Raw genomic sequence first — 131832 nt, forward strand, 5'->3', positions numbered from 1 at the left:
GCTTTTATGTTGTCGTTATTTCTGCTGGAACCAGAAAAACAACATCTGGTGGAATCCATGCAACCAAGAATTGAGGTTGTTTTGGGAGCAAAGGGAGGCCCTGCCCAGTATTAGTGTGCTGTTCCTAATAAAGTGCTCAGTGAGTGTATATTCCTTCATTCACAGTTATTCAGGAAGTACTTATTAATAATTCATCAATTATCAGGATTTGTAATTTGCTTTTTCTTTGGTAACTTATTGTAAAATGTTAAAAACACAACCGTTAGCAGCTCTACCCTGGATAATATTTCATGTGTTAGTGAATGAAATATTGATTGTGGTTGTAATGTATTCTTGTGGACAGTAGCAGGTAGTTTGTTGGTTTGGACAGCAGGTGGTGCTGCTGCATCAACAACGAGCTGACACTCAAGCATACAACAATGTGTTTTTGTCTCACAGGGAGACAAGCTGGGTTCAAACCTGTGACATGGACACAACTCCAATAAATCTACATAAATATCAGCTGTGAAACAGGAAGCTTTGACATTTTATGAACCTCTTCTAATCCAGTTTCCACCTTATATTTCCTCTTAAGTAGCTTTAAAGTTGTAAAACTGCTGCAGCAGCTGGATTAGATTCAGTGTTGAAGTAAAACATCAAACCATCATCTTTGTTTTCTTTATTTCCACTGGTCCATTTACTCAAGTACTGTACTTTACTACAATCATCAGGTACTTGTACTTTACCTCAGTACACACATTTTAATAACACTTTATACTTTTTACTCCACTACATTTATTTCACTTATTTTTACTTTTCAGATTTAGATTTTACAAATGCAGGACTTGAACTTGTAACAGAGTATTTTTTCACTGTAGTATTGATACTTTTGAGTAATTGATCTGAATACTTCCTCCACCTCTGTTTATTTCACAGAAGAAGCTCCTCGTTAGAGTCCAGCTTTAAGATTTGATCAGTTCTGACTCTGATTCTTGTCTTATTATTCCAGTCAGAAAATAAAGCAAAATAAAATGTATTTTCAGCAGATTCAAGCTGCCATAATAAGTCATTAATGATAAATGATGATGAATGAATGAAATAGTTTCACTTTAGTTTTTATTCTTATTACTGGTCACAAACTGTGGCTGGTTTTTCAACATTCATTCAGTCTCAGCAGCTGCTGACTCAGTTTTTACTGCCACAGCATCTCTGACCTCATGTTCTCACATTAAAATGATCCCAATCAGGTTTACAGATTGTAATTTGGGGAAAAAGAGAGCAGTGGTATTGATCGGTACTCAGTATCAGCAGATACTCTGAGTACTGAGAGTCAGTATCAGGAGAGAAAAACCAAGAAAACATCTCAGTTCTGTCATTTGGAAAATGAATCCGACTTGGATTTGAATAAAATGGTGGATGTTTTTCTTCAGAGGAAGGTGAGAACAAATCATCTGGTTTAAGGTCAGACAGCTCAGTCTGTGTTCACTTTAATATTTAGTTGTACCAGTGTGTCTCTGTGATCAATGCTGATCAATAAATATCAGGTTGTCCTGTGTAATGTTAATAATGAATATCAGTGAGGTGTTTTTGATACTTGGAGCAGTTCTGCTTTCACATGTAAAATGCAGCGTTAGATTTCACTCTCTGATCAGCGTCACTGTTCATGTTGTTGAGTCTAACTGATAAATGTTAGTCAGTCCTGCTCTGACACATACAGCACAGATACTTATGGCTGGGACTTTGTCTATGTACAGTGCAGCTAAATAACAGCTGGCAGGTGTGTTTTTCTTTGTAAAGCAGGAATTTGATGAAGCTGCAGGTGTTTCTGATCTGTGCTTGTTGTGTTTTTAATACAGTGTGTTTCTTTGCTTCATGCTGTCAACAGTTAACCTGTTAAGCAACATTTCAGCCTCGGTGGCTTGATTCATCTCTCTGGAGTCTTCTGAATCACATCAAAGCTACAGTCAACTGAAAAGGTATTTGGTGTAAAATAATGTGTTGATGTGTGATAAAGGTTTGAGAGTCTCCAGTCTCTCTCCTCCTCCTGCTCTCCTGTACAGCTCAGGTGGATCATTACAACATTCTGCAGCAAAGAGACACAACCGCTGTCCAAGCTGCTGATCCTGGAACAGTCAGGGATCATCAAGCTGTCTGATGTTACTCTGTCGTCCACAAGCTAACAGTTAGCATTCCCTCTGCTGACAAATAACAGCATGCAATCTTCAAGACTGGCAGATTTGTTGTTGCTCAAGGTTATCTGAAGGTTATCTCAAGGTTACTAACTGCTGATGTGAAGAGAGGAATCGCTGCAGGACGTCTGATTAGTCACTGTTTCTTAGTTTTAGCGGTTAAATGACAAACTTGGTCATTTCCACTTGAACTTGAACCTTCATTGTTGCCTCATTTAAAGGTGTATGAGGATAGGAGGGTGTGTGCTTCTGAAACACATATAAAAGGAATATATAGCGAGTGAAACAACTGCAAATAATAATACTCTTGTGCACGTTATTGAGGAAATTATCACTAATTTAACTTATCAGCCAAAGTGATGAAAAATAACGAGTAGCAAAGAGTAGTTCAACCACTATCAATCAAATCATATAATAATGTAAATTATCTTTCATTACTACTATGCACAACATAAAGAAAAGTTGAGATGTATAATAACTATTAGATCTAACTATAGATTTTACAAGAATATGGTATTTAACTTTACTAATAAAGATAACATGCACACCGAGCCTTAACTGGTAACACCTGCATGTCATACAGCTCCTGCCTCACCATTCACCACACATCATTATAGTTTAGTGCAATCATGGCAATTAACAGCAAATCACTTCCAATAACTTCACTATATACATAACTTCCACATCTGTAACTAACAATAACACTGTGATTTAAAGGCCATTAAAAGCTTACAGCATCTGCTTTTAACCTAAATTGGTCATTAACAACTTCTCTCTCTCAAACTCAATAAACAGAAAGAACAGAAAGATGATTGATCACCTACTTTTGTTGTATAAAATGAGACAACTTAAGTCCCAAAGCAAAGAGGTGATCAATAACTGTCAACTTGTGATAAATAAGTTTCCAGGTAAGAGATTAAGACATGACAGAAGAGCAGCATAACTAACAAAACAGGAAGTGGAGTAAGAAAACGTTTTACCGTTTAAATATCAAATAATCTAATCATATAAATGCACACTTCGCTTTTCAGTCTGGAGTGAAATTAAAAGGCGATTGATGACAATATTGATCTGATGGGTTGTAAAGTTAGAACACTCATTGTAGTCATGTGAGTGTTTATTTTAGATTGACTGTTACAAGTTGATGTTTAATTCAGTCACAGTGATTATTGTTCAGGATCTTATGAACTATTTGTGCTTTTCATGTCTGTGCTTCTGTTCTTCATGTTTCTATTAGTGTCTAAATTTATATTAACATTAATGTTTCCCAATTTATTGCTTTATATGTCTTGTATGATGTGTTTCTGTGTCGCATATTTTAAATAGTAGCTGACAATGTAGTATGATGTGCTGCATGCTATTTTTTTAACTAACATTAATATGTTTATTAAGATGCATTTTCATTGTTAAATCAACCAATAAAGTTATCAAGTGAATTCAATAATAATTTTATACAACAAATAAATGGAGACTAAGTGACTGTGAGTTTAATTTAAGCCTCAACAGACTGAAATATTTTTATATTTTAAGAAGCAATTGTTCCCTTTCATGTTTCATTTCCAATGTTTAAATATTATTTAATACACAGTTCAGATTATACAATAAAATAATAATAATACAATACAAACTGAAGTCTTTGGTGACTGAGCCTGCAGTCACAGCAGGCCACATCCACAACTGACCTGTTTGCATACAAAATAATGTGAAGACATCAGGTTTAAAGTATTTTGATGATGAGGTCATACAGGTCATATCAGGCTGAAGTCCAGGCAGCAGCTTCTGTCAGCTAGAAAATACTTCTGGAAAATGACACTTTGATATGTGAGAGGGAAAATAACGTGATAACATATTTTTGGGGCACAATGTGACGCTGTTTCCACTAGTGTTTACTGCTCAGACTCTATAGACGACTGTCTCAAGATGCAGAATCGGCCTCCTTTACTCTTTCATATTTCCACTGTGGGTTGTTTGGACACATTGTCCATGTATGTTAAAATGAATTGTATATTGATCATTTACACAATGTAGATACATATGTAACACTATATACAGTCAATACTTGACGATGATGATCAAAATATGAAAGTGAAATATAACAGATGTGATGGATATAATAAAATAAAAGTCCAGGTGAGCACTCTGTTAAAATCATAATTATATAAATATATATTATCTTTATGACCGTTATTAAACCATGTCCTCTTCTAAACATACAAACCACTTTATTCTTACAATATGTGACAGAACTTCTTCCTTAAGTGTGATGTCTGGTTCAGATGAAATAGGACAGTATGTTAACGACTTCACATGGATGCACTGAAACCCCATTAAGCCACTTATTTATATTTTAAGCATTATTCCGTTATTTCTGTGCAGTTGCTTTATTTTGTTATCTTGTTGATAAAATCACTAAAGTGCCAGTGGAGTGAAATTGCTTCAGATATATGATATACGAAGAACAAACATACAGACAGACAGAGATTCCTTGTTTTATACAGAGAGATGGTTTCTGTCCCCAATTAACTGATCCTAAATCTGAAACACACACACACACACACACACACACACACACACACACACACACACACACACACACACACACACACACACACACACGTGACTTCCAGTAAAGAAAGGTGGAGCAAACAGGTAGATAGTAAAGGTGAAAGTATTCAGTCTGTTCTTCAGACTCCATTTAAAAGTCAACAGAGCAGAAGGAGGAAAACAGTCTGAGGCAGGGTGAGTGTTAATATTAGAGCTGTAAATAATGATTACTGTCATTATTGATCAATCTGATGATTATTTTTCTGATTCATTGTTTAGTTGATTAAATTGTGTCAGAAAAATATGAAATTACAGCGTTGACGTCTTCAAACGTTGTTTCCTTTGTTCTTTTCCTGGTTTCTGCGTCCTCACAGTGACGTAACGCTGGTTCGGTTAAAATAGAGAGAAGTCAGTAAAGAAGGACTCATGTCGGCCTCACACCAAACGACTTTTCAAAAGATGTCACTGTCGCAGACAAATTTCCAATGTCGGAATAAAATCATGAGAGTTTTGCCAGAGTTGTGGCGCTCCCGTCATTTCCGCCGTTTGGTGTAAGGTGGTCAAAAAACTCAGTCCGAGCGTCTCAACTCAGTCTTTATCTCGTCTTGACGTTCCGATCAAATCAAACATGTTTAATATTATCCTGAGTCTTTAGTTTTGGCTCATGCAAATAGTGAAGGTGCGCTCTGTCCAGCACGGATTTACACATCGAGTTTTTTTCTACCATGTGACCCCAGGGGCTCTCCGTAGTCCAGCACCAAACGTGAAGCAGCAAAGTGACTGTAACGACCGAAATAAATCCTCAAATACCGTCACACACGATGGACGGTGAATTAACAATGTTACGAGTCGGTGTTTAATTCTGCGTGTATCTGATCCACCGTCCAGCACGTATTTTAGTGAGAAATGTAATTCTTGAAACTGTTCGCCTCTCATTCCCACCGTCTTCTCCCACTAAAATAGTGCAGCTAACCAACGGAGGCTGGTGGCGAGTTGAGGCGACAAAATCCAAAATGTAAAGTTTGTACACAAATAGTTTATCTTTATGGATTAAATTAATGCCGAGTTGACAAGAAGACTGTCGACATATGACGCCTTTTATCTTGTGTTTCTAGAATGATGTGTTTTTGCGGACACGTAAGGAATTGTTAATATGTCATATTTATTAGAGGAAGTTTGGCGTAATACTTTCCCCGGAGAGCGCAGGGAGTTTCAGTTTAATTCACTGCTACTATGTACATCTTTAACATTTTGTCACCACTACAGAAACAGCAGGTAGCTGTGAAAGTATGATAAGGTTGTCTGACGCTGACTGCTGTTAGTTATTGGTTTGACAGTCTAATATGTGTTTGTGTTGATTACTGACGGTGGCTGATTGTACTCAGTTTCTATCGGCAGTATGCAGTAAATGGTCGCCCTTTGTGTGTGTGTTTAAACTACTTTCCTAACATGATGTGTTTGATGGTTTTATTAATGACTCCTGATGAAACTTTAAAGCTCAGCATTCTCGTTGACCTTTAGCTTCCTTTTTTATAAGTCACATGAACATTTATTCACCCAGAAAAAACTCATATTTCTCTGTATAATATGACCTCCTCTTTCTGTCAGCTGCAGTGTATCTGCAGTTTATTTACTGTTTTTTTTGAAACATGATTTCAGGCCAGTTGGAGGAGTTAAACCTGTGACTTTCTGCCTTGTATAATTATCCAGGCTGCTGCTGTTTCTACTGTATTTCATGCAGTTTGCAGGTTTCCAAACAGAAATACTCCAACATCCAGCGGCTGAAAGTGTCCAGATAGTTAATGGTTGAAGGTGGTTTCTGTGGGCAGCTGTATAAACTATGGAGCTGTTTTAAAGTTGTAAAAATACAGGACGACACCTTTTGAAATGTGATTGTCTCAGCTGATATGATCTCAGAAAACTTAACCAAAATATCATTTTATTTGTGACAAAGATGTAAAATGAAGATGAGTTAATAAGAGGAACAATCAGCGTGTCGTGTCTGTTGTTTCTCTTCACAGTTGTTCACTTATAACTGAATTAATTCATTAACATTTTCTTTTGGTTGGTTTTTCAGAACAAACCACTGCACACACACTGGCTTCTGTTTCTGCTCCATTGTTGAACACTTTTTCTTGTAAATTTTCTCGCGGAGCAAGATGGGAAATAATCTCAAAGGAATCTAGTTGTAGTCTTGTAAATAGTGATCCTGCAAGATCCCCAGTCTTTGCAAAATCTTAGAATGTGACTAAAAACTCAGTAACTTAAGACACATTGTCTTTAGATGTGAGAGAGTGTCAAACTTTAGGCTTTTAAAAGTCTTTTCAAAGTCATTTCAAAGTCTTCTAGTGTATTTTAGGCATCAGATGTTAACTGAAGTCTGTTTGTTGGATTTAAACCAGAGTCAAAGTTTATCTTTGTGATGCTGGAAAACACACATGGTTGTAGTTAAAGTGATGCAAACTAATAAGAAGCTACTAACTAGTTAGTGACGGCGGTGCTTCTGTGGACCGTGGCTGCGGGGACATCGTGCTGACGTGGTCCTGCTTCATACCCACACCTGATATTATTATTATTATTAGTCATATTTCTATTATTATTATTGTTGTTATTGTTATTATTATGCTTCCCTGTGTGTCTCTCTCCAGTGTTACTGGTTTACCTCTCAGACTCCAGAAGATGAATGATTTGGAGGAAGAGGAGGATGGAGCAGAGTCTCTGATATCCAGCTGTCTGTCTATGAAGAGTGACCGGTCTAAACCTGAACCTCCAGGCTTCAGTAATGAACCTGGACCCTCAGACACAAAGTAAGAGACTGTTTCTACTGTAAACTGACCTGAAGATGATTCAGTTTTTAATGTCATTTGATAACTTACATTACAACAATATTCTTTTATAATTCTGTTTTTTTTTTAATTCAGTCACTGATGTTTTTGATGTTTGAGAATCGACTGTATTATTTCTTTGTTTATAGCTTTAATTTTGTGCTTGATTGCTGTTCTGAAATGTTTATTAGTTGCTTCAATCAATATTTAATACAAGTTGCAGAGGACAGATTGTTTTATTTGCTTTCTAGACATGAACAAGTTAATCTAACAGCCCAGCATCAGGCAGCAGTGCCTTTAGTTTAACTGTTACTAAATAAACTCTTATATAAAGGTCATTTTTTATCATTTGGCATTTTCACATCCCACATGTCAGACTTTGTGTTCTCAAACATGTAGATGTTAAAAACTCTTCATGCAAATATATTCAGTTTGCAGCTGTAGATAAAATGTTTAGAACATGCAGAAGGAGACATGAACATAACCATTTGTTGTCATTATTAAATCATGACTCTGAGCCATGTTTCATCTTACATCTGCTCTTTACAAGAACTAATGATGTGTGTAAAACAGTTGTTGTTTCCGCAGACAGAGAGCAGAGTCTCTGATATCCAGCTGTCTGTCTATGAAGAGTGACCGGTCCAACGATGACCCTCCAGGCTTCAGTAATGAACCTGGACCCTCAGACACAAAGTAAGAGACTGTTTCTACTGTAAACTGACCTGAAGATGATTCAGTGAGACGGTTTCATTAAGGTTGTTGTGTAGATATGAAGGAAACACAGTGGAAAGAAATAATGAACTAGCTTCCATTCAGCTGTAATCTAGAACAGATCTTCATGTACATGTTAACCAGAGACAGAGACAGGGCTGCTGTTGCTATTTGATTTTCCAGTCTAACAATCTAAAGTAGTAGCAGGTAACCCAGGGTGATATTTACTAAGGATTTAGTAACAAGTCACATTGTGTCTCCTTATTTACTAAAGGACTGCACCGGGGTTTTGTGAAGGTAAAATGTGTCTTAACGTGTTCCTGTTCAAAGACACAAAATATGGGAGGAAGTAATGTAAATGTATACAAACAGCCTGCTGCAGCTGATTTATCACTGCAGACTGACCACTGCAGCAGAGGAAACTGAGTCTGACATTTAACCTTTGGGAAAAGTCAAATGTGTAAAACTGTTGTATGACACTGACACAGAGGGAGAGAGATTATAGCAGAAACAGTGAGAGAGAGAAACACAAATGAAAAGATGCATTATGAAGATATTTAGCAGAGCTCTCTGTTCAGTACCACAACACAAGACTAAAGAGCAGCAGTCTGTTATTTTTCACAAGTGGACTTTTCTGTTTTGCTCAGTTGCCTCCTGTTTATTTTTTCTGACTTTTAATGTCTCATAGAAGCTTAAAGGAGCCAAAACACATTGTGTGAATCCTTGTGGTCTAACAAATGTGTTGAATCCATTTCCCTCCTCATGAAACATTTGCAAAGTCGATTTTTGAAGCTGGTAATTTAAATCCTGCATTGTTTACATCCATGTTTACTAGTTTGCACTCTTCTTCTTCTTCTTCTTCTCTGCCTTTGCTGCCACATTGTTGTGTCTGTCTAATTACTTTTGAACCCTTGTAATAATAATATATATTATATTATTGAAACTGAATGTGTTGAAGCTCAGAGCCTGAAGAACAAAAAACTGTGTAACTGTCCAAATACTGACAGTCTGGACTGTTTATGGAGGGAAAGAGTTGCATCAACTTGTGAGCTGTCGGTTGGCCGCCACTAATGTCATGTGTCATAAAGAATGTGTTCATGTCCACAGAGAGAGGAAGAGGAAGAGGAAGAGGAAGAGGAAGAGGAGGGGTGTTTCTGTGGAGGAGCAGCTGTCCTGCTGTTCTTTGTGTCAGGACGTCCTGAAGGATCCAGTCTCTACCAGCTGTGGACACTGGTTCTGCAGACAGTGCATCAGCTCATACTGGGACCAGTCTGCTCCATCAGGAGACTCCTCCTGTCCCCAGTGTGGAAAAAGATCCAGAACCAGACCTGGACTGCAGGTACCAGTTAGCCAGTTAGGTAGCTAGCTTCTCCCAAAGTTTTGTTTGTTGATTTTAGTTTTCTGGTTTTTCAGATTGACTTGAAAATTGACCAAATTGTTCCCAGATTCTTTACATTGAATTAAATATAAAACTTGTTACTAAACTTGATCTAAAAGCAATTAAATGATTTGCTGAAGTAGGAACTCTCCAGCTGTTATAGGAAAGCAGTGCTGAATCAGTGGAGTGCTCTTTTAGTTATGCATTCACGACGCCACCTATATTACTGATTCTATGTCTGAAGGGGTCATAGTGCTGACATTGGATGGTTAGAAAATAGTTATTCTATGTTGGGCCAACTGTGAGCAAGGGCACATATATTGTAAAAAATATAGATCATTTTAAAAAATTGTATAATGGAAGATCATTCCAAGAAAGGCAGTAAGAGGGTTCATCCTTCAACAATGTCTTGTTCAGAGATTATGTGACGTAAAAATAGAAAAGTTTATCCTTAAATGTGCTGTAATACCAGCAGAGGGCAGCACTTCATAAAAACATGATACTGCCCACCAACAGTGCAACAATAAAAATGAGATATACTCATCTGATATGAAATACAGACATCAAAAGCTTCACACTTGGAACGTGGCTTCAGTTTGTTGTTTGCTTCCTCACAGAGGATGTAAATGTATTCAGCTAGAATTCAGGTGATAATGTGGATATAATGAGTTTTGCAGTGATGAAAGACTGAAACTATGAAAATAACCAAAGTTGTGACGTGTTTGTTCAAGCAGTAGATGATTTACATTTAACATGCACATGTACAGAAGTCATACTGGTAAAGTGTCATGAGATGAGAACTGAATACATGTCCTTCCTGTTTAAAATGTTTCTTATTTTCAGCAGGGGGGCATAATGGCGAAACTTAAAGAGGAGCTCTTGAATACTCTGGAAGACTTAATAGAGGATGAGTTTAAGAAGTTCAAGTGGTTCCTGAAGGAGGATGACAACCTGGAGGGCTTTAAACACATCCCAGTGGCTCAGCTGGAGAAAGCAGGAAGGCGGGAAACAGTGGATCTAATGGTACAGAAACATCAGGATCATGGAGCTCTGCAGCTGACCAAGAAGGTTTTAGAAAAGATCAACAGGAAGGATCTGGTGCAGCGTTTACAAAACTCCCCCTCAGGACGAAAAGGTAAGTTAGGAGAAGGAATCTGAAAAGCAGTGTCACATACATTTCATACATTATTACATGAGTTATGAGTTATTATACAACACGTAGTTTCAACCAAGCAATCTGATTGGTCAACTTGACATTTAGAACGAGCTTGAATCAGCATGACAGCACACGTAGCCGCGCTCAAATGAAAAAAGCCTCATCAGTAAAAATATCACTCCGCCGTTCATTAGAACTACAGTCTGTGACGTCACGCTAACAACAACAGTCACTTCCGGGTAGATGACTGGTGGTTGATTGAGTTGTGGAGATCTGTGAACGTGGCAAACTTGTTTTTTTCTGTTGCCATTTTCAGTCGTAACTGTAACTTTTGAAGATATGTAGTTAAACACGGTGGTCCGACCTATCTGACGCTTCTGCTGGCTTTATTTTATGTACTGTGTTGCTTTGTTAGCGTCTTTGGTTTGTTTTGTTTTGTGGGGGAACTGCAGAGCTTTGAGTTGTCTTTCTTTCATGTTTGTGAAACTGGATTGAACTGAACTGATTAGGAGTTGTGGGAAAACAAAACAGACCCTTTACTGAGTGGACTGAACTCTGAGACTGTGAGACGAGTTCCACATGCACTGCAGAGTGAATGTTTACTGATGAGGCTTCTTTCATTTGAGCGCCGCTACGTGTGCTGTCATGCTGATTCAAGCTCGTTCTGAATGTCTAGTTGATCAATCAGATGATCGATCGATCAGAACTACCTGTTGATTTATTTAGGCCTCTCTCTCTCTCTCTCTCTCTCACTCATTCACACACACACTCTCTCACTCATTCACACACACACACTCTCTCACTCATTCACACACACACTCTCTCACTCATTCACACACACACACTCTCTCACTCACTCACACACACACTCTCTCTCACTCACTCACACACACACTCTCTCACTCACTCACACACACACTCTCTCTCACTCATTCACACACACACTCTCTCTCACTCACTCACACACACACACTCTCACTCATTCACACACACTCTCTCTCTCTCTCTCACTCATTCACACTCTTGCTCTCTCTCTCTCTCACTCATTTACACTCTTGCTCTCTCTCTCTCTCACTCACACACTCTCTCTCTCTCTCTCACTCATTCACTCTCTCTCTCTCTCTCTCTCTCTCTCTCACTCACACACTCTCTCTCTCTCTCTCACTCACACACTCTCTCTCTCTCTCTCACTCATTCACACACTCTCTCTCACTCATTCACTCATTCTCTCTCTCTCTCTCTCTCTCTCTCTCTCTCTCTCTCTCTCTCTCTCTCTCTCTCTCTCTCTCTCTCTCTCTCTCTCTCTCTCTCTCTGTATGTGTGTACAGACCTGCTAGAAGCCACTTTGTTGTTAAAAGTGTTTTTTGGATCCGTGTCGTCTTTAACAAACACATCAGGATTAAGAGCAAGTACTGTAGTTTTCCTGCTATGCAGCCTATTTATTGAAGTAGTTGGTGCCCCACCAATGTTTTACATAGAACACGCCACTGTAAATACATAACATGTAATAAAACACAATGCTGTAGATGGGAAAGTGGAGCAGCTGAATGAAAGGAGAGATCGTTACACAGTGATTTATTCTTGTATTTAAAGTCCAACTAAAACTTAAACTAACACAAAGTGTCCTCTAGAAGTCTAAATAAGTTGGTTTCCACCATTTAACATTTCACTGTTTGTTGAATTCAGACTCATTCATGTTGTGAGGAAAAGTTCTGACTCAGACACACAAAGCAAAACAGACGAAAAAGTCAGGACTAACAAACGTCTTCTATCACTAATACTGATAAAATAAGAAAGTCATGCTTTGAGAATAAGGTCAGTGTAGAGGAGAAATCTGATCACTGATTGGCTGCTTGTACACACAGATTTACAGTAACCAGGTTTCTACTGTGCATGTTAACATGTTCCCAGATTACCCACATAACCTGGTTTCTCTGAGTAACCTGGTTATGTAAGTGCATGTAAACACACTGATAGATGTTCAAATCTATATTTTCCTTCTCTTTCAGCAGAAACTGGTCTGCAGGATGTTTCAGATTATAAGAACAGTCTGAAGTTGAGATGTCAAGAAGTGACTGAAGGAATTGATGAAGATGAAAGAACCCTCCTCAATGATATCTACACTGAGCTCTACATCACAGAGGGACGGAGTGAAGACGTTAATACCCAACATGAGGTGAGGCAGCTTGAAGCAGCTTCCAAGATGAAGACCCTCCATGACACTCCAATCAAGTGTCACGACATCTTTAAACCCTTACCTAACAAACAGAAATACATCAGAGTCGTTCTGACGAACGGTGTCGCTGGCATTGGAAAAACCTTCTCAGTGCTGAAGTTCACTCTGGACTGGGCAGAGGACTGGAAAAACCAGGATGTCAGTCTGGTGATTCCACTTTCATTCAGGGAGCTGAACTTGATCAAAGATGAGCAGTACAGTCTCCTCATGTTGATCCATAAGTTCCATCCAACATTAAAGAAGGTCACAGCAGAGAAGCTCGACTCTAAAGACTGTAAAGTTTTGTTCATCTTTGATGGCCTGGATGAAAACAGACTTTCACTGGATTTCAACAACAGGAAGGAGGTCGTGTCTGATGTCACACAGCAGTCATCAGTCAAGGTGCTGTTTACAAACCTCATCAAGGGGAATCTGCTTCCCTCGGCTCTCATCTGGATAACTTCCCGACCTGCAGCAGCCAATCAGATCCCTCCTACATGTGTTAACAGGGTAACAGAAGTACGAGGCTTCACTGACGACCAGAAGGAGGAGTACTTCAGGAAGAGATTCAGTAATGAAGATGAAGAGCTGTCCAGCAGAATCATCTCACACATCAAGACATCCAGGAGCCTCCACATCATGTGTTACATCCCAGTCTTCTGCTGGATCATTGCTACAGTTTTGGAGTACATGTTGACTACAGACCAGAGAGGAGAGCTGCCCAAGACCCTGACTGACATGTACTCACACTTCCTGCTGCTTCAGACAAAGAGGAAGAAGAACAAGTATGATGAAGGACATGAGACGAGTCCACAGGAGCTGATGGAGGCTGACAGGGAACTTCTTCTGAAGCTGGGGAGGCTGGCGTTTGAACAACTGCAGGAGAGAAACATCATGTTCTACCAAAAAGATCTGGAGCAGTGTGGTCTTGATGTCACAGAGGCCTCGGTGTTATCAGGATTTTGTACAAAGATCTTCAGAAGAGAGAATGGGATCTTCAAGAAAACAGTTTACTGCTTTGTTCATCTGAGTGTTCAGGAGTTTCTGGCTGCAGTCTACATGTACCACTGTTACACCAGCAGCAACACAGAGGTACTGAAGGACTTCCTGGGAGAATACTACAGTTACTCATCCCTGGATGACTTCCTGAAGAAAGCCATGGAGAAATCTCTCCAAAGTGAAAACGGCCACCTGGACCTGTTTGCTCGCTTCCTTCATGGCCTCTCTCTGGAGTCCAACCAGAGTTTCTTAGGAGGCCTGCTGGGTCAGACAGAGAACAGTCCAGAAATCATCCAGAGAGTCATCAACAACCTGAAGAAGATGAACACTAAGGATATCTCTCCTGACAGAAGCATCAACATCTTCCACTGTCTGATGGAGATGAACGACCTCTCAGTACATCAGGAGATCCAAGAGTTCCTGAAGTCAGAGAACAGATCAGAGAAGAAACTCTCTGAGATCCACTGCTCAGCTCTGGCCCACATGCTGCAGATGTCAGAGGAGGTTCTGGATGAGTTGGACCTGATGAAGTACAACACATCAGAGGAGGGACGACTGAGACTGATCCCAGCTGTGAGGAACTGCAGAAAGGCTCTGTAAGTCCAGATGTGATTAACATCATAAATCAGTGCAGATTAGTAGTTTAGTTCTTCAAATATAAATAATATAAAATTCTTATTATTGTTAAAATAGTGCTCTACTTGTTCATAGCTGAAATAATATGTCAGTTATATTTAATCTCAGATGTTCTTGAGCTGTTTCAAATTCAGTCAGTTCAAAGTCATTCAGTTAATCTATTTATTTCTAGTAATTATTGGATTTTACCGTCTTTTCTTCTATTTATCTTCCTTTGGGTGACGGAGGCGTCATTCAAACCTGGTAAAACAAATGAAGGACTTTAGAGGTTGTGGTTGAGGTTTTATTACAGAACATATATCAGTATTTTACAGCTATCAGTGAATGTAGTGAAGTTATTATTACATGAGAAGCTTCTGCAAATAATATATAATCAGACAGACACTGTTTTTACTGCTATGATTAAGAATTTAAAATAAGATCTGTATCATTTTCCAAAGGTGATTTCTGAAGTCAGAGAGATTTGCTTTCATCATCATTTTTTTTCTTAAGGGTTTCTGAGTCATTTCATAGTGAGCACGAGGGATCAGCAAATCACCAAACTGATTCAGTAATTGATATTACACGTGATGCTTACCGCATCACTGTCGTGTCAACAATGACGGTAAATCACACCCTCGAGGGTAATATTGCGATTATACAACATTTACCAACAAAATAAAAGATGTAAACAAAATGTATTTATATTGTGAGGCAGTTCGCTCTAAAAATAAAAAAAACTTTTTTCTTGTGTTATATCCGTTTCTATGGAAATACATAGGGATATGACTAATACCTGGAAAACAATCACTCACGCCATTAGACTCCTATGTAATGAAACCTAGTTTACTACTCCAGCAAGTAGACTGACCCTTAGTAACGACCAAGCAACAGAGACGATTTCTAGTCCCTGTTGAGTCAGCCAGCCAACTTGAGCTAATGCTTTCTAGAGATCGCGACATTTCCCAAACTGAATAAATACGACATTTATAAACACAAAACTGCTTTGCTAGCTCAATCCTGTTGTAACTAAGATATCCGCTGAAAAAAAATCCATGGACAGATTTAGCTGCTACGTCCGCAAACTTCACAGACATTTTTAAGCTGGTAGCTCCGTGTCACCGACTCACCGGCACAGCTGATGGAGGATGCCGGAGTGGAAGCTGAGATAAACTCAACTGAACGGAAAATGATTCAGTTTTACAGTTTATGGGGGAGCCGGTTAACGATAACGAGTGGAGAAGGGTTCGGGTTTTTCAGTGTGTGTGTGTAACTCGTCCCACAGTCTCAGAGTTCAATGCACTCGGTAAAGGGTCCGTTTTGTTTTCCCCACAACCCCTAATCAGTTCAGTTCAATCCAGTTTCACAAACATAAAAGGAGGAAAACTCAAAACTCCGCTCCGGATTTTCACCGCAGATCCCCACAAAACAAAATAACCCAAAGACACTAGCAAAGCAACACAACACATAAACGGTCTACAGTTCTAATGAACGGCGGAGTGATATTTTTATTAATTCAACTTCAATATCACAAACAGATAACATAAATGGAGTAATACAACAGAAATATAGAACAAACAAATATACAACGCCAGGGATTACAGATAAATATGAAATGAAAATGGTGCAGTAGAAAATAAAGATATAAAAAATAAATGTACACATTACAATTATATTAGTTTATTAAATTTGGAGCACAAATTTATAATCTTCACAGCTTTTCTATTGCATGAGGTAGACAATGTTTTAATGTAGGATTCTGTTTCTTCTTTAAATGAACAAAAAGAGGGTTTAACTTTTAACAGCTTACATTAATGTAGATAAAACTTGGCCAGCAATATGATAAGAGTGATGAGGCATTATTCATTTGAGCAAGTTGATTAAATTTACGTCATGCGGACCCTCATGGACGCAGAAACTATAATTTCAGCTTCAGTGTGCTGTCATGCTGATTTGAGCACGTTCTAAATGTCTAGTTGACCAATCAGATTGCTTGGTCAGAACTACCTGTTGTATTATGTCAGTTATACAACAATATGTAAAGTTTGCTAACATTAACCTACATTAGCCTCCGTAAACTACTGGTCATACGAGACAAAACCCCTGAGTGTGTTGAACAGTGCCTTTTATTTCTCATGAATTCAACTTTTTCTTTTAAAGAGGGAAGTCGTGTTACACAGTCTTGTTTTTAAGTCTTTCTCATATTCTGTTGGTCACAGAAAGAAACTCTCAGGTGTTTTCTCTCTTGTTGGTGTAGAGAAGAGTAGTAGCAGGAAATGCACAGAGGTCTGATGAATATATAAGAGCAGAATGATAGAATTCAGACTATTTAAAGAGATCTTATGCACATTAAAGGTCAATGTTATATTTTAATGCTGATACCCTGATAACATCTTTCTGATGACATTATGATGAAAATAATTCAACCTTATTGGTTTGTTAATTGTGTTTTTGTGCTGAATCAGTTTTTCAGATTCTCAGAAAAGAATGTTGACAACTAAACATCATGCAGTCGTCTGTCCTGCACATCTAAATATTGAATTACATTAATATTTGATATGTACAGGTCTGATATTGTCAAGCCATTTGTTTCATTTGTGTTTGTCAACTGTCACTAAATTTTGCTGCTTATGGATGTGAACCTGACAACAGCAGGTAGCAATGAGAGATGATCTTTCTCAACTGTAACTGTTCACTGAGTTGAACTGAGTAAAAATATCCTGCAGTCAAATTAAAAATTAAAAATAGTGGACAGTAAAAATGTTTTTCTTATCAAGATGCCTCATGCTGACTTTGTGGAGACAGACATGGGATCAGATCACACAGACAGACTGAGCACATTATGGAAGCCTCAATGTAACTCCATTTTCTCTCCCTTCATCTGCAAGATTAAAGCAAAACAAAGATTAAAAGTCTGCAGCTATGAGAGAGAGTGATGAGAATTATTGTTTCATTCAAGCACACTGAGATATGATTAGCTGAACTGGGAGTGCTCTGGTAGCCTACTGGTTAAGATACATGTCATATAATCACAATATCAGTGGTTTGATTCAGGTGACTGACCTTTGTTGCATGTCATTCCCTGTCTCTCTCTCTCTCTCTCTCCTCTTGTTTCCTGTTATCTCTCAACTGTCGCTTTACATTAAAGGAATAAAATGCCTCAGAAATTTTTTTTTTTTTTTAAAAAAGATGAGCTGAATCACTGATGTGAAGAGCAAATGTTAATCAAAATAGGGAATGTCAAACTGTTTCGCCATCAAATGCAGGAAGTAAATATAAAGTGTCCTCTTTCATGATAACATATGTTGTCATATATGTGTCATTACAGACTTTCTGGCTGTGGACTCTCAGAGACTCACTGTGAAGTTGTGGCCTCAGCTCTGAAGTCCAACCCCTCCCATCTGAGAGAGCTTGACCTGAGTGCAAACCTCCTGAAGGATGGTCCGACTGGTTCAAGATTGAAGCCTCTATCTGCTGGACTGGAGAGTCCAAACTGTAGACTGGAGACTCTGAGGTCAGTTCACTGGCTGTAGCTTTGGCAGTTTTTTCTATATATTCAATTCAAATCCTTCACTGAAGTTCACATGTTTGGTTAATACATTTTGGTATTTCCCTGAGCACAAATCTGTAGAATTTAAATTTAAAATCCACAGTCTTATTCTGTGTAAAAATGATTTCCAAAGTTTAAACTAATATGAGTCTTCAGCAGTCTGAGTTACACATATCAAGTAAGTATTTTTGTGTTTCTTCAGTGTTTCCTTGCTGAGCTACAGTGGAGGGATCATAACTCAAAGAGGGAATTTTGAACTAAATAGTCTGTAACTTTGAGTCAGACAAATCAAGTGGGAGTCTACCAAACTGTCAAAGCCTCATATCAGCTTCAGCTGAACTTATGAACTCATTTCCTACAGTGTAGCTGTGTTAGGAAGAGACCACTTCACAGTCAGTATGGACAGGAGGAATCATTACTGCCACCAGTAACATGTTTTAATTACACAAACCTACTAAACTACCAAATACAGGAAGAAGGAGGTCATGTAATAAATAATGAACAGGTTTAGTTCAACATGTCTGATTTCATATTGATCCTCTAATTTCAGACTTGACTGAGTTCAGCAGCATTTTATGAATCAATTTTATGAATGAACTCATGGAAGTCAACTCAATAAATATTATTATTATTATTATTGTTATTGTTATTATTATTATTATTATTATTATTATTATTATTATTATTATCACAATAAAGGGAGTTAATCTATGGAACAACCATAATGAAGAAATGAAAACATGTAGAACATTAAGTAAGTTTAAACAAATCTTTAAAAATAACATATTGAACAGATATAGAATGGATGAACAAAGAGGTGGTCTGGAATAATATGATTTGGTACAGAGTGTCTTTTTGACTTGTGTTGTTTTTGTTTGTTGTTATTGGTTCTATGCAAGTTATCTTTATTCTCTTGTGTTGTTTTGAATGTTTTTGGCTTTGATTTGATTGATAAATTATAAAAAGGGGTAGGACTAGAAAAGTTCCATTGAATGGTTATTATTTAAGTTGCTTACTGTAAGTTTGCTGTTATTTTTATTTCTTTTGTTTTGCTGCCTATATATTTTATTTTGTTATTTTAACATGATCAAACTAAAAAATAATCTAATCTAATGAATCAGGACATAGTAATGTTGAACTACACATTTAAAACCTGAACACATCTGATTGGATTATAAATGGATTTTAATCTACATCATTTATTCTTTATTCAGATTGTGGCTCTGCAGGTTGTCAGAGACCAGCTGTGCTTCTCTGGTCTCAGCTCTGAAGTCCAACCCCTCCCATCTGAGAGATCTGGATGTAAGAGGAAACGACCTGAAAGTCTCAGGATTAAAACTACTGTGTGATTTTCTGGAGAGTCCAGACTGTAGACTGGAGACTCTCAGGTCAGGTCACTGACTGTCTGTTACTATTGTTGATCTTAATGTTTAACAACTGAACCTAATTTATGTACATACATAACTTACATCCATGAAGTTCATTTTCTTTTTTCCATATTTTCATTTTTTTACTGTACAAAGTTTAGTCTGTAGTTATAAAAGATGACTGATTCTTAAAGAAACTGTAGAAAATGTCCACTGTTAGCTGTTAAAATAAATGAATGCTTATAACTTTTGGTAAAGAGTCACATCTGTATACAGAAGATCCTCTCAACTAATATCTGTTTTGAATTGATCAAGTTTACTTGCTGAAGGAGAAATATTTCTTTTATTAGATTATTTAATGTTTTTTACACAATAATGTCTGATCATTGATATTGATCCTTCACAATAATCTCTCTCTCTCTCTCACACACACACACACACACACACTGATCTAAATGCAGGTGTTTAAAGTAATTTTTATGAATCAGTGTTGACATGAATATGTGTCTGAATGTTGTGGTGACATTTGGATGATGTCTGTAGAAGGCTGACATCATGATGATCCACAATAACACAATGACAAAGTTACTCTGCTCATTTTAGTGAAAAGCTCATTGATGAGGGCATAGTAATGTTGAACTACACATTTAAAACCTGAACACATCTGATTGGATTATAAATGGATTTTAATCTACATCATTTATTCTTTATTCAGATTGAGTTCCTGCAGGTTGTCAGAGACCAGTTGTGCTTCTCTGGTCTCAGCTCTGAAGTCCAACCCCTCCCATCTGAGACATCTGGAGCTGTCTCATAACGACGTGTGTGACGTGAAGCAGCTGTGTGATTTTCTGGAGAGTCCACACTGTAGACTGGAGACTCTGGGGTCAGACACCATTTTTTATTTCTGTGCTGAGATTAATATGATGTGACAGTTCTAAAGTAAAAAGCAAGTTCCCTAAAAAAAAAAGTAGAAAATAATAACTTGCATCTCTTGCAAACAAAATAAATTATTTTAAATAACGCCATGTGTGAAAATGTTAATGCAACACTGCTGATTAAGAGCAAGAGAAAAGCTTGGACAAGACACCTCCAGTGGATCAACAGGCTGTATCTGAGGCATGTGACAATGTTTCCTCCTGAACTGAAAACCCCTCAGATGGCGAGCTAGTGGCTGGCATGCGAAAGTACTTTTTTACCACCTTGCTTTTAGTGGGAAAGTGTACATGATTCTTTCTCCACCATTCCAGTGGATTTTCCTCACTATCCAGCATGAGAGACACCAAGTAGCCGCTCAGCTGTGCTTCTACTGTTTGCTGAAATGACACAGTGGGTGCAGTTGAAAGGGTTGCCTCACTTCCTTTGAAAAAACTTCCTAATAACCTCCTTGGTTTCTTTGCTTATGATGAAGACGTAGACGGCTCTGTGCTCTCTGGGGTACTTTCCCTGTGGACTGCAGCTGCTGACTCCATCATCTCTGCTCTGACTTCTTCCTGAATGGTGGGGACATGGTGTGCAGAAGTGTATGCTTCCAGTAGCTCTTCTGTGATGGGTTCTGAGAACTTCTCCTTAAGGATGCAGGTTTTGATTGTTTTAGTCAGCTCCATGTCATCTTCGTCCTCAGCCAGCACTCATGAATGGAGGATGTGTAGGACAGAGTTCACAAATGAAATGGTCACATACTCCTCTCCTGACAGGGCATCTGTGAACTCCATCAATGGGGAGAGAGCTTTGTTGACAGCCTCTAAGACATCCAGGTCAGCCCACGATGGAACAAGTTGCCTTGATTTCTCATCATCAGCGAGGACCTGTGTGATGGCTTTTTGCTCAAGGATCCTTGCAGTCATCATTTGCATTGATCCCCATCTGGTGGCACATGCAGTTTTCAACTTGTGTTGTGGCAGGTTCAGCTCTTGTTGTGCCTTCACAAGCGCCTTCTTCTTTTTCCAACTATAGGAAAAAGCACTGACAATCTTTTTGCAAACCCTCATTTCCCGCTGCACACGTTGATCTTCTGTTGCATTTTCTGAAATACGCACACATGAAAAGATGAATTATTATTTTATTGAGGGTTTGACTTATACCTAAAGACTTTACAAACTGTAAAACTTAAGCAAAATAATAGATGAGGAGAAATCTCTTAATTCAAAGCTACTTAATTAATAATAGATTAATAACAGACTTCTAGAGTAATTTTTATTTCTACTTTAATGATGAGTCATTGTAGCGTTGTTTTACATTGTAATGTGAAGTTAACATTGTAATATGAAGCACATTGTAACAGTAAGAAAAGTGCTATATGAATAGTTAATTATTATTGTCACAGTATTTATTTAAAGTGAACTAAAAGATAGCTCTAGCTCAACTGTAGCATAGTGTCTGATCAGCTGATGTGCTACCTATCGATTGCCAGGTGCAACCTGTTTCCAAAACATTGCTCCCGTGTCCGTCCATTGAGCTGTGTAGCTTTGACGACATTAGTGCTGTTGTCTGTCGTAATGGTCATGAGGTTCTCTTCCATGAGGTCCCATGCAGACAGCATATTTCTCAGGCCCTGTGCAATCATTTCTGATGTGTCATCATCTGCAAAATATGCCGTCTTCAGGCATCTGTTGCACAGGTTCCATTCATCATCAATGTAGTGCGACGTAAGGCTCAAGTATGGCTCCATCCTTGTACTTGACCAGATATCAGACGTTCCTACAAAGTACTGAACAGATTTGAGTTCAGCGGCTACCTTCTCACGACATGTTTTGTACATGTTGGGCACCGCTGTTTGGGAAAAATATTTTAGCGATGGCACAGCGTATCTTTTGTCGAGGGTTTTAACAAGATGTTTAAACCCACTATGTTCCACAGTAGCTATGGGATCCATATCCTTCATGATGTAATATGCAATAGCATCAGTTATTTCTTTCCATCTTCTCGAATCCTTTGCATAATGTGCGGCATTTGTAAATGCTTGTGTTAGCATCAGCTGCTTTGTGGAAGCGCTTTAGCGTTTGTCAGTCTCTCTCTTTTTTTGAGCCATGAACTCTTCATATTCAGTAATGTGATTGTGTTCCAAGTGATTAAACAGATTGGTGGTGTTACCTTTGGTCACTGAAATTGTTTTTCCAAAGTTTTTACATTTGACTTATTTTTGCTCTGTGTCGTCTTCACTGAAGCTGAAATGTGTCCAAACCACGGACACGGTATTCTTTTTAGTCATAAGCTGCTCAGGTTGAGGCCTATTTGTTGGCTCAGTGTTAGTGCTTGTGTCATCCATGGTGCCAGCTTGCTTTGAGTGAACTCGCACTAACGTTAGTTGAACGGGGCGGAGGCACATGACTGAACACAACATAGTATTGTTTTAAAGGGACAGTTCATGAACGCACGCATTGGGGAAATTATTAACCGACTTAACCAACATGAGAAAGATTAAGTCAGTGAGAGGCTCTTAATGTCGGTCTTGATACATTTTCGGTTAATTGCCCAGCCCTACTTCACTCTAAATTTTGTTCTTTAAATTTAAACCAAAAACCTCAATCAGACAGCAACAAATATAATATCCAGTATTTACTTGTTCCAACACTATTATGAAGCTGTGCAGTGTTTATATTAACAGAAATATTTAAACACAAGATGCTGTGATTTTTTTCATGGCGACATCATTCCATTAAATGTAAATAATGTCGATATGTTGAACATCATTTTCCTCCCATTTTCCCAACATCCATCCTGACATATTTGATATCATTATAAATGTTGGGATCTTGAGTAGAATCTGAAATATTCACGTGGATTTTTAACTTGTGTTTGGCTGCACAACATGAGTTTGTATAGATGGAGTCACTGGTGGAGCTGCAGAGTTTAAGAGGTGAAGTCACTACGTCTTTATTGAAGTAGCAGCATGTTGTCATTAATATTAATGAGAGCTCTTTTTCACTGTTTGTATTTGAAAGTCTTTAACCTGCATCCTGTTGGGTTCAGCTGTTTGGAGTTTCCATTTTCTAAACTTCTACATTCTAAACCTTCTTCAGCTCTGAACAGATTATGAAACTTTGCATGATTTCAAACATGAACTTTGTTTTCTAAAGTGACATCATTTATTCTTTATTCAGATTGAGTGGCTGCAGTTTGTCAGAGATCAGCTGTGCTTCTCTGGTCTCAGCTCTGAAGTCCAACCCCTCATCCCATCTGAGATATCTTGATCTAAGAGGAAATAACCTGAAGGACTCGGACATGAAACAGCTGTCTGATCTTAAGGAGAGTCCACACTGTAGACTGGAGACTCTGAGGTCAGTTCACTGACTGTAGAAACTGTAGAAAATGTCTACTGTTAGTTGTTAAAGTAAATGAAGTTCATAATTTTTGGTAAAGAGTCACATCTGTATACAGAAGATCCTCTCAGCTAATATCTGTTTTAAATTGATCATGTTTACTTGCTGAAGGAGAAATATTTCTTTATTAGATTATTTAATGTGTTTAATGAATAATGTCTGATCATTGATATTTATTTTTTAGAACACACACACACATACAGGGACACAGAGAGATCAATGCAGGTGTTTAAAGTATTTTTATAAATCAGTGTTGACATGAATATGTGTCTGAATGTTGTGGTGACATTTGGATGATATCTGTAGAAGGCTGACATCACAGCCAGCAGGACAGGGGGGCACTGGGGGGCAATGTCGGTCCAATTGGGATGTTGTGCCCCACCCAAACTTCAGATTCATGGAAACTTCCTGTCTTACTGTACGTGACTGAAGTTAGGCTACATCGCACACACACTGTCACAACGCAGTTTCATGTAGCTAACAGCTAGATGAAAGTTGGAAACTGTGGCTAAGCAGTTATGTTTGAGCCACTTTTTAACAAAAACTCGTCCAGAGGATGAAGCATGTTGGGACCAGGCCGTGCCTTAAAGTGAAGTCACAGCAGGATGGTTGTGAGACATTTGTTGGCTTTATGCCATGAACACATGAACCTGCCAAGTGGGTGGAGCAGTAGTTTTCTTTGACTTTATCAGATAGACAGGAGTAATGTGCAGGATTTAATCTTTGGTCCACAGTCCGAAGCAGAAGGTGGCGGTAATGCACCTCATACGCTGGTTGCCAATAGCTGTTATAAACCAAAAAGAAAAAGTTTTTTCAAACAGAGTGGTACATCCTGTCAGCCGAGGTGTTTCCTATATCTGCCTGGGCTTGGTGCTCCGGTTGGATCCAGACGGAGAGCCAGGGCTAGCTGGGAGGCTAGCGGAGCGTTAGCCGCAGCATGACCGGAGGGAAGCACAGCCAGCTAGCCTCTGCTAGCCTCCCAGCTAACGTTACCTCCGGTTTCACTACAGGCAGATTCACTCGCTACAGTGGGCGAGGAAATAAAACCAATGAATCAATAAGTACAAACACTGTTGATTTCTTCCCGTGGAGCCGACATGCAAACTATTTAGGTTCAGTAAATCCCAGCATGTTAGGATTGTGGTTTCTGTGAGGAAGTTCTGAACTGTAACATATTCATTGTTCAGTTTGTTTCAAGAGTTATGCAGTGTTGGTTTGGTTATTACAGTGGAAACCGCCTGTATTGATCACAGTTACAGTGATCAATCGCTTATATGGATCACAAAGCTTGAGACTGAATCATTCTCATACAAATGTTGTTTAAATAGTTTGCTTATACTAATCAAGTACAGTGTTCATTTTGGGTCTTTTCATACATGAATCCATATGGAAAAAATTTAAAACTTCAGTAATCTATTTTTATTTTACTCCCATGAAACATGTTTGATATGTTCCTGGCGGCTGCGGCACCATTACTGCCTCGTGGTAACCCGTCTGCTTCCAGCTGGTGACCTGAGGCTGCTGCTGTCTGCACATTGAAATCTTGACGGGAAAAAGAAAATCATTTTCTCTCAATGAAAAACGTTGTTTCCTCGAAGCTCATGACAAACTGCCAAAAACCAGCCAACGAGATGCAGCAGCGACACAACAACCAGCGTTTAAACAGCTGTACTGTATTTTAAAACAGTCAGTAAAATTCATTAAATAGCGAAGCTGCTCGTTTCATTACTTTATATTCATGTAATAAATATACAAATGTCAATTAGATGGTATTCTGCATGAGAAATAAAGAAAAGATGTTTAAAAATCAGTTATAATAATCATCTGTTGATAGTGATCAATTTGATCCAGACAGATGTGATCAATATAAACAGTTTCCACTTTATTGTGTTATTTCTTCTTTTATGTATAGAAAGCCATTCATCTGACTCATTTACGTTAAACTACCAAAAAAAAGAAAGAAATGTCTGATCTATGAGGATGTAAAAAGGAGTGCCCACCCGTGACGACCTTGTGCCCCCCTGCTGATAATTGTCTGGCGCCAGACAATTATCCACAATAACACAATGACAAAGTTACTCTGCTCATTTTAGTGAAAAGCTCATTGATGAGGACATAGTAATGTTGAACTACACATTTAAAACCTGAACACATCTGATTGGATTATAAATGGATTTTAATCTACATCATTTATTCTTTATTCAGATTGACTGACTGCAGTTTGTCAGAGATCAGCTGTGCTTCTCTGGACACAGCTCTGAAGTCCAACTCCTCCCATCTGAGACATCTGGATCTGACTGGAGGAAGGTTTGAGGAATCAGATGTGAAGCTACTGTGTGATTTTCTGGAGAGTCCAGACTGTAGACTGGAGACTCTGGGGTCAGTTCACTGACTGTCTGTTACTATTGTTGATCTTAATGTTTAACAACTGAACCTAATTTATGTACATACATAACTTACATCCATGAAGTTCATTTTCTTTTTTCCATATTTTCATTTTTTTACTGCACAAAGTTTAGTCTGTAGTTATAAAAGATGACTGATTCTTAAAGAAACTGTAGAAAATGTCCACTGTTAGTTGTTAAAGTAAATGAATGTTTATAAGTTTTGGTAAAGAGTCACATCTGTATACAGAAGATCCTCTCAACTAATATCTGTTTTAAATTGATCAAGTTTACTTGCTGAAGGAGAAATATTTCTTTATTAGATTATTTCATGTTTTTAATGAATAATGTCTGATCATTGATATTGATCCTTCACATTAATCTCTCTCTCACACACACTGATCTAAATGCAGGTGTTTAAAGTATTTTTTATGAATCAGTGTTGACATGAATATGTGTCTGAATGTTGTGGTGACATTTGGATGATGTCTGTAGAAGGCTGACATCATGATGATCCACAATAACACAATGACAAAGTTACTCTGCTCATTTTAGTGAAAAGCCCATTGATGAGGACATAGTAATGTTGAACTACACATTTAAAACCTGAACACATCTGATTGGATTATAAATGGATTTTAATCTACATCATTTATTCTTTATTCAGATTGTGGCGCTGCAGGTTGTCAGAGATCAGTTGTGCTTCTCTGGTCTCAGCTCTGAGGTCCAACCCCTCCCATCTGAGAAAGCTGGAACTGTCTGACAACAACGTGTGTGACGTGAAGCAGCTGTGTGATTTTCTGGAGAGTCCACACTGTAGACTGGAGCATCTGGAGTAAGACACCATTTTTTACTTCTGTGCTGAGATTAATATGATGTGACAGTTGTGGTGACACTAAACTGCAGACATAAAGCTGATATTATGCTGATCCACACTGAGGATCTATTTTCTTCTTCAGTGGTTTAGTCCATTGACTGTCAGAACAATGTTGAGCTTCACATTTAAAACCTTCATATAACAAGAAAAATCTACACTGGATAATTCACTCTGAACCTCTGAAACTCTGTTTTTATCTTTTCTATTTGACAGTTTTTAAACTGCATCCTGTTGGGTTCAGCTGTTTGGAGTTTCCATCTTCTAAACTTTAGGACAAAAAAATAGATTTTCAGATTAATTGCGATTCTTATTTGAATGATCAATAATTGATTATTGAAATCCAGAGATGGATCTTTGCATTTGTGTCTTTACTCAGTAAACATGTACATGTGCTCTGTGTTGTGTGTGTGCAGTGGTTACTTGTTGTAAATGGTTCAGTTAGAGCAGCATGATGTGTAAAAGGTCCACTTTGTTTAAATCCAGTTATTACAACGTGCACAAAAATCTTATTTTAAGTGTAAAAGTAACATAGATGCTAGCTGCTATATTAGCTGCCTTGAGTCACCACAGTCCCGTAAACCGTGACGTGAATAGTTTCAGTCTGTGGACCCGCCGCAGTTTACGGGACTGTGGTGACTCAGGATGGTCAGCTGACTCTGGCTGTCTCGTAGGGGATCTAGAGATCACATCTACAAGAGGAACAGACTGAAAAAAGACTCCACACACTGATCTGAGCTCTGGGTTTGTGTTTGTTAACGAGATATTATCTCTGACTACGAGATGTGAAAGCGTGGAAGTGGACTGAACAGTGTGCAGATTCTACTGTATTCAGTCTGTCTCTACCTGCCGGGGAGCTAACGCCAGCCAGCAGCTGTCTGCAGGTATCACACTGATGTCAACACAAATACAAACAGTGCAGATGAACTAATGAGCAGACTTTCAGTTTCTGCTGTCTGTGCTCAAAGTGATAAAGTTGAAACAGCAGGTACTGACAGTCCATGTGTTGCATTATGGGATAGCATTTATGTGTTTTAAATGTACATAATGATGAAGCTCTTGCAAGTGATGCAGGTCTTTTATTATTCTTGCTCAACTGTTTTGCACATGTAGACCTAAAACATATAAATGTGTCGTGTTTTAGTCTTTTGACATTTTTACTTGTGTTTGGCTGAACGACATGAGTTTGTATAGACGGTAGGGCTGCTCGATTATGGCAAAAATCATAATCACGATTATTTAACACAATTACTTTTTGACTCTCATTTTTGCCAATGCTGATATATGTGCACATATTTTTTTCCACCTGGCTGAGGAGACTATTACACCTGCAATCATAGATTGTACTAATGATCAAGAAAGACAATATATGAAGGAAGAACTTATGAAGACTGGAGTTCAGGAGCTCAGCATTAAAACACATGAACCTGCCAAGTGGGTGGAGCAGTAGTTTTCTTTGACTTTATCAGACAGACAGGAGTAATGTGCAGGATTTAATCTTTGGTCCACAGTCCGAAGCAGAAGGTGGCGGTAATGCACCTCATACGCTGGTTGCCAATAGCTGTTATAAACCAAAAAGAAAACGTTTTTTCCAACAGAGTGGTACATCCTGTCAGCCGAGGTGTTTCCTATCTCTGCAGCCGAACACAGCAGCTCCTCTGCGGACTGTTTCATCCTGACGGTCCCGGTGTTTCCTCCGCAGGCTCCACTTCACTCAGCTGCCCGACAGACCCGCTGCTTCTTCCCACTTTAACCTGAATAACAAACCGGGTCTCGGTGCTCCGGTTGGATCCAGACGGAGAGCCGGGGCTAGCTGGGAGGCTAGCGGAGCGTTAGCCGCAGCATGACCGGAGGGAAGCACAGCCAGCTAGCCTCCGCTAGCCTCCCAGCTAACGTTACCTCCGGTTTCACTACAGGCAGATTCACTCGCTACAGTGGGCGAGGAAATAAAACCAATGAATCAATAAGTACAAACACTGTTGATTTCTTCCCGTGGAGCCGACATGCAAACTATTTAGGTTCAGTAAATCCCAGCTGTCAGTCAGCCTGGTGAAGGCAGGTTAGTCTGTGGACAGAGACGCTCAACGCCTGTCGGAGGCGTTTAAGGAGGAGCGAAAGCGCACCGCTGTAAAGGAAAGAGGTTTGCTGGATTTATAACACAAGACAAAACGAGAGCATCACTGCGAAATGACAATATTAAACAATAATCGTTTTATCTCCATTATCTTGTTTTTATAATCGTTGGAAGCCAAAATCGTAATCGAAAGTTAAATTTGATTAACCACACAGCCCTAGATCAAGTTCATATGTTGAAGGAGAAATATTTCTTTATTATATTATTTAATGTGTTTTAATGAATAATGTCTGATCATTGATATTGATCCTTCAGAACACACACACTGATCTAAATGCAGGTGTTTAAAGTATTTTTTATGAATCAGTGTTGACATGAATATGTGTCTGAATGTTGTGGTGACATTTGGATGATGTCTGTAGAAGGCTGACATCATGATGATCCACAATAACACAATGACAAAGTTACTCTGCTCATTTTAGTGAAAAGCCCATTGATGAGGACATAGTAATGTTGAACTACACATTTAAAACCTGAACACATCTGATTGGATTATAAATGGATTTTAATCTACATCATTTATTCTTTATTCAGATTGTGGAGCTGCAGGTTGTCAGAGATCAGTTGTGCTTCTCTGGTCTCAGCTCTGAAGTCCAACCCCTCCCATCTGAGACATCTGAATCTGTCTGAAAACGACGTGTGTGACGTGAAGCAGCTGTGTGATTTTCTGGAGAGTCCACACTGTAGACTGGAGACTCTGAAGTAAGACACCATTTTTTACTTCTGTGCTGAGATTAATATGATGTGACAGTTGTGGTGACACTAAACTGCAGACATAAAGCTGATATTATGCTGATCCACACTGAGGATCTATTTTCTTCTTCAGTGGTTTAGTCCATTGACTGTCAGAACAATGTTGAGCTGCACATTTAAAACCTTCATATAACAAGAAAAATCTACACTGGATAATTCACTCTGAACCTCTGAAACTCTGTTTTTATCTTTTCTATTTGACAGTTTTTAACCTGCATCCTGTTGGGTTCAGCTGTTTGGAGTTTCCATCTTCTAAACTTTAGTACAAAAAAATAGATTTTCAGATTAATTGCGATTCTTATTTGAATGATCAATAATTGATTCTTGAAATCCAGAGATGGATCTTTGCATTTGTGTCTTTACTCAGTAAACATGTACATGTGCTCTGTGTTGTGTGTGTGCAGTGGTTACTTGTTGTAAATGGTTCAGTTAGAGCAGCATGATGTGTAAAATGTCCACTTTGTTTAAATCCAGTTATTACAACGTGCACAAAAATCTTATTTTAAGTGTAAAAGTAACGTAGATGCTAGCTGCTATATTAGCTGCCTTGAGTCACCACAGTCCCGTAAACCGTGACGTGAATAGTTTCAGTCTGTGGACCCGCCGCAGTTTACGGGACTGTGGTGACTCAGGATGGTCAGCTGACTCTGGCTGTCTCGTAGGGGATCTAGAGATCACATCTACAAGAGGAACAGACTGAAAAAAGACTCCACACACTGATCTGAGCTCTGGGTTTGTGTTTGTTAACGAGATATTATCTCTGACTACGAGATGTGAAAGCGTGGAAGTGGACTGAACAGTGTGCAGATTCTACTGTATTCAGTCTGTCTCTACCTGCCGGGGAGCTAACGCCAGCCAGCAGCTGTCTGCAGGTATCACACTGATGTCAACACAAATACAAACAGTGCAGATGAACTAATGAGCAGACTTTCAGTTTCTGCTGTCTGTACTCAAAGTGATAAAGTTGAAACAGCAGGTACTGACAGTCCATGTGTTGCATTATGGGATAGCATTTATGTGTTTTAAATGTACATAATGATGAAGCTCTTGCAAGTGATGCAGGTCTTTTATTATTCTTGCTCAACTGTTTTGCACATGTAGACCTAAAACATATGTGTCGTGTTTTAGTCTTTTGACATTTTTACTTGTGTTTGGCTGAACAACATGAGTTTGTATAGACGGTAGGGCTGCTTGATTATGGCAAAAATCATAATCACGATTATTTAACACAATTACTTTTTGACTCTCATTTTTGCCAATGCTGATATATGTGCACATATTTTTTTCCACCTGGCTGAGGAGACTATTACACCTGCAATCATAGATTGTACTAATGATCAAGAAAGACAATATATGAGGGAAGAACTTGTGAAGACTGGAGTTCAGGAGCTCAGCATTAAAACACATGAACCTGCCAAGTGGGTGGAGCAGTAGTTTTCTTTGACTTTATCAGACAGACAGGAGTAATGTGCAGGATTTAATCTTTGGTCCACAGTCCGAAGCAGAAGGTGGCGGTAATGCACCTCACACGCTGGTTGCCAATAGCTGTTATAAACCAAAAAGAAGAAGAAGAAAAAGAAAACGTTTTTTCCAACAGAGTGGTACATCCTGTCAGCCGAGGTGTTTCCTATCTCTGCAGCCGAACACAGCAGCTCCTCTGCGGACTGTTTCATCCTGACGGTCCCGGTGTTTCCTCCGCAGGCTCCACTTCACTCAGCTGCCCGACAGACCCGCTGATTCTTCCCACTTTAACCTGAATAACAAACCGGGGCTCGGTGCTCCGGTTGGATCCAGACGGAGAGCCGGTGCTAGCTGGGAGGCTAGCGGAGCGTTAGCCTCAGCATGACCGGAGGGAAGCACAGCCAGCTAGCCTCCGCTAGCCTCCCAGCTAACGTTACCTCCGGTTTCACTACAGGCAGATTCACTCGCTACAGTGGGCGAGGAAATAAAACCAATGAATCAATAAGTACAAACACTGTTGATTTCTTCCCGTGGAGCCGACATGCAAACTATTTAGGTTCAGTAAATCCCAGCTGTCAGTCAGCCTGGTGAAGGCAGGTTAGTCTGTGGACAGAGACGCTCAACGTCTGTCGGAGGCGTTTAAGGAGGAGCGAAAGCGCACCGCTGTAAAGGAAAGAGGTTTGCTGGATTTATAACACAAGACAGAACGAGAGCAACACTGCGAAATGACAATAATAAACAATAATCGTTTTATCTCCATTATCTTGTTTTTATAATCGTTGGAAGCCAAAATCGTAATCGAAAGTTAAATTTGATTAACCACACAGCCCTAGATCAAGTTCATATGTTGAAGGAGAAATATTTCTTTATTATATTATTTAATGTGTTTTAATGAATAATGTCTGATCATTGATATTGATCCTTCACATTAATCTCTCTCTCACACACACTGGTCTAAATGCAGGTGTTTAAAGTATTTTTTATGAATCAGTGTTGACATGAATATGTGTCTGAATGTTGTGGTGACATTTGGATGATGTCTGTAGAAGGCTGACATCATGATGATCCACAATAACACAATGACAAAGTTACTCTGCTCATTTTAGTGAAAAGCTCATTGATGAGGACATAGTAATGTTGAACTACACATTTAAAACCTGAACACATCTGATTGGATTATAAATGGATTTTAATCTACATCATTTATTCTTTATTCAGATTGAGTTACTGCAGGTTGTCAGAGATCAGCTGTGCTTCTCTGGCCTCAGCTCTGAAGTCCAACCCCTCCCATCTGAGACATCTGGAACTGTCTGGAAACGACGTGTGTGACGTGAAGCAGCTGTGTGATTTTCTGGAGAGTCCACACTGTAGACTGGAGGTTCTGGAGTAAGACACCATTTTTTACTTCTGTGCTGAGATTAATATGATGTGACAGTTGTGGTGACACTAAACTGCAGACATAAAGCTGATATTATGCTGATCCACACTGAGGATCTATTTTCTTCTTCAGTGGTTTAGTCCATTGACTGTCAGAACAATGTTGAGCTGCACATTTAAAACCTTCATATAACAAGAAAAATCTACACTGGATAATTCACTCTGAACCTCTGAAACTCTGTTTTTATCTTTTCTATTTGACAGTTTTTAACCTGCATCCTGTTGGGTTCAGCTGTTTGGAGTTTCCATCTTCTAAACTTTAGGACAAAAAAATAGATTTTCAGATTAATTGCGATTCTTATTTGAATGATCAATAATTGATTATTGAAATCCAGAGATGGATCTTTGCATTTGTGTCTTTACTCAGTAAACATGTACATGTGCTCTGTGTTGTGTGTGTGCAGTGGTTACTTGTTGTAAATGGTTCAGTTAGAGCAGCATGATGTGTAAAATGTCCACTTTGTTTAAATCCAGTTATTACAACGTGCACAAAAATCTTATTTTAAGTGTAAAAGTAACGTAGATGCTAGCTGCTATATTAGCTGCCTTGAGTCACCACAGTCCCGTAAACCGTGACGTGAATAGTTTCAGTCTGTGGACCCGCCGCAGTTTACGGGACTGTGGTGACTCAGGATGGTCAGCTGACTCTGGCTGTCTTGTAGGGGATCTAGAGATCACATCTACAAGAGGAACAGACTGAAAAAAGACTCCACACACTGATCTGAGCTCTGGGTTTGTGTTTGTTAACGAGATATTATCTCTGACTACGAGATGTGAAAGCGTGGAAGTGGACTGAACAGTGTGCAGATTCTACTGTATTCAGTCTGTCTCTACCTGCCGGGGAGCTAACGCCAGCCAGCAGCTGTCTGCAGGTATCACACTGATGTCAACACAAATACAAACAGTGCAGATGAACTAATGAGCAGACTTTCAGTTTCTGCTGTCTGTACTCAAAGTGATAAAGTTGAAACAGCAGGTACTGACAGTCCATGTGTTGCATTATGGGATAGCATTTATGTGTTTTAAATGTACATAATGATGAAGCTCTTGCAAGTGATGCAGGTCTTTTATTATTCTTGCTCAACTGTTTTGCACATGTAGACCTAAAACATATAAATGTGTCGTGTTTTAGTCTTTTGACATTTTTACTTGTGTTTGGCTGAACAACATGAGTTTGTATAGACGGTAGGGCTGCTCGATTATGGCAAAAATCATAATCACGATTATTTAACACAATTACTTTTTGACTCTCATTTTTGCCAATGCTGATATATGTGCACATATTTTTTTCCACCTGGCTGAGGAGACTATTACACCTGCAATCATAGATTGTACTAATGATCAAGAAAGACAATATATGAAGGAAGAACTTATGAAGACTGGAGTTCAGGAGCTCAGCATTAAAACACATGAACCTGCCAAGTGGGAGGAGCAGTAGTTTTCTTTGACTTTATCAGACAGACAGGAGTAATGTGCAGGATTTAATCTTTGGTCCACAGTCCGAAGCAGAAGGTGGCGGTAAAGCACCTCATACGCTGGTTGCCAATAGCTGTTATAAACCAAAAAGAAAACGTTTTTTCCAACAGAGTGGTACATCCTGTCAGCCGAGGTGTTTCCTATCTCTGCAGCCGAACACAGCAGCTCCTCTGCGGACTGTTTCATCCTGACGGTCCCGGTGTTTCCTCCGCAGGCTCCACTTCACTCAGCTGCCCGACAGACCCGCTGCTTCTTCCCACTTTAACCTGAATAACAAACCGGGGCTCGGTGCTCCGGTTGGATCCAGACGGAGAGCCGGGGCTAGCTGGGAGGCTAGCGGAGCGTTAGCCGCAGCATGACCGGAGGGAAGCACAGCCAGCTAGCCTCCGCTAGCCTCCCAGCTAACGTTACCTCCGGTTTCACTACAGGCAGATTCACTCGCTACAGTGGGCGAGGAAATAAAACCAATGAATCAATAAGTACAAACACTGTTGATTTCTTCCCGTGGAGCCGACATGCAAACTATTTAGGTTCAGTAAATCCCAGCTGTCAGTCAGCCTGGTGAAGGCAGGTTAGTCTGTGGACAGAGACGCTCAACGCCTGTCGGAGGCGTTTAAGGAGGAGCGAAAGCGCACCGCTGTAAAGGAAAGAGGTTTGCTGGATTTAGAACACAAGACAAAACGAGAGCATCACTGCGAAATGATAATAATAAACAATAATCGTTTTATCTCCATTATCTTGTTTTTATAATCGTTGGAAGCCAAAATCGTAATCGAAAGTTAAATTTGATTAACCACACAGCCCTAGATCAAGTTCATATGTTGAAGGAGAAATATTTCTTTATTATATTATTTAATGTGTTTTAATGAATAATGTCTGATCATTGATATTGATCCTTCAGAACACACACACTGATCTAAATGCAGGTGTTTAAAGTATTTTTTATGAATCTGTTGACATGAATATGTGTCTGAATGTTGTGGTGACATTTGGATGATGTCTGTAGAAGGCTGACATCATGATGATCCACAATAACACAATGACAAAGTTACTCTGCTCATTTTAGTGAAAAGCTCATTGATGAGGACATAGTAATGTTGAACTACACATTTAAAACCTGAACACATCTGATTGGATTATAAATGGATTTTAATCTACATCATTTATTCTTTATTCAGATTGTGGAACTGCAGGTTGTCAGAGATCAGCTGTGCTTCTCTGGCCTCAGCTCTGAAGTCCAACCCCTCCCATCTGAGATATCTGGAACTGTCTGGAAACGACGTGTGTGACGTGAAGCAGCTGTGTGATTTTCTGGAGAGTCCACACTGTAGACTGGAGCATCTGGAGTAAGACACCATTTTTTACTTCTGTGCTGAGATTAATATGATGTGACAGTTGTGGTGACACTAAACTGCAGACATAAAGCTGATATTATGCTGATCCACACTGAGGATCTATTTTCTTCTTCAGTGGTTTAGTCCATTGACTGTCAGAACAATGTTGAGCTGCACATTTAAAACCTTCATATAACAAGAAAAATCTACACTGGATAATTCACTCTGAACCTCTGAAACTCTGTTTTTATCTTTTCTATTTGACAGTTTTTAACCTGCATCCTGTTGGGTTCAGCTGTTTGGAGTTTCCATCTTCTAAACTTTAGGACAAAAAAATAGATTTTCAGATTAATTGCGATTCTTATTTGAATGATCAATAATTGATTCTTGAAATCCAGAGATGGATCTTTGCATTTGTGTCTTTACTCAGTAAACATGTACATGTGCTCTGTGTTGTGTGTGTGCAGTGGTTACTTGTTGTAAATGGTTCAGTTAGAGCAGCATGATGTGTAAAATGTCCACTTTGTTTAAATCCAGTTATTACAACGTGCACAAAAATCTTATTTTAAGTGTAAAAGTAACGTAGATGCTAGCTGCTATATTAGCTGCCTTGAGTCACCACAGTCCCGTAAACCGTGACGTGAATAGTTTCAGTCTGTGGACCCGCCGCAGTTTACGGGACTGTGGTGACTCAGGATGGTCAGCTGACTCTGGCTGTCTCGTAGGGGATCTAGAGATCACATCTACAACTTTCTAAACTTCTACATTCTAAACCTTCTTCAGCTCTGAACAGATTATGAAACATTGAATGATTTCAAGCATGAACTTTCTTTTCTAAAGTGACGTCATTTATTCTTTATTCAGATTGAGGTACTGCAGTTTGTCAGAGACCAGCTGTGCTTCTCTGGCCTCAACTCTGAAGTCCAACCCCTCATCCCATCTGAGAGAGCTGGAACTAGCAAGAAATGACCTGACGGACTCGGACATGAAGCAGCTGTCTGATCTTCAGGAGAGTCCAGACTGTAGACTGGAGACTCTGAAGTGAGTAGAGAGTTGGAGTCAGTCCGTGCTGGTTTCAGCAGTATTGTATTAAACACAGTTAGTATCAAAGCAAAGATCCAGTATTTCCTGGTGAACCTTCAACCTTCTCAGTGGCTGCTTTCCTCAGTGAAGCTGTGAGAGGAGAATGGTGACAGACTTCAGGATTGGACAAAAAGACAGAGAGAGAGAGAACAGTCAGCCAATCAGATCAGTCAGAAGCTTGTTGCTTGTTGTGTTTGAGTTGATGTGAAGACGACTGTTGTTGTTGTGTTCATGTCTGCAGGAAATAAAGCTGGATTACAGCTGACAGCCTTACAACATGTATAGAGACAGTGGTCCTCATCATCAAACTGTCCTACCATCAAATCTGATCTGAAAGTGTTTGTTCTCTCATTTCAACACTAAAGAATTGATCAGTTCATCTTTGTCAGAGCTCTAAGATCAGTCTGACTGCAGCCTGCAAATCACTGGCTCTGATTTCACACAAGCATCATTACGTTTAGTAACCATGTGGTCTTTATACAGACCAGAACCTCTGCTGAAGTCCAGGAATCACAGCAGCTGTTTAGCTGAGAGCTCTGACTGATTGTCATGTGATGATTTAACAGCAGGAAAGATCTTCAAATCCCACAGAGACTCTGTAACTTTCAACTTTTCTAACAGTTGACATGTATCAACAGTAAATCCATCAGTAAACTGATGAGTGAATGTCTCTGTTTCTGCAGTAATGATGTGTTCATGACTCTCAGCACTTTATTTCCTCTGTGTACTTGAGTGAAATCTGCAGAGTAAACAGACTTGATAGCAAAAGTCTGTGCAGGTGTGTGAGCTTGGAGCTCAGTGTGTTCACTCCAACACGTTAACATGAGAGCTGAAAGGAAGCAGGCTACGCTGCACAGCTGTTCCACTTCTGGTCTGAATAGGACTGAAGTCCCTGCTGCTCTTTATACTGGATGTGCTGCATCACTGACTGACAGCTGATGAAGTGAGTCTCACTAAACACTGATTTATGACCTCTGTTGTTTCTTCTTCTCTCATCAGCTGGGAGTATTTTTCTGAGTCTGAGTCAGAATCAGATTCAGACTCAAGAGTGTGAGTGAACATCCAGGAGTGTGTGTTGAGAGAAGATCAGCTGGATCCTGATGATCCATCTGGACCGGAGTCTGGATCTGGATTTTGTCATCTTCACTTAAGTCTCTTAACTGACTACAAACTGAACAGTTATCTCTGGTTTTTGTTGAATCAGCACTTTACAGATGTGTTATACATGAGCTGTTTGATGCAGAAAAGATTAAAAACAGGTGTTATCAGTCAGACTCTGACCCTGGGCCCATATTTATCAAGCGTCTCAGAATCACACTGAGAGTTAATGAGGACTAAAACTAATTAATGAAGCAGAAGAGAATTTACTGTGACTGTCAGCAGGAGAAGGATTACTCCTGGGAGAGAGTGAGATGTCGCTGTTTTACCACAGTCAGAGCAGCAAAGTAGAAATAATGATGACGTGTTGTAGTTTTCTCACAGTCTCAGCTGGAAATATGAAACAGTAGTAATTTGGTATAATATGTGTATAAGCAGGTAACCAGGCAGGTAACTTACCAAGGTTATGGAACAAAACTATGATGCCAAAATTCATTATAAGATGATATTTACAAAGTGTAAAGAAAGCCTGAGAGATAAATGTAGCCTATATGTTAATGAAGATAACAGGTAATTAGACTCAGCTGTGTGAAATGATCTTGGTTCAGCCACATGGTTTCACAGCCTGTAATAGTGCTGCATCTTGCACATATTGCACAGACACATGTTGCAAACCCTCTCCATGAAGAACATCTTCTCTTCCACTGTCCAATTCCTCTTTCAGCTACACCCCAAGTTAACTTGTGTTCTCTACATGAAGGTAAATACAGCGTAACAATAGAAACATATATTGTTCAGGTGCATCCTCCTCTCTCAAATATCAGGCTGTAGCTCTGCTGTTATTTGAAGGAGCCTCAATAAAAAATAAGCCTATAAAATATTTGATCTGTTGTAATGAAGTTGAGATATCCTTCATTATGCAGATGACATGATTCTGTGTTAATCAAAGTTTTAGTGGGCTGTAACTGAGGACCCTCGTCATGCTCATTATCTTTACGATGTGCATTAAGCCAGATCAAAGTTTGATTCATGACTTCCATCATTGTTGCTTCTGACAGAATCGTCACTGTTGCACAGCTGCATTTTCTCCGTTACCATAAAGTGTAACATTGTGAGGACGTTCTGTATTTATTTAAATGATGTTGTGTAGAAACATCATGTGTTCTCCTCTGCATCACACACAAAGTCAGTCTCACTAATGATTCTGTTTTAGTCCAAACAATCTTTTAATAAGCTCAGTGTCATCAAGCGTTCCCAAAACATCTCTCCTCTCAGGGAATATCTCTGCCTGAACTCCATCTCCTGCAGCTCCGAAATATTGGCAGAGATAGGAATCATTTACCAAGTTTGGAAAGTTGATAAAAGGCTTTTTCTCCTAAAAGTAGAAGCAGAGATGCGTCACTCTGATCATTTTTGGCCAGTCAGGAGTGATTTCCTGCTCTGAGACGCTTGATAAATACGGGCCCAGATGTGACAGATGTGACAGATTGGATGTCCACAAATTTCATTCAGTTCAATTGTGAAAGAATTTCTCATTGGTCCAGAAAACCTGCATGCAGGTCAAATCATATCTTGGTTCTGTGGTGAAAAACTTTGTATTTTTTGATTCCAGTCTAAGTTTTGATGATCATATCAGCAGCTGGTCCAGTCCTGTTTTCACCATTATAACATATTCAAATAATATCTATAAAACCAGCACAGAACACTGCTGCTGTCAGACTTTGAACTAAAAGCAGGAAAAGAGATCATATTACTCCATTTCTATCATCACTTCACTGGTTACCTGTTTGTTTTAGGATTGATTGTAAAGATTTGATTGATTACTTTTAAAGGCTCTTCATGGCTCCAGATGACATTTCAGAGTTGCTCTGTGTGTAAATATTAAAGGTATCCAGCTTTTATATGCTTTTATATGTCTTTTTAACTATAGATCATTGTCACATTGTACTTGGTCCCAAAGACTATTCAGTCTTCAAAGATCATCATGTTAGTACTGATATTGGGAAACTGGCTTTTAAATACTATCCTCCACACAACTGGAACAATCTGCAGAAGCTTGTAAAATTAGACGAGTTAATCTCTTTTAATCAATTTAAATCTGAGAGCAGCTGTTGTATAATCCTTTGATACTGAAATTTTTGTGGCTTTAATTGTTTTTATATGTACTTTTATGGTTTCTATTGTTCTTATATATGATTTGTTGCTGATGTTTACTGTAACTTTCATGAGCTTTTATATGTAGTGTAGCTACTCGTCCCTGTAGAAGAGAGCTTGCTCTCAAAGGCCCTCCCTGTTTAAATAAAGGTTGATGATGATGATGATGATTATTATGTCAAAATGAACAATTTATATCTCATAACGATATTTAACAAGTCATTTGCATCAGGCTGTAAGTAAACACTGATCAGCCAATCAGGTGGCTTTAACAATAACTATATAATTTAAACTTGTAGGTGAGATCATGTGATCCAGAAATTGGTTTGCAGTGTTTGTCCAAAACTTAACAAACACAATAAAAGAAACACACACACTAAGAAGAAAAAGGCAATCCAACACATCGTCCACACATGGCACACATCCTTCATAAACACACTAAACTACTACACAGCAGCGTCCAGCAGTGCTCCTGGAGTACAAAGATTCAATGTGAGAGAAGACACAATGCAGCCCAGAAATATACACAATACCATACTTTCCACTGACTACAGTACTGCTGTGAGTACCAGGAGTTTTTATGTGCTGCTGTGTGTTATAGAGAGCGATGGCTGATGGGATAAAGGAATTCCTCGCTCTGTTACTGTTGCAGCTGGAGGCCTGAAGACGTGGGCCTGATGGGAGGAGCTGAAGCTCACTGAACAGGGTGTTGTGGGTGAAGCAGCAGGTTTTCAGTCTCTGACAGGTTCCGGGTTTGGTAGATGTCCTTCTGTGCAGCATCAGTGTTACCATGGCAACAGAGGATGCAGAATGTCATAATACTCTGAATAAAACACATATAAGAAGATCTCAACATAAAACAGTCAGAATCAAAGAAGCCGTTTTTGTCTTTTCTTCAAAATAAAGTCAGTGTGATAGTTTGACTTCAGTTTGTTATCAGTGTAGATCTCGAGGTGTTTGTTCTCCTCCACTGCCTCAATCAGCTGAACGCTTAACAATGTTGGTTTTATTGCTGAGCAATTTTTTCTAAAATCAAATGATCCTCACATTTTCCCAAAGCCTGAGTTGACGTCTTCAAATTTCTTCATTTGTCCGACCAACAGTCCAAAACCCAAAGTTAACAAGTTTACTATCATAGAAGTAAAAATAACTTGTCAAAATATTCACATTTGACAAACTAGAACCAGTTTTGGTGTTTTTTTCAAAAAAATGATCAGAATAGTTCCCCATTCTGTTTGATTAATTTACTAATCGTAGCAGCTCTAAAGGGATGTTTTCTTTCTTTTAGTAAATTTACATTTGTGAAGGTAAAATGTTGCAATGATAAAACTTAAATTCATAATAAAATAAGAGTCATTGTCTTAATCATGTAAATAGAAACTCAAAATAATATCTTAGAAGAAAAGTGGAAAGTTTTGAACTATGAAGGTCTTCATGTCTTTCCAGAGTTTATGGGTGAATCTGCAGCTCCACAATAAGAGAGAAACAGTTTCAGGTTGTAATTCACAGAAAGAAAACATCACATCAGTATCGTTTTTAACTTCTGAAGGAAAAATGTTACAGGATAAAACTCATGAATCAACTTTTAAAAATGTATTTGACCTCATCAGATATGAAAAAGCTTTGCTGTAGAGTCCAAACTTTTCTCCAGTTTCCATCTTTCACATAATAATTCCAGTATGATATTGTACAGGGAACAGCAACAATGTTGTTCTGAAACAAAGCTCTTATGTTGTCGTTATTTCTGCTGGAACCAGAAAAACAACATCTGGTGGAATCCATGCAACCGAGAATTGAGGTTGTTTTGGGAGCAAAGGGAGGCCCTGCCCAGTATTAGTGTGCTGTTCCTAATAAAGTGCTCAGTGAGTGTATATTCCTTCATTCCTTCCAACAGTTATTCAGGAAGTACTTATTAATAATTCATTAATTATCAGGATTTGTTATTTGCTTTTTCTTTGGTAACTTATTGTAAAATGTTAAAAACACAACCGTTAGCAGCTCTACCCTGGATAATATTTCATGTGTTAGTGAATGAAATATTGATTGTGGTTGTAATGTATTCTTGTGGACAGTAGCAGGTAGTTTGTTGGTTTGGACAGCAGGTGGTGCTGCTGCATCAACAATGAGCTGACACTCAAACATACAACAGTGTGTTTTTGTCTCACAGGGAGACAAGCTGGGTTCAAACCTGTGACATGGACACAACTCCAATAAATCTACATAAATATCAGCTGTGAAACAGGAAGCTTTGACATTTTATGAACCTCTTCTAATCCAGTTTCCACCTTATATTTCCCCTTCAGTAGCTTTAAGGTTGTAAAACTGCTGCAGCAGCTGGATTAGATTCAGTGTTGAAGTAAAACATCAAACCATCATCTTTGTTTTCTTTATTTCCACTGGTCCATTTACTCAAGTACTGTACTTTACTACAATCATCAGGTACTTGTACTTTACCTGAGTCCACACATTTTAATAATACTTTATACTTTTTACTCCACTACATTTATTTCACTTATTTTTACTTTTCAGATTTAGATTTTACAAATGCAGGACTTTAACTTGTAACAGAGTATTTTTTCACTGTAGTATTGATACTTTTGAGTAATTGATCTGAATACTTCCTCCACCTCTGTTTATTTCACAGAAGAAGCTCCTCGTTAGAGTCCAGCTTTAAGATTTGATCAGTTCTGACTCTGATTCTTGTCTTATTATTCCAGTCAGAAAATAAAGCAAAATAAAATGTATTTTCAGCAGATTCACGCTGCCATAATAAGTCATTAATGATAAATGATGATGAATGAATGAAATAGTTTCAGTTTAGTTTTTATTCTTATTACTGGTCACAAACTGTGGCTGGTTTTTCAACATTCATTCAGTCTCAGCAGCTGCTGACTCAGTTTTTACTGCCACAGCATCTCTGACCTCATGTTCTCACAGATTGTAATTTGGGGAAAAAGAGAGCAGTGGTATTGATCGGTACTCAGTATCAGCAGATACTCTGAGTACTGAGAGTCAGTATCAGGAGAGAAAAACCAAGAAAACATCTCAGTTCTGTCATTTGGAAAATGAATCCGACTTGGATTTGAATAAAATGGTGGATGTTTTTCTTCAGAAGAAGGTGAGAACAAATCATCTGGTTTAAGGTCAGACAGCTCAGTCTGTGTTCACTTTAATATTTAGTTGTACCAGTGTGTCTCTGTGATCAATGCTGATCAATAAATATCAGGTTGTCCTGTGTAATGTTAATAATGAATATCAGTGAGGTGTTTTTGATACTTGGAGCAGTTCTGCTTTCACATGTAAAATGCAGCGTTAGATTTCACTCTCTTATCAGCGTCACTGTTCATGTTGTTGAGTCTAACTGATAAATGTTAGTCAGTCCTGCTCTGACACATACAGCACAGATACTTATGGCTGGGACTTTGTCTATGTACAGTGCAGCTAAATAACAGCTGGCAGGTGTGTTTTTCTTTGTAAAGCAGGAATTTGATGAAGCTGCAGGTGTTTCTGATCTGTGCTTGTTGTGTTTTTAATACAGTGTGTTTCTTTGCTTCATGCTGTGAACAGTTAACCCGTTAAGCAACATTTCAGCCTTGGTGGCTTGATTCATCTCTCTGGAGTCTTCTGAATCACATCGAAGCTACAGTCAACTGAAAAGGTATTTGGTGTAAAATAATGTGTTGATGTGTGATAAAGGTTTGAGAGTCTCCAGTCTCTCTCCTCCTCCTGCTCTCCTGTACAGCTCAGGTGGATCATTACAACATTCTGCAGCAAAGAGACACAACCGCTGTCCAAGCTGCTGATCCTGGAACAGTCAGGGATCATCAAGCTGTCTGATGTTACTCTGTCGTCCACAAGCTAACAGTTAGCATTCCCTCTGCTGACAAATAACAGCATGCAATCTTCAAGACTGGCAGATTTGTTGATGCTCAAGGTTATCTGAAGGTTATCTCAAGGTTACTAACTGCTGATGTGAAGAGAGGAATCGCTGCAGGACGTCTGATTAGTCACTGTTTCTTAGTTTTAGCGGTTAAATGACAAACTTGGTCATTTCCACTTGAACTTGAACCTTCATTGTTGCCTCATTTAAGGGTGTATGAGGATAGGAGGGTGTGTGCTTCTGAAACACATATAAAAGGAATATATAGCGAGTGAAACAACTGCAAATAATAATACTCTGATGCACGTTATTGAGGAAATTATCACTAATTTAACTTCTCAGCCAAAGTGATGAAAAATAACAAAGAGCAAAGAGTAGTTCAACCACTATCAATCAAATCATATAATAATGTAAATTATCTTTCATTACTACTATGCACAACATAAAGAAAAGTTGAGATGTATAATAACTATTAGATCTAACCATAGATTTTACAAGAATATGGTATTTAACTTTACTAATAAAGATAACATGCACACCGAGCCTTAACTGGTAACACCTGCATGTCATACAGCTCCTGCCTCACCATTCACCACACATCATTATAGTTTAGTGCAATCATAGCAATTAACAGCAAATCACTTCCAATAACTTCACTATATACATAACTTCCACATCTGTAACTAACAATAACACTGTGATTTAAAGGCCATTAAAAGCTTACAGCATCTGCTTTTAACCTAAATTGGTCATTAACAACTTCTCTCTCTCAAACTCAATAAACAGAAAGAACAGAAAGATGATTGATCACCTACTTTTGTTGTATAAAATGAGACAACTTAAGTCCCAAAGCAAAGAGGTGATCAATAACTGTCAACTTGTGATAAATAAGTTTCCAGGTAAGAGATTAAGACATGACAGAAGAGCAGCATAACTAACAAAACAGGAAGTGGAGTAAGAAAACGTTTTACCGTTTAAATATCAAATAATCTAATCATATAAATGCACACCTCGCTTTTCAGTCTGGAGTGAAATTAAAAGGCGATTGATGACAATATTGATCTGATGGGTTGTAAAGTTAGAACACTCATTGTAGTCATGTGAGTGTTTATTTTAGATTGACTGTTACAAGTTGATGTTTAATTCAGTCACAGTGATTATTGTTCAGGATCTTATGAACTATTTGTGCTTTTCATGTCTGTGCTTCTGTTCTTCATGTTTCTATTAGAGTCTAAATTTATATTAACATTAATATTTCCCAATTTATTGCTTTATATGTCTTGTATGATGTGTTTCTGTGTCGCATATTTTAAATAGTAGCTGACAATGTAGTATGATGTGCTGCATGCTATTTTCTTAACTAACATTAATATGGTTATTAAGATGTATTTCGATTGTTAAATAAACCAATAACTAAGTAAATAAAAGTCATCAAGTTAATTCAATAATAATTTTAATATTACACTGTACACCCACAAAAACTTACTGAACTTCTGTTAAATGTAAAACTTCCAGAAATTGATGAGAAACGAGAAGGTTTCCCATGTGTCTACTTAACACATTAATAGTTAATAAAACCGTTACAGAGAAAATACATTTTAATATGTTTCACAGAAAACGTCTGTTGTAGTGGACATAAACAAATATAAACAGATGAGTCAACATTAAAATGAGATTTGATTTCTACATTGCAGACGGGTGAAAAAAATGTTAATGACTTCTAATTAGTTTTGCACTATTTTTTACAATAATTTATATTGTTTACATGTTAAACAAAAGGGAAATATGATATATTTTGACATATATTTCTCATATCAACATGATAACAAATGATTTGAACATTATAGAGCTGGGGTCCGTTTTACAAATGACTGTTACCTGCTAATTGTAAACACATTTATGAATAGTGCAGTCCTCTTGCCTGCTAATGCAGGGTCACAAGTACGTTGTTCCTTTTGATTAGTTAAATGGGTCAAAATTAACTCACATGTTCCCGACACACAGTGTGAACTTCTACAGAAATATTTACCAGAAGATTATTTCCACTAGTTGGTGACGTTGGGGATTTATACTGTATGTATGATTCAAGTGCAAAAGAGGTTTCAATCCTGTTTTTAACTTTACATTGAGATCACACACTTTGTCCTTAACACATATTCTATTATTTACATAATTCATAATTTGTGGTTAAAGTTGGGATTAACGTCTTATAGAAAAAATGTTTTAATTAATGATATGATGCACTTTTTAAAAAATAAATGTTTAAAGATAAAAAATAAAATAAAAAATAGGAGAAGCAAACAAAACTGGATCTAAGATATGCGATGCAGACATCACAGGTAAATATTAAGTAAAAAACAAATGATGCTACAAATGATTGAGGGTTGAACGTATATGAGAGACAGTTTTTATGGCATAGCAAGTCTCTGCAGTATAGTTCAGAGTATCCAGATACTAAAAGTGGCATTAAAACATACAAGTTTGGTGTTTGGATTGAGAATTTTCTGATATGAATGTGGCACTTTCCAAAAATCAAAAGCAGGTTAATGCTGTATAAATATCAGTCTTTAAATGGTAATTCCCTACTCCAAACAGCACAGATTTATTTATTTATACTTCTTTGAAGAGGGTCCAAAATATTTTACTGTATGCAGAGCTGGCTGTGACCAGTTTGGTGCCCTCGGCAAGAGTTTAGCTGGTGCCCCTTGTATCACAACCACTTCCACCACCAAAGTTCATACACTCACACAGACACTGCACAGCTTTGTGTCTCAGAGATTTTCTTTATTTTAGAAACAAACAAAAAGAAAAAACAACAAAAACAGAAACGGGATCCTCATTTAATTCATCTGCTGCTGATCCACATCCAGCTCATCATTAATGAGTCATTAGTTATGATTGTTATAAACTGACAGGAAGTGATGACGAAAATGTGAAATGAATTTAAATTGATATTTATTTCACATTGCACCTGGTAAATAATTCCAGCCCTTATGATCATTAATGGTTTTTATTGATATCTTTAATACTGTGACAGTGAAACATGTATTAAATTGCATTTTTGTGATATTAAAAATGTCTTAAAAAGTCTTAAATTTAATCTGATGAACCTGCAGAAACCCTGTAAAGTCCAGGAAGCTGTTTAATCCTATTTTGTGGAGTTTCAATCAGCACCATAATAAGTATTATATTTTGTGGATGTATGTGCATATTTGCATGTTTGTGTATCTGTGTAGTTTAATTTTGTCTCACCCATTTATTTGTCAGACTTCGTATGTTGTGGTCTGTGTTTTCTGTGCAGTTTTGTTGGATAACTGTGGATAAAATATAAAAATAAAAAAAGAAAGTGAAAGTTATAGATTTATCAGAAAAAAGGTACTTTAAGTTCATATTCTGCAGAAAATTGTCCCCTGCATTAGTTATTATAATATATAGTATGCAGCGTTTTCCCGCCTGAAATAAAGAACGTCTCTGCTATCGTCTATAAAAACTATAAAAAACTGTTACAATTTTATCTTTTTAATCTGATATTAACCAGATCAAGATTCAGATAAAACAGGCAGTGGAGCTTCATCACACAGCAAAGGCCACATATTTAATGAGTGAGCTGATTGTTTCCATATAGGACGAGATACAAATCAAAGTGTCTTTAAAGGCCCAACAACCAAGTTTCTCAGTTATGATTGATGTGATTCTACATGAACACAATTCTCTGCCAAAGTTTAGATTATTTTACACGAGAGATTTCTGTACTTCTGTTTTTCACTCATACAGTCCTTGGAGTTTAAAATATCAAACTCTTAATAATTTACACCTAAATTATATGTTTGTTAACTCTGATTGTTGCTTATGCAGTCAGATTTGCTCTTTATTCCAACAAATCATCGTATAATGTGCATCCAGCCTCAGTCTGTAGATTTATCTGTTAACTTCCTGCATGTTCCACTCTCGCCTCTCAGAAAAGAATCATAATGCAAATAAAGTTTGTCTTTGCTTTTACGGGAAATATAGACCCCTAACAATAATGATAAGGTGACAGAGGCAGGAATTACAACATGTACTAAACATTTCTTCATGTGTGGTAAAGACCGGCGAAAATTCTTGTGAGAGAGTTTCAGTCTGCAAAAGGGAAGTCAGATCTTTCTCTGAACATCAGCATCAGTCGTGTGGTTTCCACAGTGTACTGTAGTTGACTTTTAACTATCAAGGATGAGATGTAGGCATGAAAATTAGATAAACTTTCTAACCCTTTTATTTTATAATTGTAGTAATAACTAAGTTGAAGAAGGTTTAGCTTGCTGAAGCAGAAGGAAGCACATCTCCCACCATACATGTGAATTATGTTCTGTTTTCTACTTATATATCTTTTTGGAGGTGGTCTGATGCTTCGTTCCTGTGCTCATGTAGAGTCCCTGAAAGAGGAAGTAAGCAAGAGGGACATGGGTGTTCCTGTACAAAACTGAAGGATGACAGGAAGTGGCGGTTTGTGAAATATGCACGTAGCTTTTTAAGGGGGGAGGAATTCAACATGAAGCAGAAAGAGGAACCTGAGGTCAAATCAGCATCTTCCTCTCTGTGACTAAAGAGCAGAAACTTCATCTGGAAACTCAAAGACAACCTTTAGTTGAAGTGAAAGATGGGATAATTTAACTGTATCGTTCATCTTTCTACATTTGAAGAACTCTGAATCCTGAATCTGAACTCTGAATCCTGTTTGGTGAGTTTTATTAAATATAAATTAAAAAACACATTTATCTGTGCTCAAGTATAAAATCCCTCAATATTGGTGGTCTTTAAATTGTATATGTAATTCTCTTTGTTTCATTCTGGTGAGGTTGAATTTAGGAAGATGACTTTTTCCAGTGTTGTTTGACCAATCCTTGCTGTTCATCCCATATGAAGTTTATTTGAAATTATTATTATTATCCACAAGTTGTTTATATCTGTGGCAATAAAATGTCAAAAGAAAAAGGTAAATAAATGAGTATGTTCCTCTGGTACCAAGGATACTTAGACCATAATTAAATGTTGTAAGTTACAACTTATTTTTAAAGAAGGAGGTAAGATGCATTTTTGTAACGGCAGGAAAAAGGTTTTAAAACCTTTAAAAACAACAGAAAATACTGGAGCTTTTGTTTTCTGTCTGATAAAGTCTCAGATGATTTGAGTTGCATTTACTGTGCAGGTCTTGAACAGTTGCACTGGTGAGAAGACCTGAGATGAAATAATCATTAAATCCATATCTGTATAATTCACATGTTTATATGAACAAAGGATCAGATGAGGACTGTACATGTGATGTGGAAGGTTGCACGTAGTGATGAACCCACAGTAAATTATTAGCAGACTCTGCAGTTCCCCTCAGCTCCAATCAGCCTTTTACACTGTTTGAACTATTTTTTTTTGGTTTTACACATTTAGAGACTTGCTGGTGAATAAAGTGGAACAGCTAAAGAGATTCATATTTGTTCACATGGACAGAGACACCACTCCACACTGAAGCTAATGTTGCTCAGTGGCTGCTATGTAAAACAAGACTAGATCAAAACCTGGTATAAGACTGAACCGTGTATGATTAATGTGTTACAGGGATAGTCAGTGTCTAAATGTGAATTCCACAATATTAAATGTTCATCTGCAATTTTCTGTAGTGGTCCCAGTAATACTTATTGTTAAAGTGACTGAAGTAGGATCACATAACATGGTTAAGCTACGTCTGTTAACTCATCCTGTTCTTTTATCTGTTTCACTCTGCATTGAGTGTTTTGTCAGAGTGATGGTTATTTGGGTTGCTTTAACTGTACACTAGGGGTGTTCCCGAATACAAATACGTTATTCAGCAAAGCACAAATAGTGGATTTTTTTACAATAATTTGTTTCATAAAAATAAAAAAAATCAAATACCAGCATGCAGGTCGGTTACATCGCTACCTCAGTCTCTCTCCTCTGCTCCGCTGTTACATCTATCAGGAGGTTTCAACGAGGGGAGTCACATTCACCTGCATCTACAAGTGTTTATGAAGCAAGGGCACACTGCATAACATGGCTAACATTAGCTACATAGGCTACAGTAAAATCACTATATATGGCTCTCAAACTATATGCTGTGTATTTACATAAACACAGAGTCTTCCTCGTGAGTTGGCGCCTCTGCCAAACGTGCATTTAGAGGGGATCTGTGCGCGGCCATGACCGGAAGTAATCCTTGAATGTAGGTGTGACGATAGGTGAGACAAGCGGCCCCTGTGAGCCAATCAGATGCCCGCGGTCAATAGGTGCAGATAATAATAAAACCGCTTTGAAGACAAAAACGGAAAAAGCGCATGAATTTCCGCTTTTTAATCCACACGAAAAACAGAAAATAAATGAAATAATGAATAGTATAATTGTTTATCCCGTTATCAAAAACATTTAACAGAGCTTTGGGCAGAGGGTACATGGACCCCGCGGACCTCTGAAGAAAGGAGGAATGGAGCCGCGTGCACGTGCAAGTGCATTAATTGGTCTTTACAGTGACAGCACATTATGTCACTGAGGGAAAGATAAGACAGAAAGTACTAAACAAAAACTGAATTGAGTCGCGTTGCATTGTGGGTAATGTAGGCACCAAGTTTTGACAGGAAAAAAGAACATGTGGAATAAAATATATGTGATTCTGCTGCATTGATTTCAATACTGTTTTTTAAACGATCCATTGTGAATGTTATAGGAAAACAACGCTGAATGGCTTTAGTGCTCTTTTAGTTATGCATTCATGACGCCAGCTATATTACAGATTCTGTGATTCTGATTCAGATTCTGTGTGATTAAATGTGACCCCGACTACACACTGCTTTTTGTAAGACATCAAAAGACAAAAAGGTTGGAAACCACTGGTTTCATCTTTAACAATGTGTTGTATTTTAAAAGCTTGTTATATTATCCATTGTGTCAAATCTTCATCTGAAAAGTAACTAAAGCTGTCAAATAAATGTAGTGGAGTAGAAAGTACAATATTTCCCTCTGAAATGTAGAAAGTAGCATCACATGGAAATATTAAATCAAAGTACAAGTACCTCAAAACTATATTTAAATATAGTACTCTGTAGTCAGTTCCTCTCCAGCACTGATCAGCAGTGGGTTACCAGCAGGGTTTTAAGGTCTGATCAGGGTTGGTTGGTTGCTCTTTACTCCAGACTCCAAACTAAAGCAGTCTGAGTCTTTGACTGCACTTTGAAACTGTCTCCCATTGGATTTAAGATCTGTGGACGCCTTTAAAAAGCAGCTCAAGACCTGTTCAGACTTACCTTTGAGTAGTAGTGTTCTATTTATCTGATTCTATTTTATTTACTATTCTTATATTGTGTCTCTATTTTCTTCATCTTTTATTGTGAAGCACTTTGTCTGACCTAAAAAGTCGCTTTATAATAAACTTTACTTACTTGCTTAAATTATTAAATGTCAGCCCTGAATCCAGTTAAGACAACTAAGTCAAACATCCTAATATTCATACGTACGTTTAACATGTACACACACACACACACACACACACAACCACATACAGGTAACTTCCAGTAAAGGAGGAGCAAACAGGTAGAGAGTAAAGGTGAAAGTATTCAGGAATAAAATCATGAGAGTTTTGCCAGAGTTGTGGCGCGCTCCCGTCATTTCCACCGTTTGGTGTAACGTGGTCAAAAAACTCAGTCCGAGCGTCTCAACTCAGTCTTTATCTCGTCTTGACGTTCCGATCAAATCAAACATGTTTAATATTATCCTGAGTCTTTAGTTTTGGCTCATGCAAATAGTGAAGGTGCGCTCTGTCCAGTACGGATTTACACATCGAGTTTTTTTCTACCATGTGACCCCAGGGGCTCTCCGTAGTCCAGCACCAAACGTGAAGCAGCAAAGTGACTATAACGACCGAAATAAATCCTCAAATACCGTCACACACGATGGACGGTGAATTAACAATGTTACGAGTCGGTGTTTAATTTTGCGTGTATCTGATCCACCGTCCAGCACATATTTTAGTGAGAAATGTAATTCTTGAAACTGTTCGCCTCTCATTCCCACCGTCTTCTCCCGCTAAAATAGTGCAGCTAACCAACGGAGGCTGGTGGCGAGTTGAGGCGACAAAATCCAAAATGTAAAGTTTGTACACAAATATAGTTTATCTTTATGGATTAAATTAATGCCGAGTTGACAAGAAGACTGTCGACATATGACGCCTTTTATCTTGTGTTTCTAGAATTATGTGTTTTTGCGGACACGTAAGGAATTGTTAATATGTCATATTTATTAGAGGAAGTTTGGCGTAATACTTTCCCCGGAGAGCGCAGGGAGTTTCAGTTTAATTCACTGCTACTATGTACATCTTTAACATTTTGTCACCACTACAGAAACAGCAGGTAGCTGTGAAAGTATGATAAGGTTGTCTGACGCTGACTGCTGTTAGTTATTGGTTTGACAGTCTAATATGTGTTTGTGTTGATTACTGACGGTGGCTGATTGTACTCAGTTTCTATCGGCAGTATGCAGTAAATGGTCGCCCTTTGTGTGTGTGTTTAAACTACTTTCCACATGTGGAAATATGTACTTAACAAAAAAGTGTAAAACAACTGAAAATACGCCTTATATTCTAGTTTCTTCAAAGTAGCCACCTTTTGCTCTGATTACTGCTTTGCACACACTCTGCATTCTCTTGATGAGCTTCAAGAGGTAGTCACCTGAAATGGTTTTCACTTCACAGGTGTGCCCTGTCAGGTTTAATAAGTGGGATTTCTTGCCTTATAAATGGGGTTGGGACCATCAGTTGTGTTGTGCAGAAGTCAGGTGGATACACAGCTGCTAGTCCTACCGAATAGACTGTTAGAATTTGTATTATGGCAAGAAAAAAGCAGCTAAGTAAAGAAAAACGAGTGGCCATCATTACTTTAAGAACTGAAGGTCGGTCAGTCCGAAAAATTGGGAAAACTTTGAAAGTGTCCCCAAGTGCAGTCGCAAAAACCATCAAGCGCTACAAAGAAACTGGCTCACATGAGGACCGCCCCAGGAAAGGAAGACCAAGAGTCACCTCTGCTGCGGAGGATAAGTTCATCTGAGTCACCAGCCTCAGACATCACAGGTTAACAGCAGCTCAGATTAGAGACCAGGTCAATGCCACACAGAGTTCTAGCAGCAGACACATCTCTAGAACAACTGTTAAGAGGAGACTGTGTGAATCAGGCCTTCATGGTAGAATAGCTGCTAGGAAACCACTGCTAAGGACAGGCAACAAGCAGAAGAGACTTGTTTGGGCTAAAGAACACAAGGAATGGACATTAAACCAGTGGAAATCTGTGCTTTGGTCTGATGAGTCCAAATTTGAGATCTTTGGTTCCAACCACTGTGTCTTTGTGCGACGCAGAAAAGGTGAACGGATGGACTCTACATGCCTGGTTCCCACCGTGAAGCATGGAGGAGGAGGTGTGATGGTGTGGGGGTGCTTTGCTGGTGACACTGTTGGGGATTTATTCCAAATTGAAGGCATACTGAACCAGCATGGCTACCACAGCATCTTGCAGCAGCATGCTATTCCATCCGGTTTGCGTTTAGTTGGACCATCATTTATTTTTCAACAGAACAATGACCCCAAACACACCTCCAGGCTGTTTAAGGGCTATTTGACCAAGAAGGAGAGTGATGGGGTGCTGCGCCAGATGACCTGGCCTCCACAGTCACCGGACCTGAACCCAATCGAGATGGTTCGGGGTGAGCTGGACCGCAGAGTGAAGGCAAAAGGGCCAACAAGTGCTAAGCATCTCTGGGAACTCCTTCAAGACTGTTGGAAGACCATTTCAGGTGACTACCTCTTGAAGCTCATCAAGAGAATGCCAAGAGTGTGCGAAGCAGTAATCAAAGCAAAAGGTGGCTACTTTGAAGAAACTAGAATATAAGACATATTTTCAGTTGTTTCACACTTTTTTGTTAAGTATATAATTCCACATGTGTTAATTCATAGTTTTGATGCCTTCAGTGTGAATCTACAATTTTCATAGTCATGAAAATAAAGAAAACTCTTTGAATGAGAAGGTGTGTCCAAACTTTTGGTCTGTACTGTAGATCATTTTAAAAAACTGTATAATGGAAGATCATTCCAAGAAAGGCAGTAAGAGGGAGCATCCTTCAACAATGTCTTGTTCAGAGATTATGTGACGTAAAAATAGAAAAGTTTATCCTTAAATGTGCTGTAATACCAGCAGAGGGCAGCACTTCATAAAAACATGATACTGCCCACCAACTGTGCAACAATAAAAATGAGATATACTCATCTGATATGAAATACAGACATCAAAAGCTTCACACTTGGAACGTGGCTTCAGTTTGTTGTTTGCTTCCTCACAGAGGATGTAAATGTATTCAGCTAGAATTCAGGTGATATGTGGATATAATGAGTTTTGCAGTGATGAAAGACTGAAACTATGAAAATAACCAAAGTTGTGATCTGTTTGTTCAAGCAGTAGATGATTTACATTTAACACGCACATGTACAGAAGTCATACTGGTAAAGTGTCATGAGATGAGAACTGAATAAAATGTCTCTTATTTCCAGTAGGGGGGCATAATGGCGAAACTTAAAGAGGAGCTCTGGAAAACTCTGCAGGAATTAAAAGAAGATGAGTTTAAGAAGTTCAAGTGGTTCCTGGAGCTGGATGACATCCTGGAGGGCTTTAAAGGCATCCCAGTAGCTCAGCTGGAGAAAGCAGGAAGGGAGGAAACAGTGGATCTAATGGTACAGAAACATCAGGATCATGGATCTCTGCAGCTGACCAAGAAGGTTTTAGAAAAGATCAACAGGAAGGATCTGGTGCAGCGTTTACAAAACTCCCCCTCAGGACCAAAAGGTAAGTTAGGAGAAGGAATCTGAAAAGCAGTGTCACATACATTTCATACATTATTACATGAGTTATGAGTTATTATACAACACGTAGTTTCAACCAAGCAATCTGATTGGTCAACTTGACATTTAGAACGAGCTCGAATCAGCATGACAGCACACGTAGCCGCGCTCAAATGAAAAAAGCCTCATCAGTAAAAATATCACTCCGCCGTTCATTAGAACTACAGTCTGTGACGTCACGCTAACAACAACAGTCACTTCTGGGTAGATGACTGGTGGTTGATTGAGTTGTGGAGATCTGTGAACGTGGCAAACTTGTTTTTTTCTGTTGTCATTTTCAGTCGTAACTGTAACGTTTGAAGATATGTAGTTAAACACGGTGGTCCGACCTATCTGACGCTTCTGCTGGCTTTATTTTATGTACTGTGTTGCTTTGTTAGCGTCTTTGGTTTGTTTTGTTTTGTGGGGGAACTGCAGAGCTTTGAGTTGTCTTTCTTTCATGTTTGTGAAACTGGATTGAACTGAACTGATTAGGAGTTGTGGGAAAACAAAACGGACCCTTTACTGAGTGGACTGAACTCTGAGACTGTGAGACGAGTTCCACATGCACTGCAGAGTGAATGTTTACTGATGAGGCTTCTTTCATTTGAGCGCCGCTACGTGTGCTGTCATGCTGATTCAAGCTCGTTCTGAATGTCTAGTTGATCAATCAGATGATCGATCGATCAGAACTACCTGTTGATTTATTTAGGCCTCTCTCTCTCTCTCTCTCTCTCACTCATACACACACACACACACACACACACTCACTCACTCATTCACACACACTCTCTCTCTCACTCACTCACACACACACATTCTCTCTCTCACTCACTCACACACACACACTCTCTCTCACACACACACACACACACACACTCTCTCTCTCTCTCTCACTCATTGTAGTGACTTGATTTTGACAAAAACAAAACCTAAGCCACAGTGAGGGGCTGTTACCAAGACATGTAATTGACGCGTCGTCATGCGACGGCTCCGTGTACTAAATCAAACATCCTCGGACTTGCGCTTCAGATGTGTTTATTTATCAACGTGCACCAATAAAGCATTTGCTATGCATACACTTATATTTATAACTTGCATGAAAACAACAAAAGGCTTAAAGATTAGCCTCTAAACGGCGGTCAAAAAACTGTATGCTTCTCCCGGTAAGCAGCACACCTGAGGAGTAATTGCCTCTTCCTCTACATATACATTTCCGTATGCTGCTGTTCAGTACGCCACCTACTGTGGCAACCAGGGAGTAACCTTAACACAGTTTTAGATACAAATGGCTCTAACACACCGGCCCCTAATTGAATGGCCACAGACATTACAATTACCTTCACGTGTAAACAAATAGAGCCATAACTTGAGTGACATGCATATAAAAGTGAACCCAAACAACAACAAACAAAAAAAAAAAATTCAAACATTTGTAAACATAACTCTTTTTTTTGTGGAGGTCACTATACCGCATCCCTAATTGCTTGTGGCTTCCTGCAACAAACAAAGCTTACTGACAGGTCTTTCCAAGACGTTTGTCTTCGTCTGGAGATGCACAGAGTGTACTAACCCTTTTTTGTCTGGGAAAGTTTCCAAAATTCTGCCCAGAAGCCAAGATCCACGAGGAGCAGCAGAATCCATTACAACAACAATGTCTCCAGGAATGAAGTTTCTCCTTTTCTGATTCCATTTCTGGCGTTCTTGCAGCAGAGGGAGGTATTCCTGTACCCATCTTTTCCAAAATAGATCTGCAATGTACTGAACTTGTCGCCACCTCCTTTTCACATATACATCATCCTTGTTAAAAAGTCCAGGTGACATGACTGGTTTCCCTTCCATCAGAAGAATGTGGTTAGGAGTGAGAGGCTCAAGGTCATTAGGATCGTCTGAGAGCTTGGTGAGGGGACGACCATTCAATATAGACTCGACCTCACACAGGACTGTATGAAGACCATCATCATCCAGAGTTTGCAAGTGCAGCACAGAAGTGAGAACTTTCCTCACCATCCGGATAGCACGTTCCCAGACACCACCATGGTGTGATGCTGAAGGTGGGTTAAAGTTCCACTGGATGCCATCTTGCAACAGAACTCCCTGTATCCGGTTGTGATTTAATGATGATAGCGCTTCCCTCAGCTCTTTCTCTGCTCCCACAAAATTGGTTCCATTGTCTGAACGCATACTGGACTCTTCGACTGATGAACCTTCGAATAGCATTAATACATGCATCAGTGTCCAGGGATGGAGCCACTTCCAGATGAATGGCTCTGCTTGCAAGACAGGTAAAGATGACACCATAACATTTACAGAGACTTCGACCTCTCTTTACTTCCAAAGCCCGAAGTAATCTACTCCGACATTTGTAAAGGGAGGGAGATCAGGAAGAAGCCTTTCCTTCGGTAGGTCTGCCATTTTTTGCTTGCCTACTCTTCCCTTATGTCGCCTGCAGAAGCCGCATTGTGATATGATTTTCCTCACAGCTGCATTGGAATTTGTTATCCAAAACTTGTTGCGCAGCTTTGACAGAGTGTGATTTCTTCCACCATGACCCACCTGTTGGTGAATATACCTCAATATGAGCATGGAGATGTATTGATCTTTTGACAGAATGAGTGGATGCTTAGTCTCTTCTGGCAAAGCAGCCTTACTCAATCGTCCTCCTACTCTCAAACATCCATCCTGCAAATGTGGATCAAGCTTGTACACAGAACTGTCTCTAGACACAGATTTTCCAGCTAATAGGGCAGCGATTTCTTCCTTGAACTTCTTTTGTTGACTGTAGCGAATAACGGCCATTTCAGCATCTAAGAGATCCTCAGCTGACAACATCTGGCTTTCAATGGCTCTTTTGGCCCTCTTCATCTCCAGCGACACATTGAGAGATGATCCACCTGCCTCCTTTCTGTGGAGCTCAAGAGCATGTAAGTCCTTTCTCTTTTGTTTCAACTGCAGCAGAATTCTCCATTTGAGAAACCATGCCACCGCCACTTTGAGTCTCCTCCAATCTGAAAAGTATGATAAGAGCTGATCTGTAGCAGTCGGAGAGCCCTGAGTAATGATGGTGTTTACTGTAGCTTCTCTTTTGACCTCCAAATCATCATCTGCAATTGTGACCTCTGTGATGTCTGCAAGCCAATTCTTTTCTGGGTCAAGGAGAAACTTCGGGCCCTCAATCCAGCTACCCCCATTCAGCAGATCTCCAACCTTCATACCTCTGGAGGCATAGTCTGCAGGGTTGTCTTTGGTATTAATATACCTCAACTGAGAGACTTGAGTTGCATCTCTAATACTTGTTACTCTATTTGATACAAATATGTAGAAACGCTTATCCTCATTTTTTATGTACTTAAGCACTGCAGTGCTGTCCGTCCAGAAAGTTGACTGATCCAGTGGCAGCTCCAACTCCGCTCTCAACATCTGATCTACCCGCACAGCCAGAACAGCAGCCGCAAGCTCCAGACGGGGAATGGTTATTGGTTTTAGAGGGGTAACTCTTGCCTTACCCAACAGGAAAGAAACATGGACCATCTTACAGTTTTCAATCCTGAGGTAAGTAACAGTACCGAATCCATCCTGACTAGCATCAGAGAAGTTGTGCAACTGTGCCTTAATGGGCTGTCCAAAGTCTTTGGGCTTAATGCATCTTTCAACTTTGAATGCTGCCAACCTTTTCAGGTCTTCCAGCCACCTTCTCCACTGATGGCCAATGTCTGCAGGTATGTTGTCGTCCCATCCACAACGTCTCCGACAGAGCTCTTGCAGCTTGACTTTGGCTGGGAGGGTTACTGGGGCAAGAAAACCCAGATGATCATAAACCGAGCTGATTATGGACAACATTCCTCGCCTGCTCTGTGGTTGTTCTTTCATCGCCATTTTGAATTTGAATGTGTCTGACTCCACACACCATTGCAGCCCAAGAGCTCGTTCGACTGGAAGCTCATCTCTATCCAGATCCAGTTCCTTCAAGTCTTTCACTCTATGCTCCTCTTCAATGGTTTGCAGTACTGCCCTGCTATTACTGATCCACTTTGTCAAAGTGAAGCCTCCCTTTTGGCAGATTTCAGTGAGAGCTTGAACCATGGCAACTGCCTCCTCGTCTGAGCGCGAGCTCTTCAAACAGTCATCAACATAAAAGTTTCTTTTGACTGTTTCCACAACCTCTAGTGAGAAGTTAGCCTGATTGTCCTCTGCAGTTCTCCTGAGTGCATAACTGGCACAACTTAGGGAAGAGACAGCCCTGAACAAAGAAACTGCCATTCGAAATTCTTCAATCTCTTGGTTCACATTGCCTCTTGTTGTCCTCTTCAGCCACCCTAACTTGGTAAAACATCGATTTAATGTCTCCCATAAATGCCACTGGCTCCTGTCTGAATCTGGTTAGAACACCCAACAATGAACTAGTGAGGTTTGGGCCTTGTAGCAGCTGGCTGTTGAGTGAAGTTCCCTTAAACTCAGCTGAACAGTCAAACACAACACGCAATGTACCCTATTTGGGATGGCATACACCATGATGGGGTATATACCAGAGCTTTCCATTTTCACCTTCCAGCTGATGTTGAGGCACTTTCTCTGCATAGCCGTTCTTAATTACATCAGTGAAGAAGCTGGTATATTCCTTGTGGAATAGTTCATCTTTCCTGAACTTCCCCTTTAATCCCAGCAGCCTTTGCTTAACCATAGAAAGGTTATTAGGAAGCGAAAGCTGGTCCTTTCTGAAGGGCATTTTCAAGCTGTAATGTCCATCCTGCAGCTGTGTTGACTCATCCATCATCTTTAAGAATCTAATATCTTCTCTCAACACTCCTTGTTCCTCTGAACTTTGCTCATTGAAGTCATGACTGTATTGGTTGCTCAGCATTTCCTCCAGCTTACAGACAGAAATCCTATTGACAGCAGCCACTGAGAATCCTGTTTTAGGCCTGCTGCTCTCTCCATCTCGAAGGGGACCATTAACTACCCAGCCAAGTATAGTTCGTATTGCATATGGTCCATTCTCTCTGCTGTTGATGACCTCCCATGGTTCAAATACCTTATTGGCGTTAGTGCCAATCAACAGGTCAACATTAGTATCAATGCATGGGATCTGTACATCAGAGAGATATGGCCATTTCTGCTATTCTCCCTGTGTGATAATGTTACTGGTGGTCACAGGCATTTTATTTTGTGTGAATACTTCTGAGAGACTGTAGAAGCTGTTACTGCCAAGACCAGCTACCTCCAAACCATTCAGGGTGCTAGTGGAAACAACCCTTTCCTGTCCCATAGTGCGCAAAAGGAAACTGGTTTTCCTACCAGTATTGTTCAGCCTTTGCATAAGATGTTCTGAGCAGAAAGTAGCCGTTCTCCCAGGATCCAGGAACGCATATGTTTGTATTATCTTGCTTCCCCTGATGGATTTAACCTGAACTGGCAAGATAGACAAAATGCTATCCTCCTTTCCGGCCCCTGTATGTCCACAAGTTTCTGATGCAGGTGGTTTAACATGTGCTGTGCCCTTAGTGTGTTCACTTCCTGTGATGGCTCTTATCTTTCCAGAGATATGAAGCACTGTAGGATGTTTCTGACCACAATCTTTGCAAGTTAAGCACCTGTCGCAATCCTTGCTCCTGTGTCCACTACCTAGGCAGCCAAAACACATCCCCTTTTCCTTCAAAAAGTCAATTTTGTCCCAATGCTTCTTCCCTTTCAGTTTTGGACACTCTTCCAGTCTGTGAAACCGAGAGGAGCAAACACATGCTTCTTGAATGATTCCCTTTAAGTCCAGCCTTGGTGGGACTGAACTTGGAGTTCCACATCCCTTGGCTGCATCACTTACAATAACCGTGGCGAAGCTGTTACCTCTGACCTTGCTGAACTTTGAATGTGGTTTGTTAACACTCTTTACTGCAGGCAAACCACTTATCGTGTCTTGGATGTCCCCAAAAAGTGGATCAGAAATGATCTTAACTTGGCATTCGATAAATGAGACCATGTCTTTAAAGCAAGCTCTGCGATTGTACCTCTCGAGTATTTCATGTGCCTGTATCCTCCATTGTTCTCTGTACTTAAATGGCAACTTTATCATGATTGCTGTCATGTTAGTTAGCATGTCCAGCTCCTGCACATATTGAAGTTCCTCCATTACATTGCAACAACTTCGCAGAAATAGAGAAAAAGTTTGCAGTGCTCCCACATCCTCTGCCTTCACTGCAGGCCAAGCCAAAGCCTTCTCCATGTAGGCTGCACCAATCCTATATTGGCTTCCAAAGTGTTCTTGGAGAAGCTCTTTAGCCAGCTGATAACCTCTGTCGGGAATCATGTGCTGACAACTCCTCACCAATTCTCTGGGCTGCCCTCTTGTAAATTGCTCCAAAAAATAAAGGCAGTCAGCTTTGCTAGCCTTTGATTCCACACTATGTTCAAAAGCTCTTATGAAGGTTTTATACTGAAGAGGATCACCGTCGAATGCTGGAATGTCTCGAGAAGGCAAGGACATTAAGCGCTGTTGTTGAACCAGAGCTGCTGTGATTTCATTTTTTCGGTGCATTATGGTGCACAGGTCTCCTTGTACTGGTACAGAATATAAATGCTGTTGCTCCACTGATGCAGGCTGCACATTGTTGACTGGCAGAGAGAGGTTTTGTTGTGTATCTCCAAACTGCATTGTTCCAGATGTTTCTGTTTCCTTTTTCCACTTTCTCATATTTTGATCCAAAGACCTGATGTGTTTTTCCCTCAGAGGGTGCGTTCAGTGCACTTGAATCCTTTTGGGCTACTGAGAAGCTGCTTTGTGGCATTGCACTCCACGTGTATGGTTTAAATGAGTTTGCTGCAGGATTGAGTCCTTTGGAATTTAGGTTTTGTTCTTCCTTCCTTTGAAAGTAAGAATTCATTCCATCAGAAGGTACTTGTGAGTTACTGGAACATTCTGAGGCAGCTTGAAAAACTGCTGGCCTTGCAGTGGATGCAGCTATTTCAGCATCAATCTCAAGCTGCTCCCTTTTTCTTCTCAGCTGCTCCTCCTGGGCCTCTAGAGCATGCCTTTCCTTTAAAGCCGCAGCTCTAGCGAGAAGTGCAGCCCTTTCTGCTTCTGCCTTAATGCAAGATGAAGCTGTGGTTTTGCCACTTTTATTACTGGTTTTACCACTTTTGTTACTTCTTTTACCACTACATGTGCTTTTTCGGTGAGAATGTCTACTGGCAACATTTGATATGCTGTCATCAGGGTGAACATCATCACCATCCTCACCACAATGATCATTTACCAACCATTTTTCAACCTCAAAAATTAAACCATTTTCAACAAGCATTTTTGCAGCAAACCAAGTGTTTTGTTTGTCACTTTCTTCAGTGGACATTAAAGGCAACAGAGCCACATGAGCATCTTTGGCTTCCCCACACAAAAGCACATTTTTTTCCAGTGTATGTTTTATCTCTTTTGCATTACCACTCTGCATAAGCTCTTGAGTTACATTTCTTAGGTTTTTAGCCTTACTTAATTTGTCTTTTCTTACATTTTGTAACCTTTCCACCTTTGCAACAAGAGCTTTGTGTGTTAATGTAATAGACCGTTTACTTTTTACATATTCTGGCTCATTAACATTTCCCTCTTTCACCGAGGCTGCAGCAGCCGCTGGCTCCGCAGCAACCACGTCTGGTTTACCGTCCATAATGTCCTTTAATTCACACCGCAACGCACATCCAAGATGAAAGCAACGAGATAAAGTTCAGTTTATCAGTGTTGTTTTAGCGACCAATGCATTGGGATTACGCTCGCAAAGTTGTGTGCACACTTTATTATGGCCATAAAGTTGGTAGCGCTACTCTTTACCTTACACGCGGAGGGAGCCGTGATGTCACAATCCAGGTGAATGAATCAGCTGATGACCGGTGCATCCTCCATCTCCACCTCCCATGCTTTCAAACAAATGTAGGAAATCCAGCGTTGAGTCTTCCTCCATGAACGATGGCTAACGAACTAACTGAAGCGGAGTTTTTAGACTTAAATGTAGTGACTTGATTTCGACAAAAACAAAACCTAAGCCACAGTGAGGGGCTGTTACCGAGACATGTAATTGACGCGTCGTCATGCGGCGGCTCCGTGTACTAAATCAAACATCCTCGGACTTGCGCTTCACACACTCTCTCACTCATTCACACACACACTCTCTCTCTCTCACTCATTCACACACACACACTCTCTCTCTCACTCATTCATTCACACACACACTCTCTCACTCTCACTCATTCACTCACACACTCTCTCACTCACACACACTCTCTCTCTCACACTCATTCACACACACACACTCTCTCACTCACACACACTCTCTCTCTCACACTCATTCACACACACTCTCTCTCTCTCACACTCACACTCTCTCTCTCTCTCTCACTTACACACACTCTCTCACTCTCTCACTCTCACTCAATCACACACTCTCTCTCTCTCTCTCACTCTCTCTCTCTCACTTACACACACTCACTCTCACACTCTCACTCTCACTCATTCACACGCACTCTCTCTCTCTCACTTTAACAGACTCTCTCTCACTCATTCACACTCACACTCTCTCTCTCACTCATTTACACTCTCTCTCTCTCACTTACTCACTCTCTCTCTCTCACTCATTCACACACACACACTCTCTCTATCTCACTTATTCACACTCACTCTCTCTCTCACACACACTCTCTCTCTCTCTCACTCATTCACTCACTCACACACACACTCTCTCACTCACACACTCTCTCTCTCACACACTCATTCACACACACTCTCTCTCTCACTCATTCACACACTCTCTCTCTCTCACTCACACACACACACTCTCTCACTCATTCACACACACACACACTCTCTCACTCATTCACACACGCTCTCTCTCTCTCTCTCTCTCTCACTCACACACACACTCTCTCACTCATTCACACACACTCTCTCTCTCTCATTCATTCACACACACTCTCTCTCTCACTCATTCACACACTCTCTCTCTCACTCACACACGCACACTCTCTCACTCATTCACACACACACTCTCTCTCTCTCTCACTCATTCACACACTCTCTCTCACTCATTCACTCTCTCTCTCTCTCACTCATTCACTCTCTCTCTCTCACTCTCTCTCTCTCACTCACACACACACTCTCTCTCTCTCACTCACACACGCACTCTCACTCACTCATTCACTCTCTCTCTCTCACTCTCTCTCTCTCACTCACACACACACTCTCTCTCTCACTCACACACGCACTCTCACTCACTCATTCACTCTCTCTCTCTCTCTCTCTCTCTCTCTCTCACTCATTCACACACACTCTCTCTCTCTCTCACTCATTCACTCTCTCTCTCTCTCTTTACAGTAACCAGGTTTCTACTGTGCATGTTAACATGTTCCCAGATTACCCACATAACCTGGTTTCTCTGAGTAACCTGGTTATGTAAGTGCATGTAAACACACTGATAGATGTTCAAATCTATATTTTCCTTCTCTTTCAGCAGAAACTGGTCTGCAGGATGTTTCAGATTATAAGAACAGTCTGAGAAGGCAATGTCAACATGTGACTGAGGGAATTGATGAAGATGAAAGAACCCTCCTCAATGATATCTACACTGAGCTCTACATCACAGAGGGACGGAGTGAAGACGTTAATACCCAACATGAGGTGAGGCAGCTTGAGACAGCTTCCAAGATGAAGACCCACCATGACACTCCAATCAAGTGTCACGACATCTTTAAACCCTTACCTGACAAACAGAAATACATCAGAGTTGTTATGACGAACGGCGTCGCTGGTGTTGGAAAAACCTTCTCAGTGCTGAAGTTCACTCTGGACTGGGCAGAGGACTCGAAAAACCAAGATGTCAGTCTGGTGATTCCACTTTCATTCAGGGAGCTGAACTTGATCAAAGATGAGCAGTACAGTCTCCTCATGTTGATCCATAAGTTCCATCCAACATTAAAGGAGGTCACAGCAGAAAATCTCAAGTCTAAAGACTGTAAAGTTGTGTTCATCTTTGACGGCCTGGATGAAAGCAGACTTTCACTGGATTTCAACAACAGGAAGGAGGTCGTGTCTGATGTCAAACAGCAGTCATCAGTCAACGTGCTGTTTACAAACCTCATCGTGGGGAAGCTGCTTCACTCGGCTCTCATCTGGGTAACTTCCCGACCTGCAGCAGCCAATCAGATCCCTCCTACATGTGTTGACAGGGTAACAGAAGTACGAGGCTTCACTGACGTCCAGAAGGAGGAGTACTTCAGGAAGAGATTCAGTGATGAAGATGAAGAGCTGTCCAGCAGAATCATCACACACATCAAGACATCCAGGAGCCTCCACATCATGTGTTACATCCCAGTCTTCTGCTGGATCACTGCTACAGTTCTGGAGCAGATGTTGACTACAGACCAGAGAAGAGAGCTGCCCAAGACCCTGACTGACATGTACTCACACTTCCTGCTGCTTCAGACAAAGAGGAAGAAGCACAAGTATGATGAAGGACATGAGACGAGTCTACAGGAGCTGATGGAGGCTGACAGTGAAGTTCTTCTGAAGCTGGGGAGGCTGGCGTTTGAACAACTGCAGAAAGGAAACATCATATTCTACCAAAAAGACCTGGAGCAGTGTGGTCTTGATGTCACAGAGGCCTCGGTGTTATCAGGATTTTGTACAAAGATCTTCAGAAGAGAGAATGTGATCTTCAAGAAAACAGTTTACTGCTTTGTTCATCTGAGCATTCAGGAGTTTCTGGCTGCAGTCTACATGTACCACTGTTACACCAACAGCAACACAGAGATACTGAAGGACTTCCTGGGAAAAGACTACAGTAACTCATCCCTGGATGACTTCCTGATGGGAGCCATGAAGAAATCTCTCCAAAGAGAAAACGGCCACCTGGATCTGTTTGTACGTTTCCTTCATGGCCTCTCTCTGGAGTCCAACCAGAGTCTCTTAGAAGGCCTGCTGGGTCAGACAGAGAACAGTCCAGAAACCATCCAGAGAGTCATCAACAACCTGAAGAAGATGAACACGTCCAATACCTCTCCTGACAGATGCATCAACATCTTCCACTGTCTGATGGAGATGAACGACCTCTCAGTACATCAGGAGATCCAAGAGTTCCTGAAGTCAGAGAACAGATCAGAGAAGAAACTCTCTGTGATCCACTGCTCAGCTCTGGCCTACATGCTGCAGATGTCAGAGGAGGTTCTGGATGAGTTGGACCTGCAGAAGTACAACACATCATGGGAGGGACGACTGAGACTGATCCCAGCTGTGAGGAACTGCAGAAAGGCTCTGTAAGTCCAGATGTGATTAACATCATAAATCAGTGCAGATTAGAAGTTTAGTTCTTCAAATATAAATAATATAAAATTCTTATTATTGTTAAAATAGTGCTCTACTTGTTCATAGCTGAAATAATATGTCAGTTATATTTAATCTCAGATGTTCTTGAGTTGTTTCAAATTCAGTCAGTTCAAAGTCATTCAGTTAATCTATTTATTTATAGTAATTATTGGATTTTACAGTCTTTTCTTCTATTTATCTTCCTTTGGGTGACGGAGGCGTCATTCAAACCTGGTAAAACAAATGAAGGACTTTAGAGGTTGTGGTTGAGGTTTTATTGCAGAACATATATCAGTATTTTACAGCTATCAGTGAATGTAGTGAAGTTATTATTACATGAGAAGCTTCTGCAAATAATATATATTCAGACAGACACTGTTTTTACTGCTATGATTAAGAGTTTAAAATAAGATCTGTATCATTTTCCAAAGGTGATTTCTGAAGTCAGAGAGATTTGCTTTCATCATCATTTTTTTTCTTAATGGTTTCTGAGTCATTTCATAGTGAGCACGAGGGATCAGCAAATCACCAAACTGATTCAGTAATTAAGTGATATTACACGTGATGCTTACCGCATCACTGTCGTGTCAACAATGACGGTAAATCACACCCTCGAGGGTAATATTGCGATTACACAACATTTACCAACAAAATAAAAGATGTAAACAAAATGTATTTATATTGTGAGGCAGTTCGCTCTAAAAATAAAAAAACTTTTTTCTTGTGTTATATCCGTTTCTATGGAAATACATAGGGATATGACTAATACCTGGAAAACAATCACTCACGTCACTAGACTGCTATGTAATGAAACCTAGTTTACTACTCCAGCAAGTAGACTGACCCTTAGTAACGACCAAGCAACAGAGACGATTTCTAGTCCCTGTTGAGTCAGCCAGCCAACTTGAGCTAATGCTTTCTAGAGATCGCGACATTTCCCAAACTGAATAAATACGACATTTACAAACACAAAACTGCTTTGCTAGCTCAATCCTGTTGTAACTAAGATATCAGCTGAAAAAAAAATCCATGGACAGATTTAGCTGTTACGTCTGCAAACTTCACAGACATTTTTAAGCTAGTAGCTCCGTGTCACCGACTCACCGGCACAGCTGATGGAGGATGCCGGAGTGGAAGCTGAGATAAACTCAACTGAAGGGAAAATGATTCAGTTTTACTGTTTATGGGGGAGCCGGTTAACGATAACGAGTGGAGAAGGGTTCGGGTTTTTCAGTGTGTGTGTGTAACTCGTCCCACAGTCTCAGAGTTCAATCCACTCGGTAAAGGGTCCGTTTTGTTTTCCCCACAACCCCTAATCAGTTCAGTTCAATCCAGTTTCACAAACATAAAAGGAGGAAAACTCAAAACTCCGCTCCGGGTTTTCATCGCAGATCCCCACAAAACAAAATAACCCAAAGACACTAGCAAAGCAACACAACACATAAACGGTCTACAGTTCTAATGAACGGCGGAGTGATATTTTTATTAATTCAACTTCAATATCACATATAGATAATATAAATGGAGTAATATAACAGAAATATAGAACAAACAAATATACAACGCCAAGGATTACAGATAAATATGAAATGAAAATGATGCAGTAAAAAATAAAGATATAAAAAATAAATGTGCACGTTACAATTATGTTAGTTTATTAAATTTGGAGCACAAATTTATAATCTTCACAGCTTTTCTATTGCATGAGGTAGACAATGTTTTAATGTAGGATTCTGTTTCTTCTTTAAATGAACAAAAAGAGGGTTTAACTTTTAACACCTTACATTAATGTATATAAAACTTGGCCAGCAATATGATAAGAGTGATGAGGCATTATTCATTTGAGCAAGTTGATGAAATTTACGTCACACGGACCCTCACGGACGCAGAAACTATAATTTCAGCTTCAGTGTGCTGTCATGCTGATTTGAGCACGTTCTAAATGTCTAGTTGACCAATCAGATTGCTTGGTCAGAACTACCTGTTGTATAATGTCAGTTATACAACAATATGTAAAGTTTGCTAACATTAACCAACATTAGCCTCCGTAAACTACTGGTCATACGAGACAAAACCCCTGAGTGTGTTGAACCGAGCAATGGTGCCTTTTATTTCTCATGAATTCAACTTTTTCTTTTAAAGAGGGAAGTCATGTTACACAGTCTTGTTTTTAAGTCTTTCTTATATTCTGTTGCTCACAGAAAGAAACTCTCAAGTGTTTTCTCTCTTGTTGGTGTAGAGAAGAGTAGTAGCAGGAAATGCACAGAGGTCTGATGAAGATATAAGAGCAGAATGGTAGAATTCAGACTGTTTAAAGAGATCTTATACACATTAAAGGTCAATGTTATATTTTAATGCTGATACCCTGATAACATCTTTCTGATGACATCATGATGAAAATAATTCAACCTTATTGGTTTGTTAATTGTGTTTTTGTGCTGAATCAGTTTTTAGATTATTAGAAAAGAATGTTGACAACTAAACATCATGCAGTCGTCTGTCCTGCACATCTAAATATTGAATTACATTAATATTTGATATGTACAGGTCTAATATTGTAAAGCCATTTGTTTCATTTGTGTTTGTCAACTGTCACTAAATTTTGCCGCTGATGGATGTGAACCTGACAACAGCAGGTAGCAATGAGAGATGATCTTTCTCAACTGTAACTGTTCACTGAGTTGAACTGAGTAAAAATATCCTGCAGTCAAATTAAAAATTAAAAATAGTGGACAGTAAAAATGTTTTTCTTATCAAGATGTCCTCATGCTAACTTTGTGGAGACAGACATGGGATCAGATCACACAGACAGACTGTGAACATTATGGAAGCCTCAATGTAACTCCATTTTCTCTCCCTTCATCTGCAAGATTAAAGCAAAACAAAGATTAAAAGTCTGCAGGTATGAGAGAGAGTGATGAGAATTATTGTTTCATCCAAGCACAGTGAGATACGATTAGCTGAACTGGGAGTGCTCTGGTAGCCTACTGGTTAAGATACATGCCATATAATCACAATATCAGTGGTTTGATTCAGGTGGCTGACCTTTGTTGCATGTCATTCCCTGTCTCTCTCTCTCTCCTCTTGTTTCCTGTTATCTCTCAACTGTCGCCTTACATTAAAGGAATAAAATGCCTCAGAAAATTTTTTTTTTAAAAAAGATGAGCTGAACCACTGATGTGAAGAGCAAATGTTAATCAAAATAGGGAATGTCAAACTGTTTCATCATCAAATGCAGGAAGTAAATATAAAGTGTCCTCTTTCATGATAACATATGTTGTAATATATGTGTCATTACAGACTTTCTGGCTGTGACCTCTCAGAGACTCACTGTGAAGTTGTGGCCTCAGCTCTGAAGTCCAACCCCTCCCATCTGAGAGAGCTTGACCTGAGTGCAAACCTCCTGGAGGATGGTCCGACTGGTTCAAGATTGAAGCCTCTATCTGCTGGACTGGGGAGTCCAAACTGTAGACTGGAGACTCTGAGGTCAGTTCACTGGCTGTAGCTTTGGCAGTTTTTTCTATATATTCAATTCAAATCCTCCACTGAAGTTCACATGTTTGGTTAATACATTTTTGGTATTTCCCTGAGCACAAATCTGTAGAATTTAAATTTAAAATCCACAGTCTTATTCTGTGTAAAAATGATTTCCAAAGTTTAAACTAATATGAGTCTTCAGCAGTCTGAGTTACACATATCAAGTAAGTATTTTTGTGTTTCTTCAGTGTTTCCTTGCTGAGCTACAGTGGAGGGATCATAACTCATAGAGGGAATTTTGAACTAAACTCAAACTTTGAGTCAGACAAATCAAGTGGGAGTCTACCAAACTGTCAAAGCCTCATATCAGCTTCAGCTGAACTTATGAACTCATTTCCTACAGTGTAGCTGTGTTAGGAAGAGACCACTTCACAGTCAGTATGGACAGGAGGAATCATTACTGCCACCAGTAACATGTTTTAATTACACAAACCTACTAAACTACCAAATACAGGAAGAAGGAGGTCATGTAATAAATAATGAACAGGTTTAGTTCAACATGTCTGATTTCATATTGATCCTCTAATTTCAGACTTGACTGAGTTCAGCAGCATTTTATTAATCAATTTTATGAATGAACTCATGGAAGTCAACTCAATAAATATTATTATTATTATTATTATTATTATTATTATTATTATTATTATTATTATTATTATTATCATCACAATAAAGGGAGTTAATCTATGGAACAACCATAATGAAGAAATGAAAACATGTAGAACATTAAGTAAGTTTAAACAAATCTTTAAAAATAACATATTGAACAGATATAGAATGGATGAACAAAGAGGTGGTCTGGAATAATATGATTTGGTACAGAGTGTCTTTTTGACTTGTGTTGTTTTTGTTTGTTGTTATTGGTTCTATGCAAGTTATCTTTATTCTCTTGTGTTGTTTTGAATGTTTTTGGCTTTCATTTGATTGATAAATTATAAAAAGGGGTAGGACTAGAAAAGTTCCATTGAATGGTTATTATTTAAGTTGCTTACTGAAAGTTTGCTGTTATTTTTATTTCTTTTGTTTTGCTGCCTATATATTTTATTTTGTTATTTTAACATGTTCAAACTAAAAAATAATCTAATCTAATGAATCAGGACATAGTAATGTTGAACTACACATTTAAAACCTGAACACATCTGATTGGATTATAAATGGATTTTAATCTACATCATTTATTCTTTATTCAGATTGTGGCTCTGCAGATTGTCAGAGACCAGCTGTGCTTCTCTGGTCTCGGCTCTGAAGTCCAACCCCTCCCATCTGAGAGATCTGGATGTAAGAGGAAACGACCTAAAAGTCTCAGGATTAAAAGTACTGTGTGATTTTCTGGAGAGTCCAGACTGTAGACTGGAGACTCTGAGGTCAGTTCACTGACTGTCTGTTACTATTGTTGATCTTAATGTTTAACAACTAAACATAATTTATGTTCATACATAACTTACATCCATGAAGTTCATTTTCCTTTTTCCATATTTTCATTTTTTTACTGTACAAAGTTTAGTCTGTAGTTATAAAAGATGACTGATTCTTAAAGAAACTGTAGAAAATGTCCACTGTTAGTTGTTAAAATAAATGAATGCTTATAACTTTTGGTAAAGAGTCACATCTGTATACAGAAGATCCTCTCAACTAATATCTGTTTTGAATTGATCAAGTTTACTTGCTGAAGGAGAAATATTTCTTTTATTAGATTATTTAATGTTTTTTACACAATAATGTCTGATAATTGATATTGATCCTTCACAATAATCTCTCTCTCTCTCTCTCACACACACACACACTGATCTAAACGCAGGTGTTTAAAGTATTTTTTATGAATCAGTGTTGACATGAATATGTGTCTGAATGTTGTGGTGACATTTGGATGATGTCTGTAGAAGGCTGACATCATGATGATCCACAATAACACAATGACAAAGTTACTCTGCTTATTTTAGTGAAAAGTTCATTGATGAGGACATAGTAATGTTGAACTACACATTTAAAACCTGAACACATCTGATTGGATTATAAATGGATTTTAATCTACATCATTTATTCTTTATTCAGATTGAGTTACTGCAGGTTGTCAGAGATCAGTTGTGCTTCTCTGGTCTCAGCTCTGAAGTCCAACCCCTCCCATCTGACGCCATTTTTTACTTCTGTGCTGAGATTAATATGATGTGACAGTTGTGGTGACACTAAACTGCAGACATAAAGCTGATATTATGCTGATCCACACTGAGGATCTATTTTCTTCTTCAGTGGTTTAGTCCATTGACTGTCAGAACAATGTTGAGCTGCACATTTAAAACCTTCATATAACAAGAAAAATCTACACTGGATAATTCACTCTGAACCTCTGAAACTCTTGATTTTTACATTAAATTTCACCTTCACTTTAGGGCTGGGCGATATAACTAAATCGATATCAGGATTATTTCAAACTCGATTATGATTAATGAACACTTATTTATTTTATATGCTTTTTTTTTTACACTGCCCTCATAGTTCGCTGACAAGGTCTGTACTGTAAACATGCTGAACTACTGGGATATTTTTTTCCAATGAAACATATGTTAACTTTGTGTTTTTTAATCAATTTTTGAAACACACACAGATAAACTATTTATGGTTATTTATTGAATATTTCAAACAGTTGAAATCAAAGTACACATCACTTGAAATGAAAATGTCTTGTGAAAAAGGTCACATTTTAGTTCTAAAGTAAAAAGCAAGTTCCCTAAAAAAAAAGTAGAAAATAATAACTTACATCTCTTGCAAACAAAATAAATTATTTTAAATAACGCCATGTGTGAAAATGTTAATGCAACACTGCTGATTAAGAGCAAGAGAAAAGCTTGGACAAGACACCTCCAGTGGATCAACAGGCTGTATCTGAGGCATGTGACAATGTTTCCTCCTGAATTGAAAACCCCTCAGATGGCGAGCTAGTGGCTGGCATGCGAAAGTACTTTTTTACCACCTTGCTTTTAGTGAGAAAGTGTACATAATTCTTTCTCCACCATTCCAGTGGATTTTCCTCACTATCCAGCATGAGAGACACCAAGTAGCCGCTCAGCTGTGCTTCTACTGTTTGCTGAAATGACATAGTGGGTGCAGTTGAAAGGGTTGCCTCACTTCCTTTGAAAAAACTTCCTAATAACCTCCTTGGTTTCTTTGCTTATGATGAAGATGTAGACGGCTCTGTGCTCTCTGGGGTACTTTCCCTGTGGACTGCAGCTGCTGACTCCATCATCTTTGTTCTGACTTCTTCCTGAATGGTGGGGACATGGTGTGCAGAAGTGTATGCTTCCAGTAGCTCTTCTGTGATGGGTTCTGAGAACTTCTCCTTAAGGATGCAGGTTTTGATTGTTTTAGTCAGCTCCATGTCATCTTCGTCCTCAGCCAGCACTCATGAATGGAGGATGTGTAGGACAGAGTTCACAAATGAAATGGTCACATACTCTTCTCCTGACAGGGCATCTGTGAACTCCATCAATGGGGAGAGAGCTTTGTTGACAGCCTCTAAGACATCCAGGTCAGCCCAAGATGGAACAAGTTGCCTTGATTTCTCATCATCAGCGAGGACCTGTGTGATGGCTTTCTTTTGCTCAAAGATCCTTGCAGTCATCATTTGCATTGATCCCCATCTGGTGGCACGTGCAGTTTTCAACTTGTGTTGTGGCAGGTTCAGCTCTTGTTGTGCCTTCACAAGCGCCTTCTTCTTTTTCCAACTATAGGAAAAAGCACTGACAATCTTTTTGCAAACCCTCATTTCCTGCTGCACACGTTGATCTTCCGTTGCATTTTCTGAAATACACACACGAAAAGATGAATTCTTATTTTATTGAGGGTTTGACTTATACCTAAAGACTTAACAAACTGTAAAACGTAAGCAAAATAATAGATGAGGAGAAATCTCTTAATTCAAAGCTACTTAATTAATAATAGATTAATAACATACTTCTAGAGTAATTTTTATTTCTACTTTAATGATGAGTCATTGTAGCGTTGTTTTACATTGTAATGAGAAGTTAACATTGTAATATGAAGCACATTGTAACATTAAGAAAAGTGCTATATGAATAGTTGATTATTATTGTCACAGTATTTATTTAAAGTGAACTAAAAGATAGCTCTAGCTCAACTATAGCATAGTGTCTGATCAGCTGATGTGTTACCTATCGATTGCCAGGTGCAACCTGTGTCCAAAACATTGCTCCCGTGTCCGTCCATTGAGCTGTGTAGCTTTGACGACATTAGTGCTGTTGTCTGTCGTAATGGTCATGAGGTTCTCTTCCATGAGGTCCCATGCAGACAGCATATTTCTCAGGCCCTGTGCAATCATTTCTGATGTGTCATCATCTGCAAAATATGCCGTCTTCAGGCATCTGTTGCGCAGGTTCCATTCATCGTCAATGTAGTGCGACGTAAGGCTCAAGTATGGCTCCATCCTTGTACTTGACCAGAGATCAGACGTTCCTACAAAGTACTGAACAGATTTTAGTTCAGCGGCTACCTTCTCACGACATGTTTTGTACATGTTGGGCACCGCTGTTTGGGAAAAATATTTTAGCGATGGCACAGCGTATCTTTTGTCGAGGGTTTTAACAAGATGTTTAAACCCACTTTGTTCCACAGTAGCTACGGGATCCATATCCTTCATGATGTAATATGCAATAGCATCAGTTATTTCTTTCCATCTTCTTGAATCCTTTGCATAATGTGCGGCATTTGTAAATGCTTGTGTTAGCGTCAGCTGCTTTGTGGAAGCACTTTAGCGTTTGTCAGTCTCTCTCTTTTTTTGAGCCATGAACTCTTCATATTCAGTAATGTGATTGTGTTCCAAGTGATTAAACAGATTGGTGGTGTTACCTTTGGTCACTGAAATTGTTTTTCCAAAGTTTTTACATTTGACTTATTTTTGCTCTGTGTCGTCTTCACTGAAGCTGAAATGTGTCCAAACCACAGACACGGTATTCTTTTTAGTTATAAGCTGCTCAGGTTGAGGCCTATTTGTTGGCTCAGTGTTAGTGCTTGTGTCATCCATGGTGCCAGCTTGCTTTGAGTGAACTCGCACTAACGTTAGTTGGACGGGGCGGAGGCACATGACTGAACACAACATAGTATTGTTTTAAAGAGACAGTTCATGAACGCACGCATTGGGGAAATTATTAACCGACTTAACCAACATGAGAAAGATTAAGTCAGTGAGAGGGTCTTAATGTCGGTCTTGATACATTTTCAGTTAATTGCCCAGCTCTACTTCACTTTAAATTTTGTTCTTTAAATTTAAACCAAAAACCTCAATCAGACAGCAACAAATATAATATCCAGTATTTACTTGTTCCAACACTATTATGAAGCTGTGCAGTGTTTATATTAACAGAAATATTTAAACACAAGATGCTGTGATTTTTTTCATGGCGACATCATTCCATTAAATGTAAATAATGTCGATATGTTGAACATCATTTTCCTCCTATTTTCCCATCCATCCTGACATATTTGATATCATTATAAATGTTGGGATCTTGAGTAGAATCTGAAATATTCATGTGGATTTTTAACTTGTGTTTGGCTGCACAACATGAGTTTGTATAGATGGAGTCACTGGTGGGGCTGCAGAGTTTAAGAGGTGAAGTCACTACGTCTTTATTGAAGTAGCAGCATGTTGTCATTAATATTAATGAGAGCTCTTTTTCACTGTTTGTATTTGAAAGTCTTTAACCTGCATCCTGTTGGGTTCAGCTGGTTGGAGTTTCCATTTTCTAAACTTTGTTTTCTAAAGTGACATCATTTATTCTTTATTCAGATTGAGTGGCTGCAGTTTGTCAGAGATCAGCTGTGCTTCTCTGGTCTCAGCTCTGAAGTCCAACCCCTCATCCCATCTGAGATATCTTGATCTAAGAGGAAATAACTTGAAGGACTCGGACATGAAACACCTGTCTGATCTTAAGGAGAGTCCACACTGTAGACTGGAGACTCTGAGGTCAGTTCACTGACTGTAGAAACTGTAGAAAATGTCCACTGTTAGTTGTTAAAGTAAATGAATGTTCATAATTTTTGGTAAAGAGTCACATCTGTATATAGAAGATCCTCTCAGCTAATATCTGTTTTAAATTGATCAAGTTTACTTGCTGAAAGGAGAAATATTTCTTTATTATTTTATTTAATGTGTTTAATGAATAATGTCTGATCATTGTGTGTGTTCTAAAATATTTATATTTTAGAACACACACACACACACACACACACACACACACACACACACACATACATACATACAGGGACACAGAGAGATCAATGCAGGTGTTTAAAGTATTTTTTATAAATCAGTGTTGACATGAATATGTGTCTGAATGTTGTGGTGACATTTGGATGATATCTGTAGAAGGCTGATATCACAGCCAGCAGGACAGGGGGGCACTGGGGGGCAATGTCTGTCCAATTGGGATGTTGTGCCCCACCCAAGCTTCAGATTCATGGAAACTTCCTGTCTTACTGTACGTGACTGAAGTTAGGCTACATCGCACACACACTGTCACAACACAGTTTCATGTAGCTAACAGCTAGATGAAAGTTGGAAACTGGCTAAGCAGTTATGTTTGAGCCACTTTTTAACAAAAACTCGTCCAGAGGATGAAGCATGTTGGGACCAGGCCGTGCCTTAAAGTGAAGTCACAGCAGGATGGTTGAGACATATGTTGGCTCTAAAGTAGGGCTGCTCGATTATGGCAAATATCATACTCACGATTATTTTGGTCAATATTGAAATCACAAGTATTTAACACAATTGCATTTTGACTCATGGAACAGAAACGCTTCCATTTTATTAAATGTAGCAGTCGACACTGACTCTGAGTGTCTCACGGAGACCCCATGTTTTGGGTTTTTTTTCTGTTGCATTCAGTGAAGCGTAATCTGCACAGACAGCTGTTTAAATCACAGAAATATCCGGCTGTATATGTGTTTTAGGCATGCACGATATTGGATTTTCCATCTCATTTTTGCCGATGCCGATATATATGCACATTTTATCCACCTGGCTGAGGAGACTATTACACCTGCAATCATAGATTGTACGAATGATCAAGAAAGACAATATATGAAGGAAGAACTTATGAAGACTGGAGTTCAGGAGCTCAGCATTAAAACACATGAACCTGCCAAGTGGGTGGAGCAGTAGTTTTCTTTGACTTTATCAGACAGACAGGAGTAATGTGCAGGATTTAATCTTTGGTCCACAGTCCGAAGCAGAAGGTGGCGGTAATGCACCTCATACGCTGGTTGCCAATAGCTGTTACAAACCAAAAAGAAGAAGAAAAAGAAAACGTTTTTTCCAACAGAGTGGTACATCCTGTCAGCCGAGGTGTTTCCTATCTCTGCAGCCGAACACAGCAGCTCCTCTGCGGACTGTTTCATCCTGACGGTCCCGGTGTTTCCTCCGCAGGCTCCACTTCACTCAGCTGCCCGACAGACCCGCTGCTTCTTCCCACTTTAACCTGAATAACAAACCGGGGCTCGGTGCTCCGGTTGGATCCAGACGGAGAGCCGGTGCTAGCTGGGAGGCTAGCGGAGCGTTAGCCTCAGCATGACCGGAGGGAAGCACAGCCAGCTAGCCTCCGCTAGCCTCCCAGCTAACGTTACCTCCGGTTTCACTACAGGCAGATTCACTCGCTACAGTGGGCGAGGAAATAAAACCAATGAATCAATAAGTACAAACACTGTTGATTTCTTCCCGTGGAGCCGACATGCAAACTATTTAGGTTTAGTAAATCCCAGCTGTCAGTCAGCCTGGTGAAGGCAGGTTAGTCTGTGGACAGAGACGCTCAACGCCTGTCGGAGGCGTTTAAGGAGGAGCGAAAGCGCACCGCTGTAAAGGAAAGAGGTTTGCTGGATTTAGAACACAAGACAAAACGAGAGCATCACTGCGAAATGACAATAATAAACAATAATCGTTTTATCTAAATTATCTTGTTTTCATAATCGTAGGAAGCCTAAATCGTAATCGAAAATAAAATTCGCACATTCCTACTCTAAAGGACCCTTCAGTCACAACAGATGTGTGTAACAACAGATCCAGATGCGCATCAGATCATCCATGTTGACTGGACACCTGAACAACTTGACGTTTTTGTCTTTTGAAAGAGAACTAACTGACACGTGTGATTACAAAGACATAATCAACCTTTCCAACTCAAAGCCCAGAAGACTCGGCCTTGTGTAGGAATAGTAGCCGCAGGTAAGCCAGTGTTATTTATCCTGGCCCGCCGTGGCATGTTAGGATTGTGGTTTCTGTGAGGAAGTTCTGAACTGTAACATATTCATTGTTCAATTTGTTTCAAGAGTTATGCAGTGTTGGTTTGGTTATTACAGTGGAAACCGCCTGTATTGATCACAGTTACAGTGATCAATCGCTTATATGGATCACAAAGCTTGAGACTGAATCATTCTTATACAAATGTTGTTTAAATAGTTTGCTTATACTAATCAAGTACAGTGTTCATTTTGGGCCTTTTCATACATGAATCCATATGGAAAAAATTGTACAACAACAGTAATTCTATTTTTTTTTATTTTACTCCCATGAAACATGTTTGATATGTTCCTGGCGGCTGCGGCACCATTACTGCCCCGTCTGCTTCCAGCTGGTGACCTGAGGCTGCTGCTGCCTGCACATTGAAATCATGACGGGAAAAAGAAAATCATTTTCTCTCAATGAAAAACGTTGTTTCCTCGAAGCTCATGACAAACTGCCAAAAACCAGCCAACGAGATGCAGCAGCGACACAACAACCAGCGTTTAAACAGCTGTACTGTATTTTGAAACAGTCAGTAAAATTCATTAAATAGAGAAGCTGCTCGTTTCATTACTTTATATTCATGTAATAAATATACAAATGTCAATTAGATGGTATTCTGCATGAGAAATAGAGAAAAAATGTTTAAAAATCAGTTATAATAATCATCTGTTGATAGTGATCAATTTGATCCAGACAGATGTGATCAATATAAGCAGTTTCCACTTTATTGTGTTATTTCTTCTTTTATGTATAGAAAGCCATTCATCTGACTCATTTACGTTAAACTACCAAAAAAAAGAAAGAAATGTCTGATCTATGAGGATGTAAAAAGGAGTGCCCACCCGTGACGACCTTGTGCCCCCCTGCTGATAATTGTCTGGCGCCGCTCTGGCTGATATTATGATGATCTACAATAACACAATGACAAAGTTACTCTGCTCATTTTAGTGAAAAGCTGATTGATGAGGACATAGTAATGTTGAACTACACATTTAAAACCTGAACACATCTGATTGGATTATAAATGGATTTTAATCTACATCATTTATTCTTTATTCAGATTGACTGACTGCAGGTTGTCAGAGACCAGTTGTGCTTCTCTGGTATCAGCTCTGAAGTCCAACCTCTCCCATCTGAGAGAGCTGAATCTGTCTGGAAGAGAGTTTCAGGAATCACACGTGAAGCTACTGTGTGATTTTCTGGAGAGTCCAGACTGTAGACTGGAGACTCTGAGGTCAGTTCACTGACTGTCTGTTACTATTGTTGATCTTAATGTTTAACAACTGAACCTAATTTATGTACATACATAACTTACATCCATGAAGTTCATTTTCTTTTTTCCATATTTTCATTTTTTTACTGTACAAAGTTTAGTCTGTAGTTATAAAAGATGACTGATTCTTAAAGAAACTGTAGAAAATGTCCACTGTTAGTTGTTAAAATAAATGAATGTTTATAACTTTTGGTAAAGAGTCACATCTGTATACAGAAGATCCTCTCAACTAATATCTGTTTTAAATTGATCAAGTTTACTTGTTGAAGGAGAAATATTTCTTTATTATATTATTTAATGTTTTTAATGAATAATGTCTGATCATTGATATTGATCTTTCACAATAATCTCTCTCACACACACACACACACTGATCTAAATGCAGGTGTTTAAAGTATTTTTTATGAATCAGTGTTGACATGAATATGTGTCTGAATGTTGTGGTGACATTTGGATGATGTCTGTAGAAGGCTGACATCATGATGATCCACAATAACACAATGACAAAGTTACTCTGCTCAGTTTAGTGAAAAGTTCATTGATGAGGACAGTAATGTTGAACTACACATTTAAAACCTGAACACATCTGATTGGATTATAAATGGATTTTAATCTACATCATTTATTCTTTATTCAGATTGTGGCGCTGCAGGTTGTCAGAGATCAGTTGTGCTTCTCTTGTCTCAGCTCTGAAGTCCAATCCCTCCCATCTGAGAGAGCTGAATCTGTCTGACAACGACGTGGGTGACGTGAAGCAGCTGTGTGATTTTCTGGAGAGTCCACACTGTAGACTGGAGGTTCTGAGGTCAGACAACATTTTTTACTTCTGTGCTGAGATTAATATGATGTGACAGTTGTGGTGACACTAAACTGCAGACATAAAGCTGATATTATGCTGACCCACACTGAGGATCTATTTTCTTCTTCAGTGGTTTAGTCCATTGACTGTCAGAACAATGTTGAGCTGCACATTTAAAACCTTCATATAACAAGAAAAATCTACACTGGATAATTCACTCTGAACCCCTGAAACTCTGTTTTTATCTTTTCTATTTGACAGTTTTTAACCTGCATCCTGTTGGGTTCAGCTGTTTGGAGTTTCCATCTTCTAAACTTTAGGACAAAAAAATAGATTTTCAGATTAATTGCGATTCTTATTTGAATGATCAATAATTGATTCTTGAAATCCAGAGATGGATCTTTGCATTTGTGTCTTTACTCAGTAAACATGTACATGTGCTCTGTGTTGTGTGTGTGTGCAGTGGTTACTTGTTGTAAATGGTTCAGTTAGAGCAGCATGATGTGTAAAATGTCCACTTTGTTTAAATCCAGTTATTACAACGTGCACAAAAATCTTATTTGAAGTGTAAAAGTAACGTAGATGCTAGCTGCTATATTAGCTGCCTTGAGTCACCACAGTCCCGTAAACCGTGACGTGAATAGTTTCAGTCTGTGGACCCGCCGCAGTTTACGGGACTGTGGTGACTCAGGATGGTCAGCTGACTCTGGCTGTCTCGTAGGGGATCTAGAGATCACATCTACAAGAGGAACAGACTGAAAAAAGACTCCACACACTGATCTGAGCTCTGGGTTTGTGTTTGTTAACGAGATATTATCTCTGACTACGAGATGTGAAAGCGTGGAAGTGGACTGAACAGTGTGCAGATTCTACTGTATTCAGTCTGTCTCTACCTGCCGGGGAGCTAACGCCAGCCAGCAGCTGTCTGCAGGTATCACACTGATGTCAACACAAATACAAACAGTGCAGATGAACTAATGAGCAGACTTTCAGTTTCTGCCGTCTGTGCTCAAAGTGATAAAGTTGAAACAGCAGGTACTGACAGTCCATGTGTTGCATTATGGGATAGCATTTATGTGTTTTAAATGTACATAATGATGAAGCTCTTGCAAGTGATGCAGGTCTTTTATTATTCTTGCTCAACTGTTTTGCACATGTAGACCTAAAACATAAATGTGTCGTGTTTTAGTCTTTTGACATTTTTACTTGTGTTTGGCTGAACAACATGAGTTTGTATAGACGGTAGGGCTGCTTGATTATGGCAAAAATCATAATCACGATTATTTAACACAGTTATTTTTTGACTCTCATTTTTGCCGATGCCGATATATATGCACATATTTTTTTCCACCTGGCTGAGGAGACTATTACACCTGCAATCATAGATTGTACTAATGATCAAGAAAGACAATATATGAAGGAAGAACTTATGAAGACTGGAGTTCAGGAGCTCAGCATTAAAACACATGAACCTGCCAAGTGGGTGGAGCAGTAGTTTTCTTTGACTTTATCAGACAGACAGGAGTAATGTGCAGGATTTAATCTTTGGTGCACAGTCCGAAGCAGAAGGTGGCGGTAATGCACCTCATACGCTGGTTGCCAATAGCTGTTATAAACCAAAAAGAAGAAGAAAAAGAAAACGTTTTTTCCAAACAGAGTGGTACATCCTGTCAGCCGAGGTGTTTCCTATCTCTGCATCCGAACACAGCAGCTCCTCTGCGGACTGTTTCATCCTGACGGTCCCGGTGTTTCCTCCGCAGGCTCCACTTCACTCAGCTGCCCGACAGACCCGCTGCTTCTTCCCACTTTAACCTGAATAACAAACCGGGGCTTGGTGCTCCGGTTGGATCCAGACGGAGAGCCGGGGCTAGCTGGGAGGATAGCGGAGCGTTAGCCGCAGCATGACCGAAGGGAAGCACAGCCAGCTAGCCTCCGCTAGCCTCCCAGCTAACGTTACCTCCGGTTTCACTACAGGCAGATTCACTCGCTACAATGGGCGAGGAAATAAAACCAATGAATCAATAAGTACAAATACTGTTGATTTCTTCCCGTGGAGCCGACATGCAAACTATTTAGGTTTAGTAAATCCCAGCTGTCAGTCAGCCTGGTGAAGGCAGGTTAGTCTGTGGATAGAGACGCTCAACGTCTGTCGGAGGCGTTTAAGGAGGAGCGAAAGCGCACCGCTGTAAAGGAAAGAGGTTTGCTGGATTTATAACACAAGACAAAACGAGAGCATCACTGCGAAATGACAATAATAAACAATAATCGTTTTATCTCCATTATCTTGTTTTCATAATCGTTGGAAACCAAAATCGTAATCGGAAGTTAAATTTGATTAAACACACAGCCCTAGATCAAGTTCATATGTTGAAGGAGAAATATTTCTTTATTATATTATTTAATGTGTTTTAATGAATAATGTCTGATCATTGATATTGATCCTTCAGAACACACACACACTGATCTAAATGCAGGTGTTTAAAGTATTTTTTATGAATCAGTGTTGACATGAATATGTGTCTGAATGTTGTGGTGACATTTGGATGATGTCTGTAGAAGGCTGACATCATGATGATCCACAATAACACAATGACAAAGTTACTCTGCTCATTTTAGTGAAAAGCTCATTGATGAGGACATAGTAATGTTGAACTACACATTTAAAACCTGAACACATCTGATTGGATTATAAATGGATTTTAATCTACATCATTTATTCTTTATTCAGATTGAGTTACTGCAGGTTGTCAGAGATCAGTTGTGCTTCTCTGGTCTCAGCTCTGAAGTCCAACCCCTCCCATCTGAGATATCTGAATCTGTCTCACAACGACATGTGTGACGTGAAGCAGCTGTGTGATTTTCTGGAGAGTCCACACTGTAGACTGGAGACTCTGAAGTAAGACACCATTTTTTACTTCTGTGCTGAGATTAATATGATGTGACAGTTGTGGTGACACTAAACTGCAGACATAAAGCTGATATTATGCTGATCCACACTGAGGATCTATTTTCTTCTTCAGTGGTTTAGTCCATTGACTGTCAGAACAATGTTGAGCTGCACATTTAAAACCTTCATATAACAAGAAAAATCTACACTGGATAATTCACTCTGAACCTCTGAAACTCTGTTTTTATCTTTTCTATTTGACAGTTTTTAACCTGCATCCTGTTGGGTTCAGCTGTTTGGAGTTTCCATCTTCTAAACTTTAGGACAAAAAAATAGATTTTCAGATTAATTGCGATTCTTATTTGAATGATCAATAATTGATTATTGAAATCCAGAGATGGATCTTTGCATTTGTGTCTTTACTCAGTAAACATGTACATGTGCTCTGTGTTGTGTGTGTGCAGTGGTTACTTGTTGTAAATGGTTCAGTTAGAGCAGCATGATGTGTAAAATGTCCACTTTGTTTAAATCCAGTTATTACAACGTGCACAAAAATCTTATTTTAAGTGTAAAAGTAACATAGATGCTAGCTGCTATATTAGCTGCCTTGAGTCACCACAGTCCCGTAAACCGTGACGTGAATAGTTTCAGTCTGTGGACCCGCCGCAGTTTACGGGACTGTGGTGACTCAGGATGGTCAGCTGACTCTGGCTGTCTCGTAGGGGATCTAGAGATCACATCTACAAGAGGAACAGACTGAAAAAAGACTCCACACACTGATCTGAGCTCTGGGTTTGTGTTTGTTAACGAGATATTATCTCTGACTACGAGATGTGAAAGCGCAGAAGTGGACTGAACAGTGTGCAGATTCTACTGTATTCAGTCTGTCTCTACCTGCCGGGGAGCTAACGCCAGCCAGCAGCTGTCTGCAGGTATCACACTGATGTCAACACAAATACAAACAGTGCAGATGAACTAATGAGCAGACTTTCAGTTTCTGCTGTCTGTGCTCAAAGTGATAAAGTTGAAACAGCAGGTACTGACAGTCCATGTGTTGCATTATGGGATAGCATTTATGTGTTTTAAATGTACATAATGATGAAGCTCTTGCAAGTGATGCAGGTCTTTTATTATTCTTGCTCAACTGTTTTGCACATGTAGACCTAAAACATATAAATGTGTCGTGTTTTAGTCTTTTGACATTTTTACTTGTGTTTGGCTGAACAACATGAGTTTGTATAGACGGTAGGGCTGCTCGATTATGGCAAAAATCATAATCACGATTATTTAACACAATTACTTTTTGACTCATTTTTGCCAATGCTGATATATATGCACATATTTTTTTCCACCTGGCTGAGGAGACTATTACACCTGCAATCATAGATTGTACTAATGATCAAGAAAGACAATATATGAAGGAAGAACTTATGAAGACTGGAGTTCAGGAGCTCAGCATTAAAACACATGAACCTGCCAAGTGGGTGGAGCAGTAGTTTTCTTTGACTTTATCAGACAGACAGGAGTAATGTGCAGGATTTAATCTTTGGTGCACAGTCCGAAGCAGAAGGTGGCGGTAATGCACCTCATACGCTGGTTGCCAATAGCTGTTATAAACCAAAAAGAAGAAGAAGAAAAAGAAAACGTTTTTTCCAACAGAGTGGTACATCCTGTCAGCCGAGGTGTTTCCTATCTCTGCAGCCGAACACAGCAGCTCCTCTGCGGACTGTTTCATCCTGACGGTCCCGGTGTTTCCTTCGCAGGCTCCACTTCACTCAGCTGCCCGACAGACCCGCTGCTTCTTCCCACTTTAACCTGAATAACAAACCGAGGCTCGGTGCTCCGGTTGGATCCAGACGGAGAGCCGGGGCTAGCTGGGAGGCTAGCGGAGCGTTAGCCGCAGCATGACCGGAGGGAAGCACAGCCAGCTAGCCTCCGCTAGCCTCCCAGCTAACGTTACCTCCGGTTTCACTACAGGCAGATTCACTCGCTACAGTGGGCGAGGAAATAAAACCAATGAATCAATAAGTACAAACACTGTTGATTTCTTCCCGTGGAGCCGACATGCAAACTATTTAGGTTCAGTAAATCCCAGCTGTCAGTCAGCCTGGTGAAGGCAGGTTAGTCTGTGGATAGAGACGCTCAACGCCTGTCGGAGGCGTTTAAGGAGGAGCGAAAGCGCACCGCTGTAAAGGAAAGAGGTTTGCTGGATTTATAACACAAGACAAAACCAGAGCATCACTGCGAAATGACAATAATAAACAATAATCGTTTTATCTCCATTATCTTGTTTTCATAATCGTTGGAAGCCAAAATCGTAATCGAAAGTTAAATTTGATTAACCACACAGCCCTAGATCAAGTTCATATGTTGAAGGAGAAATATTTCTTTATTATATTATTTAATGTGTTTTAATGAATAATGTCTGATCATTGATATTGATCCTTCAGAACACACACACTGATCTAAATGCAGGTGTTTAAAGTATTTTTTATGAATCAGTGTTGACATGAATATGTGTCTGAATGTTGTGGTGACATTTGGATGATGTCTGTAGAAGGCTGACATCATGATGATCCACAATAACACAATGACAAAGTTACTCTGCTCATTTTAGTGAAAAGCCCATTGATGAGGACACAGTAATGTTGAACTACACATTTAAAACCTGAACACATCTGATTGGATTATAAATGAATTTTAATCTACATCATTTATTCTTTATTCAGATTGTGGAGCTGCAGGTTGTCAGAGATCAGTTGTGCTTCTCTGGTCTCAACTCTGAAGTCCAACCCCTCCCATCTGAGACATCTGAATCTGTCTGACAACGACATGTGTGACGTGAAGCAGCTGTGTGATTTTCTGGAGAGTCCACACTGTAGACTGGAGGTTCTGGAGTAAGACACCATTTTTTACTTCTGTGCTGAGATTGATATGATGTGACAGTTGTGGTGACACTAAACTGCAGACATAAAGCTGATATTATGCTGATCCACACTGAGGATCTATTTTCTTCTTCAGTGGTTTAGTCCATTGACTGTCAGAACAATGTTGAGCTGCACATTTAAAACCTTCATATAACAAGAAAAATCTACACTGGATAATTCACTCTGAACCTCTGAAACTCTGTTTTTATCTTTTCTATTTGACAGTTTGTGTGTGTGTGCAGTGGTTACTTGTTGTAAATGGTTCAGTTAGAGCAGCATGATGTGTAAAATGTCCACTTTGTTTAAATCGAGTTATTACAACGTGCACAAAAATCTTATTTTAAGTGTAAAAGTAACGTAGATGCTAGCTGCTATATTAGCTGCCTTGAGTCACCACAGTCCCGTAAACCGTGACGTGAATAGTTTCAGTCTGTGGACCCGCCGCAGTTTACGGGACTGTGGTGACTCAGGATGGTCAGCTGACTCTGGCTGTCTCGTAGGGGATCTAGAGATCACATCTACAACTTTCTAAACTTCTACATTCTAAACCTTCTTCAGCTCTGAACAGATTATGAAACATTGAATGATTTCAAACATGAACTTTGTTTTCTAAAGTGACGTCATTTATTCTTTATTCAGATTGAAACACTGCAGTTTGTCAGAGACCAGCTGTGCTTCTCTGGCCTCAGCTCTGAAGTCCAACCCCTCATCCCATCTGAGATCTCTGCGTCTAGGAGGAAATAAACTGACTCGGACGTGAAGCAGCTGTCTGATCTTCAGGAGAGTCCAGACTGTAGACTGGAGACTCTGTTGTGAGTAGAGAGTTGGAGTCAGTCTGTGCTGGTTTCAGCAGTATTGTATTAAACACAGTTAGTATCAAAGCAAAGATCCAGTATTTCCTGGTGAACCTTCAACCTTCTCAGTGGCTGCTTTCCTCAGTGAAGCTGTGAGAGGAGAATGGTGACAGGCTTCAGGATTGGACAGAAAGACAGAGAGAGAGAGAACAGTCAGCCAATCAGATCAGCCAGAAGCTTGTTGTGATCATGTGTTTAAGTTGATGTGAAGACGACTGTTGTTGTTGTGTTCATGTCTGCAGGAAATAAAGCTGGATTACAGCTGACAGCCTTACAAGATGTATAGAGACAGTGGTCCTCATCATCAAACTGTCCTACCATCAAATCTGATCTGAAAGTGTTTGTTCTCTCATTTCAACACTAAAGAATTGATCAGTTCATCTTTGTCAGAGCTCTAAGATCAGTCTGACTGCAGCCTGCAAATCACTGGCTCTGATTTCACACAAGCATCATTACGTTTAGTAACCATGTGGTCTTTATACAGACCAGAACCTCTGCTGAAGTCCAGGAATCACAGCAGCTGTTTAGCTGAGAGCTCTGACTGATTGTCATGTGATGATTTAACAGCAGGAAAGATCTTCAAATCCCACAGAGACTCTGTAGCTTTCAACTTTTCTAACAGTTGACATGAATCAACAGTAAATCCATCAGTAAACTGATGAGTGAATGTCTCTGTTTCTGCAGTAATGATGTGTTCATGACTCTCAGCACTTTATTTCCTCTGTGTACTTGAGTGAAATCTGCAGAGTAAACAGACTTGATAGCAAAAGTCTGTGCAGGTGTGTGAGCCTGGAGCTCAGTGTGTTCACTCCAACACGTTAACATGAGAGCTGAAAGGAAGCAGGCTACGCTGCACAGCTGTTCCACTTCTGGTCTGAACAGGACTGAAGTCCCTGCTGCTCTTTATACTGGATGTGCTGCATCACTGACTGACAGCTGATGAAGTGAGTCTCACTAAACACTGATTTATGACCTCTGTTGTTTCTTCTTCTCTCATCAGATGGAGTTATCGAGTTCTGTTGGAATCAGACAGAGTGAGTGCTTCTTCTTCTCTCACCAGCTTGGGGTATCAATCTCTGTCAGAGTGTGACTGAACATCCAGGAGTGTGTGTTGAGAGAGGATCAGCTGGATCCTGATGATCCATCTGGACCGGAGTCTGGATCTGGATTTTGTCATCTTCACTTAAGTCTCTTAACTGACTACAAACTGAACAGTTATCTCTGGATTTTGTTGAATCAGCACTTTACAGATGTGTTATACATGAGCTGTTTGATGCAGAAAAGATTAAAAACAGGTGTTATAAGTCAGACTCTGACCCTGGGCCCATATTTATCAAGCGTCTCAGAATCACACTGAGAGTTAACGAGGACTAAAACTAATTAATGAAGCAGAAGAGAATTTACTGTGACTGTCAGCAGGAGAAGGATTACTCCTGGGAGAGAGTGAGACGTGGCTGTTTTACCACAGTCAGAGCAGCAAAGTAGAAATAATGATGACGTGTTGTAGTTTTCTCACAGTCTCAGCTGGAAATATGAAACAGTGGTAATTTGGTATATTATGTGTATAAGCAGGTAACCAGGCAGGTAACTTACCAAGGTTATGGAACAAAACTATGATGCCAAAATTCATTATAAGATGATATTTACAAAGTGTAAAGAAAGCCTGAGAGATAAATGTAGCCTATATGTTAATGAAGATAACAGGTAATTAGACTCAGCTGTGTGAAATGATCTTGGTTCAGCCACATGGTTTCACAGCCTGTAATAGTGCTGCATCTTGCACATATTGCACAGACACATGTTGCAAACCCTCTCCATGAAGAATATCTTCTCTTCCACTGTCCAATTCCTCTTTCAACTACACCCCAAGTTAACTTGTGTTCTCTACATGAAGGTAAATACAGCGTAACAATAGAAACATATATTGTTCAGGTGCATCCTCCTCTCTCAAATATCAGGCTGTAGCTCTGCTGTTATTTGAAGGAGCCTCAATAAAAAATATAAAATATTTGAGCTGTTGTAATGAAGTTGAGATATCCTTCATTATGCAGCTGACATGATTGTGTGTAAATCAAAGTTTTAGTGGGCTGTAACTGAGGACCCTCGTCATGCTCATTATCTTTACGACGTGCATTAAACCAGATCAAAGTTTGATTCATGACTTCCATCATTGTTGCTTCTGACAGAATCGTCACTGTTGCACAGCTGCATTTTCTCCGTTACCATAAAGTGTAACATTGTGAAGACGTTCTGTATTTATTTAAATGATGTTGTGTAGAAACATCATGTGTTCTCCTCTGCATCACACACAAAGTCAGTCTCACTAATGATTCTGTTTTAGTCCAAACAATCTTTTAATAAGCTCAGTGTCATCAAGCGTTCCCAAAACATCTCTCCTCTCAGGGAATATCTCTGCCTGAACTCCATCTCCTGCAGCTCCGAAATATTGGCAGAGATACGAATCATTTACCAAGTTTGGAAAGTTGATAAAAGGCTTTTTCTCCTAAAAGTAGAAGCAGAGATGCGTCACTCTGATCGTTTTTGGCCAGTTAGGAGTGATTTCCTGCTCTGAGACACTTGATAAATACGGGCCCAGATGTGACAGATGTGACAGATTGGATGTCCACAAATTTCATTCAGTTCAATTGTGAAAGAATTTATCATTGGTCCAGAAGACCTGCATGCAGGTCAAATCATATCTTGGTTCTGTGGTGAAAAACTTTGTATTTTTTGATTCCAGTCTAAGTTTTGATGATCATATCAGCAGCTGGTCCAGTCCTGTTTTCACCATTAAAACATATTCAAATAATATGTATAAAACCAGCACAGAACACTGCTGCTGTCAGACTTTGAACTAAAAGCAGGAAAAGAGATCATATTACTCCATTTCTATCATCACTTCACTGGTTACCTGTTTGTTTTAGGATTGATTGTAAAGATTTGATTGATTACTTTTAAAGGCTCTTCATGGCTCCAGATGACATTTCAGAGTTGTTCTGTGTGTAAATATTAAAGGTATTCAGCTTTTATATGCTTTTATATGTCTTTTTAACTATAGATCATTGTCACATTGTACTTGGTCCCAAAGACTATTCAGTCTTCAAAGATCATCATGTTAGTACTGATATTGGGAAACTGGCTTTTAAATACTTTCCTCCACACAACTGGAACAATCTGCAGAAGCTTGTAAAATTAGACGAGTTAATCTCTTTTAATCAGTTTAAATCTGAAAGCAGTTGTTGTATAATCTGTTGATACTGTTATTTTTGTGGCTTTAATTGTTTTTATATGTACTTTTATGGTTTCTATTGTTCTTATATATGATTTGTTGCTGATGTTTACTGTAACTTTCATGAGCTTTTATATGTAGTGTAGCTACTCGTCCCTGTAGAAGAGAGCTTGCTCTCAAAGGCCCTCCCTGTTTAAATAAAGGTTGATGAGGATGATGATGATGATGATTATTATGTCAAAATGAATAGTTTATATCTCATAATGATATTTAACAAGTCATTTGCATCAGGCTGTAAGTAAACACTGATCAGCCAATCAGGAGGCTTTAACAATAACTATATAATTTGAACGTGTAGGTGAGATCATGTGATCCAGTTGCTTGGTTTTTATTTTTGGTCAAGCTTTCTTCTAACTTTTGCTTTATTTCTTGTGGATTATTGTTTTACCTCCTCAAGCCTCTAAAAGTTAATGGAATAAAATAAATTTTCTTTCCAGAGCTGCAAGTTTTTTTCGATTCATTGATTGACTGATGATGAACTATTAACTATTTTGATATTTGAATAATTGTCATTTTTTAAGCAAATTAAAAAAAAAAAAAAAAGCTGATTTCATCTTTTAAAATGTGATGATTTATTGTTTTCTTTATCGAACATGATAATAAACTGAATATGTTTGTACTGTCAGTCAGATGAAACCAGACATTTGAAGATGTAACCTTAGACTGTGGGGAAGTTTAACAGATATTTCTCACTATTTTCTGACATTTTGTGGACAAAAGGATTAACTGATGAATCAAGACAATGATCGGTAACTTAACTGGCAGACACTGCAACATGTGATGAGGAGTCCCAGGTAGACTTTGCTTTATTTTAAGGGGTCACACTGGTCTATGTGAACCTCCAGATACTCATAGCAGCAGTGAGTGGTCACCTATGGATTTGGGGTCAAACACCAATTATTTTATTTTTGACGTGTTTTGACGTGTAATGCGTGTGAAGAACAGATGGAGGCAGCAGTGAGCAGTGAGACTTTGAAGTCAGCAGATAATTATACAGCAGAAGAAGAAGAAGCAGCTTCTGTCTGCACATGTGAGCAGCATGTCTCCTCCAGGAGGGAAGATAAACAGACCCAAAACGGTAAGAAAACACGTTTCATGTTAAGAATGTGGAAAATAAAGTAGAGGAAGAGAAAACGTTCAAACTTCATGTTCTGTTATTGAGTTTTAACAGAGTTCATTCATAAATATCCGGGCGGTTAGCAGTTAGCACGGACAGCTAACATAAACACCGTGAACTGGTTTATTCCTTCAGGTTATAACGTTAGTTTATTAACTGGGTTTAAAGTCATTTATGCTGTTTGTCATGTAGTTGGTTAACTGAGCTTCAAACTGTTATTAGAAGAACAGAAAAGATGTACAGAAGCAAATAGAAAGAGAAATAAAGAAAGAAAATTAGTTAAAACTTTCATGTTCTGCATGAAAGTTGCTGGTTATTAGTAGAATATGTTAAATAAAAGGGAAGTTACCTAAATTAACCAGCTTGGAGTCCATTAGAGCTGCAACTATATAACATTATTGATCAATCTGTCGATTATTTTCTCCATTAATCGATTAGTCGTTTGGTCCATAAAATGGTGAAAAGATGTCGCCCTCAAATGTCTTGTTTTGTCCACAACTCAGAAATATTCAGTTTACTGTGATAGAGACTAAAAATAACAGAAAATATTCACATTTAATCAGAAAATTTGGACTTTTTCCTTCTTAAAAATTATTCAAAACGATTAATTATCAAGATAGTTCAAGTCAACTTTATTTATATAACACATTTCATACATAAGGCAAAACAACAATGTGCTTTACATAAAATGATAAAACAAGTACAGGTGCAGAAAGAATCAATGACAAATATATAAAACAGACACACACTAAGAACTTAACTATAGACTGAAGTAAAGTTTTCAACCTGCTTCAACAGCGTTCAGTGTGGCGTCTCTCAGGTCTTCAAGCAGCTTGTTTCATCTACTTTGGGCATAAATCCAGAAGGACGCCTCCCTGCTTTAGAGTTAATATGAGACCTGTGGACCTGGAGGTTCATGCTGGTTTGTGTCCAGTTAGTCTTTTATACACTGAGGTTTATAGGCTTTGTATACAAGTAGCAGAACTTTAAAATCAATTCTAGTTTTGGGTGACTGGTGAAAAGACCATCACAGTAGAATAGTCTGCTTGTTATATACACATGGATTCATTTCTCAGAGTCTGGTTTTAATAGAAAGGTCTGTTAGTTTGTTGATAATTGTTTGATAATCAATTAAGTCATTTTTAAGCTAAAATGTCAAACATGTGACGTTTCCAGATTATTAAAGGACATTTTCACACTTTTCAGATTAATCAATAATGAAAATAATTATAATTAAAAAGAGGATGAAAGTAAAATATTAACATTGTATATTGCTTAATACAAAATATTGAATAAATATTAAATTTACAATAATGTATACGTCAAATTTGTCGCGTTTGCTTGGAAAAAAAGACTGAAACAATTAATCAATAATCAAAATAGTTGTTTATTAATTTTCTTTCAATTGTTGCAGCTCTAAAATATTTTAATATTGTAACTGTTGTCTACATTATTTGCTCCTTATTTGTTTTGCAAGACACTTTAAGCTGCATTTCATGTGACATTAACTTTATTATAATTATTATTAAGTTACATTTTCAAATCAAAGAAAAGTTCATCTAACTCCAGTTTTAACCTCAAAATGCATTTTTATCTCAGCAGCTCAAACAATCAACGTGTGATTGAACTAAAAGTGATTTCCAACTATTCAGGGATGAAATCATGTGGAAAAACATACTTTTCCACATATTCACCAGGAAAACTAACCAACTAAATCACACAGATTTGAAATAGAGAGTTTGTACAAATGGAAACCAAAAGAAAACTGAAGTTTGGAGGAAAGTTTGCTGCTGGTAGAAATCATCTGTCACAAGACAAATACGGAGCAAAAAGATAAGACGAATCAATCCTGAATCCTCAGACTAAAAACCAGCCTTAATAATTAAATATCCAGATGAAATGGTGCAGAAATATGAACTCTGAGCTGATTCTTCTGCTCAGTTTCCCTGTTGTGTTATCAGTCTGCCCTCTGCTGGTCTGATGGTCAAACTGCAAGAGGAAGTTTAATTTTCTACCTTCAAGTTCTTGATGAAAACGTTTCCGTGAAGTTTAGGAGCTGACAAACCGACAGCCTGTTGTTATTAATCTTATTTCGACGTCGTCCTGCAGGAGTTGGGGAAGAAGCTTTTCAAGCGGCGGCGTGTTCTCAGCAGAGACAAGAGGAAGAAACGGCAGATAGTCGGAGCCGTGGTCGACCAGGGCCTCATCACCGTCCATCACCTGAAGAAGAGAAAGTCAGTGATCAACAGAAACTGTCAGGACATTAATAATAAACACTCAACTCATCTCTGACAGTTTTTCATTATTTTATATGTTGAGTAAAGGAGGATGTGTCACTGATTAACAAAAGACACAAACTGATTAAATTAATCAATTATTTAACTAAAAATATCTTTAGTTGAGGACAAACTCACAATTTTAATTTTAATGTTTGCTTGTTTGTTTTTAACTTTGATACCAGCTAAACTCTGTTACAAACAAGAAAACCCATCATCTCATCATGTGGTTGTGTGACGTTGACTTCTCCTTCAGGTCGAGTCCGAGAGCGAACATCACTCTGTCCGGGAAGAAGAAGCGAAAGCTGCTCAAACAGCTGCAGCACCTGCAGCAGGAGAAGGCCGGCATGGAAGGTAACTTAGCCTAGCGTAGCTTAGCTTAGCATAAAGACTGGAAGCAGAGGGAAACTGCTAGCCTGGCTCTGTCCAACGCTAAAATACACCTTCCATCACCTCTAACACCTTAATCCCACCGGGCACGGCGGCGGCGGCGGCGTGTTCTGGCTGCAACGCGTCATAACAAACATCTAACTATGTTTGTTTCTGTTTGCTATCGTTTGCTAGCGTTAGCAACATGGCTATCCAGAAACAAAGGGAGTTGAAAAGTTGTCTGTTTCCACTTTAAATGTGCTCTATAAATAAATTGACTGTATTCTCATATATCACATGTCGGTCGTTTAGATGAAACAAGATTCTTCATAAATCACATGAGGGGACACTGTGACCTGGATAAAGATCATTCCAGCCTCCGTTTGATCAGGATCGCTGATGTTTTCACTACGGCTCTAGTCAACCAAAGAAAATCGTACATAACCGTCAACTAATCGATTAGTCGCGGGGGTGGGGGGTGGGGGGGGGGTTGGATTTAACGGGAGAGAGTGAACTCAGCAGTCACACATTTCTCTGTTTAGCGTCTTCAGGCTAGGCTAACCCATTGTTGCTAACTTTGGAGCTAACCTCCTTCACTTTTCCAGCATTTGAGGAAACAACAGACGTGACTTTTTAGCATTTATTAACTGACACACTGTAGTCTGTGCTGTACATTTACTGCCAGACTGACAACTTACTACTAATCTTTTCCTCTGCTCCGCTCGCATCCACCGTCACCTCTCTGCTCCTCGCTCTTTCCCGCTCGCTACGCAAACATACTCCTTAACGGAGCCGTGCGACCAGTGGTTTCCCAGGCAACGACACAGAGACTCCCAAACACTATTGATTTCTGAATGAATGGATATTTGGCGTTATTTTTGACATTAAAAAATATTTTTTTGGCCTGGCGGGGGTTCTCGTTGTGTCATTATGGAGAAACACAGATTCAGTAAACGTTCAGTAAACGTTGAGTACAGTTAGATCCAGCAGGCTCCATCAGGTTGGGAGAGTTCAAAGTTGTTTCCTCCCGCTGCAGGAAATAATGGATTAATCCTGGAAAGCTGCTGATGTAGCACTTTTCTCCTTATGAAAGTAACACAGAGATTATTCGACCAATGAGAATTTGGTCAGACGAGAGCATATCGACCAACTAACCGACCAGCAGACTACAGCACTAGTTTTCACTGTTTGTGTCTCCAACTCTTAAATGTTTCCTCTGCTGTCGTCTCACTCCACAGTCGAAGCTGCAGCGGAACAGCCGAAGAAACAGGACTCGTCGTCTGCTCCGATTAAGAAGAAGAAGAAGAAAACCGCTGGATCCCAGGAGGACGTAGAGATGGCAGACATTGAATGAAGCGATGACAGAAGTATCAGCTGGGCAGCGTCCCACCGGTCAATCAGATGGACAATCGGGACCCGGACCGTCCCTGCGTGGAACGCTGAAATATGATCGAGCGGTTTCTCTGCGCAAACACGAGAAAGTTAAATCAGTTTGTTCACAGTTTGTGTCCAGAGGAATAAAAATCTGTCTGCACATGTTTGAGACAGTCAGGGAGGGTTTTTATATAAACATACTGAGACAATACAAAGACTCAGACAGATACAGGAAACTACGGAAGATCATTTCTGCCTGGAAAAGGGAAAAAAAACAGGTGAAAAATAATTCACTTACAGAGTCAAACTTACAGTTTGTCAAAAATTTGATTTAAGTCTAAATTATTCAATTTAATTCAAAGTCAAAATTATGAATTTAGCAAGTCAATATTTTTCTCTTTGAAATTCCTAACATTTAATGTTTTTTTGTTCTTTTCTTGGCATAAATGAGCTTCCATAGATCCGCATGTAGATGCTTTATAAGTAAACTGAATTTCTCTGTGATGTAATTCAGTTTTGCATGATTATATTCTTTGTATTTCTGTAAATGCAAACCTCTTTGATTATTGATAACCTGCCTATAAACTGCTCACATGAAGAGGGATTTTATTTCAAGTTAAAGGTTTTATTAGAGGAAGAATGTGCTTTTTATCTGACCTTTGAGTTTGTCAAAATAATACTTTGGGTGAAAGTTTTATTCTACTTCTAAAGCTTTGTTTGTGTTTTGGGCGTCCTGCAGGTCCTTTAGATTTATGACAAAATAATTTATAACAGGGTTAGTTGTTCCATATTCATCCACTTTGATTGATTAACCATCAGTTTATGACCTTGGTGGTCATCTGCTGGCGTGCATTATATTGAATGGTGTTCCTGATATTTTGTCCACTCAATTAGCATACATGAAGAGGGCAAAATATTTGGAAAACTTTTCAATATAATGCACCACCAACACCCGCTACAACCTCGGTAATAAACATAAAGTAGAATTTTCACTTTTCTGACAATGTCAACAAAAACTGAAAATATATAAGTTTCTTAAATATAGCTTTTATGGCAGAGCTGTTGTGTTGGATTACATCAGATTTCACCTGTCGTCCTAATGAAGTGCAAAACATGCAGCTTTACTTTGGACTTAACTATTCCATTATTTGGATTTCAGCTTTGTAAATCTTATTTTAGTCATTAAAACCTAAATCTAAATCTTGATTCACCAGCAGTATTTTTTTTTTCTTTCTTTGGCGTAAACGAGCTTCCGTACCTCCACACATGTAGACGCTTTAAAAGTAAACTATGAATGTCTCTGTGATCTGATTCAGTTTATGGTGAATATATCCTTTCTGTAAATGGCGGAGTGTTATTGCTTTTCTTTCAAATGTATTGTTCATATTCAGCCTCTTCAATAATTGATGAACCTGCCTATAAACTGCTCGCATAAAGAGGGATTTTATTTCAAGGCAAATGTTTTATTAGAGGAGGAATGTGATTTTTATGTGACCTTCTGAGTTTGAATATAGATTATTTTTATTATTTTATCAGTAGTTATAATAAAACAGCGTGTTATAGCCCCCCCCCCCCCCCCCCCCCCCCCCTCCCCGTAGAGGACAAAGACTAAAATGGGTCAGATCTTCCGCACCAGCCATCATGTAATGTTCATCCCGGAGAAACCAGCTGCTGCTGCTGACGAGATTTACAGCTTTTTAATGACAACATGTCGCACATAGAGACGATTTTATTCGCCGGCCGATGATGACGGAGAGACGTTTATTATTCCACATTTAAAGGAGAGAAAAAAACACATTTTATATTTCGAAGGATTTCTGGATCGTGCCACCAGTGTTTCCATCAGCATGTCCTCTCGGGATGGTGGAGCATCTTGTTGGCTTACTGGGATGAACTGGTTTGATTGAACAGCCGCCGGTGCGACCTGACGGACGGATGCTGCGAGTTAATCTGTGTCCTCCTCGGTGGAAATAAAAGGTACACCTGCGTTGTTGCGGAGGGAATGAAAACCAGATGTCTCCTAAATGACACCAGACTGCTTTGTGTCCCAGTTACGCTTCATTTTCTGGCAACATCAGCACGAATAAAAGCAGCTCAGCGACTGATGGTGGAATAACCGAAGCTAGCTCGTCAGCGAACAGTTACACAAAGGCAGAAATCAGCTGCGTGTTATGAAGCTTTTTAAGAAACTGTCCTTTTATAACTGTAATTTGTGACAACATGCTAGCTTTATTAACGTTGCTCTTTGGCCTTCAGCTAGTAATTAGCACCTACAGACTTATTAGTGTCCAGTTCGCTCAGACTAAACGCGAAGCTGTTTTTAGCTTCGACTTCGCCCGGAGAAGTGTTTTCAAGTTCTTATTAGCCTCAAACGAACATAAAGACAGAAACAGGAAACTACGGAAGATCATTTCTGCCAGGAAAAGAAAAAAAACAGATAAAAAGTTAGGAATGAATAAAAATGAAGATACTTGTAAATTAAAATTATGAGATTAGGAGTCACAATTATTCATTTACAGAGTCAAACGTATCAGTTTAAGTCAAAAATTGCATTTTCAGTCTTTTCAGAAAGTCATAATTATGAACTATCAAGTCAGTATTTTTTTGCTTATAATTTTTACTTTATTATGTCAAAATTATGAGACAGTAAGTAAATATTTGCACCTACAGACTTGACGCCCAGAGCGTTCAGACTAAACGTGAAGCTGTTTTTAGGCTAACTAGCTAACGGTGTAGTCATGTGACAGATCTGATGTTTGAAAGCTGGATTTCCGTCTCAGACAGATTTATACATTTCTGCTGAAACTTATTTTCATCAGTGTCCTCTCCTTGTGTTGGTGTCTCTCAACAGACGCGGTTTTTACTTTCATGCCGCGGAGAATGGTTGGTTGGTTACGTTGGTTAGCCTCGAGTTTTCTCTTCACACTCAGTTTTCCAACAAGGATATCGATATTGATGTAATTGATTGATTTTATGAACACTAATGACTTCAGAGCAGCTCAGACAGGAGACTTCAGACGCTCTAGCTCAAATTCATGACTTTACTGTCTGTTCTGTTTATTTAATTATCAGTTTATTTAACAGGATTAGTAGTGAGAGAAGTATTTCTTTTACTTAAAATAAATGGAGCAATAGCACAGTGCAAGAATATATAAGTAAAAGTATAGAAATATTTAATGAGTCATTATGCAGATTAGCTCCTTTTAGTGTTATTAGTATAAAATATAAAATGCTCTTACTTACATTTTATAACTGGCTGAAGGTTGAGGTTTGACTTCATGTTTTATAAACTGGTCATATGTTTTGTAATTAAAATATTAACTAGAAGTATAAAAGTACAATTTTTACTTGCTGAAATGTGTCTAAGTGTTAAGTAACATAAAATAGAAATAATCAAGTAAAATCAATTAATTTACAGATTATAATCTCCATTAATCACTTGGTCTATATAGTGCCTCCAAGGTAATCTTCTAATCTTTCTGTCTTGTTTCTTTAACAATTAATTTTCTATTGATCAACTAATCAACTAATCGGCTGCTTGTGTCGATGCTAGATTGTGTATTTCTCCACCAGATTATACTCCTGGGAGTGTAAAGTCACGTATGGAACTAAAACTCAAAAAATAATGGTACAGTTGGATAAAATGTGGGGGAAAACTCATAACATTTTAATTTTGGTGGTTAGTCCTGACTACAAAAATACAAATACTGTAGATTCACCTGAGATCTGTATCTGTATCATTCTTGAAATTTAAAGTAATTTGGGTGTTTTTGTGAGTAGACTACTTGTATACGCTGACGTTCAACGTTTATTTCAACATATATTCAGCAACAAAAATCTTGTCAGATAAAGTAAAAGCGGTTAATTAGAGCCCTCTTGCTTTAATCTGAAGCTCCGTCTCTGCTCCAGACACGATCAAGCCGCTATCACACCTGTGTTACCTGCCCGGTCGATAGTGGGTCAGATAGCAGCAGCTGTAAAAGGAGATAAGGTGAACTAATGCCGGCCTGTCCCCCTCACAGGAGACGGGGTAAAGTCCTGCTCTGTGGACTGTGGACTCAAAGAGCTGCTGAGCATCTGATGGAGGACTGCTCACTCTGCCAGCCTGGTGAGTTTCTGCTTTTAATACGAGACATTTCAAGTTTATCTGAGAGCTGAAGACAAATTAGTTCGTCCATCAAGAGCTAAAGACTCATTCAGAAAGCAAAGTCTAAGAAAATAATATTCAATAATGGAGTCAATAGTGGATTACAGTTAAATCCTTCTGAGTTCAACATCTTCTGGGTTCACTGTTGATTTTTTTTTTTTAAAAAACAACATAGTTTAAACATATTTAACAGAAGTTCTCCTCATTCTGTAGAGTCATGATTGACCTCATTCACTTTCTCTTTTTCTAAAATCAGAAGCCTCTGAAGGAGCATTTTTAGATTCCTATTTTTACTCCACAGATAGGTTTCAAATTTAGTTCTCTCCCCTTTTTTTTTTTTTTGTTCTATTGTCGGCTAAGACAGATCTGGGACTCGTGGGACAGCGAGAAGAAAGATTTTTGTAGTGTCACATGCAGTCGAAGCTGTCACTGCGACGCGCCGATGAGGTCCAAAGTGCTCAGTCTTAAAGTCTATCTTAAAACAATATTCACATGCTTGTATGTACATTAAAAGAGCTGTCAACTCTGTCTTCTCAGGTTTATCTGACACCATCTCTAAGGTTACTGGTTGTTCCTGCAGAGATAAACAGTGTATGTTGTAATTTGGGTGAATAAATAAAATCAGTGTTATCTCCGTTACATCACAGCAGCGACTATAAAGTTTCAGCGTCTGAGCAGTTCTTGTACGGACAGTTAAGCTGTTCCAGAGATTAGGAGCAGCCACCGCAAAGGCTCGGTCGCCTCTATTTTTGTGCCTGATCTCAAAACATCCAAGAACATCTGGTTGATCGACCTCAGTGCTCTTAACTGGAGTATGATGATGCAGGAGTTCAGCTAGATAAGGTGGCGCCAGCCCATTTAAAAAAAACCTTAAAAACAAGCAATAAAATCTTAAAATGAATCCTGAAACAGACAGGAAGCCAGTGGAGAGAGGCCGCTACTGGTGTCATGTGATCATGTTTCCTTTTTCCTGCCCTTGATTTTGTGGGGTAATTGGGTGCAGTGAGGTTGCAGTGACGGGACATGTTCCGTCTCAAACTCCGACTGACTGTACGCTCTGTTTTTGTCCAACAGAACGTTTCTGTGGATCTCTGCTCTCCTCCTGTGGACACTGAGGCGTTACTGAACAGAGTTGTGTAGATCAGCTGCAGCCATGACTCCTCCAGCGTCCGCTCGACCCTCGTGGACGCTCAAGCTGCTGCTCGCCGCCGCCGCTGTGCTGACGCTGACGGCAGCCCCTCCTGTGTCAGCTGTGGAACAAGAGACGTGTTTCTCCAGACAACACCAGAGCGCTATTGTTAATGTCAGACTGGCTTTAACCAGACCGGGGACGGCAATGGACGCTCGGGTGGTCCGGTCGGAGCGGGACTGTGTCCTGGCCTGCTGCTCGGAGGGAGTCAAGCCAGGTGAGCTAAACATACGAGGAATACCTGTCTACTGGAGGGATTTAGAGTTCAAGGGTTAAAGGACTGGTTCCCAGTGTTTCCAGTGTGTTAAACCAGCAGTCAGGTGTCTGTAATCATTCCTCCTGTTCATACTAGATATTAAAGATCCTTCAAATGTGTTTTCAATGGAAGTGATGGAGCCCAAAATCCACAGTGTGTCCACACAGTCATTTAAAAGTCTGTGTGAAGCTTCTATTCAGCTTCAGCAGTCTGAGTTAGTCATATCAAGTGGATATCTGACACATTTACAGTCTTTTTAGCATCAAATTCCCTCTTTGTGTTTCCTCGGACAGTGTTTCCCTGTTGAGCTGCAGGTGGAAGTATAGTAACAAAAAGAGGAACTTTGGTACTAAAAAGACTGTAACGTTGAAAGATATCTACTTGATTTGACTCATTTGGACGCTGAAGCTTCATATTAGCTTCAGACTGTGGATTTTGTCCTCCATCACTTCCATTGTAAGGTCATTATGAAGGGATCTTCTAATGGTCAGTATGAACAGGAGGAATGATTACAGCATTCATTTGGGCTCCTGACTGTTGGTTTAAGATGAACTTGGAAAAAATGTGAACCGTCTTTAAGTATGACATCAGTAAAAGCTTAAATTCCTTAACCATTGATGTTAAAAGCAACAATTAGTGAGGCGTAGATGTGTAAAAACAATAACCAGATGGCAGAAGTAACACAAATTTATATTTCTCTAAATAAACCGTTTTTAAACTTGATTCAGGACAGATAAAGGAAGTTTCTTTTCTGACCTTGTTCTCACTTTTTGTATCATCATTTAGCAAAATGATGCAATGGTTTATATATTCGCACAGAGGCACAAAGATAAACGGCTCCAAACATCCCAAGCTTCACTCGTGTTATCTGCGTCCCTGTGGGAGCCAAAAACATCGAGCCTCAAGGTACATTTTGGGATCGAGTCTAGACGGCTGCCTTTGAAAAACAGTGAAGTGGGTCAAAGAGAGATTCTGTGACAGGCTTTTTGTAGTGTTTCAGGCTGTGATGTAACAGCTTCACTTAGAAATCTGCTTTCATTTCTAAGAACATCGCACAGATATTTTGAAAGCTCAAAATCTCGCCAGAAAAAACGTCGGTCACATGATTCAAATTAGATGGATATTTGACTAAAAAGCAAATCAAAGAACAGGCATGACTACATGCAGACTGTTGTAGACTAAAACTGACTCCTCAGATGAAATTACAGACCTGACAGAACATGATTAAGTACCGTGATGAAATCTAATGATTAAAAGTACCAATACAGACATGTAAAAATACTTTACTTACAAGTAAAAGTCCTGCATGAAAAATCCCACTACAGTAAAAGTACATAAGTATTATGAGCTTGATGTAGTTAAAGTATTGCAGTAAAAGTAGTGGTTTGGTCCCTCTGACTGATATATTATTATATATGACATCATTAGATTATTAATAGTGAAGCATCAGTGTTAGAGCAGCATGTTACTGTTGTAGCTGCTGGAGGTGGAGCTAGTTTACACTACTTTATATACAGTTAGCTAGTTTAGTCCAGTGGTTCCCAACCTAGGGGTGGGGCCCCTCCAAAGGGTCAGCAGATAAATCTGAGGGGTCGTGAGATGATTAATGGGAGAGGAAAGAAGAAAAAACAAAGTTCTGATACACAAATCTGTTTTCAGTTTTTGGACTTTTTCTCTAATCTTTGATTTTTGCTGAAATATTGGATCATTTGAACATTTATTGAAATGAAAGCATGTGAGAAGTTTAGAGGGAAAAATCACTATTTGGTGGAGCTGTTAACAACTCATAGACATGTGAAATGTGACCCCGACTACACACTGCTTTTTGTAAGACGTCAAAAGACAAAAAGGTTGGAAACCACTGGTTTCATCTTTAACAATGTGTTGTATTTTAAAAGCTTGTTATATTATCCATTGTGTCAAATCTTCATGTGAAAAGTAACTAAAGCTGTCAAATAAATGTAGTGGAGTAGAAAGTACAATATTTCCCTCTGAAATGTAGAAAGTAGCATCACATGGAAATACTCAAGTAAAGTACAAGTACCTCTAAACTGTACTTAAGTAAACGTACTCAGTTACTTGCTTGTTAGCGAGTTGCTAACACATTAGCAACCACTTTGCATTTTCAAAATGGTGGCTCAAAGTGCTGAGTCACTGGGTACATTTACATGCATACTAATATTCGACAATTATTACAAATATGACAATATTCTGAATTTGATACGGGTCATATAAACATCATATTCCGTTTGGATATTCCGAATCAGGCCTTATTCCGAATGTAGCATTTCCAGAGTAAGACGTGTGTGATACGGTGTTGTTCTGGTTGTAGCAGCATTCTCTGGACATAAAGCGCATTTGGAATAAACGTCTCAACTGGAGTTTTTACCACAGTTTGCGACACACGGCCTCTTGCCTGTTTACGCCTGAGCTGGCAAATGACATATAGCCTACTGGAGCAGGAAGGTAGACAGAGGAGAGCTGTTCAGCTGGAAAAGCAGGATGGGGACGGAGGGGTTTGGTTATTATCCTGACACGCAGCCATGGACTGACGGTGACGACTCGGTGTGATGCACCAAAAACACTCAGCAGTGTAGTGAACAAGATGGGACAACCGAGGTACTGGATGCGCCTGTAACTATAAATTTATAATAACAGTCACATCAATATCACTTAAAAATATCAGGCAGCAGCTCACTCGTGTTTTTCACCTCGCTGGTTTACTTCCCTGCCTGCAGAGATGTTCTGATTCCCACTGGAGCAACTCTGAAAACCCTCTGCATGTAAACGGGAATATTAGCGGAATATTCATTTTCATTAGCCATGTAAACAGCTAAGTAGGAATGTTGTTTTTGGAATAAGGGCAAAAACGGGAATATTTTGTGCATGTAAACGTTGTCTCTTCTCTGTTCTGCACAAACACTGAACATATGATCATAATTCCAAAACTATAAGTTATATCAGCAATTTATAGAAACTGTGAGTGTCAGCAGACTCAGGCTGATTTAAAAGATGTTTTTTTCTGTGTAGATGGAAAATTTTGGTGGCAGTCATAATTAAAGTGAACGGGACGACTGTGTCTTCTGTTGTTTAGATGCTCATTTCTCAAAAATTATAAGAATTGTCAGATATGTTTGTACACTGTGACTGAGAGGAGGCTTTGCTCAACATTTCAATGTATAATTTGTCCATCTAAGATGGGAATTGTAAAGCTGATTTATTCTGGTTTTAAAGAGGGGAGCAGACAGTGTGTGATGTTATTATTTTTTCTCCCAACAATTTTATATTTTTTTGAAAAAAAAATTGTAAACTGTTATTTCTCAAAAACCATACAAAACACCAAAAAGCTGATTTATACCAATAAAGTTCCAAGTCTTGTGATTTGTTAAAAGTTTGAATGATGTCTTTAGGTTACAGTATGACAAATTTATAGGGTGTCAAAGTGGAGTGGGGTTGACCATGCTTTGATCTCTACGGGAAAAAAATGCATGTTTTTTTGTGATTTTCACAAAAACAATTTGTTACATCAACACCAAAAAATAACAGCACACCATTCCCAATGAAGGCGCACATTTTGATGTATTTTATATTAATGTGGCACAATAACTGGTGATATTCTTTTTTTTTTGAGTCAATCAGAATCAACATCTGTGTGTTTCTAAGGTGCCAAGTGCAACATGGCTGTGTTCAACGCCAACAAACCAGCCGGCGATAACAACTGCTTCCTGTTCCACTGTCAGACGGAGCAGGACTGTCCTCTAATGAAGGCTCAGGAAGGTATCAACACTTACGACATCTACAAAGGTAAATAAATCTGATATTTCTTAACTTTTTTATGGAACATTTGTCAGTTCAATTTACAGTTTTACAATTTACAATTTTAATTTAGCAGACGCTTTTATCCAAAGCGTCATACATCTGAGAGTTGATATAAGACAAGTAAAGACCTAATGACGAGAGAACAACGTGAGTAAAAGCCATGAAGCTGAGTTACAATCTGATACGACGTAGATGCCAACAGTCAGCGCACAGAGGCAACGCATAGAGAGCAAAGAAGCAGATTTCTTTTTCAGTCCATCAGGTGCAGAGGTGTTCCTGAAAGAGCTGGTCTTTAGTCTGTTCTTAAAGATTGAGAGGGACTCTGCAGATCGAACAGAGTTTGGTAACTCGTTCCACCACCGGGGAACTACAGAGCAGAAGAGTCTAGCTGGTGACTTAGGGTCCTGTTGTGGTACCAGGCGCCTTTCATTGGCAGAGTGTAGTGGGCGGGAGGGAGTTTAGACCTGGATGAGGGAGTTCAGGTAGGCAGGAGCTGTTTTAGTTGCTGTTTTGAACTTGATGCGGGCAGCAACTGGGAGCCAGTGGAGGGATATCAACAGCTGGGTGACGTGTGCTGTTTTGGGCTGGTTGAAGACTAGAAGTGCCGCTGCGTTCTGGATCATCAGCAGAGGTTTGAGTGTACATGCAGGGAGGCCTGCCAGTAAGGAGTTGCAGTTGTCAATGCGTGATATAACGAGAGCCTGAACCAGGAGTTGTGCTGCAAGCTCAGACAGGTGGAGACTGATCTTCCTGATGTTCAGGACGAACCGACACAACCGAGTGATTGAGGCCACCTGAACCTTAAAGGTTAGTTGGTCATTGATCATGACACCCAAGTTTTGGGCGATTGTGGGCTTGAGTTGGGTTGATTCGAGCTGGATATTGATCTGTTGTTGTATAGAGGGACTGGTTGGGAAGACAAGGAGCTCCGTCTTAGAGAGGTTAAGTTGAAGGTGGCGTTCTTTCATCCATCTGAAATACCGGCAAGGCATGACGAGATCCGAGCCGAGACTGTGTGGTCTTGCTTTTGAGATATCCAACACGAAGACTTCTGACAACATCTCAATCACATTTGGTTTGTGGCTATTGATTAATGGAGTAGTCCATTCATTAGGGTAAACAACATGATCAAGTCCACGTTTAACCATTTTCTCTAACTGATAAAGCTACTTCTCGTCTTTTCTAGAGCTGTTCTGTGGTTTTAGTTTGACCTTGTGTGCAACTTTTACAAGAAAAAGGATGATTATATTTGGCATTTCAGGCACAGTCATCTTTGTTCTACCTTATAAATATGTTTAGATAATTGTGTTAAACTTTTCCATCTCAATCTGTCTTCTTTCCTGCACAGGCTTGATTCATCCAACCACGATAAGACCTGTCACCACGACGGCCGCCACCACCACCACCACCACCACCACCACCACCACACCGGCACCTCCTACACCTAAAGCCACACAGCCCACCACCACTACAACCACAACAACCACACAGAGTACAACAACACCGCCACCCACCACACAGCTCACCACCACCACAACCACCACAACCACCACCTCACCACCAACCACAACATCAACCACCACGACCACCACACAAGGTACAACAACACCGCCACCCACCACAGTGACGACCACGCAGCCGACCACAACAACCACACAGGCACCGGCCACCACGACAGCACCTCCACCTATCATCATCATAGCCACGATGCCGGCAGTGACCTTGGCTCCAACAACAACAACAACAACAACAACAACAACAACAACAACAACAACAACAGCAGCTTCTACCACGACCACTGCAGCGGCGAAAAAGCCAAACAAAATGAGCAAAAAGCAAAATAAAATGACCAAGAAAGGAAAGCCCCATCCTGTCATCACCACCACCACCACAGCCGCCCGGCCAGCTCAGAGCTCCACGACATCACTTCCTGTTGTGACGGCGAGGAAAGAGGCTGAACACAGAACTACTGACAAACCACAGCCCAACACTGAACCTCCCACAACTACAACTACTACAACAACTCCCACCACTACTACTACATCCACTACCACAACAACCACCATCACCCCTACTACTACTACTCCAACTACTACTACTACTACCACTACTACTACTCCCCTTCCTACTACCACTACTACTACCACTCCTACTACCACTACTACTACCACTACTACTACTACTACTACTACTCCCCTCCCTACTACTACTACTTCTACCACCACTACAACCACCACTGAGCCGTCCACCACAAGGACAGCTCCAGCAGCAACACTACTCATCGTTCCCAAAGGCGCCGTCCAGTCCGACCACGCCCTCCAGAACCCGAGCACCGCCCGGGGTAAAGCGGTGGCGGCGCGCGGGGCGGTGAAGAGCGGCGTGGTGGCGTTCATGGTTTTGGGGCTCGTTGTGCTCACCCTAGCTCTGGCCGTCGGTGGCCGCAAGGCGATGGAGTCCTTCGACAGACGCCATTACACGAGACTGGAGCTCAATGACCTGCACTATGAGGTGTGAGGACACAAGATGGAAGCTCGGAAGGACAATTAGCAAGACTCAAAATTAGTTCATTTAAAAAGTTCATCTGATAACATTTTAATTTCTAAATAGCACAAAGTTACACAATGATTGAATGTCTGCTTCACTATGTTAAAGAGGCGTCATGGCTTCAGAGAGTACTAGACTGTGATTGGCCAGAAGGTGTGCGTTACTTTGAGATAACTGCACAGCTCTGACACAGTGTCCTCAGTCCGTTTACATTTTAACAGTTATGTTTATTGCCCTAACATATGAGTGAACAAAACATATGAGTTAACAAAACATATGAGTTAATAAAACATATGAGTTAACAAAACTTTGATCTTTAGGAAAGTGTCCGTGGTATAAGAGGAATAATGCACTCAGGCCCGTTCAGCTAAAGAAGATAATGCACGTTTAGAGGCACACAGTGCATTATTTGCATTATATTTCAATGGGAGTGGGCAAAAATAATCATGTAACTTTATATTTGCAATATCAATATCAAAATAAATTGTGATAATTTTCAGGAAAATCAACTGAGAAACTTGTTACAGATAAAACAACCGGACAGGAATGTCTGTTTTTGGCAAATCCACCAAAAAACTCCCAGAGATATTATATACCGCGGTATAAACAGTATAGCATAATCTCACAGTATACATTATATCGTCATATCAAGATTATTCAGAATCGCTATTATTATTTATTATTAGCACGGCCCGTCATGAAGATCACTCGCTTGTATAAACTGTGACGTCTGTTTACTTCTGTTGGGAATCTGAAGGATTACATCTTCAGCATCTTTACTGTCTCATTATTAACTGATTTATAGATCAAAGATTTGGTTTTAAGCACATACTGACTTTATTTCTGACTTGTGAGTGCAGGCTGGAAACTCGGTCATACTTCAGAGTTTACGTTTCAGATTTTGACTTTTTTTTCTATGTTTTTTTTTTTTTCCAAAGTGTGAACAATAATCTGAAAACTGTTGAAAAAGTTTGACTTCTTCTCTGATTTGTGAGGAATGTATTTCTGTTCAAAATCATCTTTAAAAAGCCAGAAACTTCATCAGAAGTTTAATTTTTTGAGTTTAATCTTTAAATTTTGTCCTTATAATCTCTGATTTGTTAGTTTTTTTTCCCTAATTTGAGCTGTAGTTGGACAATTCTGACTTTTTGTCAGAAGTTTGACCTTTTTTCTGATTTGTATGGAATCATACGAAGCTCTGAAGCTCTGCAGTCATGTATCAGGACTCGTATTCTGTAGAATTGCGACTTTTCTTAACATGTTTACTTACGCCCCATAATTCAGACTTTTAATCCAGATTCTGGTTTTAATCACGTTGTGTCAGAAATTTGAGCCTCCAAAGTCTTTTTTTTATCTTTCAGACTTGTATTTCAGAAAAGTCCGACTTTTCTCAACATTTTGATTTTTCTACCAGGATTATGACTATCATCTCTAAAGTCGGACTTTATCCTCCTTATGAATTTGGACTTTTTTTTTATTCCTGACTTGTATTTCTGTTGCTTTAAGCTGAGGACGGGCCAGAGTGTCATTACCAGCTAAACTAATCATTAAGTCCTTTCAACCTCCTGCAGATAAGTTGAGTTACTTTACTTTTTGTCCCGTGAACTGCAGCAGAAACTTCAGCTGGCGATGGAATACAAAGAACAAACAGCAATATTTTTATTCCCCCCGAAACTCAGGAAGCCTCTGAAGTGGATCAGACGTAGAGAAATAAGGGACACAGCTACAGTTTGTACATTTAAGGCCTTCAGGTTTTGAGGCCTTCGCCATGGGGTTAACCCTTTGTGTATAAGGTGTACACCTGCATGTCTTTTTACTTCCACATGCTTCAGCCATACGAGCCTGGGATTGCTTCTTAAATCACCAACTCAAGTCTAGATGTCGGACTCACTATCTCACTGTGTTGTTTTTGTATTCTGTCCACATTTTTCTTGTTTCACATGTGGATAAAAATTGAAACGATGGATGCAATTCTTTGAAAATCGATGCACTATTGTATCCTGTGTCTTTTGATAAATATGATCTGCTTCTTTTTAAATAGTACGATTGTTTTTCATAGGTAAGAGTACACTGGCCGCGCACTATTTTCCTATAAGTACGTGTGTATTGGATGTCAGAGCGGACTGTGGTGATGCTGCTGCTCACCAGCAGGTGGCAGCAGCAGCCTGATGAAGCTCCTGCAGACACTGAAACGAGCCTGAAGCTGCACTGCTGAGCTCTTCTCACTTCTACTGCTTTGATTTTTACACTGTCTCATTAATTAACTCGATGGTAATAGTTTGGTCTTGTTTTGTGAAGTAATAAGTTTGGAATTTGATGTTTTGTTCTTGTAAGGATTAAAAAAAAAATGTGATTTTTGAATTTCGTTGTCATTGTTTGTGTGTCTGCAGCGGACATAAACATTTTCATCACCATCAGATACATGAATGTGTTTGATAAACAATAACCTGCGAATGAAGCAGCTGACTGCTACTCACGGATCCATGAAACAAACATCAGAGTGGAGAAAATATGAACCAACAAACTGGTCTTATTAAAACAGATGTGCTGAGAAACAGTATGGAAGAGAAAATATGTTTATTACAGATTTACATGAATCTCAAAACTCTCCAAAAGCTTCTCTTTGAATTCTCATTTAATAATCTCAGAGTTGTTTTTTTTAAAGGATTCAGGTTATTTAGAAAGAAAATAATCTCAATATTTAATCTTCAAATTCATATTTTGATATCAGTGTTCTGGTTTATTTCAGAATTCAGATTTAATCCCATAAATCCGAGTTTAATCTCAGAACCTTTTCCCACATTTGGACCCTTTCTTCCTGAAATTTATTGATTTATTTCTGTCAAAATTCTCACATTTATCTCTGAAGTCTGGATTTATTTTCAGATTTTGTACTTTTCTTTAAAATCTGGATATTAATCTGTGAATTCAGAATATTTTCTCGTGAGTTTGACTTCTTAACAGTCAACCTTTGTATGTTCATCTCTGAAGTCTGACTTCATGCTCAGTATTCAGGGTTTTTTTTTTTTTTTTTTTTAATATTTAGACTTAAATCTGAAGTTTTCTGATTTTTTTTCCACAAATCGCTGACTTTTCCTCAGAAATATGACCTTTTAAATAAAACCTCAAACTTCACATTTACTCACAATTCTCAGTTAATCTCATATCAATCTCAGATTTTTAAAGATGTTTCATTGTCTAAATTATGACTTTTCACCTGAATTCTTTCACTAAATATCAACTTTTGGGCTCAAAATGATGACTTTCTTTTAAAAGACTTTCCCTCAAAGTTCAGACTTTTCTGTTGGTCATATTTTCTCAGACCTCTACTGTTAAATGGACCTAAAATACAGATTTTCTTTCATGTGGTTCTGCGTTAATTCTTCTGCACAGAGAAATGTGGAGTTAAGTTTGTTTTGCAGTTCAGATCAGAGTAGTGTGCTGACTGTTGTAGTAAATAATACTTCTTTGAGTCATAACAGATCCTGGTATAAATCTGTAACTGCTGCTGTAAACTCTCTCTGTGTGACAAACTAGTCCCGCAGGAATGTGAGAGTTCGCGCTAAACTTCGCCTTCTCCGGCAGAAACATTTCCCCCAGGATCCGAGGCGTGTTTTCTCCGTGTTTAGCCGCAGTTAAACGTGCAGGCAGCGGGGCGTTTTCCGTGTTGTAACATTATCTTTGGCTTGAGAGCATGAAATCAGTCCAACAATAGAAAGCAGCGGAGCCGAGGAGCGAGAGGGGGGGGGGGGGGAGGGGGGCGGTGAGGGGGGGGGAAGAGGAGGAGGAGGAGGAGGAGGAGGAGGCGGGGGGAGCAGCTTCCTCACAGCGGAAGGAGACGACGGATCTCCCGCAGGACAATGTAGAGAGACACCGACCGAGAGTTGATCCGACGCAGTTAGCAAGAAGCCAGCAGCCAGCAGCCGGGATGGAAGTGGGGATAATTTAACACACATTAGAGCTTCTATCGCAGCCGGAGTTTCGTATCTAACCGTCAGAAGCGGCCGCAGGCAGCGATGGGAAACCCGCGCTGAGCAGCGAGCGGCGGCAGGGCCAGAAACGGGCGGAAGATGGGTGTCGTGCTGCGGAGCCTGTTGTTGTGTAGTTTTTGTTTTCTCATACGAGGTGAGTTTCTGCTAAAAAATCCGCCCTTTTCGCTTTGTTTTCCGTGCTCGTGTGGTGTGTAGTTGTGTCAACGTGTTGTTACCAGTTGATTAAAAATCCGGTTTTAAAGGTGAATGTTTGCGGCGGTGTTCGGGCCTGATTTCTCCTGAGCGAAGCTAACGTTAGCCAGCACAGCTATGCGTGCTGATCTCCTGTGTGCAGCAGGAGCAGGATGAAACCACAAATAGTCTTAATGTTAAGCCAACTTAGCTGGAAAAATATCCAAACCAGACTCTCTACATCCACAGTCCACATCTCCAGAGTGGATTCAGTATTTTAGCAGAGTTCGCAGCGACTGTTCGCTCGCTAACTTCGGGTTTTGTAACTTAAAACAGGCTGAAAGCTCAGATTGAGGGAACAGCAGCGGCAGTTAGCACAACAAATGCTATCATCAGCCTGCAGCTCACTAACCTTTAGCTGGTTAAAGCTAAAACATCTTCATTATCGATCTTTAAACCACAATCAGCCTCTAATGAATCCATAAATCTGTGCAGGAGCTGGACCGCAGCTGGTGTCTGACATGTTGTGCTGTTATGCTAACAGGTCATTTCTCCACAGGATCGATATTATCTATCAATTCATTGAACCAGGAGTCGTTGAACTCACTTTATTGAACAGTTCTGATGCTGCAGTTTACATTTATATCACTAAATAAACCACATGCAAGCTGAGAAAGTCATAAACTGTGATAAAGATGCAATAATATCTTTACATGTACAGGAAATATCAAAGAGTTGCAACAATCAGCTGATTAATCGATTAGTTGATCGATAGAAAATGATTTTAAAGCAAAAATGCTCAAAATTTTGCTGGTTGCAACTTCTCAAACGTGAGGATTTCTGTTTTTCATACATGTTGATCTGCAGCGATCAGTCTATTAAATTTATTTTAATGATCAATTAATCATTTGAAGTCATTTTTTAAAGAACAAAAATGTCCAAATTCTCTGATTCCAGCTTTTTAAATGTGAATATTTTCTGGTTTATTTGATGTTCTGTGACAGTAAACAAAAACAAAAACAAACAGTGATCGATTAATCCAGCAAATAATCAACAGATTAATCAATAACGCTCATTAGTTTCAGCTCTACGTAGTAAATTGAAGATGTTGATCAGACAGAAGGAGACGTCTGAAGACGTCACTTTGTGAAAATGATAACAGACGTTTTCACTGTTTTCTGACTTTTTATTGATAAATTGATAAATATTGATCGTTAGTTGTGACTGTAAGACGTTTAATCAGAGAGATGAACTGAAATCTCAGGTGGAAAATAAACTGCAGATAGAAATGAAAACAGTTATAATATCTGGGTTATGTTAAACTATTTACATGCTTGTTTATGAAGTTTTTGTTTAAAAGCGATGAAACGATCATTTAAAAGCTTTTATCTGCCGTTTGATCCTTTTTGACTTTTTAAATCTTTGTTATTTCAGTTGACGGACAGAAAACTGACGAAGCGTTAATGTTTTAAAGTCATATTTCAATCTGATCTATCAAACATTACTTTCATCTTATTATAGTTTCAGTTGATTTGTTGGACAAACTGATTGATTGATAATTAAACTAATTGTTCGTTGCAGCTCTGCTTGATTAGATATGAAGTTGAGGGTTGATAGATGATGATGATGATCAGTTAGTTTAGTTTGTACAGAGATGATAATGATGAACGTTCAGTCTCAGCAGCTTTAGCTTTTAGTTCCTTCATATGTGAAATAGTTCAGTGATGTAACGTCTGGATATTTAAACATAATCAAAGCTTTTGATGAGGATCCTTTCAGTAACGATGAAGACATTTTATAGCAGAAAAACTCACCAACTTTATTTCTTAATTTCAACAAGTTAATAATCTTTCCTGCTGTTCTTTCTCAAACGTCTCTTCGTCTCTTCGTCTCTTTGTCCTGCAGTTTCTTGTAACTCATCAGTTTATTTGAAGGTTGTAACACTGTTTGAATCTGACGGTTGAACCTCAATATTCCCTGAATGACTTCAGGAGCTTTAATTGATCTCCGTGTTTACAGACGCAACGTTTCGTCCAAACAGCTGCGACTAACCGTCATATTCATGACTGATCAGTTTGTTGTTTAGTCTATAAAATGTAAAAACACAAACACTCATTCATGTTTCCAAGAGGAGATGATTGACGAGTCACTCGTTCATGACTGAGATCTTTACACTGAAACCACAAATCATCAATATCGTTTCCTGATAATCACTTAATCAATGAGTGAACCAACCATTAGTCAGTTCATTGATTAGTCATTGATTATTTTGAGTTAATTTTTTTTAAAAGAAAAAAGATCAAAATTCAGCTTCTTAAATATGAATATTTTCTAGTTTTATAGACAAAACAATGAAATGAATTGAAGATATAAACATGCAGATTAATCAATAACAGTAATTATTTTTATTACAGATTAATCTGACAGTTATGTTCTCCGTTCATTGATTGTTCAACCAACAATCCAAAACAAAGACATTCAGTTTATGAAGATTTAAAACACAGAAAACCTGCCAGTAATGTCTAATACAGTGATTATTACACATTAATCTAATATTAGATACTATATGAAGTGATAATATAATATAATATAATATAATATAATATAATATAATATATAATGTTACTGTATGTCTGTGGTGTCCGTCGGAGGTTTCCAGCAGTCTGACTGAGAGGTTTTCATGTTGTCATGTAGTAAATATTTGGAGAAGGAAGTTTCCTCTGAGCGCAGTGAAAACACGCCGGCAGCCGGAGCCGCGGGGGCTCACGGTGACCTCGCCGCCGGTCCGACGGCGTGTAGCGCCGGATGTGTCGGGTTGTCCCCCCGGCTGCTCCTCGCCAACCCGTCAGTCTTCCTCTTCAAGACGTTCAATAACTTCCTCCCCAGCTGGGTTCCACCAACTAATCTGATTATTGATTCATCATTTCAATCAGTTTCTAAACACTAATGTCAGGATGTTGACAGAAGGACTCAAACAGGAGGATTTACTGTTTTTCTTTGATAGTTCTGACAGTAAATTGAATATTTGAAGGTTTTTGACAGAACAAGCAGATTGAAGACGTCACTGTGGCCTCTGAGTGACGGAGACATAATAATATATATATATATATATATAAATAATATAATATAATAGTTCGGTTCAGTCTTAGATTCAGATTTAAAAGATTTTCTTTTCACAAAAGTTCAACTGAAATGATTTGAACCACAGAGAAGATCTGCAGTAACGAGTCGATTAATCTTCATTTGATTTAGTTTAAAACCCAAAAATACTGATGTGAAACAAAGAAAAGCAGAAAATCTTCATATTTAAGAACATTTGGTGTTTTTTATCAGAGTTGATGAATTGTCTCAGCTTCAGCTCTTCATGTCCTCAAAGTTCCACGCTGAAGAAGCCCTGTGATTTGGTTGAAAGCTCCAGAACAAGCTCAGTGTAAACGGTGTGTGTGTGTGTGTGTGTTTTCCAGGCGTGCCGCTGCTGCTGTATGCGAACCGGCGGGACCTGCGGCTGGTGGATGCGGCCCACGAGAAGGCCAACGCCACGGTGGTGGTGGGGGGGCTGGAGGACGCGGCCGCGGTGGACTACGTCTACTCCCAGGGCCTCATCTACTGGAGCGACGTGAGCGAGGAGGCCATCAAACGCACCGTCTTCAACCAGTCGGGGGCCAGCGCCGTCCAGATCGTGGTCCCGGGCCTGGCCTCCCCGGACGGACTGGCCTGCGATTGGTTAGGGAGTAAACTTTACTGGACGGACTCGGAGACCAATCGGATCGAGGTGGCGGAGCTGGACGGCTCTTTGAGGAAAGTTCTGTTCTGGCAGGAGCTGGACCAGCCGAGAGCCATCGCTCTGGATCCAGGACGAGGGTGAGTGTTGTGTCACATGATGGAGAGAGAACGAGCTGATAGGACAGACGTTACAGGCCGATCGATGACATCATCGATCTCTACGGGTGAAAGGTTGTTTTGTGTAAAACTGTGAAAACCGAGTCAAAGCGTGTCGAAGGCGGATGGATGGAAGAAGGTCGTCTGATGAGTAACGAGCGTTTAAAACACCGACAACAACATGACATCATATCTGGTTAATATATCGACTGACGTTCATCAGTTGGGTGCGTTTGCGGGCGGCGATTGTGACCGACGCTGCTGCAGGATCCAGCTGTGGCGCCGACACTGATCTGAGATCCGTCTGCGTTTGTTTCTTCTCTGGTTCGCTAACGCTAATGCTAACGCTAACCAGCAGCTCTAACTGGCTGAAGCATCTGGTCCTGTGTTTTATCCTCAGTCATTTATAATAATAATAATAATTTATAGTAATTTATCCTCAGGAAGCTGATATCATCCAATATATTCATCAGAGATATTATTGACTTTTCATAATAAACAATAAAATGCTTTATAGATAAAAATAATAAACACAGTAAAACAGAAATGTATCAATAGAAATAAGAAAACTGTTCAATAGTTTCACTGATAAGTGTTCAATTCAAACCTTCATGAAAACAACCAGCCAATCATATTGCTTCATGATGGAACGTGCAGCCAGTCACGTAACAGGCGTGTTGTTGCGACACGACAACAGGAAGAGAAAATGAAGAAAATGTTGTTGTTAAAAATGAATAAACTGTAACACTTTTATCTTAATATTTAAAATAACAGGAAGTGAAAGTCAGTTTTCTAAAAGTGATGATGAATCAATGTTCACTGTCTGGAAAAAACTTTAAGATGTTTTAGTTTGTGTGAAACCCCAAAATATTCACTAATATAAAACAAATAAAAACAGCAAATCCCTCACGTTAGGTCGTTCAATGCATTAATAAATGTAGTAAATGATCTTTTCTAATATAATAATAGTAATAACTTTATTTATAAAGAGCTTTACAGTAAAAACAAAACAATATAAAGTAAATAAAATCTAAAACATGACAGTTAAACAAATTAGCATCAGTTAAGAAAATAAAGTAAAAAAGAGTTTTCAGCAGTTTGTGTTTGTTCAGAGAGCAGCAGGAAGTCTTGATGCTGGTCTGTGTGGTTTTATAAACCTCTCTGAACACAGAGGAGCAGACTCACCTGAACGCTCTACGAGGCCTCGACTGGCTGAACAATGAGAGGAGGAGGAGGAGGAGGAGGAGGGGGGTGTGTTTCTGCTGCTTTGTCTGCAGCTCGTCCTGGATCAGATCAGACTGGGTTGCAGGGCGGCTGAGCTGCTGCCGTCCGCCGAACAACAGCGTCAGTGTTGTGAGGACGAAGAGCAGCGAGCCGCTCGCTGTCGGCAGCTCAGGAATGTCTTCTATCGGCTGGAGATCGACAGAGAGAGAGACATAGACACACAGGGGGAGAGAGAGAGAGAGAGAGAGACATAGACACACAGAGAGAGAGAGAGAGAGAGAGAGAGAGAGAGAGAGAGAGAGAGAGAGAGAGAGACACACAGGGAGATCGACAGAGAGAGAGACATAGACACACAGGGAGAGAGAGAGAGAGAGAGAGAGACATAGAGACATATAGATACATAGAGAGAGAGAGAGAGAGAGAGAGAGAGAGAGAGAGAGATACACACACACACAGAGAGAGAGAGACATAGACACAGAGAGAGAGAGGGAGAGAGAGAGAGAGAGACATAGACACACAGGGAGAGAGAGACATAGACAGACAGAGAGAGAGACATAGACAGACAGAGAGAGAGACATAGATAGAGAGAGAGAGACATGGACAGACAGAGAGAGAGAGAGAGAGACATAGATAGAGAGACATAGATATAGACAGACAGAGAGAGAGTCTGTACTGTTGATAACACTGAGCTCAGCAGCAGCAGGATTCACACTGATAGTCTGCAGATTCTTGATTAATCCATTTGTCTATAAAAAGTAATAATAATAAAATAATGACAAACGCTCGTTAGTCTCTGGGTGACGATGTGTTTACAAACATCGTTATTGAATTATTCTGTATCCTCTAGAGCTGCGACCGTTAGTCCATCGACTGGAAACAGATCCAATCTCACAGGTTCTTCTTTATTATTGTGTTGATGTTAAACACAAACAGATGTTACACAACAAGTAAAGAGATGCAACAGTTATTTCCATTATTAATTCATCTGTTGATTCATCTCTCTACTAGTCGTTTGTATCTAAAGTTTATTTTCCACCTGTGATGTAAAAAGTTGTTCATTCCAGACCTGAAATCTGCACATATAATAATCACAAGCATTTTAAAACTGCAACTAATGATTCATAGTTTCTCAATTTATCAATTTGTCTATAAAATATCAGAAAATAGTGAAAAAGTGTCTGTTATCATTTTTATCAAACTCTCAGTGAACTCGTCCAAAACCTTTACTACCATGCATGTCTGTAGGGCTGCAACTAATGATTAGTTTCATTATTGATCGATCCGTCAATTATTTTCTCGATGTTTCCCAAAGTCCTTAAATGTCTTGTTTTGTTCTCAAAGAAACCAGAATCAGAGGATTTTATCTGTTTAAAAAATGACTCAAAACGATTAATTGATTATCAAAATAGTTGGCGATTCGTTCAATAGTTGACATCTAACAGATCAATCGACTAATCGTCGGTGTAAAACAGAGCAGCCGACAGCACTGTAGTCAGAATATCTCTCACCTCTCTTCCTGTCCTTCATCAGCATGTTTCCTCCTCTTCGTGTTTGCAGTCAGGCTCCACAGAGGCGTTTGGATTAGGATGTAAATCCATTAGGACTCAGATAAAAGAGGCCTGTAATGTATTCATTAGTTTTATTTAAATTTGGGGCTGTCGCTCTCCCTCTCTCTGTCTGTCTTTCTCTTTCTCTCCTGGGTTTCTATTCATGGAAACTCTTCCCTCCTCGGCGTTTGATCCACCTCACTATCAGAGATTAAAGTCACACCGTTTGCTGATACACGAGGCTGATATCGGTCCTGATAGTTGGAGTGAAGTCGCTGTGAGACTTTGCTTCGTTTTTAAACCAGGTCTTTGACAGATGGAGTCTGGACTACGACCGGACATTTTAACTGTAAACTGACCTTTGTTTTGTCTTGTTTGCAAGAAACAAACCGGAACTGAAGGACAACAATAAGTGTGGTTCCATCCACCTGTTTTTATTCACATTTTCAGTTTTGACATTAAAAAACCTCAAAGAGAAGAAGACAAAAGTCAAATATCTGTAAAAAGTGTTGATTAGTTGCAGCTCTACACTTGTGGTGTACCCCAGGGTTCTGTCCTGGGTCCTTTTTAGTTTTCCTTATATATGCTCTTTAACTCTATTTGTTGGATAACTAATAATAATTTCCTTCTTCGTCCTTTTGTCCCAGCGGACACACACAACGTTTCCATCCAACTTCTTCCACATTTTCAATTTATACATAAAAAAAACTGAGTGAAAACAGACAATGACATATATGTGAAACGTGTTTCCTGTTGTCTGAGGTGTAACAGCAGCTGTGTGCAAACAGACTGAGTGAATAAACGATGAATCATGTGACTTAAACGCCACTGAAGAGCTGAAAACATCAGATCTGTGTGGAGCGATGATGAGGAGACTGTAACCTTCCTCACGTCGATACATGAAACTAACAGAAACGTCATATTTCCATCATGTTTTCCATCGTTTGAGCTTTTAATGACGTCGCGTCGTCTTCTTCTTCTGCGACGGTTTAATGGCGCCGACTGTTTATCTGCTGATATTCACACAACAGCAGCGGATCCAAACTGAGCTGCAAACTTTACCAACAGAACTGAACCAAACTTCAGGTACAAAAGACCCAAAATGAGTTTGTGGTGCGTTTAGACTCTCTGCTCTCACACTGTTGGCAGCACGAAGTGACGCGTTGAACAAAACTGTGATCACAGTGTTGTACAAATAACTACACCAGCTTCTGATTTAATCACTCACCGCCCTGCTCTGTGTGTGTGTGTGTGTGTGTGTGTGTCTCATTAGCATGACTGCTACACAAACTGAGGCTCCGTCGTTGATGCATAAAATGCGTTTCATACATTCCTGTTTTCTGTTGTTTTGTTTGGTTGCGTGCGTTTTACAAAGGCTCTTTGTTGCCGTGGCAGCTGTTTTGTTTTTCCAGCAGTGTCTCTGCCAGAGGAAGGTACTGCAGTATGGGGCTTTTTTTTCTATCTTTAGCCTATTCAAGAGTGCGGTCTTTCAATTTGAGAGCATGATTTATTGATTTCACGTTCAGATTTTGTAGTTCTTGCTCTCACACTCAGACGGCTCCTGCTTGCTCTTACATCAGCTCTTCTTCTGCTATATTGTTGTTTGTGCAGCTTTGCTCTCTGATTGCAACAACACTCAAAATCCCTCAACCAATAGAAGGCCAGGTGTACTGCTGACCAATGAAATGATTCCTGCCTCCTTGCGGGTGCGTTCGCTTTACTTCTTAAAGCGTCCCGTACGGGTGGTTACTCCTTAACATCCCCTCCTGCCTTCCAGGCCTTTATTAAATATACTTCTCTTGCTTTCTTTCATGACTTTTGGAATAAAAAGACAAATAATATATATACTAGCACCTGTTCTTCTTACTATAATAGTCACATATCATAGTAGCTGTAAAGCGCACCGGCCTCCCGTCGTGTTAGAGGAGAAAAGGACGTCACCTTCATCACTCAGGAGCAGGTAAAAATAAAGAAGACATGCATGTTGAGTCTGTCCTTTACTGTCCAGCTGTGAGATGTGGACAAAAGTATGTGGACAGGTGAACATGGCTGTAGAGATAGAGTTGACAGAAAGTTAATTGGAGATTATTTTGATGATCTGTTAAATGTTTTCAAGGAAAAATGCCAGAAATTCCTCTCAGATGTGGAGATTAGCAGCTTCTAACCATCCAGACCAGTTTTCTACCAGCAGCAGGTGACGGCTGAGCAGTGACGCAGCTGTGTTGTTTTGGTTGTTTGGACCTGTAGGAGCTAAAATATGTTGTTATTTCTGTTTATATATTGACGTGGGCGTCACGTATTGCGTCACTTACGTTGCTTGACACATGGTGTGGTTTCCTATTATTTAACCTCTTCACTCAGGTGATTGCGGGAGTTTTTGGACAAAGGGAGTTGGTAGAGCTCTGATATTTTCTGTTGACCGTCACCATTGTTACTATTATCACCATCGTGACCATTGTTACTATTATCACCATCGTGACCATTGTTACTATTATCACCGTCGTCTGTTCATCACTTTATTTTCACAGTCAGGTTGCATTTTTTTTGTATATTTTTTGTGCAACAGCGGCTTGTCAGACTCTTTCATTTTTCTTAATTTTTTCAATAAAACATCAGTAAAACGTCGTCTGGACGTGGGGATGGTGTTTTATGGACGTGTCACATACAGGAGCCCACTAAGTCTCTTTGAAATGGCTCCGAGTGACTTTCCTGACTTGTTCAAGTCAATGATCCGCTTCTTCAGATCTGCGCTGAGCTCCTTTTTAGACTTTCCCATTGTAGCATTTTATGGCTGCGTCTAATGAGCGTATCAAACGAGCCCCGTTTAAACGGGCTCGGGGAAGTCACCAGCTGTAATCAATCATTATCACGCAGGACGTTAAAGATTGACAGAACGTCTACGTCACCAGAATGGATCCTCAGATGTGTTTCAATCAGTCCATCACAGAAAACTGAGAGTTGTAGAAATGATCAGAAACTCCAGGCAGCCGTGACGTACATGTTCTTTAAAAGCAGCAGATGTGACGGTGTGGTTTGTTCACACTGTCACACATAAACACAGAAACTCTTTTATTTGTTGTGTTTTCTGAACAATAATGAAAAGTCTAAAAAAAAAAAAAAAAAAAAAAAGGGAGAAAACAGTGTTTGAGCAGTTAATGTTTGCTGTGTGTGTTTATGAATCTTCTACATCGTGTTAATCTTCGTTTCTGTGTAAACAGAACCTGCGACGCCGTCAGTCGGTTTCGTCCGCTGACGGTTCCAATAAAGTTTATTCAAACAAGACAAGAAACAGAGGAAGGCAGCGTTACTTTATGAACAGGAAGTAAGAAGAAACAACAATCTGAGGTTTCAGTTCACAGCGTCTGTTAGAAATCTGACCTCAGAACAACCTCGTCCACATGACAGATTATTGATTGATCAGCTGATTAATCCGACATCGTGACCTTATGGTTGAAGGATTAACAATCTGCGGCTAAAACTATTTGTTATTGATTTTCTTGATTAATTGTTATAAAATAGTGATAAAAAGTGTTTTCTACTGACTTGTTGTCATATGTCCAAGAAAAACAGCAAATCAATAATGTTATTGGCCTGAATATACAAGACAATATAATACAAACAACTTTATTGATCCCACTGGGGGGATACACACAACACAATAACAAACAAACAAACAAATACAACCCATAAACAAGATCGATCAATAAGCTTGATAAACACAATAAAAAGTTCAGACAACACAGTATTTTATTCTGGAGTTTTTCAAAAATTTACTGAAATGATTAATCGATTATCAGAATAGTTTCAGATTAATTGACTAATCTAGAGCTGCAATGATTAGTTGATCAATCAATGAAGTTTTGATAGTTGAATATCATCATTTGAGTCATTTTTTTAAAGCAAAAATGCCTAAATTTTGCTGGTTGCAGCCTCTCAAATGTGATGATTTGATGCTTTTCTTTATCATTTTTTACTATTTATTGACGTATCAGGATGTATTGATTATGACAGTAAGCTCTGGTACAGTCTGGTTCACATGGACACACATGGAGTTGTAATGAGAGTAAAGCTTAAAAGGATCTCCAGATAAACACAATCAATCCTCAAAAAGTGCCACTAATAGGCTTTTAACAGTATTGATATTGTAATTATTGCTTTGTTATTGATAAGAGCAGCTGTTGGTTTGTAGGATTTGTTTGTTCAGTCGCTCTGTAGTCGGGTTTCAGTGCTGCACAGTCTTTGAGGAAAACTGGTTCTCCAAAATCCACGATGGAACGCAGAGCTGGACTCGGTTCAACTGGGATGATTAATGCATCAGGTACCAAACACAATGCAGCTCTTGTGGTGAGGGGACGGTTGTTGTGTGCACGGCATTTCTCTGCTGCCTGGCCTCCACCGACGCTGTTCAGACCCGACACACACACAAAACTCACTAATCACACCTGCAGCGTGTCGAGCTGGTCGTATTTTTCATTCTCAGGTGGTATTGGTGGTCGTTTCTCGCTCCGTGCAGGTCGGATGCAGCCAGCAGCTCGTTCGGTAGTTTGCTAGTTTTGCTTTGTTTGCAGTGAAACCCAACCAGCTGCTGTGTTTTAAAGGCTGTTGGCGTTTTCTGCTCCTGGGCGAGCTATCAGTTAAGGCTTTTGTCTTGGACTGAAAGGGATTACGTGGAGAGGCCCAGCAGCTCTGTTTATGGGTCATTTTTAGAGGCCGAGACGATACGACGCCCTTTTTCAGTTAATAGATCAACAGTTAAAGGCTGTAAAATGTTCCCCAAAACCTAAATATATCCAAGACTGTGTGAATACGATCAGAACATCCAGCTAATAAATGGACTTCATTAATTAACTTTTAGTCTCAACCTTAAAGCCAACACGGACAGATCTGACTGAAAGCTCCAGAACAGCCACTAAATGGTCCGTGTTGTGAGATTTTTAATCATAATGTCAACGTAAACCAGCAAAAATTCACACTTGTGACACTGAAAGACGTAAACAACAAATCAGAATATTAATTGGCAGCTGTTTTGATAATCGATTCATCTTTTTTAAAGCAAATGTGTCAAATATTTGTAGTTTTTAGCGACTGTTGACGTCATCGTAGACCAAAGAAGACGTTTAGTGACGTCGCCATAAACTCTTTATATTAATTATAACAAATGTTTTTCACTATTTTCTGCCATTTTATGAACAAATGCACTTATTGATTAATGGAGAACACAGTCAGCTGACTAATTGATACACAAGACTCATGTTTTTACCTTTAAGACGTAACGTCATGTCTGTGATATGAAGTTTCATTCATTGATTGATTAATGGATAGATAGAATATTAATGGGCAACTATATTGATAATAACTTGTTTGCTGCTTTTCTCTGTTTTATATTTTATAAACTGAGTGTCTTTGGGTTTTGGGTCGTCGGTCGGATCAACATCTTTAAGACGTCACCTTGGAACATTTTTCACCATTTTCACAAAAAGGTTTATCGTAAAAAAACGCTTTTGATGTTTTTTTTTAAGCAAAAATGCACAAAACTTGCTGGTTGCAGCTTCTTTAATGTGATGATCAGAAGATTTTCTGTGTTGTTTATGTCAGTAAACTAACAAAACAAAAACATTTGAAGACGTCACCGTGAGCTTTAAGACATTTTTCACCATTTTCTTCCGTTTTATAGACAAAACTATTAATTGATTAATTGAGAAATGAGTGTTTAGTCGCAGCTGTTGGTCTGTTCCTGCATATTTCTTTCAATCTGTGTGTGTCCCTGTTATGTGCGTGGTTAGAAATATGAGTTGTATCACGACAAAGAGGCCCTGTTACACAACTGTGAGTGGACAGCAGCTCTCAGATGGAGAGGCCTCGTCATTACATCAGACAGATTTTTAAAAGCCGTGTAATTGGACTCATTAAAGAGCCCGTTTGGACAGCAGCAGCTCTCTCTCTCTCTCTTTCACTCCTTCCTGCCTCTGACTTGCTCTCGACCTCTGCAACACACAACACACAAGACTTTCCCCACAAAGACAAAGAGCGTCTCAGTCTGCCGGGGCAGTTTTACCAACTTCATGTCCAGAAGTTCACACTATAATCCTGCTTTCTGTTTCCTACAAGCTGCTTCTGTCTCTGACTGAAGGATGCTCCACTCTGACCAAAGATTTCTGGACCGCTTTTAGTCTTCTATCATGAGAAAAAGACAACAAAATCCACAGATATTGAATTATGCATGTAGTATTTCATTCAGAACATCTGCTGCCTCTGGATGAAGCAGCTGCTCGTTATCAGAGGTAAAAATCCACTAAACACAACTTCCTGTTTCAGAACTACTAAAGACATAAATCTCACCTGTGTGTCGCTTCTTATCCACATTAATGATAAAGTGCAGCTGAGAGACTTGTCATCATTATATGTGACATTTTACTTTCAAAGCAACTTATTACGACTTTATTCTCTAAATATTATTATTATTTCTCTCCTGACTGGATCCTGCTGGTGTTTTATCAGCTCTCACACGTCTGCTAAAACAAATGTTAATCGTAAATTTTCTCAAAATGTTACTTTTGAAAAACAACTTTTCTTTCCTTGACATGTTACAACTTTTTCCTCTAAATTTTACGTATATTTTCCTTAAAATTTTACAACTTTATTTTTGAATTGTAACTGACATTACGACTGACAGTATTTTATGACTAAATTCTTGAAAGTGCGAAATAATAACTTTTTCAAAAATATTCTTAAATATTCTTAAAATATTTCAACTTTTTTGTCTTAATAATTCTCAAACTTTGTTTTTTCCTGAAATATTGATTTTTTTTCTTGTAATATTACGACTTTTAAAGTGAAAATCTTGTGTCAGTTCTGGTCATGACAGCAGCCTTTACTGGATCTGGATCTGGATCTGGGTCTGGGTCTGGATCTGGTTGTTTGTGCTGCTGGAGGGTTCGTCTGTCTTCCCCGTGTCCCCCCCCCCCGATGGGGGTCAGTGATGGTGGTGTGGGTGGATGGGGGGAGGACAGAGGGGCCGTCCAGCTGTGATGGTAATTAAGGCAAACAAAGAGGAGAATTAGCTGCACAGCGGTGACCCCTGACCTCCCACAGACCCCTCCCCCCTCCCCCCAACACACACACACACACACACACACACACACACACACACACACACACACACACACACACACACACACACACACACTCCAGAGCAGTGAAAACAGTTCAGTGTTTGTTTTCTAAGTTAATGCAGTTTAACAGTTTATAACTTGAACACACTAATGTAAGTTTATTGAAAACACACGACTGTCTTGTCTTCATCTTGGTGGTATTTTATTTATTTATTTATTTATTTATTTATTTATTATTTCCTTATAAATCAATCATGTGACTTATAGATTACAAGAAATAACAAGTCTGCTAACCATCATCATGGTACTGCGAGCGGATGCATAAATGTAAATATAAAACCTCCATCACAACCAGCTTGTGAGAATACAGTTCATCACTAATTATTCTCTATAATTAAAATAAAAACCTGTTGTCACATGATCAAAGCACTGAACGCTGAAACTGAGACTCAGCGTGAGACTCTCGACCCGACTGAATCTACACTGAAACTATCAGTCATACAAGAATAATGTTGAAGATGAACAGAAAGTTATTTTTTCTTTTTGCTAAACTGATGAATTGACTGAGATGAGTTTTATATCATAACATTAAAGAGCTTTAAGAGCATCCTTAATGTTACCTTTAAGGTCTCCACTCACGTAGTTTCCTGATTCGACCCGTTTTGTCTCCAGAACTAAAATAAAAGACTCTTTGTGTGGTTTTGCTCGCAGCCAATCACAGCAAGCGTTCTTCAGTTTCTTCTGACGTGTGATTGGTCGACTACCACAGCAGCTACAACCCCAGCAGTCTGTGGTGGTGAAGTCGAGCTCAGTGTCTTTGACGGAGTTATGGAATGAAGTTCTCTACTGGTACCAGTACCGGTACTGGTAGCAGCACAATAATAATAATAATAATAATAATAATAATAATAATAATAATAATAATAATAATAATATATTATGTTCCATCTTTATATTCATTAAAGAATGAAACATAACTTCATAGATATTCACCTGATAATTGTTTGTTGATAACATTTAATTATATAAAGTATTATTAACTCGTCCGTCAGCCAGCAGCAGCGTTTGCTCTGTTGTTGGTTGCCTGGCAACAGCAGCAGCAAATGTGCATCCTCCACTTGAGTCCGGACTCCCTCCGTCACTCCTCCATCATCCCTCCGTCATCCCTCCGTCACTCCTCCATCATCCCTCCGTCACCCCTCCGTCACCCCTCCGTCACCCCTCCATCATCCCTCCGTCACCCCTCCGTCACCCCTCCTTCACCCCTCCATCATCCCTCTGTCACCCCTCCGTCATCCCTCCTCCATCCCTCCGTCACCCCTCCGTCACCCCTCCTCCATCCCTCCGTCACCCCTCCCTCATCCCTCCGTCACTCCTCCTTCATCCCTCCTCCATCCCTCCGTCACTCCTCCTTCACTCCTCCATCATCCCTCCGTCACTCCTCCATCATCCCTCCGTCACTCCTCCTTCATCCCTCCTTCATGTTCACTTCAGTGTTTAAATCAAATATTTTATTATTATTTGTGTTTAAACCTGCTAATGTTAATTTCTTATGACAGTGGAGATAAAAACTCTTCTAATGAAGCTAATAAACAGTTTATTAATATAAACACACATATATATAACATTAAAAACATACAGCAATGATTAGTGGATTCATTGATTAATCCATTGAAAGAAATTAATTGGCAGCTGATAATTGATTATTTGTTTCACATGACAGAAACCATGTTGATTGATTGATTGATTGATTGATTGATTGATTGATTGATTTCCTGCTGCTCAGCTGATGGTTTGATGGACTCTCTGTCTGCTCTCAGGTACATGTACTGGACCGACTGGGGCGAGGTCCCAAAGATCGAGCGGGCGGGGATGGACGGGACCAATCGCTCCATGATCATCGATAAAGAGATCTACTGGCCCAACGGGCTGACGCTGGACTACAGCCAGCAGAAACTGTACTGGGCCGACGCCAAACACAACTTCATCCACCGCTGCAACCTGGACGGATCCTCCAGGTACGTAGGAGGAGGAGGAGGAGGAGGAGGAGGAGGAGGAGGAGGAGGAGGAGGAGGAGGAGGAGGAGGAGGAGGAGGAGGAAGACTACAGTCCTCTCAGTAACACGCTGAGGAAGTGAAGCTAACAGGCTTTTCTTTTTGAGAGATAATTTGTTTATAATATTGACGAGCTTGTTTCGAGTCGTCTGATGAAGAACTTCAACAGAAAATGAATCTGATCACTGATTTAATGCTTTTCCTCATTATTTCAAGTAGAAATATTAAGAACTTTCAGGTTTTGGCTTCTTAAATTCGATGATTTTATGCTTCACTTTGTCAGATGTGACATCTGAGGATGTGACTATTTTCCAACCTTTTACAGCCCAAATGATGAATCGATTATTGGAAAAAATAATCGTCATCATACGTCCACTAACGCTGTTTTTACCGCTGACGCGTTTTCAGACTGTTATACGTGTCTGATGACGTCATGGAAAAGAACCTTTCAGAGAAATAAAAGGTTTCTCTTTACCTTTTGTTATTGTGTCACCAAGTCTCGCTCGAGCAGAAGTCTCGTTCTGAAATCTCGCGAGAGTTGAGTTGTTCTCTAAATATTCAGCCATGAAGGAGTTGAAGAAAGGCATGCTGGGAGCTTAGAGTTATCTAAAAGTCACGGCTGAATATTTAGCAGATGAGCGGCTGAGTGTGAGGAGTGACGTGTGTGTGTGTGTGTGTGAGGAGGAGTGTGAGCGGGGTGAGGAAGGTGAGGAGTGACGTGTGTGTGTCAGAGCGGGGTGAGGAGGGTGAGGAGTGTGAGGAGTGACGTGTGTGTGTGTGTGTGTGTGAGGAGGGTGAGGAGTGTGAGGAGTGACGTGTGTGTGTGTGTTTTTCAGGCAGGTGGTGGTGAAAGGAGAGCTGCCTCACCCCTTCGCCCTCACGCTGTACGAGGACACGCTGTTCTGGACCGACTGGAACACTCACTCCATCCACTCCTGCAGGAAGCAGACGGGGACGGAGCAGCGCGTCGTCCACTCAGACATCTTCTCCCCGATGGACATCCACGTCTTCAGCCCCAAGAGGCAGCCGCCACGTGAGTGTGACTCCTCCGCACGACTTGTTGTGGTTTTAGCTTTTATTTCGATATTCATGATCTATAAATTTGACAATTTAACGCCAGAAATCATCAACATTCACCCGCATGTTGAGTTTAAGCTCCAGCAGGAGTTCAGACATTCACGTCCTCAAATGTCTCGTTTTGTCCACAACACAAAGATCTTCAGTTTTACTGAAAATATTCACATCTAAGAAGCTGCAATCTTTTTGCATGTTTCCTGATATAATCTGTACTTTTCTGCCACTGAGGACAGTCGCAGCTGCTCAGACCTGATGGTTTAAAGCTTTTCTGTGACAGTAAACTGAAGCGTTTATCTCTCTGAACTCGTGAACGTTCAGCTACTGAAACCTTCCCAAACATCACTGGGTCAAAGGTCACGCAACAACATCAGAGAAGCAGGAACATCTGTCTGACTGCTGCAGCAGAAATAAAACCATTAAAGACTCTTAACGAGGGTTTTTCCACTCTGGAATTATGTTTATTGTTCATTTTGATCTCATGTTATTTATTTATGACTTGACTTGTGAGCACAAGTGTGACAGATGATCGTTAAAGCTGATGGACTGTATTGATTAAACGGATCCATGTCGTCTTCTCACAGACTGAAGGCCTTTACACACTGGACGCCATTTTTTTTTTCGTGCGATTAATTCACACGTCGATATATTTTTTTTTTTTAACTGTTGTTTGTATCACGAGGACTTTCACACACAACATGAAGATTACGAGGTGAAAAAGGACCCAAGTCAACCTCTGTCGTTGCCGGGGAAACCACTGTAAATGTACAGACTACAGCGTGTCAGTTAATAAATGCTAAAAAGTCACGTCTGTCTGTTTCACACAGTAAATAAAAGCATCGACCAATCACAGAGCGTAATCTGCACAGACAGCTGTTTCTTGTGACGGCCTGCGTGCGGCGTTGAGTATCCTGCTGCGTGTGTTTATGAACTTATTGATCGTATCTGTATTGATTGATCAGCTGCAGGTAGGTTCACTCACTGTGAACATGAATCAATACACTGATGGATCACGTATCATAAGCATCATCACCATGTGTTTATACATACAAACACTGGATTTCTTCCCGTGGAGCCGACATGCAAACTAGCTGCTTCTAAGGACACGAGACGCTGAACGCAGGTCGGAGATCATCATCATCATCATCATCATCATCACTGGAGGATGATGTCAACATGATGATGATCTTGTCCTTCTTCTCCTCACTCGACAAAATAAAGAGGAGAGCGTCATATCCGCTCAGTCCGACCTGCGACCGGCGTCTCGTGTCCACAGAAGCTTACTCTGTGTTTCTGTCACTAGTGCGTATCGTTGCCATGGTGACTGGTTTTGTGTGTGTGTGTGTGTAAAGGCCTTAAAGAGAATGAAAACAGTCTTCATTTATCTACAGATGAACTTGTCTATTGTCCAACGATGTTCAACGCGTTGATGTTAACCAAATTATATAAAGACACCACAATGTATATCCTCACATCGTCTGCTAAGAAACACCTGGACGATGTGAGGATGTGACAGGAAATGTGTGTAACTCGCTGGACGTTTTTCTTCTCTTGTTAAATACGATGTTGTCACACAAAGCTCACGCATGATGGTGACTGAACACTTGAACCAGAGAGAAGCTTCTCCTGAGTCACATGATGTATAAACTCACTGAAAGTCCAGGTGCGTCTTTGTGTTGGTTTTTTTAGAGGTTTTTTTAACCTTCAGTTGACCTTCGTTTCCTGTTTGTGTCCCGCAGTGAACAGTCCGTGTTCTCTGAAGAACGGAGGATGTTCTCACCTCTGTCTCATCTCCCCGCTGGAGCCCTACTATCAGTGCGCCTGTCCCACCGGAGTCCAGCTGCTGGAGGACGGCAAGACCTGCAGAGAGGGTGAGGACCGCCGTCATCATCATCATCATCATCATCACACTACACATCCCTCCAGATGTTCTTATCTAATATCTAACAGCTGCTTCTTCTTCTCAAATTAAACCCAGACATGGAATACGTAACCATGGTAACTGTACACACCAAAGATGGCCACAGCTGGAGCATCAAGATGCTTCGAAAACAAAAAATTAAAATAATTAAAGAAAAAAAACTTTTTTTTTTTGTGACTAAAACTGATTTATATTTTCATCAAAACACTAAAACTAATAAATGTTTTTCATGAAAGTTAAATTAAATCAGCTGCAGTTTGGAATCACATTAAGATTTGCATCCATATTCAGTGACGTGTATCTGCAGCCTCTGATTCTGCTGCTGCTGACACACAAACAGAAGAATCAGAAGAAATAAAAGTCTGTTAAAAGTGGAATTAAGGAAACTCTGTTATTATTATTATTATTATTATTATTATTATTATTATTATTATTATTATTATCTGCAGTTTGGCTTCACAGACTCGTTGGAGTGGAAACAGAGAAGCATCCAAATATTTCCTGAACTGAGTCAGTGAGAGACGGAAAGAAGAAGAAGAAGGTCGTCTGGTGTAACCGTTTACTGAGAAACATCCAGACCGGATCCATTAAAGGATCCGTTAAAGGATCCATTAAAGGATCCGTTAAAGGATCCGTTAACGTTCCTGCAGGAAGAGAAACTGTTTTTTCTCAAATTTTTAAAAATTCTGATAACGTTCTCGCTTCACTTTTCTTGATCATCATCATCCTCCGTCATCGTCACTCAGAGCAGCTTTTAAAGGCGGTGTTGGGTTGACCTGTAGTTGCCATAGCAACCCCCCTCCATCATTGGGCAGACTGTTTTGAATGGCAGGCCCGGATGTTTCCCTCCCGCCTCTTTTTATGTACTTTTTTTGGGGGGGGGGCGGAGGGATGAAGGCGGGGAGGCTTTTGTGAAAGGCGGGATCACATGCTCCCCCCTGCGGACAACGTCTCCTTTCACTGTTTCTTTTCTTCTGGCTTCTTTAAATCAGAGTGAATCTGCTGAAACGTCGCTGCAGACGAACAGCGTCAGGAAACGAGAGAAGAATCTTTTATTTTGAAACTTTACGGATGACGTCAGGTTGTCGCTTCTAACAGCTGCACTGATCATCACAGATAACCAGCCGGACTGCAGCGCCTCATTTTACAGCTCCTCTAATTTTATACTCATTTCCTGGAAGTTTTCTGAGTAATTAGCAGATATTTAACGGCTCATTTTTAGGACATTTAGTACAAATTATAAGAGAAAAGTTTGGGTTCATTCTGACGCTTTAACGAACAGAAGATGTTTAGTTCTGTGCTGTGTGTTAATTGTCGGGACGCCGTTTGGTCCTCAGGTGCGACTCAGATGCTGCTGTTGGCCCGGCGGACCGACCTGCGTCGCATCTCTCTGGACACGCCGGACTTCACGGACATCATCCTGCAGGTGGACGACATCCGGCACGCCATCGCCATCGACTACGACCCGGTGGAGGGCTACATCTACTGGACGGACGACGACGTCAAGGCCATCCGCCGCTCCCTGCCGGACGGCAGCGACGCCCAGTTCGTGGTCACGTCTCAGGTGAACCACCCGGACGGCATCGCGGTCGACTGGATCGCACGGAACCTTTACTGGACCGACACCGGGACAGACCGCATCGAGGTGACCCGGCTCAACGGGACCATGCGCAAGATCCTGATCTCTGAAGACCTGGACGAGCCCAGAGCCATCGTCCTGGATCCGGTGGCCGGGTGAGCCACAGATGATTGATTGATTGATTA

General features: G+C 39.6%; 4 protein-coding genes and 1 long non-coding RNA gene across 9 annotated transcripts in view; all 5 read left to right on the forward strand.

Moving 5' to 3' along the window:
• The first annotated feature begins 8131 nt into the window (after positions 1 to 8131).
• Positions 8132 to 87883, forward strand: LOC121890611 (NACHT, LRR and PYD domains-containing protein 12-like). Of its 4 annotated transcripts, none has more exons than XM_042403052.1 (12): positions 8132 to 8230; positions 9356 to 9587; positions 54489 to 54777; positions 64298 to 66098; positions 69448 to 69633; positions 70875 to 71048; positions 75485 to 75661; positions 79035 to 79208; positions 82775 to 82942; positions 85663 to 85830; positions 86500 to 86672; positions 87715 to 87883. In XM_042403052.1, exons 1-11 carry the CDS (start codon positions 8163 to 8165, stop codon positions 86618 to 86620), a joined length of 3558 nt encoding a protein of 1185 aa, XP_042258986.1. In that variant the 5' UTR covers positions 8132 to 8162; the 3' UTR covers positions 86621 to 86672; positions 87715 to 87883. The 4 variants fall into 4 exon arrangements, with proteins under 4 accessions (XP_042258986.1, XP_042258987.1, XP_042258988.1 ...); XM_042403053.1 differs by having other exon boundaries at positions 64301 to 66098; XM_042403054.1 differs by lacking the exon at positions 8132 to 8230 and having other exon boundaries at positions 9527 to 9587; positions 54486 to 54777.
• Positions 24890 to 29359, forward strand: LOC121890634. Its single transcript, XR_006093849.1, has 2 exons — positions 24890 to 24959; positions 29124 to 29359. It is a non-coding gene; the product is annotated as an uncharacterized LOC121890634 (long non-coding RNA).
• A 3091-nt stretch (positions 87884 to 90974) lies between the features above and the next one.
• Positions 90975 to 96345, forward strand: c23h11orf98 (chromosome 23 C11orf98 homolog). The gene is made up of 4 exons (XM_042403092.1): positions 90975 to 91081; positions 93230 to 93354; positions 93653 to 93750; positions 95004 to 96345. The coding sequence occupies exons 1-4, from the start codon at positions 91043 to 91045 to the stop codon at positions 95117 to 95119; spliced, it is 378 nt and encodes a 125-aa protein (XP_042259026.1). The 5' UTR covers positions 90975 to 91042; the 3' UTR covers positions 95120 to 96345.
• Positions 96346 to 96755: 410 nt separating this feature from the next.
• Positions 96756 to 107064, forward strand: mansc1 (MANSC domain containing 1). Its single transcript, XM_042404081.1, has 6 exons — positions 96756 to 97116; positions 99162 to 99247; positions 100361 to 100692; positions 104395 to 104535; positions 105899 to 106147; positions 106844 to 107064. Exons 3-6 carry the CDS (start codon positions 100440 to 100442, stop codon positions 107062 to 107064), a joined length of 864 nt encoding a protein of 287 aa, XP_042260015.1. The 5' UTR covers positions 96756 to 97116; positions 99162 to 99247; positions 100361 to 100439.
• Positions 107065 to 110909: 3845 nt separating this feature from the next.
• Positions 110910 to 131832, forward strand: part of lrp6 (low density lipoprotein receptor-related protein 6) — a 53557-nt gene continuing 32634 nt past the window's right edge. For both annotated transcript variants that reach the window (XM_042403043.1, XM_042403044.1), the window contains exons 1-6: positions 110910 to 111219; positions 114722 to 115118; positions 126840 to 127037; positions 127910 to 128106; positions 129887 to 130018; positions 131406 to 131802. In XM_042403043.1, coding sequence (XP_042258977.1) covers positions 111165 to 111219; positions 114722 to 115118; positions 126840 to 127037; positions 127910 to 128106; positions 129887 to 130018; positions 131406 to 131802 — 1376 coding nt within the window. In that variant the 5' untranslated portion in view covers positions 110910 to 111164. The remainder of the gene's footprint in view (positions 111220 to 114721; positions 115119 to 126839; positions 127038 to 127909; positions 128107 to 129886; positions 130019 to 131405; positions 131803 to 131832) is intronic.

The sequence above is a fragment of the Thunnus maccoyii genome, chromosome 23 (assembly GCF_910596095.1).
Source record: "Thunnus maccoyii chromosome 23, fThuMac1.1, whole genome shotgun sequence".
Taxonomy (NCBI): Eukaryota; Metazoa; Chordata; class Actinopteri; order Scombriformes; family Scombridae; genus Thunnus; species Thunnus maccoyii.

What these genes read in the sequence shown, in the direction of transcription:
- LOC121890611 (XM_042403052.1), top strand. Translation starts at nt 8,163, where the DNA reads ATGAAGAGTGACCGGTCCAACGATGACCCTCCAGGCTTCAGTAATGAA. An exon ending in AGGAACTGCAGAAAGGCTCT is followed by an intron (nt 66,099 to 69,447) that starts GTAAGTCCAGAT and finishes GTGTCATTACAG; the next exon opens with ACTTTCTGGCTGTGACCTCT. An exon ending in TGTAGACTGGAGGTTCTGGA is followed by an intron (nt 85,831 to 86,499) that starts GTAAGACACCAT and finishes TTCTTTATTCAG; the next exon opens with ATTGAAACACTGCAGTTTGT.
- c23h11orf98 (XM_042403092.1), top strand. Translation starts at nt 91,043, where the DNA reads ATGTCTCCTCCAGGAGGGAAGATAAACAGACCCAAAACG. An exon ending in AGATAAACAGACCCAAAACG is followed by an intron (nt 91,082 to 93,229) that starts GTAAGAAAACAC and finishes GTCGTCCTGCAG; the next exon opens with GAGTTGGGGAAGAAGCTTTT. An exon ending in CATCACCTGAAGAAGAGAAA is followed by an intron (nt 93,355 to 93,652) that starts GTCAGTGATCAA and finishes CTTCTCCTTCAG; the next exon opens with GTCGAGTCCGAGAGCGAACA.
- mansc1 (XM_042404081.1), top strand. Translation starts at nt 100,440, where the DNA reads ATGACTCCTCCAGCGTCCGCTCGACCCTCGTGGACGCTCAAGCTGCTG. An exon ending in CACTTACGACATCTACAAAG is followed by an intron (nt 104,536 to 105,898) that starts GTAAATAAATCT and finishes TTTCCTGCACAG; the next exon opens with GCTTGATTCATCCAACCACG. An exon ending in CACCACGACCACCACACAAG is followed by an intron (nt 106,148 to 106,843) that starts GTACAACAACAC and finishes TCGTTCCCAAAG; the next exon opens with GCGCCGTCCAGTCCGACCAC.